At 39.9% G+C, this 144179-nt stretch overlaps 1 protein-coding gene across 2 annotated transcripts; it reads right to left on the bottom strand.

The window, feature by feature from the left end:
* Positions 1 to 22525: 22525 nt before the first annotated feature.
* kctd16b (potassium channel tetramerization domain containing 16b) lies at positions 22526 to 117556 on the bottom strand. 2 transcript variants are annotated; one of them, XM_063011360.1, is made up of 3 exons: positions 116910 to 117457; positions 114427 to 115291; positions 22526 to 23134 (listed from the first exon to the last, which is right to left on the bottom strand). In XM_063011360.1, the coding sequence occupies exons 2-3, from the start codon at positions 115259 to 115261 to the stop codon at positions 22671 to 22673; spliced, it is 1299 nt and encodes a 432-aa protein (XP_062867430.1). In that variant the 5' UTR covers positions 115262 to 115291; positions 116910 to 117457; the 3' UTR covers positions 22526 to 22670. The 2 variants fall into 2 exon arrangements, with proteins under 2 accessions (XP_062867430.1, XP_062867431.1); XM_063011361.1 differs by lacking the exons at positions 22526 to 23134; positions 116910 to 117457 and adding exons at positions 112031 to 112168; positions 117515 to 117556.
* Positions 117557 to 144179: the final 26623 nt, after the last annotated feature.

Raw genomic sequence — 144179 nt, forward strand, 5'->3', positions numbered from 1 at the left:
TTAGCTGGTAATTATGATAATTGCATAGCTACACAAAAATGCAGGTGCAAGCATTAATGCTGATGTTTCTACATGATCTAGTTTTTGGTCAGTAATGCAAAGCAAATAATAATACTTATACTACATATTATACACTGATCAGCCGTAATATTTAAACCACCTCCTTGTTTCTACACTCACTGTATATTTTATTAGCTCCACTTACCATATAGCACTTTGTAGTTCTACAATTACTGACTGCAGTCCATCTGTTTCTCTACATACTTTTTCAGCCTGCTTTCACCCTGTTTTTCAATGTTCAGGTCTCACAAGACCACTACAGAGCAGGTATTATTTAGGTGGTGGATCATTCTCAGCACTGCAGTGACACTGACATGGTGGTGGTGTGTTAGTGTGTGTTGTGCTGGTATGAGTGGATCAGACACAGTAGTGCTGCTGGACTTTTTAAATACCGTCTCCACTCACTGTCCACTCTATTAGGCGCTCCTACGTTTAGACGTCAGTGTCACTGCAGTGCTGAGAATGATCCAAATAATACCTACTCTGTAGTGGTTCTGGGAGAGTCCTGACCATTGAAGAACAGCATAAAAGAGGGCTAACAAAGTATGCAGAGAAACAGATGGACTACCCAGGAAAACATTCTGCAAAGAAGTAATAACAAAAGAGCTACAAATTATTAGCTATTCAATCAAACTTAATGTCTGTCTTAATCTCTGTCTATTTATGCAAACGACACCAAATAAAATCAAAAGATGAGTACATTAAATTGTAGAGATGGATTAAGCTAGTGATAAAAGTTGTTAAATGTAATGTTTGTAATTAAACAAATGGAGGAAAGAAATATTAGGACTTTTGGACTGTCAGCAAGAGCAGACAGTATTACAGAGAGAATTACAATGATCAAACATTACATTTAAGTGATCTATGTGAACATTTGCATTTCATTGCTGCTGATTTGTAAGCTGCATACTGATGATTTAAAATCTCTTACCGTACCCAAAGGTGTCCTATTGAATTTAGATCTGGTGATTAAAAAGACCATTAGTATTGTCAAGAAACCAGTTTAGATGACTTGTGCTTTGTTACATGGTACATTATAATGATGGACACTATCTACACTAATCATTAATTATTACTAAGTGCTTTATTTTAGCCAGCATCTCCCTGTAACATATTGGGACCACAAAGGAATGCACATGGTCAGCAACAATACTCAGGCTGTGTCATTTAAACCAGGGTTTTTTTAAACCCTGGGACGCGACCCTTGGGTAAGTTTGTCTCTGTATGATTTCTTCTCATTTTGCTTCTGCTTCTCCAGCTTTCACTGTTACGAAAGAGTAAAAAAAAAGATATGTGAGTGTCTTTGCTGACATTTAAATGTACAATTGCAGTAAAACTCATATTTTTGTCCTGGCTGACAAAACCTGGTGTGGGATTATCTTGTTACCTTTTCTGTAACCCATCTATCTAAACTACTGAGTACTGTTGTGTGTGAAAATTTCAGGAGTTCAGCAGTTGTTATAATTAGGTTTTTTACTAAATTTACAGGAAAATGTGCTTAATTTCCCAGACCTAATTTTTCAAAAATCACAGATTTCACGGATTTTTAAATAAAAGTGTCACATTTCATGGCAGTCATTAAATAACACACATAAATTGAAAGATAGAATAAATGGAAGCTACAATACACAGCACAGCCTACCTTAAACCTAGAACATCCAGCGACGGTGCGAGGTTCTGTCTCAAAGACGGAAATACTCGTATGTGTTTTGACACGCTCCCCTCTGCATCCACAGAACTGGTTGAGAGTTTTCCAAACTCAGTTACTCAAGTAGTGTTTTTAGCTGCTTTACACATCTTGGACAATTTGACTGAGGATTGCTAACTGAATTGCCGTAGGATTGCTAGGACCACCTCATAGTGCAAATTAACCAGTAAACGTGAGGCACTTGAATGCTATGGGAATGAAAACTTTACATTTTAAATTTCACAGCAAATTGCATATTACATGGGAAACGGCTCGTGGCACAATTTTCAGACCAACCCGAATGGTACCAACTGTCACAGCATGGTCAAAGTTACTCACAGATCACAATTGTCTTTCCATTTTTATTTTTACATTATTTTATGCATTGTGCTGCTGCTGCAGGACAAAATTTGGATGAGACAGTTGAAAAGTTGGGCACAGCACATCAACACCTATACCTCATTTTAACTGTGAATCAATCATTGAGTAAACAATACACCAATGCAATAAAATCAAGCAATAAAGCAAATACCTAAACACATTGGTTTAAGGCTGTATATTAATTAATTAATAAAAATCCAGGAAATATTATTGTTGCAAAAAAAATGCTTCTGTAACTAGGTGGCTGTCAGCCACTTCATTCAGCAGTTCACCCACGTTAAGAGTCCCTTAAAGTGCCCTGCTGTGCAGCTTACTTTAGCCAGAAGAAGGAGTACAGAGTCACAGTGTGATCTGTCATTCTCTTAACAACAGTCACTTGGTGGCAGGTTTTCTATTTATCACAGCTTCTTACTGTCCTCTTTGTCAGCGCATTAGCTGCCACACCTTTCAGAAGCTGTGATAGTGAATATCTTTGTCTGGTCCTTTTATTCTTTTGTCTATGTAGAGAGCTTACTAGGTTTTTATACAGACCCTATGTCAACCCTACAGTAAAACATGGGAGTGGCGGCATCAGGCTATTTTCAGTGGCAGGAATAGGGAGACTGGTAAGAATTAAGGGCTGAATGAATGCAGCCAAATACAGAAACATCTATTAGGAAAACCTTCTCCAGAGCATAAACACATTCAGACTGGGCCAACAGATCACTTTTAACATATTAACGACCCAAAGCATATGCTTAAAACAATAGTCTCTGAACATCCATGAGTGGCCCAGGCAAAGCCCAGATATAAACTCCATTAGATTTGTAGAATATTCTGAAGACGGCAGTTTACAGACTATCTACCATGAACAATGGAATAAACTGCCCAAATCCAGCTGTGCATAGCTTGTAGACATCTATCCAAGGGGCCTACAGCTGTCCAAAGTTAAGTATTGATTAATGGGTACAAATGTCAATTATATCCATTCAAAATCCAATTCACAACACAATGAACAAAAATCAAAAGGTCTTAATAATTTCAGAATCTGTCCGAAGATGGTTAGTCCTCAGTACTTGTGCCAGGAATTTTCAGGTAGAGCAGAATGCCCCAGTAGTGGCGCGATATCCAATTTTCCTCTTCGAGTAGAGTGGAGTGTAGAGTGTACTTAGCTCATTAGGACTGGAACCAGGAGGTGCAGAAAGTTCTCCTACTGTCATATTTTCAGAGAGCCTTGTCCGTGGTGAACAGCTAATAGAGGGCCAGTCACATGATGTCATCCTTATATTATTTCTGCACTATCCTGTTCCATCCCTTTTTTTTTCGTAGCGGGTTGCAGACATTATATTTTATTATCCTTTCCCCAATGTTACTTATTAATTGTATTTATTAATTGTCCATGCTTCATTTCTTTCTCTTCTATTTAATCTGTGGCTTTTTAGTCATACACAATGCAGCTGTCCGCCTGTTTTTCAACCAACCCAAACACTGCCACATCAACCCACTGCCGCATTCTCTTCAATAGCTTCCTGTTGCTGCCCGCATTCAGTTTAAAACAATGATGCTTGCCTAAGCCAAAGCGAAAAATGGACCAGCCCCAAGCGACCTTGGAGAACTCATCAAACCCTGGTACCTATTCCTTTGTTCTAACAGGGTTTTAGCAGATTGTATCCTTGGGCTGTTGTCTATTTAAACTAGGGAAATGTTTACTGTGGAAGCACCTCTGTAAGCTGCTCTGTATACGACTGTCTGCTTAATGCTGAAAATGTAAATTTAGTCAAAGTGTTACTCTAGATTAAGATTCTTCATAGGGGTTCTATTTTCTCACTTTCGGGTGTGTGGGGAAGCCTCATGAGGCTTTTAGTTACAGCTTTTAGTTATTATAGATAAGGATACACCATAATGTGTGTTCATTAATAACAAGAACTCCAAATGTTATATAAATATAATTTTTTGCATTTGTATTAATTAGGGCTGGCACCGATCCGATACTCTGTATTGGTATCGGTCCGATATTGTCCCAAATCACGGGATCGGATATTGGACAGAAAATAAACGTGTGATTCGATCTGATACTGTTGCTTAATGTAAATAACACGTAATGTAAATAATGCTTTTGTTTGTGCGTAAAGCAAATAACACATGAAGATACGTTCCAACAGAGTGCCGTTTACTGCCAGCTCACTCTGCAACTGCCGTAATAAGGTGCATCTTGAGGACATCATTAACACGTGCCACTGATCTACAACTCATCTGCAACAGCCATTCAGAAATGAAAACACACTGATCTACTTAAACTTTTAGCATTTTAAAAAATCATCTACTACTGCCACATCTAAAAACACTGTTTAAACACAATAAAAATCATCTACTACTGCCACATCTAAAAACACTGTTTAAACACAATAAAAATCATCTACTACTGCCACATCTAAACACTGTTTAAACACTAAAAATCATCTACTACTGCCACATCTAAACACACTCTTTAAACACAATAAAAATCATCTACTACTGCCACATCTAAAAACACTGTTTAAACACAAAAAAAATCATTTACTACTGCCACAACTAAAAACACTGTTTAAACACAATAAAAATCATCTACTACTGCCACATCTAAACACACTGTTTATACACAATAAAAATAATCTACTACTGTCACATCTAAACACACTATTTATACACAATAAAAATCATCTACTACTGCAACATCTAAAAACACTGTTTATGCACAATAAAAATCATCTACTACTGCCACATCTAAAAACACTGTTTATACACAATAAAAATCATCTACTACTGTCACATCTAAACACACTATTTATACACAATAAAAATCATCTACTACTGCAACATCTAAAAACACTGTTTATACACAATAAAAATCATCTACTACTGCCACATCTAAAAACACTGTTTATACACAATAAATATCATCTACTACTGCCACATCTAAAAACACTGTTTATACACAATAAAAATCATCTACTACTGCCACATCTAAACACACTGTTTTTAGATGTGGCAGTAGTAGATGATTTTTATTGTGTATAAACAGTGTATTTAGATGTGGCAGTAGTAGATAATTTTTATTGTGTATAAACACTGTTTCAACACAAAAAATCATCTACTACTGCCACATCTAAACACACTGTTGAAATACAATAAAAATCATCTACTACTGCCACATTTAAAAACACTGTTTAAACTCAATAAAAATAATCTACTACTGCCACATCTAAACTCACTGTTGAAATACAATAAAAATCATCTACTACTGCCACATCTAAAAACACTGTTTAAACACTAGAAAAATCATCTACTATTGCCACATCTAAACACACTGTTTATACACAATAAAAATCATCTACTACTGTCACATCTAAACACACTGTTTAAACACAATAAAAATCATCTACTACTGCCACATCTAAAAACACTGTTTATACACAATAAAAATCATCTACTACTACCACATCTAAACACACTGTTTATACACAATAAATATAATCTACTACTGCCACACCTAAAAACACTGTTTATACACAATAAAAATCATCTACTACTGCCACATCTAAACACACTGTTTTTAGATGTGGCAGTAGTAGATGATTTTAATTGTGTATAAACAGTGTGTTTAGATGTGGCAGTAGTAGATAATTTTTATTGTGTATAAACACTGTTCAAACACCAAAAATCATCTACTACTGCCACATCTAAACATACTGTTGAAATACAATAAAAATCATCTACTACTGCCACATTTAAAAACACTGTTGAAATACAATAAAATTAATCTACTACTGCCACATCTAAACACACTTTTTAAATACAATACAAATAATCTACTACTACCACATCTAGACACACAGTTTAAATACAATAAAAATTATCTACTACTTCCACATCTAAACACACTGTTTAAACTCAATAAAAATCATCTACTACTGCCACATCCAAACACACTGTTTTTACACAATAAAAATCATCTACTACTGCCACATCTAAACACACTGTTGAAACACAATAAAAATCATCTACTACTGCCACATCTAAACACACTGTTTAAATACAATAAAAATAATCTACTACTGCAACAACTAAACACACTGTTTAAACACAATAAAAATAATCTACTACTGCCACATCTAAAAACACTGTTTAAATACAATAAAAATAATCTACTACTGCAACATCTAAACACACTGTTTAAACACAATACAAATAATCTACTACTGCCACATCTAAACACACTGTTTAAACACAATAAAAATCATCTACTACTGCCACATCTAAACACACTGTTTAAATACAATAAAAATAATCTACTACTGCAACATCTAAACACACTGTTTAAACACAATAAAAATAACCTACTACTGCCACATCTAAACACACTCTTTAAACACAATAAAAATCATCTACTACTGCCACATCTAAACACACTGTTTAAAGACAATACAAATAATCTACTACTGCCACATCTAAACACTGTTTAAACACAATAAAAATCATCTACTACTGCCACATCTAAACACACTGTTGAAACACAATAAAATCATCTACTACTGCCACATCTAAACACACTGTTTAAAGACAATAAAAATAATCTACTACTGCAACAACTAAACACACTGTTGAAACACAATAAAAATCATCTACTACTGCCACATCTAAACACACTGTTTAAATACAATAAAAATAATCTACTACTGCAACAACTAAACACACTGTTTAAACACAATAAAAATAATCTACTACTGCCACATCTAAAAACACTGTTTAAATACAATAAAAATAATCTACTACTGCAACATCTAAACACACTGTTTAAACACAATACAAATAATCTACTACTGCCACATCTAAACACACTGTTTAAACACAATACAAATCATCTACTACTGCCACATCTAAACACACTGTTTAAATACAATAAAAATAATCTACTACTGCAACATCTAAACACACTGTTTAAACACAATAAAAATAACCTACTACTGCCACATCTAAACACACTCTTTAAACACAATAAAAATCATCTACTACTGCCACATCTAAACACACTGTTTAAAGACAATACAAATAATCTACTACTGCCACATCTAAACACTGTTTAAACACAATAAAAATCATCTACTACTGCCACATCTAAAAACACTGTTTATACACAATAACAATCATCTACTACTACCACATCTAAACACACTGTTTATACACAATAAATATAATCTACTACTGCCACACCTAAAAACACTGTTTATACACAATAAAAATCATCTACTACTGCCACATCTAAACACACTGTTTTTAGATGTGGCAGTAGTAGATGATTTTAATTGTGTATAAACAGTGTGTTTAGATGTGGCAGTAGTAGATAATTTTTATTGTGTATAAACACTGTTCAAACACTAAAAATCATCTACTACTGCCACATCTAAACATACTGTTGAAATACAATAAAAATCATCTACTACTGCCACATTTAAAAACACTGTTGAAATACAATAAAATTCATCTACTACTGCCACATCTAAACACACTTTTTAAATACAATACAAATAATCTACTACTACCACATCTAGACACACAGTTTAAATACAATACAAATTATCTACTACTTCCACATCTAAACACATTGTTTAAACTCAATAAAAATCATCTACTACTGCCACATCCAAACACACTGTTTTTACACAATAAAAATCATCTACTACAGCCACATCTAAACACACTGTTGAAACACAATAAAAATCATCTACTACTGCCATATCTAAACACACTGTTTAAATACAATAAAAATAATCTACTACTGCAACAACTAAACACACTGTTTAAACACAATAAAAATAATCTACTACTGCCACATCTAAAAACACTGTTTAAATACAGTAAAAATAATCTACTACTGCAACATCTAAACACACTGTTTAAACACAATACAAATAACCTACTACTGCCACATCTAAACACACTGTTTAAACACAATAAAAATCATCTACTACTGCCACATCTAAACACACTGTTTAAATACAATAAAAATCATCTACTACTGCAACATCTAAACACACTGTTTAAACACAATAAAAATAACCTACTACTGCCACATCTAAACACACTCTTTAAACACAATAAAAATCATCTACTACTGCCACATCTAAACACACTGTTTAAAGACAATAAAAATAATCTACTACTGCCACATCTAAACACTGTTTAAACACAATAAAAATCATCTACTACTGCCACATCTAAACACACTGTTGAAACACAATAAAAATCATCTACTACTGCCGCATCTAAAAACACTGTTTAAACAATAGAAATTGCTTTATAAATGATAAATCGCTCACCTGAGATAAAGATCTTGTCCCGGCTTGGAGATCTCTCACATCCTCAACGATTAATCCATTAGTGTTAAAACAAATACACAGTTTCCAGTTTATCCACAGATGTCCTCTTTAAAATCCAGCAGGGTTTAATAATCTAAAAACGTGGCAGAACTTTAACGGAAACTCGCAACTCTTAGTCAATTCTAATTGGTCCATCGCGTTTGATTGACATTCACATCTTCCAATTATAGACACTTTGGATGACACACCGTAAAGCGAGATGTGTCACGTGAACAACAGCTCGAACGTAAGTGAAATAAAAAATGCTGCTAAATGTTCTGTGTGTAAAAGTGAAAATAAAAACCGCAGTTTTGTATAAGTGTGATGTTTTAGGTTCTGTATTTATTCCTTTAGAATATTTGCTTCACAGTCTGAGCATTGTTATTTAGATAGCTAGTTTAACCATGCTGTATTGAGACATGTATTATTACTGCTTAGTTGTTTGAGAGGAGAAATTACAGTATTGGATTGGTATCAGTATAAGCAGATACTCAATTTGCAGTATTGGTATTGGACATAAAAAGTGGTATCGAGCCAGCCCTAGTATTAATGATCAGTGTCAGTGCGACTTCCACACACTTGGGTATTCTAGTTCTGTAAACATGTAGAAGATGTATTGACTACTCTGGAGGCAGTGTGAGTAAATGTCTTGTTCCCTGTAAATTATTGGTGTCCTGTCAAGAATGTATTCCCATCTTTGGCCCAGTGGTTCTGGATTGCCCTGGGCCCCTAGCTGTTTATAAAAATAAATGTATGATTTTACGTTGTTAAATTACCACAAACTCTCTTCATATTTCTTCATCAGGCTTTAAACACTAAAACATTTATGACTTGAGCCAGCATTAACATTTTAATTGCTACCACAATCGAGCTGTATTAGTAATCTTCAGATATGCAGATTTTGTTATTTCAGCTGTCACTGAGGTGTCAATTTTTGTAAGCAACTGTTTAGATTTATGAGGTGATTTTGCAGAAGGCTGTTGATGCGTGATGTTCACCCTTTCCTCAGGGATCTTAATTAACTCAAACATGATGCACTAATAATGTTACACAGTTTTGTGAAATGACTTTAAGATTTCACAGAGCTCTGCTTAAGGCTAATAAGATGAGAGAGGCATAAATCGTACTTCATTACAGTTTCACTGATGAGCTCTTGTTTATTGTCTTATATGTTTATGCAATCTGATCTTACATTTAAAAATTATGATTAAATTAATTTCATATTACATATTAGCAGAGATGGGGACACAGCGACTTCAGACTTGACTCGGACTCGTTTTAAATGACTCGAACTCGACTCATGACTCGCAAAATAATGACTCGTAAACAACAAGAGTCCCTAGCGTCAGTATGTGTTAACATTAGTTACGTGTGACAAGCGCACATGATGAAGCGTCGCTCCCTACTCCCTACACAGTTTGAAGTTCACTTCATATGAACATTTTCGTTACCTTTTGATTGGAATTTCACTTAAAATGGTGGAATACCCTACGTAGTGCACTTCACAGGAACAACTGGGGTGAATGGAACGCTCCTACAGAATTGGCGCTAATGGTTGAAAGACCGCTTTCTGAACCAATCAGACCTTCTGATTTACATTTTTAGTAAGAAATGCTGTTATTTGCATTTATTTAGTTTGCGTCACACAGATGATGTACCAATGAAACGCTTGATTGGCTTTCTAACGAGTTTGTGTTTTACTTCACAACCGGGAAAAGTTTGGAGGTTTTTAATTATAAGAACATTTACAAAATAACGGATTATATTCCTAATGGGACAACACACGGTTATAAATTTAATAGCATCTGGAAGAACATAATCTAAGGTAAGCAGTGGTTATTATATTTTTGCTGTGTTTTGGATTTTGGCTGCTGTGTCGTGAATTATCGCATGCTTTTGTTTTGAAATGAAAACAAAACGTATCAGTTTAAGCTTTTAACTGGTACCTTCTTGTTACGGAAATTACATTCATTTGCACAATGACTAGGAAAGTAAAGGCACTAAGTAAAACGGCAAAATACAGTTGCTAATCTGTTGTTGTTTATCTTAACTTACATATTATTTGTTTATTTCTACGCTACATTTCCAATATATGTTTTGTGTATATTATATTGACTCGTGACTTGACTCGGACTCTAGCCTAAAGACTTGTGACTTGACCCGGACTCGTATTTTGTGACTTGTGAACATCTCTGCATATTAGTACACTCTTTTGTCAGGACAAAAATAACAAGCCATGAAGTTTAAGGAAGCATATGTGGATCTTTGATGAGGGCAAGGATATTAAACAATATCTAAGGTTTAATATCTAATTGTTTGCAGGTCCACAGTGTACACAATTTTCAAATGGAAAATGTTTGAAACAACCTGGAACCTTACTAGAGTTGGCCATCTGGCAAATTTGGGCATCTAGACAAAAAGAACAATCTCTGCAAAAGAGCTTCAAAAGTTCTGTGTGGAGAAAGCAAAACCTGTTAGACAACCATCTCTGCAGCACTTCATAAATTAGGCCTCTATAAAAGTGACAAGACATGAACTACTGTTGAGTAAAAGGCATGTGACAGCCTGCTTAGTTTGTTGAACGGCATATAAAAGACTCAAGCAACATAAAATAATGGATTAAACTCACTGGGCAAAACAACAGTCACTATGAGTCTGTCTGAAAACCTGTTGAGCTACCTTGCTGCCTACTGCCTACCTAGGCAGCTACCTAAGTAGAGAGGATTCTAATAAGACATCGAACACATTAAGCAGGTTATTTAAATGCACTACTTAGACAGCAATTATGGTGATTACTGTATGTCACCGCTAAGGAAGCATTGGATGCTCCCTCATTATTCAGTCAGATTATCACTCAGAATTTAGGCAGCCTTTTAAGGTATCTAAGAATTTAGACAGCCTTCTTCTCAGGAGCGTGCATAGGATGACATAAATCTTTTCTATGTAGAGAGCTTACTAGGTTTTTATACAGACCCCATGTCAACCCTACAGTAAAACATGGTGGTGGTGGCATTAGGGTATAGAGATTTTCAGCGGCAGGAATAGGGAAACTGGTGAGAATTAAGGGCTGAATGAATGCAGCCAAATACAGAAACATCTATTAGGAAAACCTTCTCCAGAGCACAAACACATTAAGACATATTAACGACCCAAATCATACGCTTAAAATAAGTATAGTCTTTGAACATCCATGAGTGGCCCAGATATAAACCCCATTAGATTTGTAGAATATCCTGAAGATGAACAATGGGATAAATTGCCCAAATCCAGCTGTTCATAGCTTGTAGACATCTATCCAAAGAGACAACAGCTGTCCAAAGTTAAGTATAGATTAATGGGTACAAATGGCAATTATGTCAATTAAAAAAACAATTCACAACACAATGAAGTGTGCAAAAAAATAAAGAGGTCTTAATAATTTCTGCATCAACTGCATTTTTTTACGGACATGCTGGATCAGTCTAAATATCTCTATCCCAGGTTCCATAATTCAGCCTTCAAGACAACCTTAGGAACTTTCCCTAGCTAGCAGTAAGATATTACCCAGCTCTGCCCCAAGTTACCTGTGAGGTATTAACTAACTGTGTACCAATTAACTGCAAGATATTACCTAGCTTTGTCTTAAGATATTGGAACAATATTTCCCAATTGTGTCCCAAGCTAACTGTGATATTACCCAAATGTGTTATAACCAATTGAGAGATATGTTCTAAAATTTTCCCAGGATACCTGTGGAATATTACCAAACTGTGTCCCAAGCTAACTGTGAGAGAGTACACATCTGGCAAAAAAGGTATGGCAAAAGTACTCACTACATTTACAAACTTGGGCAGCACAATGGCTCAGTGGGTAGCAATGTTGCTTTTACAGCAAGAAGGTCCTAGGTTTGATTCCCAAGTGGAGTGGTTTGGGTCCTTTCTGTGTGAAGTTGGCATGTTCTCCCCGTCTGCAGGGGTTTCCTCCCACAGTCCAAAGACATTTAAATTTTCGACATTTAGCAGATGCTTTTATCCAAAGCGACTTACAGTTGTGACAGTATACTGTCTAAGCAATTGAGGATTAAGGGCCTTGCTCAAGGACCCAACAGTGGCAACCTGGGAGTGGTGAGGCTTGAACCAGCACCCCTTTGATTATTGGAACAGTACCTTAACCACTAGGCTACAGCTGCAAGACGTGCAAGTCAGGTGAATTGGAGATACAAAATTGTTAATGACATTAAACTTGAACTGGTGAATCTTGTGTAGCCAGTAATTACATGATCTGTCATGAATGTAATCAAAGTGTGTAAACATGACGTTACAATCCTAATCAAATAAAATGGTTGAGGATCAGTGATTTTTGTTCTTATATAAAGCCCCTGGAAAACTTTTTTGGCATCACAGGAGATGTTAAATGAAAATGTACCTGGCTCTGCTAAAAAGCTAAAATTGGGTCATGGTAAAATTATCCAATTGTAACAAATTAAAAATTAAAACCACACAAAATGGTCTGATGAGCACAGAACAAAGCTCTTGCCATGGTCATCCTAGTCTCTTGACCTATATGTACTTTATTAAACTCCTGTAGAGAGAGTTAGAGATGAGTCTTGTTGACCTAGAACCATGGAGGATCTGGAAAGATTCTGTGTTGAGAAGTACTTCCAGGTAATGGTTATACATGAATATGTTAAAATTATTATTATTTAATTGCAGACAGAATAAACACAAGATATTTCATGTTTTATCTGTTTAACTTTATTTCCTTTATTAATAAACATCCATTCCTGCATTTCAGGTCTGCAACACATTCCAAATTAGACACAAAAAATTAGGACTTTGTAATGTTGCCATTTTTTTTCCACAACACTTGCATGATGTTTTGGCATCGAGGATACCAAGCGATGAAGTGTTTTATTAGTTATTTTGTCAACTTCATTTCATTTATTAATAAACATCAATTCCTGCATTTCAGGCCTGCAACACATTCCAAAAAAAGTTGGTACATAAAGCATTTACCACTTTGTAATGTTGTCATTCCTTTTCACCACACTTAAAAGACGTCTTGGCACTGAGGATACCAAATGATTTAGTGTTTCAGCTTTTATTTTGTCCCATTCCTGCAAACATGGCATAAGGTGTGCAACAGTACAAGGTTGTCCACACATTATCTATTAGGGGCAGGACTGCAGGCAGGCCAGTCCAGTACCTGTACCCTCTTCTTCCAAAGTCATGCCTTGCATTGTATGGTTGAAAAATGCATGGACGTCCCTATAAAAGATGTCATTTTGAGGGCAGCAGTAAGATCTCAATGTACTTTACTACATTAATGCTGCCATCACAGAAGTGTAAATTACCTTTACCAAGGGCGCTGACACAGCCCCATACCATGACCGATCCAAGGCTTTTAGACTTGTATGGATGGTCTTTTCATCTTTCAGCATCCTTTTCGTCTAAAAAAGAAGTGAAATACTGATTCCTTTGAGCACAATACACATTTCCACTGAGTGATGGTCCATTCCAGATGCCTCCACGCCCAGAGAACTCAATACCACTTCTGGACATGGTTAACTCAAGGCTTCATTCTGTGCACTGGGTCACAGTTATGCTAGAACAGGAAAAGTGCCTTAGCCAAACTGGAAACATGTAAATTATTATTTTTCATAATTTATTTAAACACGTGTTAGTAAACTCAAACACTAGAAGGGGTGTTCAGATGCTTTCAAGAGCCTCTTTTGTACTACTATATACTGAGATAGAGTAGAATCTTATAATCAATCACCCCTTGAGCTTACATAATCACCAGACAGTAAAATGTATGTTTTTTTTCATAACCTAAAATGCTTTGTTCATTTTGGTGACTGAGAAGCAAAGCATTATCTATTTTCTGATTCTTTCATTAGAACTAGATTTATCATGCACTGAGCCACCGCACATTGGCATCCTTATCTGTTTAATCCTAAAAGCAGTGTGCTCCCTGTCTGAATAAATGTGTGAGGGAAAGATAGCAAACTTGAAACAGTAATCACACAAAGATTACTGTCCATTTTTAGTGTAAGTCTATCATTTAAAATAAAGCTTGCAAAAAAGCAAACTGTTTGATTTTGCAGGAGCTTTTCTCACAATTGGTGACATTATTTATCTTGCAATGAGGTGGGAAATGTACTAAAACTAGGATTTTGTCATAGTAATGGCTGGAAATATGAAGTTACGTACAGTATATGAAAAATGTGAATCTCATATTGGTGTCCTGTTTACTAAAGCTGTAGCTCTGCATACAAACTGAACATGACACTTCCTACTAATTAACTGTTGCTGCAAAACAGCATAGAGATAAATCAGGTAATTAATTAAGTATTTTTAGATGAAGAAGCTGAATGAGTAAACAGCAAGTATGGAAATAATATAAATGATAACATAACTTATTTGATGCAGGGTGACTGATTTGAAGCATTATTATATACAGAACTAATTATATCATTATAAGATTACATAAATGAATCTATTGCTCATCTATTGCTGCTGTTTGAGTTGGTCATCTTTAAGACCTTCATCAGTGGTCACAGGATGCTACCGACAGGGCGCTGTTGGCTGGATATTTTTGGTTGGTGGACTATTCTCAGTCTAGCAGTGACAGTGAGGTGTTAAAAAACTCCATCAGTGCTGCTGTGTCTTATCCACTCATACCAGCACAACACACAGTAACACACCACCACCATGTCCGTGTCACTGCAGTGCTGAGAATGACCCACCACCCAAATAATACCTACTCTGTAGTGGTCCTAGGAGAGTCCTGACCATTGAAGAACAGCATGAAAGGGGCTAACGAAGCATGCAGAGAAACAGATGGACTACAGTCAGTAATTGTAGAACTTCAAAGTGCTTCTATATGGTAAGTGGACCTGATAAAATGGACAACGTGTGTAGAAACAAGGAGGTGGTTTTAATGTTATGGCTCATCGGTGTATATGTATGTACAGCTGAAACATATTCATTCCATATCTATATAATAAATGTACTCAAAAGATTTTGGGGTGTATTTAGGTATAAACCTATATATTTAAATATATTCATATATTTAAAGTATATTCACACTTTTAATATTTCATTCTCTTTTATTATATTTCATATAATAGCAAATAGCAAAAGTGCTTATTATATGTGAAATACATAAAGTATTTATAATGTTTGAGTTTTATTATATGATATTCTTCAGGCTAAATGAGATAATAATATTGAAATACGTTTAGATTAGGATATGACAGTAAGTTACTGTTGCTTTATTTATTTTTTCTGCTTTTTTGATAGTTTTTTATTATTATTGCTTTATTATTATCACTTGTTCATATTGTTAATTGATAGGTGTCATATACCTGTACTCTGAGTGGCAAACCCTTTTACAGCTGATCTAGAATTAATATCACTCGATTACATTAATCTTCTAAGGCAAAGTAATAAAGCTGTATAGTACCAGACCACACTACTCTGTTGGCACCGAATAGGCATTAGAAAAACATAGTGTACATATTTAAATTCACTTCATTTACATTTAAAAGGCTATAAGGGAAACATTATGAGACCTTATGTCTCCTATTTTAACAGAAATATCATAGGACAACATAGGATTTGTACGTATTTGACTATGAACACTGGAATCAGAAACTTATAAGATATCAATCTCCTTAGGGAGCTAAGGAGAACTCATGGAGACTATTTTGCATGTGACTCGGTCATGTCATTTTGGTTTACTCCTGCATTATTTTAACCTTTTCTGCAGATGAACTCAAATGCCATCTTCCTGCTAAGGTATTGGAGTATAGTGAATGCAGTTTGACCTTTCATGCCTTCACGGGTGTCCAATTCTATTCAAAAAGGTCTATTGTGGTTTCAGGTTTTCATTTCAACAGAGTAGGAGCTTCACCTGATAGATGACATCAAACGGAGACCAATTTAATAAAGCAAGTGGAATCAGGTATATATGCCACTTGACAGGAAAGAAAAGACTGGACATATACAGTACCAGTCAAAAGTTTGGACGCACTTTCTAATTCCTGTGTTTTTTCTTGATTTTTTTTTATTTTCTACATTGTAGATTAATAATGAAGACATCCAAACTATGAAGGAACACGTGGAATTATGTAGTGAACAAAAAAGTGTTAAACAAACCAGAATATGTTTTATATTTTATATTCTTTAAAGTAGCCATCTTTTGCTTTTTGGCATTTTCTCAATCAGCTTCATGAGGTAGCCACCTGGAATGGTTTTCAATTAACGTTTGTGCCTTGTCGAGTTAATTTCTGGAATTTTCTGTGTTTGAGACCATCAGTTGTGTTGTGCAGAAGTAGAGTTGGTAAAATATAAAACGTATTCTGGTTTGTTTAACACTTTTTTGTTCACTACATAATTCCATGTGTTCCTTCATAGTCTGAATGTCTTCAGTATTAATCTACAATGTAGAAAATAAAAATAATCAAGAAAAACCATTGAAGGGTGTGTCCAAACTTTTGGCTGGTACTGTGTATATATATATACTGTATATATATATATTTATTTGACTGGTACTGGTACTGTGTATATACTGTAAGTATTTGATTTAGTTTACCCCCTTACAAAGACTTAAACGGTCTATAATTTTTATGGAAGGTTTATTTTAACAGAGAGAGACAGAATATCAACAAAAAATCCAGAAAAAAAACATTAAATAAAGATTATAAATTAATTTGTATTTAATTTAGGGAAATAAGTATTTGATCCCCTACCAACCAGCAAGAATTCTGACTCCCACAGACCGGTTATGTGTCCATGAGGCACACAAATTAGTCCTGTCCCTGTATAAAAGACTCCTGTCACAGAATCAGTTTCTTCCATTCAAATTACTCGACCACCATGGGCAAGACCAAAGAGCTATCAAAGGACGTCAGGGACAAGACTGTAGACCTGCACAAGGCTGGAATGGGCTACAAGACCATCAGCAAGAAGCTTGATGAGAAAGAGATCACTGTTGGCACGATCATTCGAAAATGGAAGAAATGCAAGATCACAGTCAATCGCCCTCGCTCTGGAGCTCCATGCAAGATCTCACCTGGTGGGGTAAGAATGATTCTGAGAAAGGTGAGGTCAGTCCAGAATTACACGGGAGGAGCTTGTCAATGATCTCAACCTGATTTATACAGGGACAGGACTAATTTGTGTGCCTCACGGGTACATAACCGGTCTGTGGGGGTCGGAATTCTTGCTGGTTGGTAGGGGATCAAATACTTATTTCCCTTAATTAAATACAAATTAATTTATAACTTTTATTTAATGTTTTTTTTCTGGATTTTTTGTTGATATTCTGTCTCTCTCTGTTAAAATAAACTTTCCATAAAAAATATAGACTGTTCAAGTCTTTGTAAGGGAGGAAACTTCGATCAAATACTTATTTTCCCCACTGTATATTTGACTGGTACTGTATATATATACAGTATATACAATATATATATATATATATATATATATATATATATATATATATATATATATATATATATATATATATATATATATATATATATATATATATATATATTTGACTGGTACTGGTACTGTATATATATATATACAGTGTATCACAAAAGTGAGTACACCCCTCACATTTCTGCAAATATTTCATTATATCTTTTCATGGGACAACACTATAGACATGAAACTTGGATATAACTTAGAGTAGTCAGTGTACAGCTTGTATAGCAGTGTAGATTTACTGTCTTCTGAAAATAACTCAACACACAGCCATTAATGTCTAAATAGCTGCAACATAAGTGAGTACACCCCACAGTGAACATGTCCAAATTGTGCCCAAATGTGTCGTTGTCCCTCCCTGGTGTCATGTGTCAAGGTTCCAGGTGTAAATGGGGAGCAGGGCTGTTAAATTTGGTGTTTTGGGTACAATTCTCTCATACTGGCCACTGGATATTCAACATGGCACCTCATGGCAAAGAACTCTCTGAGGATGTGAGAAATAGAATTGTTGCTCTCCACAAAGATGGCCTGGGCTATAAGAAGATTGCTAACACCCTGAAACTGAGCTACAGCATGGTGGCCAAGGTCATACAGCGGTTTTCCAGGACAGGTTCCACTCGGAACAGGCTTCGCCAGGGTCGACCAAAGAAGTCGAGTCCACGTGTTCGGCGTCATATCCAGAGGTTGGCTTTAAAAAATAGACACATGAGTGCTGCCAGCATTGCTGCAGAGGTTGAAGACGTGGGAGGTCAGCCTGTCAGTGCTCAGACCATACGCCGCTCACTGCATCAACTCGGTCTGCATGGTCGTCATCCCAGAAGGAAGCTGACGCACAAGAAAGCCCGCAAACAGTTTGCTGAAGACAAGCAGTCCAAGAACATGGATTACTGGAATGCCTTGTGGTCTGACGAGACCAAGATAAACTTGTTTGGCTCAGATTGTGTCCAGCATGTGTGGCGGCGCCCTGGTGAGAAGTACCAAGACAACTGTATCTTGCCTACAGTCAAGCATGGTGGTGGTAGCATCATGGTCTTGGGCTGCATGAGTGTTGCTGGCACTGGGGAGCTGCGGTTCATTGAGGGAAACATGAATTCCAACATGTACTGTGACATTCTGAAACAGAGCATGATCCCCTCCCTTCGAAAACTGGGCCTCATGGCAGTTTTCCAACAGGATAACGACCCCAAACACAACCTCCAAGACGACAACTGCCTTGCTGAGGAAGCTGAAGGTAAAGGTGATGGACTAAACCCAATTGAGCACCTGTGGCGCATCCTCAAGTGGAAGGTGGAGGAGTTCAAGGTGTCTAACATCCACCAGCTCCGTGATGTCATCATGGAGGAGTGGAAGAGGATTCCAGTAGCAACCTGTGCAGCTCTGGTGAATTCCATGCCCAGGAGGGTTAAGGCAGTGCTGGATAATAATGGTGGTCACACAAAATATTGACACTTTGGGCACAATTTGGACATGTTCACTGTGGGGTGTACTCACTTATGTTGCAGCTATTTAGACATTAATGGCTGTGTGTTGAGTTATTTTCAGAAGACAGTAAATCTACACTGCTATACAAGTTGTACACTGACTACTCTAAGTTATATCCAAGTTTCATGTCTATAGTGTTGTCCCATGAAAAGATATAATGAAATATTTGCAGAAATGTGAGGGGTGTACTCACTTTTGTGATACACTGTATATATATATATATATATACTGTATATATACAGTATATATATATATTTGACTGGTACTGGTATATATATATTTACATTTTACATTTTCAGCATTTAGCAGACGCTTTTATCCAAAGCGACTTACACAGTGAGCGGAACACAATGAGCAATTGAGGGTTAAGAGCCTTGCTCAGGGACCCAACAGTGGCAACTTGGTGGTGGCGGGGCTTGAACCGGCAACCTTCTGTTTACTAGTCCAGTACCTTAACCACTGAGCTATCACTATTATATACTGTATATATATATATATAATATATATATATATTATATATATATATAGAGTATAAAAATAATATAAAAAAAGGCATAAAAAATATTGAAATATCTGAAAAAAAAGATAGATCGAGCAATTGGTCAGTTCAAAAGATAGATGGATGGATGGATGGATGGATAGATCACCATCGCCTCACAGGTTTCCTCCCACAGTCCAAAGACATGCAAGTGAGGAGAATTGGAGATACTTAACTGTCCATGACTGTGTTCGATATAACCTTGTGTGAACTGATAAACCTTGTGTAACAAGTAATTGCCATCCTGTCATGAATGTAACCACAGTGTAAAAACTTGACGTTAAAATCCTAACAAAACAAACAAGATAGATAGATAGATAGCTGGATGGATGGACGGATGGACCAACAGACAGACAAATAGACAATAATGGATGGATGGATGGATAGACGATGATGGATGGATAGATAGATGGATAGGTAGATAGATGGATGGATAGATAGATGGATAGGTAGATGGATGGATGGATAGATAGATGGATAGATAGATGGATGGATAGATAGATGGATAGGTAGATGGATGGATGGATGGATGGATGGATGGATAGATTTATTTGTGTTTTGTGCTATGAAAGCAAATATACTTAAATCAAGATGTTTATTTATAGCACAAAATGTTACCAGAGCAAACTTTTGATATTACCATTAGCTAGCTGGGTCAGACCACTTTATTGTAACATATTTATGCGAAGTCTGCACAAAAAGCATATTTATAGGACAACCCTGGTCAGTCTTCATATTTTGTTGATTTTATTAGCACATCATCTACATTAAACTTAAATATGGCATTAAATATTGAATTCAGCATATAATAAATCATTTTGCATTGAAGAAGCTTGTTCCTGTAGTGAATGTGTTTGGTCGTTTTCACTTCAAAAATCAAGAAAAACATAAAATGTAACCAGGGCTTTTCAAACCGAATCTTCTTTTATTTAAAACCTTAGGACCCAATGTCAAAAGTTTGCATACACTTGAATGTTTGTCATGCTTTTGTTTATTTTTTCTGTGCCGGCAAAATGAAAACACATTGTCTTTTAAATGCCCTTTTCACCAACTAAACACAGATTCACTGATAAAAATGTCCAGGGTAAAAAATGATACATTCAGCACACTTCAGATTCTTTTTATTGTGATCTGGCACAGCCCTGTTTGGATCTATGACAATTATTCTTGGCAGAATTGGCAAAGTTTAACCAAATGTGTTGTTTTTTTGTCATGCACATACATTTTCAGTTCAATCCTCATATTCTTCATAAGGGTTGTGTTTCTTAAACTTTCCTCACCACAAAACGAATGATCTAAACTGACGTATGTTCATTTTTCATTCAATCGATTTTGTTATATGTATATTTTTTTTAGAAAAGCCACAATAAATGTATGAAAAAGATTTTTCTTTTTGGCTAAGAAGTCTGTTTTAATTATTCAATCACAGATAGGAATACAGCTAAAATGATAGTTTCATGAACACCCTGTTTTAGGCATTCTTGCAAAATTCATATTATGGGGCGGCACGGAATTGCCCTATAGGTGAATGGGTGTGTGTATGTTTGTGTGTGTATGTGTGTCTGCCCTGCGATGGACTGGTGCCCCGCCCCGGGTTTTACTTTGTGCCCTTGCGCCCATTGAAAATTGTATTGCACTGGGAAGAGTGTTTTACTTTATAATAATTTTAGGATAGATATTTTTTGTTACATTTGTACTATTTAAGAAAAAAAATTATAATAATATTGCAATATTTATAATATGTTTTTGTTCTTTTTAACATATAAAAATATTGGACTCACTGGACACTTTACACAAGTTTGAATTATATTAACCATAATATACATTTTGTTATTGTTATATCCATAAAATCAACAGAGGTATAATCTGTTGAACAGATGTGCTCCATAGTATCGAGTGACATCTAATCGCTGATATTTGTTGACCAGACAGTTACTAACTAATTGAATTTATTGTTAAAGCGACTGTTCAATTTTTACCTTGCATCATCTTGCTTTTTCTCTGTCTATAAGTGGATACATATTTTTGACGTAACCAAAAATGCACTTGCTTTCTTTATTTATAATTGTCTGTTTTCAGTGAAACCCATCACGTTCGGATTGCATTAGGATCAATAGAGTTCAGACTGTGGTTGTAATACATTAAGAGGAAGGGTGGAGTAGAATTTCCACCTTAGCTGAACGCTACCCCTTTTATTCCATGACTAAATCGATAAGGGGAAGGTTAAAAGATAGAGGGGTAAATTAGGTTTACACATAGAGAGAGAAAAGAGAGAGAAAACGTGGTGTCCTCTGTGCTTTTTGAAGTGCTGAAATCAAACCTGGCTCTCATGTCCAACAAGACACTAGCTATTTTTAGTGAGGGCACAGTAGGGAGGGCATGAATTATTTATGAATCGGGTTGCACATTCAGTGTCCGACCTCTGGACCACCTGAATGTACCCACTGCGCTCGCCCGCTGACACGAAAAGATCAAAGACAGATACATTTGTGTTCATCTGTGCTATCTATAGACCATACATTGTGCTTTTTAAATGAAAACAATAACCTTGTGCGCTACATGGACGCGTTCAAGTCAACCTGAAATCTTGGATCCAGTGTCACAGAACGTGTGCATCGTTAACACCGTACACAGATTTAAACTCCTGCTTCAACACTAGTTTTTGCCTTTTCTCAAAGCCGGTACTTGCGCAGAAGGTCAGCTTGCCACATGTACTTGCGCTCTGGGAAACGTTCAGGGATCTTGATTTTCTGGAAGTCCTGGATGCACTTCTCCAGCTCCTCTTCCACGCTCATCTTTTCTTTGGCAGGTCGCTTTTTGCTGATGCTGGTGTCCCGGGAGCTTGCGGTGAGGGTGCGAAGAAGGTCGCTCTTGCGTCGCTGCTCGGATTGCTGCTGCTGCAGGTGCTGCGCGCCTGGCCTTTCTTTCTTGGGCGGTCGGTCGAGAGTCTGGACGTGCGTCTGGCGGGTAACGGGGCCTCGGATGACCGTGCCCTGGGGAGAATTAGCCTCCGATTGGCTCTCTGAGCTTGAGGTGGATAACTCGTTAAAGGAGGTGCCACTTTCACCCTCTCCTTCGCCTTTGTGGCCCTTACAGCAGCAGTCGCATGCCGGCGAGGACCAACGTGATGGACCACCTGAAACAGACAGACGCAGTATATCATGAATGACAAAAGATCTGGTAGAGCATTTTATACAGAACAACTCGACTTTCTTGTAATACACCGATCAGCCATAACATTAAAACCATTTCCTTGTTTCTACACTCACTGTCTATTTTATCAGCTCCACTTACCATAGTCCATATGTTTCTCTATGTACTTTTTTAACCTGCTTTCACCCTGTTCTTCAATGGTCAAGACCCCCACAAGACCACCACAGAGCAGGTATTATTTGTTAGTGCTGGTATGAGTGGATCAGACACAGCAGCGCTGCTTGAGTTTTTAAATACTGTGTCCACTCACTGTCCACTGTATTAGACACTCCTACCTAGTTGGTCCACCTTGTAGATGTAAAGTCAGAGACGATCGCTCATCTATTCCTGCTGTTTGAGTTGATCATCTTCTAGACCTTCATCAGTGGTCACAGGACGCTGCCCACAGGGCGCTGTTGGCTGGATATTTTTGGTTGGTGTACTATTCTTAGTCCAGCAGTGACAGTGAGGTGTTTAAAAACTCCATCAGCATTGCTGTGTCTTATCCACTCATACCAGCACAACACACACTAACACACCACCACCATGTCAGTGTCACTGCAGTGCTGAGAATGATCCCCCATCCATTGTCCTGACCATTGAAGAACAGCATGAAATGGGGCTAACAGAGCATGCAGAGAAACAGATGGACCACAGTCAGTAATTGTAGAACTACAAAGTCTTTCTAAATGGTAAGTGAAGCCGATAAAATGGACAGTGAGTGTAGAAACAAGGAGGTGGTTTTAATGTTATGGCTGATCAGTGTACATTTTTATACTTAAAGACATGTCCCTGTGTGTACACAAAAACAAAACCAGCTTGTGGTTAATGACACTATAAAGTACTCAAACATATTTGATGTGTTTGTGTCTATTAAAACGATATGAAGACAGTCACCAAGTCACCATGTGTGCTCTTTCTAATGAAGCCGATTACACAAGCCGCGTTTGCTAATGTAACAGGGAAGGAGAGAGCCAGGCAAATCCCCATATGCCTTTCAGAAAAGAAAATAGAACCCCTGTACAGATTATCAATTTAGAAAATAAAGCCACCAATCTATTAATACAAATTAACAAAGGGACGATAATAAAAAAAATATATTTACAACCCGCTACGGAGAACAAAGGATAGAAAAGGGGTATAACAGTGGGATATTCCACTAGCGCATCAGCGCTCGGATTCTGAACTCCTTGGTCTAATCTCAGCTCTGCTACCGGTCGGCTGGGTGCCCTCCAGCGGGCACAATTGACTAATGCCTGCAGTTGTTAGAATTGGCCATCAGTCTGCTGGGTGGGAAAAGGTCTTTGAACGCTGTGCAAGGACCCTGGCTAGAAAGAACCGGATGTGGGTCTCTCTCTCTGTCAGAATGCGATTACGACCTCTGCCGGCTGATTAGAGGCGCCTGCACAGGAGATGAGGAAGAGTGCCCTTAGGGTGTGTCTCTCTGCATGCAACACTAGGTGGCGCCAAACTCATAAAATGTGTGGGTGGCAAAAATGCATCCGGCTGCTGCCCATGTTTGGGAGGGGATATGGGTTAGCTTCGATCTCCTCGGTCAGGGCAGGGTTCAGCATAGACAGAGAGGAAGCACAATGCAAATTGAACAATTGGATGCGCTAAAGGGGTAGAAAAAGGGGAAAAATTTAAAAAAACAAAAAAACTAGGTGGCCCAAACCCACCAAGAACTGGGGCAAAGAGAACCGAGCAATCTGGCATCCCATCATCAAGAGAAAACAGGTGTGCCAGCCAATGCGCTGATGAAAAGGGTATCAAGAAGCCACGATATAAAGAAAAACTTTCACCTGGAGTGACGCTCATGAGACACAGGTGATCATCAATTACGTATGATTACAAGTGCTCCTGCAAGTCTCTCACCAGGGGAGCACAAGACACCGGTGATCTGTCGGCTCACCAAGATTGACAGATCAAGCCAACCGTGTCTGAGCCCTGACGTGAAGCAGCACTCACCCGGCTGCTACCACGTTACAGCTAAGGGCTCTAACTAAGGTATTGTGTGTTTTTGCATTTTAAATCCATCTGCCCTGATCCACACTATTTCACAACATTCATCCCTGTCAAATTTTTAATTATGCAACTTTAGTTCATTTGCATGAATTATGCAAATGCTCCTCCGGATGTCAGAAATAATTCATAGAGTGCAAGTCTGCCCATTAGTTATATACAGAGATGTTTATGTATGCAAGAACACCTATACTTTGCTTTGTGGCGGGGCGCATTATCCCGCTGAAAGAGGCCACAGCCATCAGGGAATACCGTTTCCATGAAAGGATGTACATGGTCTGCAACAATGCTTAGGTTGGTGGTACATGTCAAAGTAACATCCACATGGATGGCAGGACCCAAGGTTTCCCAGCAAAACATTGCCCAAAGCATCACACTGCCTCTGCTGGCTTGCATTCTTCCCATAATGCATCCTGGTGTCATGTGTTCCCCAGGTGAGGGACACGCACACACCCGGCCATCCACGTGATGTAAAAGAAAACATGATTCATCAGACCAGGCCACCTTCTTCCATTGCTCCGTGGTCCAGTTCTGATGCTCACGTGCCCATTGTTGGTGCTTTCGGTGGTGGACAGAGGTCAGCATGGGCACCCTGACTGGTCTGCGGCTATGCAGACCCATACACAACAAACTGTGATGCACTGTGTATTCTGACACCTTTCTATCAGAACCAGCATTAACTTCTTCAGCAATTTGAGCTACAGTAGCTCGTCTGTTGGATCAGACCACACGGGCCAGCCTTCGCTCCCCACGTGCATCAATGAGCCTTGGCCACCCATGACCCTGTCGCCGGTTTACCACTGTTCCTTCCTTGGGCCACTTTTGATAGATACTGACCACTGCAGACCGGGAACACCCCACAAGAGCTGCAGTTTTGGAGATGCTCTGACCCAGTCGTCTAGCCATCACAATCTGGCCCTTGTTAAACTCGCTCAAATCCTAATGCTCACCCATTGTTCCTATTCCTAACACATCAACTTTAAGGATTAAATGTTCACCTGCTGCCTAATATATCCCACCCACTAACAGGTGCTGTGATATAATCATTGTTATTCACTTCACCTGTCAGTGATCATAATGTTATGTCTGTTGGGTGTATGTGGCAATAGAAAACCAGCTTACTGTATATTTATTGCTTTTAAAAATAAATATCACTGGTGAATGCTGAAGTAATGATTCACTGGGTTTCACTAGCAGTTGGTTGACTAAAAGTCATTCAATAATCCATTAGTGCATTCTTTCTTCAGTGCATTCTTTGTTTGCAACATTCTAGCACCACGGCATATTGAATGGCTGATAGTGAATTGATGAGCAATTGTTATACAATCTGCCAAAGAATCATCTGACCATTTTAACATGGGTGCCATCGCACTCATTCAGAAAGAACCACGGTGAATGCAGGTTTTTATGCCAGTCACTACACCAAATCAGAATGTCAACAAAATCCATCCATTGTGGAAGCTCGGCCATTCCATCCTCCCAGACATTGCCAATCACGTCTGCATGTAGACATCCATGGATTTACATTTTACATTTACATTTTCAGCATTTAGCAGACACTTTTATCCAAAGCTACTTACACAATGAGCTGAACACAATGAGCAATTGAGGGTTAAGGGCCTTGCTCAGGGACCAAACAGTGGCAACTTGGTGGTGGCGGGGCTTGAACCGGCAACCTTCTGTTTACTAGTCCAGTACCTTAACCACTGAGCTATCACTGCCCTTGATTTACTGCTTATTTATTAATTGTATAATTATTAATGAATTATGGTACATGAGAGTAAGAGCTTGTTCATTTCCCATAAGTTTGAGCAAAACTCTCATAAAATCGTACATAAAAATGACACAATGGTCAGTAAAGACATTAAAAATATTATTTTATTGATACATTATATCAATGAATTTTTAATAATAAATACGTGTTTTTAATAATTAAACTTTACTATGAAATTACACTGTGGCTATAAAAACTATAAAAAATTAAAAAACTATAAAAATTCTGTTTTATTGTTTTTATTTACATTTTTTTTATTTAATTTTTTATTCTATAGAAACAATAATAGCTCATAATAATAAAGGATAGGTATATAACCTAAAACAAGCAGCAATTGCACAGGCAGCTCTATTGAATAATATAAGACTAGATAAGATGAGGAGGCTATGCAATGGTAGCCTAGTGGGTAGAGCTCTGGGTTATCAATGACAAGGCGAGTTTTGAATCCTGGCTCTGCCATGCACTTACATTTGAATCTATGAGCAACACCCTTTTTTTCATCAACTGCTTTAATTTGGTCCAGTTCTACTTGGAAACTTTGGGTGCAATGCAGGAACACCCTGGATAGGGTGTCAATCCATTTTATGCCATCATAACCCACCAGACATAACCAATTACACTGATCAGCCATAACATTAAAACCACATCATGGTTTCTACACACACTGTCACTGACATGGTGGTGGTGTGTTAGTGTGTGTTGTGCTGGTATGAGTGGATCAGACACAGCAGCGCTGATGGAGTTTTTAAATACCGTGTCCACTCACTGTCCACTTTATTAGACACTCCTACCTGGTTGGTCCACCTTGTACATGTAAAGTCAGAGACGATTGCTCATCTATTGCTGCTGTTTGAGTTGGTCATCTTCTAGACCTTCATCAGTGGTCACAGGATGCTGCCCACAGGACGCTGTTGGCTGGATATTTTTGGTTGGTGGACTATTCTCAGTTCAGCAGTGACAGTGTGGTGTTTAAAAACTCCATTAGCATTGCTGTGTCTTATCCACTCATACCAGCACAACACACACTAACCACCACCATGTCAGTGTCACTGTAGTGCTGAGAATGATCCACCACCTAAATAATACCTGCTCTGTAGTGGTCCTGGGAGAGTCCTGACTATTGAAGAACAGGGTGAATAAAATCCACATAAAATAAAAATATGTAAATATTTAGATTATTCATAAAGTAAACATCTACATAAAGCTTTTTTACTGAAGTATAGAGAGGAGCATGCAGAGTGATAGATGTCAATGTAATTAAAAAAGTATGGTGTTCCACAGGTGTCAGTGTTGGGACCTATATTATTTACACTCCACATGCTACTATTGGAATAAAAAATCATAAAAATCATAAACATGGCATCCGTTTCCACCGCTATGCAGATGACACTTCAGTAAGACTGAAGATTGTGTAAACAACAAAAAACGACATGTGGATTTCGTGTAATTTGCTTCTACTAAATTCAGATAAAACAGGGTTATTGCTTGTTAAATCTTAGGCCATGAAACACTAGTTGTGCCTTTACATTGTTGCATAAGCTTCAAAGTTATTGTTTAAAATTATTGTTGGCTGTAGGTGGTGACTTCTCAATGCCTATAGTTTGACTGCATCCATTTAAGGGACAGACTTACAGCAACTGCGACTAGAATAAAGCAAAGGTAAAAAAAAATCATGTGTGATATACACCAACTAGGCATAACATTATGACCACTGACAGGTGAAGTGAATAACACTGATTATCTCTTCATCACGGCACCTGTTAGTGGGTGGGATATATCAGGCAGCAAGTGAACATTTTATCCTCAAAGTTGATGTGTTAGAATCAGGAAAAATGGACGAGCGTAAGGATTTAAACGAGTTTAACAAGGGCCAAATTGTGATGGCTAGACGACTGGGTCAGAGCATCTCCAAAACTGCAGCTCTTGTGGGGTGTTCCCGGTCTGCAGTGGTCAGTATCTATCAAAAGTGGTCCAAGGAAGGAACAGTGGTAAACCGGCGACAGGGTCATGGGCGGCCAAGGCTCATTGATGCACGTGGGGAGTGAAGGCTGGATAGACGAGCTACTGTAGCTCAAATTGCTGAAGAAGTTAATGCTGGTTCTGATAGAAAGGTGTCAGAATACACAGTGCATCACAGTTTGTTGCGTATGGGGCTGCATAGCCGCAGACCAGTCAGGGTGCCCATGCTGACCCCTGTCCACCGCTGAAAGCGCCAACAATGGGCACATGAGCATCGGAACTGGATCACGGAGCAATGGAAGAAGGTGGCCTGGTGTGATGAATCACGTTTTCTTTTACATCACGTGGATGGCCGGGTGCGTGTGCGTCACTTACCTGGGGAACACATGACACCAGGATGCTCTCTGGGAAGAAGGCAAGCCAGCTCAGGCAGTGTGATGCTTTGGGCAATGTTCTGCTGGGAATCCATGTGGATGTTACTTTGACACGTACCACCTACCTAAGCATTGTTGCAGACCATGTACTGGCTGTGACCCCTTTCAGCAGGATAATGTGCCCTGCCACAAAGCAAAAATGCTTCAGGAATGGCTTGAGGAGCACAACAACGAGTTTGAGGTGTTGACTTGGCCTCCAAGTTCCCCAGATCTCAATCCAATCGAGCATCTGTGGGATGTGCTGCACAAACAAGTCCGATTCATGGAGGCCCCACCTCACAACTTACAGGAGTTAAAGGATCTGCTCCTAACATTTTGGTGCCAGATACCACAGCACACCATTCAGGGGTCTAGTGGAGTCCATGCCTTGATGGGTCAGGGCTGTTTTGGCAGCAAAAGGGGTCTGATCATTGTATATACTGCTCACTTGTGCAATTATTCATCAGGCAGTCGTGTGCCAGGAGCACAATTCATAAATTGATAAAGACACAGTCAAGAGCTTTAGGTAATGTTCACATCAAACATCAGAATGACTGGCTGAGGCACGGCTGAACTGAGAAAGTCAGAAAACTGCTGATCTTTATAATTTTCAGGTAAAAGAAGCAGTAAAATATAGCACTACCTTTGAAAAGTAATGTACATAACTGATGTTCCTAGCTGCAGAAGCTTGACGCAGCAGCTTTACTACCCTTGCATATAGCATTAATCCAAGTGGGACTGTAAATACTGTAAAAAAGCATCATCTCTAATCATGTGACTTAGTTAAAATAAATTTCCATAGCAGAAATGTTCCTTAGGCTCTGCAGGGGGTTTGATCTAAATCTATCATCAGTGCTGCCAGCCCCATGATGGAACATAGGTATGCCAACAAGCCAGTCTGCACTTGTCTCTTACCAGGAGGTATAAAAATGTGCATTTTACCCCCTGTGTTTATTTTTATTTTAATTCAGTTTACCTAAATCCCTACAGAAGAAAGAATGTGATGCTGGTAGTTAGGTATACTAACTATACTAATAGGTATACTAATAGGTAGTTAGGTTTACTAGGTGTACTAATACAGTGGCACCTTGAAACTCTACGTCAATTGGTACTGGAAGTAGCGTTGTGTTTGAAAGGTGTTGAGTTTTAAGGTATTTTTTTCCAATAAGGATGTATGGGAAACCTGTTAATGCGTTCCATGGTCCCGTGAAACTGCTTATATTGTTAGCAATATTTTTTGGATTTCTCTAACGTGTGGCATTTAGGTGAGCTGGCAATGAAAAAAACCCTCTCTTTATTGGTTGTAGAGGTATAAGTGACAGTTAACAAATTACCAGTTTCAGCTTTTTACCGCGAAAGCCGTAAGAATAAACGATCCGAATAAGACAGTTTTCGTTATTTATGTGGACAAACGTAGTTGGATTTGGATTTATATATTCTAGCCAAGAAGAAAAACAAGTGGATTTTATCCCTAATGGAACAACACACGGATATAGATTTGGTCTCAATTTGAAGAAAAGAAGCTCAGGTAAGCAGCGGATATGATTTTATGCTGCTGCCATTGTTTACCGTGCGCTGAATAAAGCGACAGTCGCACACACATCGAATTTAAGAGAAACGTAGAGGGTACGTTTAAGGGTACAAATTTCTGGACGAAGGGCATCAAGTTTCAAAGATTTCGAGTTTAGGGGAAGTCGAGTTACAAGGTACCACTATATTGCATTTTATTGCAACCATGCTGCATATTGATGAAGTGGTTCATTTTTGCGTTTATCCACCAGCTGGTGTTCACTGTGTCAGTTCAAATGATCCAGACTGCTTCACATGGTGCAACAACATTTAACAAATCAGCTGTTTGATAGTCTGATGATTATAGTTAAAGCCCTACCTAATTCATGGCCGTGAAATGAGCCGATTCCAATGTAATATGCAATGTGCTGAGAAATTCAAAACTTAAGGTACCATATGAAATATGAGGCACAATATGCAATATCGGGCGGTCCTAGCATTCATACAGCAATTAAGTTAGTGTAAGAGACTTTCACCACTTTCTGTGGTGTAGTGTGTTGATAATGTGTGATGGATGTGTTTATGTATTGAGTGCATTTTGTCTCTTTGGGGATTCCATAATCAATGATAAAGTGTGCTTCTCTACACACATGATCATCTCTGTGTAGTCTGTGCTGCACCTTTTGCTAGTTTGTCTATGTACAGTTTATTTCTTTCTTTATAAACTCAGCAAACTCTGCAGTTGTAGCCTAGCGGGTAAGGTACTGGACTAGTAATTGAAAGGTTGCTGGTTCAAGCCCCAACACTGCCAATTTGCCACTGTTGGGTCCTTGAGGAATGGTCTTAACCTTCAATTGCTTATACTGTCACAGTACTGTAAGTCGCTTTTGATAAAAGCGTCTGCTAAATGCTGAAAAGGTAAAGTGTAAATGGGTGTGTCAAAACACGGACATTGTTCAATTTATGAGTGTTATTTAATGACTGCCGTGAAATGTATTAGGGTCCTGATTATAGTATTTTAATAGCCATGTACAATATTGCATTTCACCAAAGAAAAAGCATGAGGTACACAGTTTACAGTATATTATTATTTATTTCTTTATTTTCTTTCTGGGAACTCACTCGGTGTTGCAGCGTTTTTGGGTCTCGCGATGGAATCACCCTGAAAAAGCAGACTGCCCCAAAAGCAGTGTAACGTCCTGTTTTCAGAGTAGATCTACATTGGGGGTCCGGTTGTGCTTTACTGGTCCTGGCTGGTTCTGAGGGTTCCCTACCTTTCATTTTTTTATGAAAACTAAGTTCTCACATATAGCATATTTTGTGACAAACAGTTTTCAGTTCTGCGCTATCTCACTTCTATCCACTTTCTCCATTGTAGTCTGTGGATAGTTTTGTATCTTTTATTTGTTACTTTATTTTAGTGGGGCCCAATACGCCAATCGCAATGGACTGCAGGCTGGTAGATTGCGCCTCATTCAAACAAGTCAACATGATTGATATGAAATGTTGGCACTGTTTCTTTTATGGCGCTGTTTGTTACCATAGCTACACCTCAGCCTGCCTAAAGCACGCTAATCTAGAAAGTTCTCATTCATCAGTAGCCAGTTTGCGCCATTTTTGCATTCTTCCTTTCATAACCTACACTGTTTGTGAAGATGAGTGCCCAGACAAGCTTTACCTGACATCAAAGAGTTTCTTTGCGTCTCAAACGGAAGAGAATACGCCCAGCTGGACATGATCAGAATGCTTTCAAATGAAACCTGGAGTTATTGTCGTCAAAGTTTCAGCGTCACAACTTACGGGACTTCAAAAACATGTCATCAGAGCTGGAAAAGCAGGGGGCATCTTGCATACAAGTGAATAGTGCACTTTATTTGATATATTTGACAGCATTTTTGGATCAACCTACTTGTGTGAATCAGCGTTTTCTCACTTGAAAATAATTAAGTCTAAATATCGGTCCACCGTTACTGATGAAAACTTGGAAGGCTGCTTGAGAATTGGCATCAGCAGCTACTGTCCAGACTACATAAACCTGGCTGACCAAGTGCAAATCATCAGAATAAGGTTAGTGTGATTTTTCAGTCGCTTGCCCTGTAATGCTGAATATCAGTATAGGCAACTGAAACGAAAAAAAAGCTTCAAAGCATTAAAGTAGATCTCAAACCACAAAAGTATTTCTGTTACTTTTTATTACTATATTACTGCTTTATTTCTATTATTTTGTCACCTTTTTAATGTTCCATAATCCCCTCTTTTGCCAGAGTAATGTTTTACCTTGATCAAACATCCTGCACTTGGGTTCATTTTATATGTGTGCAGGTGCGGGGTTCACCTCACACTTTATTCGCAAGACACAACCCACCCTGTTGTAGAATGAGAGTTTATTGACACAACCAAGTACATACGGTATATACTCAGACATAATTGACTTTTAATGGGTGTCAGTGATGCAGATGCTTCTAAGACTTATTTGTCTTAAATTTACAACTAAATACATTTTAATAGCTGAACTATCATTAAAATATTGGTCAGTGCAATAATTGCACTAAATATGTTTGGGTATTTGATGATGTTCATAAGAGCTTTTACCTGCCTAATGGCTGCAATGTTGATCAATAATGTTGTGAATATAAACCTATAAAAACAAGCAATAAAATCCCCAAAGAGAGCAATAAACAGCAGTTGCAACATTTGTTTTATCAGTCTCTTGAATAAAATTATCAGCTTCATGCTGAATTATTTTGTCATCATGCTTGCCAATTACCATAACTGCTCCACAGCAGTGGTTTTCCAACTTTCTACTGTTCTCGCAATCACAATCTCTGGATTTTAGACAGAGTTTTCTGTTTCACCACTCGGAAGACCACTGATATTAGTTTATTAATATTCATTTATTTAAATGATAATTCTTTGGAATTTTAAAACCATGGGCCATTGCAGCAGCTCTGTGGTTAAATGAGGAGAAAACACGATTAGAGCTCCAGATGTCGGTGCTGCATTCCCCACTAGCACCCTCTTACTTTTTGTATTCCCAGTGCTTTTTATGTGGGATGTCAGTAATAAGCTCTCTGATGGTGCCGCTCATTTCAGACGCTGTTAAATTGATAATTGCATTGTTGAGCAGCAGCATTATACAGCATACTGCTGCGAGGGTATATAAGCACTAGAATCAGCACTCGGTGTGTGCAGAATGTTCTCTGCAGTGGTCTGAAAAGACAAAGTATTAGATATGGAGCCCATAAATCATCTTTTGCTTACTCTTTTTTTAATATAGAAGAAACCTTTTTTATTTTATAGTAGATAGAACATCTGGTGCAGTTTGCCTAGTAATAAAATAGAATACTGATAAAACGTGGTGGGCCTGTTGTGATTAATTGGGAGTAATTGTTCAAATAATAGTATGCATAAACAGTGTTAAACAGCACTTAGTGTTAAGAGTGTTTTTCAGATCTCATAAGAGAATGCGTTGTCTTGTAACCACCATGGCCAAAGGCAAGGTGTGTAGACTGAAGTTAAAATCTGCAAATAGTCATTTTCCTCTCACATTCTCTTAAATTGGCTTCATTTAACATTAGGACCACTCACACAGTCACATAATATGATGTTAAACCATCTCTGACCTGAAGAGACATAGGGGATGTGTTCGAAAACCTAGGATGTCTTAGTAGAGAGGATTCTAATAAGTCAGTGACTTATAAGGCAGGTTATTCGAACGCACTACTTAGATAGCGATTCCATCGGGTTTCGCGTTTAGCATTTAGCATCTTGCCATTAAAACCAATAAACTGAGGTAGCACAGCATGCTAACGTCAATATAATGATCTTCCTTCATGTACCGATAACGGTTAAATTTCCTGACAAGCTCGAACTTGCAAATAAAAACACTCGGTACAAGTTTATACAAGTTAAAAATCAGTAATATTTTATTTACGTTTGAAAATAACTCCGTCAGCCATGTTTATTTTTCTGTGAGAGAAGAGCACCCAACCCGCAATGAATGCTGGGATTGCCTTGATCACTAAGGCAGCGTCAGATGCTCACTCGTTTCTGAGTGAAAATAACATTGAAATAATAAGATGCCTCAGAAGTGAGGATTTTAAGGCATCTAGGATTTCGACCAGCCTCCATCTCGGGAGCGCGCACAGGATGACGTAAAATGCTGTCTATGTAGACAGCTCCCTAGCTTTTCGAACACACCCAGGGTCTGTCTGAAAACCTAGTGAGCTCTCTACATAAACAGCATTTTACATCATTGTACATGACATTAATAAGAAGGCTGTCTAAATTCTTAGATACCCTAAAATGCTGCCTACTAAGGTGCCTTTTTTGAAGCTATAAACTGCCTGAATGACAAGGGAGCGCTCGATGCTTCCTTAGCGGTAAAGGCAATCCCAGGATTCAGTGCGGCACAACTTTTCTCACAAAAAATGATAAATATGGCGGACAAATGCAGAGCAACAAACAAGTTCTTTTAAAATGTAAATAAATTCTCATTGATTTTTAATTTGTATAAAGGTGTACAAGTGTCATTTATTTGCAAATTCAGGCTTGTCAGTGACAGTTGAACAGTTTTCGGTACATGGAAAGAAAGGAAGGGAGATGTTAGCTAGCATGCTAGCGGGTTGTGCCAGCTCAGCACATTGGTTTGAATGTGGTAGCTTAGTAAGAGAAAACTGCGGTGACGTAATCGCTGTCTAAGAACTGTATCTAAATAATCTGCCTTATAAGTTCAAAGTCTTATTAGAATCATCTCTACTTAGGCAGCTGCCTAGATAGGCAGCAGGCAGCTCACTAGGTTTTCAGACAGACCCTGGACTCCACAAGACATCTAAAGGAGTCCTGAGGTATCTGGAACCAGGACACTACCTACAGTCCTTCAACTTAGCCCATTGGTTAAAATGGCCTGAGGCTAACTGTGTTAGCTTAGAAAGTGAAAACTGTGGTGACATAATTGCTGTCTAAGTAGTGCGTCTAAATAATCTGCCTTAGATGTTCAATATTATATTAGAATCCTCTCTACTTAGGCAGCTGTCTAAGAAGGCAAGAAGCAGCAAGGCAGCTCACTTGGTTTTCAGACAGACCCTGGACTCAACAAGACATCTAAAGGAGTCTCAAGGTATTTGGAACCAGGACACTACCTACAGTCCTTCAACTTAGCCCATTGGTTAAAATGTCCTGAGGCTAACTGTGGTGACGTAATCACTATAATCGCTGTGTAAGTAGTGCGTCTAAATAATCTGCCTTATGATGTATTATTAGAATCATCTTTACTTAGGCAACTACGTAGGTAGGCAGTAGACAGCAGGGCAGCTCACTAGGTTTTCAGACAGACCCATGGACTCCACAAGACATCTGAAGGAGTTCTGTGGTATCTGGAACCAGGACACTACCTACAGTACAATCCTTCAACTTCTGTAAATAGTGTAATTTACAATTGTGTAATTTACACATGTAAATGAGGGAAATGTGCCTGGCCATTTACAGGATCTTGAGAAAACAGACCAGTCAACCTTGTGCCTGTGTACCAGTGCTTACTTGATTTCAACACTGGAGTTAGCATGGGCAGCATGACTGGTCTGCAACTACTCAGCCCCATTACACAGAAGGATCCGATGCAGCATGTTGTGTGTAAATCAGCCTTGAGTGAAGTGTGTACAGGTGGTACCTGACCCATCCTGACCCTGATTCAATAAAGTGGTTTTAAAAATTGGATCCCAAAAATTAATCAATGATTGAATGAATCTTAAAGAGAGTAAATCATGGCTTACAGTAATTTGCTATATAAAAAAGCAATATAAAAAGCAATTACTGAGCTGTATTTTTTTAAGTAAGCTTTAGAAAATCCTTTTTTCCAAGCAGTGAATTTGAAAGAAAATCCAAGTGCATCAAGGCATCTAGACACCTTTTATCAGACCACTGTAGCAGTTTGTAACGCTCTAATGACAGTCCTCATTCCTGTAAGTGCTGTGGTACCACTTTTCTTCCAGTTCCTCTGAATACCTCACATGCTAGCTATCACAACCTGATCAATCCTCACCTTTAACCAACAGAGAAATAATCCGATTGTCCACGCTAGATCTATCAATCTTCTTTTATTCCTCGGTCTTTACAGTCTGTCAGCTGGCCAATGGAAAAGCCACTTTGTCACTGACCGATCTTAGCAGTGGCAGACATGTGAGGATGGATGGCAGTGCTGGCCGGGAGCGAATAATTTCTTTTTAAGCTGTTTGCTTCATTCACGCATGTCGAGTCACCGGTGTAAGGACGGTGCTGGTGCTGCGGATCTATACACTTTGAAATAAATGTGAATTCAGCACTATGCATCACATTAATATTTTAAAAGAAGGCAGCAGATGCAGCTTTGGAATTACCTAGGTTCCTGCACTCATTACTCATAATTTGTGGTCTGATCTTCCTGTAAAATCTTCACAATTATACTGTAGACAAAAACAATCTGCTTTAATAAACAGTGTTGGTGCATGGGTTAATTAAACTAGCCCACTGCAGCTGGGATCGAATCCCCAACGGTGCTATAGACAGGTCAGGCGTATACATACAGACACTACTGACTATATCTGAGGCGGGGGAGGTCAAGGCCTCGTGATAGATTGGCGTCCTATCCAGGGGTGTGTCACTGCATTGTGCCCAGTGATTTCAGGATAACTGGACCCATCACAATCCTGACCAGAATAAAGTAATAGTAAAATGTGAAATTAAAATTACCCACTAAATACACCTTATAGTGCTGTTAAAACAAAACCCTCTTTAATGGTTTCAGATCCTGATACAAAACTCACAAAGAGTTCTCCTATATTTCCCCTGGGAACAAAGTAATTGCCCCTGTAAAGACAATTACTGGTTCTGCTTACTTGTGCTTTTATCTGTAGAATGAATTCATTTTTGGTCATACTGGAACTCAAACTGCCAGTTTAAGGTCCTTTCACAACATTTTAATAGAGCACAGTTCAGGACTCGGACTAGGTCACTCCAAAGCCTTATTTTTGGTTCATTTTAAGACATTTCGTGCTGGACTTGCTTGTGATTTGTATTATTGTCTTGCTGCATAACCAAACTCTGCCTAAGATCCATCTCACAGCCTAATAAGTACAAATTTTCTATAAAGATTTTCTGGGACAGGGCAAAACTCATGGTTCTGTTCAGACCCTGAAGCAGCAAGGCATCCCTCCAACATTACACCATCACCATTGTGTTTAACTGTTAGTAACTTTGTGCCAGATGTAAAAGTCCCAGTGTCAAGTCATCTGTTGACATAACATTGTACCAAAAAACTTGGGAGTCATTGATGTGTTTTTTTTTGTTATCAGTCTGTATGTTCATTTTGGCCAGCAGTGGTTTTTGTCTTAAAACTCTTCTATAGCGCCCAGGTGGCACAGCGGAATAATTCGCTAGTGCTGAGATTCCCGGGTTCGAATCTCGGCTTTGCCACCGGTCGCCTGGGCGGCCTCTAGCAGGCATGATTGGCTAAGGCCTGCAGCAGACAAAAATTGGCTTCCAGTCTGATGGGTGGAAAAGTTCAGACTAAGGGGTTGGGGTTATCAAGGACCTTGGTTGCCCAGGGCACCTGTACACAAAGTGGAGAAGAGCAGGGATTGAGGTGTGGCTCTCCATACGCAAAGTTGACCTCACACTCAAATCCACTGAAGTATGGGTAAATAAAAAGGGCTTGGTGGACTGTGCACATCAGAAGGAGTGTGTGTCAGGCGAATATACACCCTCCTTGGGCACTGTCAGGGATTGGCTACGCTAAATTGGGAGAAAAGGAGGTAAAATGCAAAAAAAGATCATCAAAAAAAATCCCAAACTTTTCTTAGTCATATTTTGGTCCAGTCTCTTTGTAAGGGTGAATTGTTGATGTTGACATTTGTGCAGTTTGTGATGTCATCTAAAACGCAGTTACAATATGTGGTGCATTTTGTGATGTCATCTAAAACGCAGTTACAATATGTGGTGCATTTTGTGATGTCATCTAAAACGCAGTTACAATATGTGGTGCATTTTGTGATGTCATCTAAAATGCAGTTACAATATGTGGTGCATTTTGTGATGTCATCTAAAACGCAGTTACAATATGTGGTGCAGTTTGTGATGTCATCTAAAACGCAGTTACAATATGTGGTGCCTTTTGTGATGTCATCTAAAACGCAGTTACAATATGTGGTGCATTTTGTAATGTCATCTAAAACGCAGTTACAATATGTGGTGCATTTTGTGATGTCATCTGAAACGCAGTTACAATATGTGGTGCATTTTGTGATGTCATCTAAAATGCAGTTACAATATGTGGTGCATTTTGTGATGTCATCTAAAACGCAGTTACAATATGTGGTGCAGTTTGTGATGTCATCTAAAACGCAGTTACAATATGTGGTGCATTTTGTGATGTCATCTGAAACGCAGTTACAATATGTGGTGCATTTTGTGATGTCATCTAAAATGCAGTTACAATATGTGGTGCATTTTGTGATGTCATCTAAAACGCAGTTACAATATGTGGTGCAGTTTGTGATGTCATCTAAAACGCAGTTACAATATGTGGTGCATTTTGTGATGTCATCTGAAACGCAGTTACAATATGTGGTGCATTTTGTGATGTCATCTAAAATGCAGTTACAATATGTGGTGCATTTTGTGATGTCATCTAAAACGCAGTTACAATATGTGGTGCAGTTTGTGATGTCATCTAAAACGCAGTTACAATATGTGGTGCATTTTGTGATGTCATCTAAAACGCAGTTACAATATGTGGTGCCTTTTGTGATGTCATCTAAAACGCAGTTACAATATGTGGTGCATTTTGTGATGTAAAACACAGTTACTTCTTCAGCAATTTGAGCTACAGTAGCTCGCCTTCGCTCCCCACATGCATCAATGAGCCTTGGCCGCCCATGACCCTGTTGCCGGTTTACCACTGTTCCTTCCTTGGGCCACTTTTGATAGATACTTTTGGAGATGCTCTGACCCAGTCGTCTAGCCATCACAATTTGGCCCTTGTCAAACTCACTCAAATCCTTACGCTTGCCCATTTTTCCTGCTTCTAACACATCAACTTTGAGGATAAAATGTTCACTTGCTGCCTAATATATCCCACCCACTAACAGGTGCCGTGAGGAAGAGATAATCAGTGTTATTCCCTTCACCTGTCAGTGGTCATAATGTTATGCTTGGTATGTGTATCAGTTATAGCTTTGCTGTGCATCCTTCCTTACTGAGTAATATCATTCTCTACGCTTAGCTGAAGCACGACTGAATCCACAGCTGTGTAACATGTCAGTCTTCAGTCGGCCGTGCTGTGTGTTTCCGTTTTGATGAAGTAGGGCTTCATTATAACCATGTATTTCCAGACAGGAAAACTGAGCCATGTTTTGGGTTTATGTTGTTCTTTATAGTCTTCAGAAGAAAAGTGTGTATGTATGCCAACTGGATACACATGAAAAGCACAGACACATGATTGTGCTGCAGCTTTTAAATGTGCCACCTCAAAACATGCTCGGCACCTGTTCTCTACTTCAGCTGTTTTATAATAGAACAATATATAGGGCGGGATGACCAGACTATGTGGGTGGGGTCTTCAAACGCTGTGTAAGGACCCTGATTGGCAGATAGAGAGGCGCCTGTGCAGAGTGCATAGGTGAAAAAAGGTTAAATCCACAGAGCATATATATACTGTATATATATATATATACAGTGTATCACAAAAGTGAGTACACCCCTCACATTTCTGCAGATATTTAAGTATATCTTTTCATGGGACAACACTGACAAAATGACACTTTGACACAATGAAAAGTAGTCTGTGTGCAGCTTATATAACAGTGTAAATTTATTCTTCCCTCAAAATAACTCAATATACAGCCATTAATGTCTAAACCACCGGCAACAAAAGTGAGTACACCCCTTAGTGAAAGTTCCTGAAGTGTCAATATTTTGTGTGGCCACCATTATTTCCCAGAACTGCCTTAACTCTCCTGGGCATGGAGTTTACCAGAGCTTCACAGGTTGCCACTGGAATGCTTTTCCACTCCTCCATGACGACATCACGGAGCTGGCGGATATTCGAGACTTTGCGCTCCTCCACCTTCCGCTTGAGGATGCCCCAAAGATGTTCTATTGGGTTTAGGTCTGGAGACATGCTTGGCCAGTCCATCACCTTTACCCTCAGCCTCTTCAATAAAGCAGTGGTCGTCTTAGAGGTGTGTTTGGGGTCATTATCATGCTGGAACACTGCCTGCGACCCAGTTTCCGGAGGGAGGGGATCATGCTCTGCTTCAGTATTTCACAGTACATATTGGAGTTCATGTGTCCCTCAATGAAATGTAACTCCCCAACACCTGCTGCACTCATGCAGCCCCAGACCATGGCATTCCCACCACCATGCTTGACTGTAGGCATGACACACTTATCTTTGTACTCCTCACCTGATTGCCGCCACACATGCTTGAGACCATCTGAACCAAACAAATTAATCTTGGTCTCATCAGACCATAGGACATGGTTCCAGTAATCCATGACCTTTGTTGACATGTCTTCAGCAAACTGTTTGCGGGCTTTCTTGTGTAGAGACTTCAGAAGAGGCTTCCTTCTGGGGTGACAGCCATGCAGACCAATTTGATGTAGTGTGCGGCGTATGGTCTGAGCACTGACAGGCTGACCCCCCACCTTTTCAATCTCTGCAGCAATGCTGACAGCACTCCTGCGCCTATCTTTCAAAGACAGCAGTTGGATGTGACGCTGAGCACATGCATTCAGCTTCTTTGGACGACCAACGCGAGGTCTTTTCTGAGTGGACCCTGCTCTTTAAAAACGCTGGATGATCTTGGCCACTGTGCTGCAGCTCAGTTTCAGGGTGTTGGCAATCTTCTTGTAGCCTTGGCCATCTTCATGTAGCGCAACAATTCGTCTTTTAAGATCCTCAGAGAGTTCTTTGCCATGAGGTGCCATGTTGGAACTTTCAGTGACCAGTATGAGAGAGTGTGAGAGCTGTACTACTAAATTGAACACACCTGCTCCCTATGCACACCTGAGACCTAGTAACACTAACAAATCACATGACATTTTGGAGGGAAAATGACAAGCAGTGCTCAATTTGGACATTTAGGGGTGTAGTCTCTTAGGGGTGTACTCACTTTTGTTGCCGGTGGTTTAGACATTAATGGCTGTATATTGAGTTATTTTGAGGGAAGAATAAATTTACACTGTTATATAAGCTGCACACAGACTACTTTTCATTGTGTCAAAGTGTCATTTTGTCAGTGTTGTCCCATGAAAAGATATACTTAAATATCTGCAGAAATGTGAGGGGTGTACTCACTTTTGTGATACACTGTATATATATATATATATATATATATACAGTATATATACAGTATATATATATAGTGCAGAGTGCATAGGTGAAAAAAGGTTAAATCCACAGAGCATATATATACTGTATATATATATATATATTAGGGCTGTCAAACGATTAAAATTTTTAATCGCGATTAATCTCAGAATTTAATATAGTTAATCGCGATTAATCGCATTAAAAAAAATCTGTGTAAATGTTATAGAAAACAAGGATTTTTATGTGAAATGTTACAATTAAAATGGTGAACACATTTTATGCTAAATGTACTGATGTTAAAAACTGCTGGGACAAGAGAAAACTGTAAGGGAGTTTTATTCACTCACATACTAGGCAGTAAATGTCAGATTGTAGTTTAGAATTTCTCCATCAGCAAACATTGTAGATCAGCGGTGCTTTAGGTGGGATAAGGCGTAGTTATTGTAACAGACTTTTCTGTGGTTGTATTGTGACAATGGTTTGATGGCCGTTTCTACACGAAGTGAGTGTGTTTTGACCCTTTGGGACTTCCATAGTGCATGGACTAACGTGCTTGACTCAGCTTTCCGGTATTTGGTACCTTAACAGAATAAGTTAATAAAAGTGTTCTGCTACCGACAACTTGTGAATATAGCGTGTATTTATTTCTTTATAAGTGCATCACTACAACGCTCGGTTACATTATGTTAACAAACCGCAAATTTTGCGGTTTGTTAACATAATGTAACCGAGCGTTGTAGTTCTACCAGTCAAGTCTCAACATTAACTAGAATTTGCGTTAACGGCACTATTATTTTTAATCGCGTTAAATTGAAATCGCGTTAATGCGTTATTATCGCGTTAACTTCGACAGCCCTAATATATATATATATATATATATATATATATACATACAGTATATATATATATATATATATATATACAGTATATATATACAGTATATACAGTATATGCTCTGTGGATTTAACCTTTTTTCACCTATGCACTCTGCACAGGCGCCTCTCTATCTGCCAATCAGGGTCCTTACACAGCGTTTGAAGACCCCACCCACATAGTCTGGTCATCCCGCCCTAGCAGAAACGTGTCTGCTGCAGGCACTGTCAATTATGCCCGCTAGATGTCGCCCAGCTGACCGGTGACAACGCCGAGTTTCGAACTGAGGAGTTCAGAATCTCAGCGCAGGTGTGCTAGCGGAATATCCCGCTGTGCCACCTGGGTGCCTTTGGATTCAATTTTAAATAAATATTATCATGTCAGGGCGGTACCGTGGCTCGGTTAGTAGCACTGTCGCCTCAAGCAAGAAGGTCCTGGGTTTGATTCCCAGGTACAATAGTCACCGCCCCCAACTTCCCACCCCCATGTCCGCACAGGTTTCGGTTTCCTCCCACAGTCCAAAGACATGCGGTTACATTAATTGGAGATACTAAAACTGCCCTTAGATGTGTGGGTGCAGTGGACTGGCGCCCTGTCCAGGGTGTTTCTGTGTGTTTTGCGCCATTGAGAGCTGGGATAGGCCTCAGTACCCTCTGCAACCCTGATTAGGATAAGCAGCTGAGAAAGTGAGTAAAGTGAGTCAGTGAGTAATGGGCATTTCTACACATCAGTCTACACTTAATTACCCATAATGACGAATTGAAAACTGAAACCTTCTATTCACAAACATTTTTAGACCCTTTATTTCTCATTTTTTTACCATCCATACTAATGGTGCCCATAACTATACACTATATTGCCAAAAGTATTCACTCACTCATCCAAATCATTGAATTCAGGTGTTCCAATCACTTCCATGGCCACAGGTGTATAAAACCAAGCACCTAGGCATGCAGACTGCTTCTACAAACATTTGTGAAAGAATGGGTCACACTCAGGAGCTCATTGAATTCCAGCGTGGTACCGTAATAGGATGCCACCTGTGCAACAAGTCCAGTCGTGAAAATTCCTCGCTACTAAATATTCCACAGTCGACTGTCAGAAGTATTATAACAAAGTGGAAGCGACTGGGACTGACAGCAACTCAGCTACGAAGTGGTAGGCCATGTAAAATGACAGAGCGAAGTCAGCGGATGCTGAGGCACATAGTGCACAGAGGTCGCCAACTTTCTGCAGAGTCAATCGCTACAGACCTCCAAACTTCATGTGGCCTTCAGATTAGCTCAAGCACAGTGTGGCTGAGCAGCTGCATCCAAGCCTTACATCACCAAGCACAATGCAAAGCGTCGGATGCAGTGGTGTAAAGCACGCCACCACTGGACTCTAGAGCAGTGGAGACGTGTTCTCTGGAGTGATGAATCACGCTTCTCCCTCTGGCAATCTGATGGACGAGTCTGGGTTTGGCGGTTGCTAGGAGAACGGTACTTGTCTGACTGCATTGTGCCGAGTGTACAGTTTGGTGGAGGGGGGATTATGGTGTGGGGTTGTTTTTCAGGAGTTGGGCTCGGCCCCTCAGTTCCAGGGAAAGAAACTCTTAATGCTTCAGCAAACCAAGAGATTTGGTACAATTTCATGCTCCCAACTTTGTGGGAACAGTTTGGGGATGGCCCCTTCCTGTTCCAACATGACTGTGCACCAGTGCACAAAGCAAGGTCCATAAAGACATGGATGAGTAAGTTTGGCGTAGAAGAACTTGACTGGCCTCAACCTGATAGAACACCTTTGGGATGAATTAGAGTGCAGACTGTGAGCCAGGCCATCTTGTCCAACATCAGTGTCTGACCTCACAAATGCGCTTTTAGAAGAATGATAAAAAATTCCCATAAACAAACTCCTAAACCTTGTGGAAAGCCTTACCAGAAGAGTTGAAGCTGTTGTAGCTGCAAAGGGTGGGCCGACATTATATTAAACCCTATGGATTAAGAATGGGACGTCACTCAAGTTCATATGCGTGTGAAGGCAGATGAGCGAATACTTTTGGCAATATAGTGTAAATTAAACACGAACGTTCTAAACATAAGGCTCATTTGCAGTCACTGCTGGACTCAGCTGGCCCCCACATTTTGCTGAGTGGCTCTATAGGTGCTGTCTGCAGGAGCTTTTTTTTACCATTTTAAAGCAGCTCTCACTGCTCTCCATCTTCATTGTTTGCCGCTGTCATGACAAAGTGAAAAGAGAAAACATATTGGTATAGCTACTAAAAGTGAGAGCATTTACATTTGTAGGAAAATGGATCAGCACTGAACCAATTTTTCTTTCTTTTTCATTCACACGATTGCCAAAGGGCATTCTGTGAGATCATTTTATGAGATAGCAGGAACTATTACAACTATTACAACCCCAAATCAGAACCTGAGATATTTTATGTTTTATCTGCTCAACTTCATTTCATCTATTAATAAACCTTCATTCCTGTATTTCAGACCTGCAACACATTCCAAAAAAAGTTGGGACAGTAAAGCATTTACCACTTTGTAATGTTGCCATTCCTTTTCACCACACTTAAATACCAAGTGATTTAGTGTTTCAGCTTTTATTTTGTCCCATTCTTCATGCAAACACGTCTTAAGATGTGCAACAGTACGAGGTCGTTGTTGCATTTTTCGTTTCAGAATTCTCCACACATTCTCTACTGGAGACAGGTCAGGACTGCAGGCAGGCCAGCCCAGTACCTGTACCCTCTTCTTCCACAGCCATACCTTTGTAATGTGTGCAGCATGTGGTTTTGCATTGTCTTGTTGAAAAATGCATGGACGTCCCTGGAAAAGATGACGTCTTGAAGGCAGCATGTGTGGCTCTAAGATCTCAATGTACTTTTCTGCATTAATGCTGCCATCACAGAAGTGTAAATGACCTTTGCCAAGGGCACTGACACGACCCCATACCATGACAGACCCCGGCTTTTCGACTTGTTGCTCCTTTTCGTCTTTGGTCCGGAGCACACGGCTTCCTTTTTTTCCAAAAAAGACCTGGAATGCTGATTTATCTGACCACAATACACGTTTCCACTGTATGATGGTCCATCCTAGATGCCTCCGAGCCCAGAGAAGTCGACGCCGCTTCTGAACATGGTTAACCTAAGGCTTCTTTTTTGCACAGTAAAGTTTTAAGTGGCATTTGTGCATGTAACTCTGTATTGTAGTGCTTAACAAAGGTTTGCCAAAGTAATCCCTCACCCATGTGGTTATATCAGCTATTGCTGAGTGGCGGTTCTTGATGCAGTGCCGTCTGAGGGATTGAAGATCACGAGTGTTCAGCTTAAGCTTGCGCCCTTGGCCTTTACGCACTGAAATTCCTCCTGATTCCATGAATCATTTAATGATATTATGCACTGTAGAGGGAGAAATATGCAAATCCCTTCCAATCTTTCTTTGAGATACATTGTTTGTAAACATTTCAATCATTTTCTCACACATTTGTTGACAAACTGGAGATCCTCTGATCATCTTTGCTAATGAAGGACTCTGCTTTTGTACCAAACCATGATTACAATCACCTGTTGACATCACCTGTGAATCACATCATTATTTAGTTTTTTCACTTCATTACTAGTTAAATGCCCTTGTCCCAACTTTTTTTTAATGTGTTGCAGGCCTGAAATGCAGGAATGGAGGTATATTAACAAATAAATGTCAAAGTAAATGTAAGGAACACTGCATTTTTATTGTATTTGCATTTTCCATACTGTTCCATACTTTGACATTGATTTTATACAACCCCAAATCAAAAAAATTCCTTAGAGACTTACTGGAGCTGCTACAAAATTAACTTAACGGAAGGTTAGGAGGATGCAGAAGTGTTTGCCTGGTTCTTTACAGATGCAAATATGATGCTAATTCACCCTCATAATTAAGCAAAGCGTTTGTTATGTGCTGACTGTTTGCAATGATTCATATTGTATTATAATGGGCTTCCGTCAAAGGCTCAGTGCATCTCAGTTAACATCAGATCTGTTCCTTTATTGAGAATATATGCACGCATTTGCATTTTGTGTCCTCAATTATGTCTTTACGGTGCAGGGACATTTTCGGCTTGACTGTCAATGTCAAAAATAATGGGCTCCATTTTCAATGCAATAATGATCATTGAAATTGAACAGCTTTCGTGCACTCTCATTTTCTCATGCCTTCAAGCACCGCTGTCTTTTTCGCACACTGGAATAGCTTCTTAGTTTAAATTTCAACCAATTAATTTGATGCTACACCATCTCAGGCAGGGAAGTCTTGTTGTAGATAAAACAGTGTGGCATGTTGGCACATAAAGTGGGTATTAAGGACCTCGGTTTCATCCTTATCTCCACTAACTGTGAGGAGTTCACCATGCTATTCCAGTTTCCGCTCAAGTTTCCTCAGGGTGCTCCGTTTTCATCCTACATCCCCATACAGAAGGTGGAGCGGCTACTTTATATTGGCCTAAAGTGTGAATAAATGTGTGCTGTCCCATAATATAGTGGCACTATGTCCAAATGTATTCGTGCCCTGAGTCCAGTCTTTCCAGATGGCATCAAATTCATGACTCACAATTCATCCAGTCACACTCGTACCATGCACCACACATGACATCAAACATTTGGTCACTCATATACACATAGGGTCAATTTCCACTCTTGGCGAGCCTGGTGACTCAGTTGTAGCCTAGTGGTTAAGTAATCGAAAGGTCACAGGTTCAAACCCCACCAGTGACAAAATCACCTCCTTGTTTCTACACACATTGTCTATTTTATCAGCTTCACTTCACTATATAGAAGCACTTTGTAGTTCTACAATTACTGACTGTAGTCCATCTGTTTCTCTGCATGCTTTGTTAGCCCCCTTTCATGCTGTTCTTCAATGGTCAGGACCCCCACAGGACCACTACAGAGCAGTTATTATTTAGGTGGTGGATCATTCTCAGCACTGCAGTGACACTGACATGGTGGTGGTGTGTTAGTGTGTGTTGTGCTGGTATGAGTGGATAAGACACAGCAGCGCTGATGGAGTTTTTAAACACCGCACTGTCACTGCTGGACTGAGAATAGTCCACCAACCAAAAACATCCAGCCAACAGTGCACTGTGGGCAACATCCTGTGACCACTGATGAAGGTCTAGAAGATGACCAACTCAAACAGCAGCAATAGATGAGCGATCGTCTCTGACTTTACATCTACAAGGTGGACCAACTAGGTAGGAGTGTCTAATAGAGTGGACAGTGAGTGAACACGGTGTTTAAAAAAACTCCAGCAGCGCTGCTGTGTCTGATCCACTCATACCAGCACAACACACACTAACCCACCACCTAAATAATACCTATTCTGTGGTGGTCCTGTGGGGGTCCTGACCATTGAAGAACAGGGTAAAAGAAGGCAAAAAAGTATGCAGAGAAACAGATGGACTACAGTCAGTAATTGTAGAACTACAAAGTGCTTCTATATGGTAAGTGGAGCTGATAAAATGGACAGTGAGTGTAGAAACAAGGAGGTTATGGCTGATCAGTGTACTTTCACAGTACTGTAAGTCTCTTTAGATAAAAGCATCTGCTAAATGCCAAAAATATAACTGTAAATGGTGACTTCACATAGTAACTGGTGGTGGTGCTCCTAGAGAAAACCCACACAGACAAGGGTAGAACATGCAAACTCCACACAAAAAGGACCCGTACTGCTCCACCTGGAAATAGAACCCAGGACCTTCTTGCTGTGAGGCGACAGTGCTACCCACCAAGCCACCGTGCCACTCAAATAGTAAATATTCATATAAAATGCATGTATGGACAAATACAGGCAGTAGAAAGCTTTGGATGAATAGATTTACGTACAAGTACGTAATGAGTTCATTCTGTTTACTGGGGTGTGACCAGCTTTCCTGTAGTTTTATATCTATCCATTTGCAAACTGGTGTGTGACCAGCTTTCCTGTAGTTTTATATCTATCCATTTGCAAACTGGTGTGTGACCAGCTTTCCTGTAGTTTTATATCTATCCATTTGCAAACTGGTGTGTGACCAGCTTTCCTGTAGTGTTATATCTATCCATTTGCAAACTGGTGTGTGACCAGCTTTCCTGTAGTTTTATATCTATCCATTTTCAAACTGGTGTGTGACCAGCTTTCCTGTAGTTTTATATCTATCCATTTTCAAACTGGTGTGTGACCAGCTTTCCTGTAGTGTTATATCTATCCATTTGCAAACTGGTGTGTGACCAGCTTTCCTGTAGTTTTATTTGCAAGCTCAAGCAGCTCAAGCAGCTCAACATGACTCATGAAATCCCTACTCAGATCATAAGTCCTGCTGGCAGATGCTGCAACATTATAAATATGTGATATGATGTGATGTGATGTTGCTGACATAAAGTGACGGATGTTTCCAGACAAATGTTACTCCCTTAAGCTATAGTCCAGTCAGAGTGAGACTAAGTTGATAAAACTTCTTTTGTTCTACACTAACAGATGTTACACAGCAGCTGCCACACTTGGGGGCGAGTAAAACTGGATTTGTGGATCACTGGCAAACCAGAATGGTCAAAGGTGGCCGAATAAGATCTTTGATCTCCAGTAACTGAAAAACAATCACCAGATAACCTGAGCAATGGGACACAGTAGCAGTATCCCACTTTCTCTAGAATCCAGGGTTCGGATCCTCACTGGTGCTCTTGGCTGGTCGAATGTCATACAGAAATCATGTGATATGTCAGATAAAGGGGCTTTTATCCGCAAAGCCCTGCAATGGATTGCCATCCTGTCTGGGGTGTGTTACTGCATTGTGCCCATTGATTTTTGGAAAACTGGTCCCATCATGACGCTGATCTGGATAAAACACAGTAAAGCATAAAAATGAAATCTGTAACGTGGCAGGTTACGCCTAACTACTGAACAAGAGGTAAAGCCCCACACTTGCAAGATTGAAAATGAACCCAAGTGCAGGATGCTTAACCAAAAGAGAACAATACTGTAGCTCAAATGCAACAAATAAAAAAGAGACCACTGAGAAAAAAATGCTAAAAAAAGTAATGAAGGACACAATAAGTTCCACAGCAGCAAAGAGAAAGGAGTAAAACTAGATGGGGTCTGAACCCTATCCTGTCAACTAGCGCAATATATTTACGTTACTACAGAAAACATGGTTTTGGAAAGCCCCTTTTTCAGGTTTAAAAAATGCATTAGACAAAGAAATCTTTTTGTGGAAATGTGATAAGAAATGATGGACATGGACAAATGATGGTGCTATATGAAAACTTTCATGTCATTAGTCACAAGAAATTGCAAATGGATAAATCTGCTAAAAGAAACATTCAATGCATTGTGACATTTTTATTGTGAGTGGAAAAGAAAAATTAAGAATGCCATCATTCATACCTGCCATGTCTCACTTTATTAACTGTGCTGATACCTGAGCTGTGTTCAAAACCATTCTACGACTTCATGCTGTAATCGCAAACCAAATAAAGAAAGATATGACTCACATAGTGCACTCATTTTATCTGTTTATTTATAAAAAATAGATCTCGAACATCAGCACATAACAGTGGGAAGTCAATTAGCAGGGTTCCATTTACAGTTCACTCAGGTACTGGCAAATGGACCCATTAGCATTTGCTGTTATGAGGTAGTGCTTTAATTGGACTTTAAGATCTAAATGAATGGAAACGCAGGCTGGAAGTGGAGCCAGACAGAAATCATTTAGCGAGGCTTCTCGAAATAGAAATGAAGATCTCAGGCCCATTAATAATTTAATGAACACTGACATTGCTTTATGGTTAATGTTCTCTAAAAAGGAGTTCTTGAGTACTGGCAAGAGGTGAACAAAAGTATGAAAATCATTGTCTTTTAGTGCTATACAGTAGATCTGTAAATGTTCGTTAGTTAAACCTATTTTTCCCATAAGAAATAATGTAAATAGAATTAATATCCATGCCAGACCCCCAAACCAGCCCCTTACCTAACCTTTCTAATGTCTTAAATAGTCTTTTTTGATATAAATACAAGTATATTTTCCCTTAATCTTAAATTATAGAACAGATATTCCTGTAATAAACAATAATGAACAACAATACACAGTAGTACTGTACATAAAAAACACACATCACATTTTAGTACAGTATGTGAGCTGTACCATACACCATAATACATTGTATCTACCAGAAACAACAATAACTCTCATATTTCTCTATTATTTCCTTCTTTATTTCAATAGTGTTGTATGTTGTAGTTGTAATTGCATAAAAGAAAGAATACTTTACTCAGCCGACTTCCTTCTTCTCTCTCACTCACTGTCCCCTCTTTCTGATACACAGTGACAGCTACTGGCAGGAGTAATTATACAACACAACTAGGGATGCATCAATACCATTTTTTCCCAACCGAGTACAAGTACAAGTACATGTATTTTTGTACTTGCCGATACCGATACCGATACCAATACCTATTGGATCAGATATCTGACATGCTAGAAAACTGGATCGAGTTGTTGGATAGTTCACACTTAGCGATCGAGAGCCGAGTTGCTCCCGAGCTGGCAAATCTAGCGCCGACCAGTCGCCGAGCAAAAATCAGGGCAAAAATCGTGTAGTGTGAACTAGGCATAACGCAGCAACGTGCACTAGGCACACGGTATCGGATGTTTAGTATCGGAGCCTCGTTTGCGAGTACGAGTACAAGGTAATGAGCGCGGTATCGGGCAAATACCCGATACCAGTATCGGTACTCATGCATCTCTTAACACAACAAAATGTAATAGATTTGTTCATTTTCTTACCACTATGCTTTCTCTGCACATTCTTTGGGGCCAATTCAATATACAATTTTACAAAATATAAAGAAAACACCGAAAAAAACACAGCCCACTGTTCGAGTGTTCGCTCATGGTATATATATATATATATATGTACAGTATATATATATATACAGCATTTTTTATATATATATATATATATACAGTGTATCACAAAAGTGAGTACACCCCTCACATTTCTGCAGATATTTAAGTATATCTTTTCATGGGACAACACTGACAAAATGACACTTTGACACAATGAAAAGTAGTCTGTGTGCAGCTTATATAACAGTGTAAATTTATTCTTCCCTCAAAATAACTCAATATACAGCCATTAATGTCTAAACCACTGGCAACAAAAGTGAGTACACCCCTTAGTGAAAGTTCCTGAAGTGTCAATATTTTGTGTGGCCACCATTATTTCCCAGAACTGCCTTAACTCTCCTGGGCATGGAGTTTACCAGAGCTTCACAGGTTGCCACTGGAATGCTTTTCCACTCCTCCATGACGACATCACGGAGCTGGCGGATATTCGAGACTTTGCGCTCCTCCACCTTCCGCTTGAGGATGCCCCAAAGATGTTCTATTGGGTTTAGGTCTGGAGACATGCTTGGCCAGTCCATCACCTTTACCCTCAGCCTCTTCAATAAAGCAGTGGTCGTCTTAGAGGTGTGTTTGGGGTCATTATCATGCTGGAACACTGCCCTGCGACCCAGTTTCCGGAGGGAGGGGATCATGCTCTGCTTCAGTATTTCACAGTACATATTGGAGTTCATGTGTCCCTCAATGAAATGTAACTCCCCAACACCTGCTGCACTCATGCAGCCCCAGACCATGGCATTCCCACCACCTTGCTTGACTGTAGGCATGACACACTTATCTTTGTACTCCTCACCTGATTGCCGCCACACATGCTTGAGACCATCTGAACCAAACAAATTAATCTTGGTCTCATCAGACCATAGGACATGGTTCCAGTAATCCATGTCCTTTGTTGACATGTCTTCAGCAAACTGTTTGCGGGCTTTCTTGTGTAGAGACTTCAGAAGAGGCTTCCTTCTGGGGTGACAGCCATGCAGACCAATTTGATGTAGTGTGCGGCGTATGATCTGAGCACTGACAGGCTGACCCCCCACCTTTTCAATCTCTGCAGCAATGCTGACAGCACTTCTGCGCCTATCTTTCAAAGACAGCAGTTGGATGTGACGCTGAGCACGTGCACTCAGCTTCTTTGGACGACCAACGCGAGGTCTGTTCTGAGTGGACCCTGCTCTTTTAAAATGCTGGATGATCTTGGCCACTGTGCTGCAGCTCAGTTTCAGGGTGTTGGCAATCTTCTTGTAGCCTTGGCCATCTTCATGTAGCGCAACAATTCGTCTTTTAAGATCCTCAGAGAGTTCTTTGCCATGAGGTGCCATGTTGGAACTTTCAGTGACCAGTATGAGAGAGTGTGAGAGCTGTACTACTAAATTGAACACACCTGCTCCCTATGCACACCTGAGACCTAGTAACACTAACAAATCACATGACATTTTGGAGGGAAAATGACAAGCAGTGCTCAATTTGGACATTTAGGGGTGTAGTCTCTTAGGGGTGTACTCACTTTTGTTGCCGGTGGTTTAGACATTAATGGCTGTATATTGAGTTATTTTGAGGGAAGAATAAATTTACACTGTTATATAAGCTGCACACAGACTACTTTTCATTGTGTCAAAGTGTCATTTTGTCAGTGTTGTCCCATGAAAAGATATACTTAAATATCTGCAGAAATGTGAGGGGTGTATTCACTTTTGTGATACACTGTATATATTAGGGCTGTCGAAGTTAACGCGATAATAACGCATTAACGCGACCTCAATTTAACGCGATTAAAAAAAATAGTGCCGTTAACGCAGATTCTAGTTCATGTTGACACTTGACTGGTAGAACAAACATTTTAATGTCGGACTTGCCACCGTTTTTCATTTGCGGTTTGTTAACATAATGTAACCGATCGTCGTAGTGATGTACTTGCTTAATAAAGAAATAAATACACGCTATATTCACAAGTTGTCGGGAGCAGAACACTTTATTACACTTAATTAACTTCTTCTTCTGTACCGAATACCGGAAAGCTGAGTCGAGCACGTTAGTTCATGAACTATGGAAGCCCCAAAGGGTCAAAACACACTCACTTCGTGTAGAAACGGCCATCAAACCATTGTCACGATACAACCACAGAAAAGTCTGTTACAATAACTACGCTTATCCCACCTAAAGCACCGCTGATCTACAATGTTTGCTGATGGAGAAATTCTAACCTACAATCTGACATTTACTGCCTAGTATGTGAGTGAATAAACTCCCTTACAGTTTTCTCTTGTCCCAGCAGTTTTTAACATCAGTACATTTAGCATAAAATGTGTTCACCATTTTAATTGTAACATTTCACTTAAAAATCCTTGTTTTCTATAACATTTACACATATTTTTTTTAATGCGATTAATCGCGATTAACTATATGAAATTCTGAGATTAATCGCGATTAAAATTTTTTATCGTTTGACAGCCCTAATATATATATATATATATATATATATATATATATATATATATATATATATATATATATATATATATATATATATATATATATATATAGAGAGAGAGAGAGAGAGAGAGAGAGAGAGAGAGAGAGAGAGAGAGAGAGAGAGAGAGAGAGAGACGTCCTGTGTTTTGCGAATTCCGGTTCGTAATCCGAAATTTGTTCGTACGTTAAGTTGAAAAAGATCGTTCGCAACCCAAAATGTTCGTAAGGTAAACCGTTCGTAACTCAAGGGTCTACTGTATTTCAACTGACAAAAGGAATTTTGCTATTTACAACTGAATAAGCTGGTGATAAAAGCCAGCTCTGTGCTGGGTCTGGAGAGAAGGATGAAGGACAAAATCAGAGCGATCCTGGACAATCGCTCTCACCCTCTCAATGAGGAACTATGGCAGCTGGGCAGTTCATTTAGTCATAGGTTTATTCCACCCAAGAGTAAGATGGAACGCTTCAGGCATTTTTGTTCCCCTTTGCCATCAGACTGCACAACAATAGAGGAATACACAGGCTGTCCTCACACTGACCAGCCAGCCCTCCCTCATACAGTAACTCAAAGATCATTTTCCCTCACTTTTTCCTGCACTTGATGTTGCAAAACATAACATTAAACACACATATTTTAATATAGTGTTTTCCTATATAGTAAAAATTGTCATACTGCTGTATAACAGTAATTGCCTTTATATAGTATTATTTTTGTTACTCTATCTTCAACTGTCTTTACTCTGTGCTGGAGCTGCTGTAACTCTCACATATTCCCCATAGGGATCTTATCTAATCCTACAATACAAATAGGCTTTGAATGTACGTAGAGGTCACATTACCAGGAGTGAATCAGCTTCATTTATAATTCGATTTATTTATTTATTAACATTATAACGTCATGTTTTACACACTTTGGTTACATTCATGACAGGGCAGGTAATTACTGGTTACACAAGATTCATCAGTTCAAGTCTCTTAATGTCAAACACAGTCATGGATAATTTTGTATCTCTAATTCTCCTCACTTGCATGTCTTTGGACTGTGGGGGGAAACCGGAGCTCCGGGAGGAAACTTCACGCAGACACGGGGAGAACATGCAAACTCCACACAGAAAGGTCCCGAACCGCTCCATCTTGGGATCGAACCTAGGACCTTCTTATTCCATATCTGGTTATAACATATTTATTGTTGTTTCTTAAATTATTATTCCAGGTAGTAATAATCCAGGTCCCCTAATTCAGCTCTTAACAAGGCTACTATCAACAATCTGTGTAACAAACTCTAGTTCCCATCCATACTCACAATTCTGGCCTCGACTGTGCAACCAAAGCATTCCCAACCACCTAAGTATTAACACAGGATGCAGAGCATTGTGCCTATCCATGCGCTCTCACTTTGCCCTTTCCTTGTTCAGACTTTGGCTGTTAGTAGGGCTGGGCGGTATGACTGTACATTTGGTATACTGTCTTTGATCCCTCATACAACATACCGCCATACCATAACATAGTTAATGTTAACAGCTGTAGGCTTCAGTATGCAGCAGATCATATAATATTGTTTGCAGCTAAAAGCACTATGAAGCACCGTGCACATTAAGTAGTTAGCCAGTTAGCGTTAGCATGACAATGTTAACAGATGAGAAAGGCTTCCTCAATATGGTGAAAAAAAATAAACAAAAACAGATGGAGGATGAAGAGAGGAAGACCGAATATACACCGTAATAACCTGCCAAAGAAATGTGTCGAGCCACGGATGTTGCAAACAATACCATTACGAACGCAGTAATAATCCACATATGCAAGGACACGATTCCTCTATAGACAGTCAGAAAAGAAGCTTTCAGAGCAATAATTAAAACACTGGATTCCAGGTATGTCTTACACGGTGAACTGGAATCGGAGATATTTAAAGTCGTCCACTTTTCAAACGTCGTTTTATTCATTAAAGGAAGAGATAAGAGTAATTTTACAATTCTTAAATACTCATTTTGTGGGGCCAAGCAAGGCTTATAGTACTTAAAACCTTTATTATATACATGGTGACATTAAAACTTTTTATATTCTATGTACTTACGACAGTAGAATAAGCCACAGACATAAAAAGTCGCAGTCATACAAAAAAATTAAATAAAATACAACATACCGTGATACAAATTTTTGGTCATACCGCCCAAACCCTAGCTGTTAACATAGCATTTAGCAGAGTGTACAGTTTAGCTGTAGCATAGTATAGTGGATGGATGAACAGCCTAGCCATTAAGAGGTGCATTTGTCAGGACACCATCAGTGTTGGTCCCAAATCCAGATAAAAATAACCCCCAAAATACACCATGATGTAAACTTACCAGCAGTTAAACATGGTGGTACCGCTGTGATGTTCACATATTGCTGCTTTAGGGCATGGGTGACTTGCCATAAGTGACAGAGCCATTCAATTTGCTTTCTACCAGAAAGAAACCATTAAACCAACCATTTTACTGACACTTTGACCAATTATTCCAAAAAACTATATTTTCCTGTTACTGGTTTAGAACGTGTGTAATGTGGTTAGTTTAACTCCAGCCATTTTTATGCTGGTTTTGACTCCTGTCAATGTTATGTAATATTTTTCCCTCAAACCCTTTAAGGCATCCAGGCTACACTAAGAATCTATTAACCACTATTCATTACCATGAGAACACATGGCCAAGACTGTGAGTGCCTGAAGTGTTTTTAAATAAGGATTACTAATGTTACCTTGTTGTGTCAGGCTTTCCTCATACTAACCACATTTTCAGAAAAGTTAGGACAATTTGTAAAATGCAATAAAAAAAAGAATCTGTGATTTGTTAATTCTCTTGAATATTTATTTAACTGATGAAAAAAAAAAAAAAAAAAAATCCAATGTTTTCAATGTCACAGATCAGCTTAATTGTAATTTGTAAACATATACATTAATCAGCCATAACATTAATTGGTTCTACACTCACTGTCCATGTTATCAGCTTCACTTACCATATAGAAGCACTTTGTAGTTCTACAATTACTGACTGTAGTCCATCTCTTTCTCTGCATGCTTTGTTAGCCCCCTTTCATGCTGTTCTTCAGTGGTCAGGACTCTCCCAGGACCACTACACAGCAGGTATTATTTGGGTGGTGGATAATTCTCAGCACTGCAGTGACATTGACATGGTGGTGGTGTGTTAGTGTGTGTTGTGCTGGTATGAGTGGATAAGACTCAGCAGCACTGATGGAGTTTTTAAACACCTCACTGTCACTGCTGGACTGAGAATAGTCCACCAACCAAAAATATCCAGCCAGAAGCACCCCGTGGGCAGCGTCCTGTGACCACTGATGAAGGTCTAGAAGATGACCAACTCAAACAGCAGCAATAGATGAGCGATCGTCTCTGACTTTACATCTACAAGGTGAACCAACTAGGTAGGAGTGTGTAATAGAGTGGACAGTGAGTGGACACGGTATTTAAAAACTCCAGAAGCACTGCTGTTTCTGATCCACTCATACCAGCACAACACACACTAACACACCACCACCATGTCAGTGTCACTGCAGTGCTGAGAATGATCCACCACCTAAATAATACCTGCCCTGTAGTGGTCCTGTGGGGGTCCTGACCATTGATGAACAGGGTGAAAGCAGACTAAAAAAGTATGTAGAGAAACAGATGGACTACAGTCAGTAATTGTAGAACTACAAACTGCTAAGTGGAGATGATACAATGGACAGTGAGTGTAGAAACAAAGACGTGGTTTTAATGTTATGGCTAATCAGTGTATGTATGTATACCTGGACTGACAACTATTCTTTTGGTAACTGGGTCATATTCTGCAGGACCAGATGTTAGTTATTCTTATCATCTGACCACATACTAACATCTGGTCCTGCAGGATATGACCCAGTGGCCCCAAGGGCTGGCTGTCAGAACAGGTATGGTTCTCTTAAGGTGGTCCTTTAGCCAGATGGATGAGGACACATGTGCTTCGACATTGATGGACAGGCTTATAGTTCGTCCTAATCACACACTCATGCTATCAGCCCCCTGAGTCAGACGTGCAGGGATAGACTGAAGGGCACGTAGAAATAGCTGAAATGAGAAAGCGGGTATGAGCAAGGCTGTCAAACGTCTAATCAAACCATGTAATTCAATCCATGGAATATATTAGAAATTAGCTTACTGCAGATACACTATATTGCCAAAAGTATTCACTCACCCATCCAAATCATTGAATTCAGGTGTTCCAGTCACTTCTATGGCCACAGGTGTATAAAACCGAGCACCTAGGCATGCAGACTGCTTCTACAAACATTTGTGAAAGAATGGGTCGCTCTCAGGAGCTCAGTGAATTCCAGCATGGTATCATGATAGGATGCCACCTGTGCAACAAGTCCAGTCGTGAAATTTCCTTGCTACTAAATATTCCACAGTCAACTGTCAGTGGTATTATAACAAAGTGGAAGCAATTGGGACCGACAGCAACTCAGCCACCAAGTGGTAGCCCACGTGAAATGACAGAGCGGGGTCAGCGGATGCTGAGGCACATAGTGCACAGAGGTCGCCAACTTTCTGCAGAGTCAATCACTACAGACCTCCAAACTTCATGTGGCCTTCAGATTAGCTCAAGAACAGTGTGTAGAGAGCTTCATGGAATGGATTTCCATCACCAAGCACAATGCAAAGCGTTGGATGCAGTGGTGTAAAGCACGCCGCCACTGGACTCTAGAGCAGTGGAGACGTGTTCTCTGGAGTTATGAATCACGCTTCTCAGTCTGGCAATCAGATGGACGAGTCTGGGTTTGGCGGTTGCTAGGAGAACGGTACTTGTCTGACTGCATTGTGCCGAGTGTACAGTTTGGTGGAGGGGGGATTATGGTGTGGGGTCGGTTTTCAGGAGTTGGGCTCGGCCCCTTAGTTTCAGTGAAAGGAACTCTTAATGCTTCAGCATACCAATAGATTTTGTATAATTTCAACTCCCAACTGTGTGGGAACAGTTTTTTTTTATTAGCCCTGGTCTTTATATTAATGCAAAAAAAAGGTAATTCTTTAAAAAACACAGCTGTACCAGCTGAGCATCTGATTGGCTCAATAAGATTGATAAAACTACTCACAGTTTACATCTACAAAGTTGCCAGGTTTTTCTTGGGTGGAAAAATCAGGGCATGATTCTGGATCTTTATAAACAAGGCCGTACTAAATCAGGATTTAGTCATTGTTACAGAAAAGTGCCACATTTTACAGCAGTCATTAAGTTACACTCATAAATTGAATGATAGAGTAAATGAAAGCTTCAACACACAGCACAGCCTACCTTAATAATTGAATGTAAACCTAGAACATTCATTGACGGTGCAAGACTGTCTCAAATACGAAAATACTCGTCCGACCCCCCTCTGTGTCTACACAATCTTTCCAAACTCAGTTACCCTAGTCGTGTTTTTAGCTGCTTTACACGTCGACACCTTGGACATTTTGACTAAGCGATTCCTAACTGAATTGCCGTAGGATTGCTAGGACCACCGCATAGTGTCACGAATCAAGCCTCTGTGCTCCTGGATGTGTGTTTATGTGCCACGCCCCTCTCTCCAGGAGCACATGTTGGAGAGGTTTGTTTGGGTTGGCAAGCAAACGCCTCCTCATTTTGATTGGTCTGCTGCCAATCATGTACAGCTGCACCTTGTTTAAGGTCAGGGCATTTAAGGAGGCAGTTTCCAATCCTTGATGGAGACTAGGGCTGCAACTATCGATTATTTTTGTAATCGAGTAAAGAAATACTTTTGCTTTAATAAAGAGCAAAAATAAATACATATAAAATGAAATAAGACGTGTCTCTTAAAACAAACTGTACATTTTTATTCCTTGCATACAGTATACAGTTTAAAGAGAACACTTTTGAAATGCAAAAACAAATACATCAAAAATAAATCAAATTACTTTTAAAATGTATACAGGCAACCTAAAACTAAGGCATAAATAATAATAAACAATAATACATGAACATTGCCTCAAATTTGTGCAACTTTCAGAACTAAAAGTTTCAGCTACAGCTCACACAGAACATAAAGCTTTAATGTTTTGTTGGGAGGTTTTGTGGTATTTGTAGGAGGTTCTGTCAGGATTTGGTGTTTGTGTGCGTGTACATGTGTGTTTGCCTAAGTCTTCAAAAAAGCCTGTGGTGGTTGCGATGAAGAAAAGTCAGCGTATCAACACGACGCTCTGATGGTGTGGATGTTGTACTGAGTTTTTATTTTTTCAGCTTAAAATGATCTCAAACCTTCTGTGGTTTTCTCTGTCCAGTCTCTTGTTCACTATTTTCTCTCTTTCTATATTCTGCAGTCCGCGCTATCAAATCTCTGCTGCGTCCTAAATCGCTACGTTCACACTGAACAGTATGCAGGGGTGTCCAAATACGTAGTATTCATTAAACTGTACGCGGAAAGTACCCGGTTTAGGTCCTGTTAAGTGCTGTTGAAGTATGAGATTTGGGATGCAGCCCTCGTCCTCTTCATGTCACCTGCCTACAGCGTGAATGCGCTGTGCAAAAGTGAAAGTCGTCCGTGCCAAACTCCGTGAGCTGTATATAGCTGTATGGATTGAACGATGCCTCGATGCAAACAATTTGAATCGATGATTTTTAGTAATCGATTTACTCGAGTTTCTCGAGGAATCGTTTCAGCCCTAATGGAGACTATTTTCACTGATTCTGTCATGTTGCCTTTGCCTTATTTTGGTTTGTTTGCTCTTGTTTGTTTGTTTGTTTGTTTGTTTATTTGTATTCATGTTTAAAAGTATTGTTTGTAGTTAGTCTTGTTCATGTTTTGTTTTTAGTCAATGTCCTTCGTTAGCTTAGCTTAGAGTTTAGGTTCTTGTTTAACATGTTTAGCTTTAACTTTGTTCTTTTGTGTTTAGTTAGTGTTAGCATTTAGCATTAGCATAGGTTTCATGTATTTAGCAATTAGCATCAGCCATTAGATTAGCATTTAGCCTAGTTTATGTGTTAGTGTGTCCTGTCTTATTACCAGATTTATGTTCCCTACATAGTGCACTAGAAAGTATTTTAGATATGAATTCATGTTCCCTATGTATTGCACTAGACAGTATATTAGACTTGATTTATGTTTCCTACATAGTGCACTAAGTTGTATATCAGATAACGGATTTATGTTCCCTACATAGTGCCTAAGATAGTATTTTAGATATGAATTCATGTTCCCTACTTATTGCACTAGACAGTATATTAGACTTGATTTATGTTCCCTACATAGTGCACTAAGTTGTATATCAGATAACGGATTTATGTTCCCTCCATAGTGCACTAGATAGTATTTTAGATATGAACTCATGTTCCCTACTTATTGCACTAGACAGTATATTAGACTTGATTTATGTTCCCTACATAGTGCGCTAGATTGTATATCAGATACCAGATTTATGTTCCCCACATAGTGCACTAGATAGTATTTTAGATATGAATTCATGTTCCCTACTTATTGCACTAGACAGTATATTAGACTTGATTTATGTTCCCTACACAGTGCGCTAGATTGTATATCAGATACTGGATTTATGTTCCCTACATAGTGCACTAGATAGTATTTTAGATATGAATTCATGTTCCCTACTTATTGCACTAGACAGTATATTAGACTTGATTTATGTTCCCTACACAGTGCGCTAGATTGTATATCAGATACCGGATTTATGTTCCCCACATAGTGCACTAGATAGTATTTTAGATATGAACTCATGTTCCCTACTTATTGCACTAGACAGTATATTAGACTTGATTTATGTTGCCTACATAGTGCGCTAGATTGTATATCAGATACCAGATTTATGTTCCCCACATAGTGCACTACATAGTATTTTAGATATGAATTCATGTTCCCTATTTATTGCACTAGACAGTATATTAGACTTGATTTATGTTCCCTACACAGTGCGCTAGATTGTATATCAGATACTGGATTTATGTTCCCTACATAGTGCACTAGATAGTATTTTAGATATGAATTCATGTTCCCTATTTATTGCACTAGACAGTATATTAGACTTGATTTATGTTCCCTACACAGTGCGCTAGATTGTATATCAGATACTGGATTTATGTTCCCTACATAGTGCACTAGATAGTATTTTAGATATGAATTCATGTTCCCTACTTATTGCACTAGACAGTATATTAGACTTGATTTATGTTCCCTACACAGTGCACTAGATTGTATATCAGATACTGGATTTATGTTCCCTACATAGTGCACTAGATAGTATTTTAGATATGAATTCATGTTCCCTACTTATTGCACTAGACAGTATATCAGACTTGATTTATGTTCCCTACACAGTGCGCTAGATTGTATATCAGATACTGAATTTATGTTCCCTACTTAGTGCACTAGACAGTATATTAGACTTGATTTATGTTCCCTACACAGTGCGCTAGATTGTATATCAGATACTGGATTTATGTTCCCTACATAGTGCACTAGATAGTATTTTAGATATGAATTTATGTTCCCTACTTATTGCACTAGACAGTATATTAGACTTGATTTATGTTCCCTACACAGTGCGCTAGATTGTATATCAGATACTGAATTTATGTTCCCTACTTAGTGCACTAGACAGTATATTCGACTTGATTTATGTTCCCTACACAGTGCGCTAGATTGTATATCAGATACCAGATTTAATACGCGATCGGGAAAAAAGTCTGTGTCGCGACTGTGTGTGTGTGTGTGTGTGTGTGTGTGTGTGTGGCTCTTGGCCGCTCATTCTAGATTCCGGGAGATTTTATCTGACTTGCGGGTATCAGGGAGCCGCTATGTATATGCGGGAGACTCCCGGAACTTCTGGGAGACTTGGGATGTCTGCTGTACTATTAACATACCAACAGTGCCAGAAAGTATAAAGCTAAACTCTCAATTTTATTTCATAATAAAAATAGTAATTAATAATAGCTTATTGCTTAACAAACTATCCGTGCTTATGGAGATCACATGAGTTTCAGGTCTTACATGAAGTTACTAACAATTTTATTTATTATATAAACTTATTTGATGTTTAGATCATTTGCAAGAGAAACTTCTGTAAGCAGATGTTAACTTAAAGAGCTCTCATGCATAAAAAAAAGAAATTAATGCAAAACAAAACATGTCTCTGAGGCCTAATTTAAAAAAACTATTTTTCCCCCTATTTTTTCCCAATCTAGTCATATCCAATTACCCAATCATAATTCGTCTCTACTGTTGCAAACCTCCAATCCTTATCGAGGAGAGTCACAACCATGACACACCCCCTCCGACATGTCTGCATCACCAACCCATACATATGGCTAAACAGGGCTTCCTCATAACTGCTGGCCTCTGCCGCCTGATCGATTCCACCTGCACGATAAATATATATTTATTTACGCTGCTCAGGTGGCGCAGCGGTAAAATACGCTAGCACACCAGAGCTAGGATTTCAAATACATCGTATCGAATCTCAGCTCTGCCATCCGGTGATAGACTCTTGTTCATCCATGTAGGGAGCCGGATAGGGACCTAATAACTGATGCAATTACGACCTCTGCTCACCTCAGGGTGTGGCTCTCCGTACACAAGGCTGATTGGCATGAGAACTGCTCACGTGTACTGCTCTTGTGTCGGAGGGGGCGTGTGTAAGTTCACTCTCCTCAATCAGGGACCGGGGTCAGCACCAGTAGAGAAAAAGCATTACGCAATCGGGTTTGCCCCCATTCATGCTGTTCTTCAATGGTCAGGACTCTCCCGAGACCACTACAGAGCAGGTATTATTTAGGTGGTGGATCATTCTCAGCACTGCAGTGACACTGACATGGTGGTAGTGTGTTAGTGTGTGTTGTGCTGGTATGAGTGGATCAGACACAGCAGCGCTGCTGGAGTTTTTAAATACCGTGTCCACTCACTGTCCACTCTATTAGACACTCCTAATAGTTGGTCCACCTTGTAGATGTAAAGTCAGAGGCGATCGCTCATCTATTGCTGCTGTTTGAGTTGGTCATCTTCTAGACTTTCATCAGTGATCACAGGACGCTGCCCACGGGTCACTGTTGGCTGGATATTTTTGGTTGGTGGACTATTCTCAGTCCAGCAGTGACAGTGAGGTGTTTAAAAACTCCATCAGCGCTGCTGTGTCTGATCCACTCATACCAGCACAAAAACTATAATTTAAACAATCTAGAATAGCAGCCGAACAACATTTTTATGTTCGGGAACGGGTAAAGAAGAAAACAAAACCCAAAGTGTCATGTTATACTAAAAAGTAATTTCTCCATAAGATTCAGACCACAAAACAACAGTTCTGTCATGAATTAAAAGCTGCTGAACACACAACACCATCCACTGTCAGGCTAGCTTTGTATCACCATGGGTGTTAGGGCTGCTCTTTCTTCCTCGTTTCTTACTGTCTAGCATATTATTAAGAAATCCATGGTGCATTTATAAAAGAACTTTAAAATACACCGAAAACATTAAGACATGACGTTTGCTGTAGCAGAAACAACACAAATCCCAGAAATGCCATAACATGCATATCATTCACAACATTTTAAGCCTCACACTGTCACACACTGTTTGCTTTCTCAAAGACATCAAAGATAACCAAGTCCGCAACACGTACACCATCTAGCTTTTTTTGCGCCTGGCGATTTCTCCACAGTGCGTCTCTGCACACCGGAGACTGCATGAGACGAGCAGCCGGCTGCTCGCAATCTCTCTCTTCACGGACCGTGAGCACAAAGTTGGAGAGAGACAGATGGATGAAGCAAAGGAATATGGGTAACAGGAGTGTGTGCTGGAGAATAGAAGGTGGCAGCAAATGAAGATGAGTAGGTGGAAATAAATAATGATAGACAGAAAGGGGAGGAGGGTGACAGTCTGTGCCAAATGAGGCCATGGCTGCATGTATAATTGCCTCTATTATCACCATCACTCTAGCGCTCAGACGCTGCTCCCTTTTGCCCCTCGCCTCATAAACAGTCTCAGAATAGCTTTGAATATTAAATGAAACGTTGGAAAAAAATATATTATTAGAAATGCAAACACATTTGCGAGTCCATTTCCAGATTGGGATACTTTATAAAAATGCATTAAAAACTGCAATATGTAATTTATTAATTCAGTAGAACACTTATTTAACGAACAAATGTGCAAAGAAAAGATTTTCTATGTTTCAGAGTTTTTTAATGACAAACTTAATTATACAGTCATGTAAAAAAGTTAGGACACCCCATGAAAACCTTTGTCTTTTTGAACATATTGAAACATATGGACATTTGAGCTTCATTTAAACAGTACTGAGAGATGCAGCTTATATCATTAAACAAATAAAACTGAAAAAAATACTTTTAAACACAAGCTGTAAAATGTAATGAACAAAAATGGAAATTGATTGTGAGGAAAAAGTTAGTACACCCTATGCCCTAATAGCTTGTATTTCCCCCTTTGGCTGAAATAACCTCAATTACGTTTCCTACAACCATCTACCAGTCTCTGACATCGACTGGGAGAAAGTTTTTCCCCACTCCTCCATGAAGAATTTCTTCAGCTGTGTGAAGACCCCACATCGTCTCAATATGATTAAGATCCGGGCTTTGACTTGGCCATTCCAGAACTCTCCATTTCTTTCTTTTGAGTCATTCCTTGGTGGATTTACTGAAATGTTTTGGGATTTACTGAAATGTTTTGCTAATTCCTGTCTTTGTCGAAAGCACCTACAATGGGCACACCGACACTGGAACTATACATTGATGTCAACTGGTCTGACAAAAATCATCAGATGAATGGCTTTAATTCTTTGTGTTGCATTGGATTTTGCTATGAATTTTGGGCATTTTTACAGATCACTTACAAATCCTTAACCACTGAGCTACACTGTACATGTAAATCTTAGCAAACTGTAGCCTCAGATTCCTGTTTTTGGCTGACAGGACTAGAACATTACCTAATCTTATATATACTCAACCAAGCAATTTATCAAGAACACCTGTCTAAACTGAAAGGTTGAGAGTTCGAATCCCAGCTCTGCCATGCAACCACTGTTGGGCCCTTAAGCAAGACCCTTAACCCTCTCTGCCCATGGCTATGACCGCAGGGCCGTGGGAGCATGCCCGACTCCCATGGCTGATGATGCACGCAGGGGAACCCCCCCTTCCCTGCCTATTACAAGAGCGAACAGTGATTTGGGGCATTTTTGTCACACTTATTTGTTTCAGTGATTTGCAATGCTGTGCAACAAGTCTATAAAATGAGAAGCTATTTGCCGGGGAATAATCAGGTGTGGGATGTGCTTCAGGTGTAATTGCTATTGAGTGATAAACATTATTTGGACTTGACAGTTCTATTTACTAAACCCTAAATAGAGCTTTCAAGCAATGTGAAGTACTCTAAATCCTTTTTACAAGCAGTACAAAGCCACAATCAAACATAATCAATTCTGATTAAAAATGTTTTGAAATGTATTAGTTTAGTGCTCCAGGACTAGAGGCAACCACAGGGGGAATCTTGAACAGAGCTAAATCTTCCCAGAAGTAGCTGACCAACCAACCGCACGTAAGTCGCACACACAGCGACTTCAGACTCAACTCGTGACTCACAAAAAATGACTTGTGTACAACAAAAGTCAGCAACATTAGTTATGTGTGACAATTATATATATATATATGATCCAACATCATTCTGATCGTGTCATTTTCTGCTTTCTAATAACGCTCCGCCCATCTTAACCCGCAACGTACGCAATGTGTAAATGTTCCAGCCAGCTTCCGGCATAGTGATGAAGCGTCGCTCCCTACTTAAAATGGTGGAATACCCTACGTAGTGCACTTCACAGTAACAGATAATGTGAATGGAACGCTCCTACAGAATTGGCACCAGTGATTGTAAGAACCGCTTTCTGAACCAATCTGACCTTCTGATTTTAATTTTTTGTAAGAAATGCTGTTATCTGCATGTATTTAGTTTGCAGAGTCACACAGATGATGTGTTAATGAAACGCTTGATTGGCTTTCTAACGAGTTCGTGTTTTACTTTACAACCGGGAAACGTTTGGAGGTTTTTAATTATAAGCACATGGATATAATCCAAAATAACGGATTATATTCCAAATGGGACACACGGTTATAAATTTAATAGCATCTGGAACAACAGGTAAGGTAAGCAGTGGTTATGGATTTTTTGCTGTGTTTGGCCGCTGTGCTGTAATTTGCAATGAAAACAAAACGTATCAGTTTAAGCTTTTAACTGGTACCTATGTACCTAAGTAAAGGCACTAAGTAAAATGGCAAAATACAGTCGCTAATCTGTTGTTGTTTTTTATCTGAACTTACAGATTATTTGTTTATTTCTACGCTACATTTCCAATATATGTTTTGTGTATATTATATTGACTCGTGACTCTAGCCTAAAGACTCGTGACTCGACTCGGCTTCGTATTTTGTGACTTGTAGACATCTCTGGTTTCAAGTTATGATGAGTAAAAATCTTTGGAAGCGCTAGTTATGCCTGTTAAATCTGGCATAAAGATAAAACAGCAGCCGACAATAAAATGTAAACATGGTGGCACTGTTGCGGTGCGATTTTATTAAAAAAGGTTTAGAGCCTCAGGCACAGCTGACTTAAGCTTACTGGGCAATAAGAAAAATTGACACTGACCTTTTCCTTTTAAAGCTAAGTCAGCACAATGGAACAGTCACTTATGTAGTCAGCTCTATAGTTGACAGAGACATAGATTTAGTCTTCAGGGACATTCTGGAGGACAGGTCTTTGGCATAGGTGGAATAAGTGGAAAAAGTGGCTGCCGAAAACAGCCTTTTGTTGGTGGTGCCAACTGTATTATGTTTACTCATCAGTTTGTTGTAATGTTTTAGAAAAAGCAGAAAGTGCTCGGGTGGGGCAGAGGTAAATTACGCAAGTATACTATTGCTGGGATCCAGGGTTCGAATTCTCAGTTTTCCAATTACAGCCATTGTATATTTAAATTGACTATTGACTTTAATGCTAAATTTAGTTGTTGTGCTATGATTTGTTCTGAGCAAATTTTTTTATGTGTGTTTAAAAGAAAAAGAAAAAGAAACAATTATTAAGCATTATTATGATAATAGGATAATAGATGGATAATATAGAATGAGATAATATTAGTAATTAATAATGATGATTTGATTTGATTAATTAAAAATAATGATTGTTTGAAGGTTGAACAAAATTCCAGTTGTAACATTTCAGAAGTAAAAAAAAAAGTAATAAAAAAATAATAATAATAAAAAAAAATGAACTAATTTGACTCTTAATGTCATTTGAAAGTATAGGGTTTGGGCGGTATGACCAGAAATTTGTATCAGTGTATTGTACAAGACTTTTTGTATGACTGGGACTTTTGATATGTCCGTGGCTGATTTTACTGTCATTAGTACATAGAATATAAAACATTTTAATTTCACCATGTGTATAATGAAGGTTTTAAGCACTATAAGCTTTGCACGGCTCCACAAAATGTCACAATAAATGATGGAATCAGTACGCGTGAAACAGGTGCAATATATACAATTTTAATTGTTTATTTCATATTTAAGTATTGTACAATTACTCTTACCTCTTCTTTTAACAAATAAAACCACATGTGAAAAGTGGACGATTTTAAATATCTCCGATATCAGTTAGAATAGCGACTGATCTGAAGGATTTTCGCCGTGTAAGACATACCTGGAATTCAGTGTTTTAATTATTGCTCTGAAAGCTTCTTTCTCGACTGTCTATAGAGGAATCGTGTCCTTGCATATGTGGATTGTTACTGCGTTCGTAATGTCGTTGTTTGCAACATCCGTGGCTCGACAAACTGTACAGTGTATAGTGTTTTAGTCTGTTCTAAACTCCCGACATGCCTTGTTTCTTTGGCAGGTTCTTCTGGTGCATATTTGGTCTTCCCCTCTTCTTTTTCCGTCTGTTTTTCTTTAGATGGATGGATGGATGGATAGATAGACAGACAGACAGACAGACAGACAGATACTTTATTGATCCCGAAGGAAATTAGAGTTATCTAGATGCTCTTTTTATCTATAACAACAGCCATTTTTCCTAAAAAGGCTTCTCACAAGACTGTGAGAATTTGTGCCCCTTTCAGTCAAAACAGAAAAAAGCTTCAATTGCGCTCAGGTGGCGCAGCGGTAAAGCGCACGCTGTTCACCAGAGCTGAGATCTCGAATACATCGTATCGAAGCTCGGCTCTGCCTTGCCGGCTGAGGCTGAATGGCTACATGAACAACGATTGGCCTGTTGTTCAGATAACGGGCGGGACTAAAGCCGTATGGGGACTCTCTCTCAGACTAGTGCGATTACGACCTCTGCTGGCTGGTTGGTGGCGCCTACACGGAGATGGGGAAAGAGTGCAGTAGAGGGTGTGGCTCTCCGTGCACAGCGCTGTACCGCACTGCGCTCGTCAAGTGTAGGTGATAAGATGTTCGATTGCTGTGCACGTGTCGGAGGGGGTGTGGAGCAGCCTCGTCCTCCCCAATCAGGAGCAGGGACCAGCATTAGTGAGAGGATGATTGACGGGTAGAAATAGGATGCGCTAAAAAGTGGGAGAAAAAGGGTTCCAGTTCATTCCAAAGCTGTTGGGGCTCTGTGCAGGCAACTTGAGTTTCTTATTGTCTTTATGAAACAGAAATAGGCTTTCTGAAACAGAACTAGGCCTTCCCTAAACTGTTGCTGCAAAAATGGAAACATATAATGTCCTTTATAAAATTGATTTATTACAACTGTTAGCAATAGTTGTGGCTATATGTGTCCCCAATGGCCAGGATCACATACTGCCATGCATGTTCAGCATTTGTGAACCACGTCTGGGATTCAAACTAAAAATATCCAGTTTTTATTCCATAAACATAGACCTGCCTAGTTAAGCACTATTAAATAAACGTTTTATTGCTGCTTATAAAAAAAATATGTACCTAATAATCCAAAAATCAAATCAAAGTTCTTATTCCATCATGTTTGTGCGTCAGTTATCAGTCTAGGCTTTTATACCGAGCAGTCTATAAATAGTGTGAATCCATCCACCCACCCACAGGAATATTTGTGGTCTTAGCAGCAATCCTCCCTCACTCTGTTACCAGATCCTTTTTAGCATCTCTAGGAACGCAACAAAAGACAGGCTGCTAACGCTTTGCCAACATTCAAATATAGTCCTGGCTATTGCCCAATATCAAGAGAGTAAACTCCTACAAGCTCTAATTTTTTTTTTTATTGTAAAGGGCAAATAAGAACATAATTTCTATATAAAGAATATATGACACAACAATGACAGTTAACATATGTCTATAAATGTAAATATTAAAATTCCAAAGACTACTACTGTCATTGTAATGTCACTTTATGGTCTTTGTTTTCAAGAATAAAGTAAGAAAATAGGAAAGGCATGGAGGCACAACAAGTAACATAGTTGCTGCATTATTCCACAGTCCTGGAAACCTGGGTTTCCCAATTTCCTCTTAAATCTTAAGTAAGTGAACAGGTGAGTGTAAGATGACCTGGAGTAGATAGGTGGCCTGTATAGGAAGTATTCTTGCCTCACGCTTTGAATTCACTGTGATTACCAAACATAGGGCCTGCCTTGATCAGTGGAGCGAGAAAATAACCTTTAAGACGATCAGACAGACAGATAGCCAGACACGGTGGATGTAATAGACAGGGGAATAATGCAGAAAGCCCTGAATTCCAAATATCTGTCTGGGGAAGCAGTTACTGTCTAATAGTGTGCAGAAATGAGCAGTGCAGTCTCTCCATTTATCCATTAGGCTAGAATAATGAAACAGTTATTAGCAAAGCGTTCACTCATTTTAATCATTCAGTACATTTTTGAGCATTTGCTAGCTCACTACTTTGCAAATTAGTCGTCCTTTGTTTTCACTTTCTCTGCATGCTTTGTTCGCCCCCTTTCATGCTGTTCTTCAATGGTCAGGACTCTTCCAGGACCACTACAGAGTAGGTATTATTTGGGTGGTGGATCATTCTCAGCACTGCAGTGACATTTACATGGTGGTGGTGTGTTAGTGTGTGTTGTGCTGGTATGAGTGGATAAGACACAGCAATGCTGATGGAGTTTTTAAACACCTCACTGTCCCTGCTGGACTGAGAATAGTCCACCAACCAAAAATATCCAGCCAAAAGCGCCCCGTGGGCAGCGTCCTGTGACCACTGATGAAGGTCTAGAAGATGACCAACTCAAACAGCAGCAATAGATGAGCGATCATCTCTGACTTTACATCTACAAGATGGACCAACTAGGTAGGAGTGTCTAATAGAGTGGACAGTGAGTGGACACGGTATTTAAAAACTCCAGCAGCGCTGCTGTGTCTGATCCACTCATACCAGCACAACACACACTAACACACCACCACCATGTCAGTGTCACTGCAGGGCTGAGAATGATCCACCACCTAAATAATACCTGCTCTGTGGTGGTCTTGTGGGGGTCCTGATCATTGAAGAACAGGGTGAAAGGGGGCTAACAAACATGCGAAGAAACAGATGGACTACAGTCAGTAATTGTAGAACTACAAAGTGCTTCTATATGGTAAGTGGAGCTGATACAATGGACAGTGAGTGTAGAAACAAGGAGGTGATTTTAATGTTATGGCTGATCGATGTATATATACAGTATCTATATATACTGTAGATCTTTATCACAGTGAAATTGACAAAGACAGATTGGAAGGGATTTGCATATTTCAACACATTCTACCTTCAAGACGACATTGTTTCCAAGGACGTCCATGCATCTTTTAACAAGACTAAAAACCACATGCTGCACACATTACAACAACGTGAGTACGGGTACTGGACTGGCCTGCCTGTTTACCCCTGTAGAGAATGTTTGGAGAATTATGTAATCCTGTACTGTTGCACATATTAAGACGTGTTTGCAGGAAGAATGAGACAAAATAAAACCTGAAACACTAAATCACTTGGTATCCTCTGCGCCAAAACATCTTTTAAGTGTTGTGAGAAGGAATGGCAACATTACAAAGTGGTAAATGCTTTACCATCCCAACTTTTTTGGAATGTGATGCAGACCTGAAATGGAGGTATATTAACAAATAAAATGAAGTTGACCAGACAAAACATAACATATATTGGATTAATTCTGTCTGCAATCAAATAAAAGTAAGAAACACTGTGGATTCAGTTACAGATTTGGGTTTGTATTTGGTTATTCATGTTGTAGCGCAAACTACTTAAATTGCAGGCTTGATTAATAACACAATCTTTGTCCAAATGTATTCTGCATCCATCTCTTTCAATTTCAGTAATGGTCTCATACAAACTTAAAATGTTTACCACTGGTGTCCAAGCTTTAGTTAGCCTTACATAATTCAGCTGAGCACTCTTTTTCATCCAAGTCACATACTAGGAGTAATTTATTGGTGATTGGAACATAGTCCCTAGCTCCTTCATTTCTAATGTATCAATTTTTTGGACTTCTAGGTTTACTTTATTGTACCTTTATTGCACTGTTTTTTAGCTCACTTGTCTGAGGTGTCAGCTGTTCCAGTACCTTCTTGTATTGTTTGCACTGAAATCCTCCAGTCAAGTTGTATAACGCTTCTTACAATCAAAGCAGCTTTACAGAATCCAGGTCCAAACACCTCTAATGAAAAATTCATCATTCACGAAACTTTGTTTGGTAGCTCTCAGTGAGACCTGCAGCAATAATAAAATAAAAATATATGGCAATACATGGCAATATGGAAATTATTGAATTGAATAGTGCAAAACAGAACAGTGTAACCGGTATCACAGTAGAGACAAAATAATAATAATAATTATTGCACAATTATGTACTGATGTATTGAATTACTGTATTGATTTTATGTACATAATGTAAGGTGATCTGTGCATTTAATAGCAGCTTGGGGAGGGTGGGGTACAAGACAGTTTGGTTTGCTCTCTTCAGCAGATATGGATGTGTGAGTGAGTGTCTGTGTGGGGGTGGGGGAAAGAGGTGTAATGAAGACTACAGCTCTGGGGAAGAAGCTGTTCTTCAGTATGTTTGATAGACAGACAGACAGACAGACAGAAAGACAGACAGACAGATAGATAGATTTATAGATAGATAGATAGATAGATAGATAGATAGATAGATAGATAGATAGATAGACAGACAGACAGACAGACAGACAGACAGACAGACAGACAGACAGACAGATTTGATTGACGGATGGCTAGATGAGGAGATGGATGGATGAATAGATAGATAGATAGATAGATAGATAGATAGATAGATAGATAGATAGATAGATAGATAGACAGACAGACAGACAGACAGACAGACAGACAGACAGACAGACAGACAGACAGACAGACAGACAGACATATTTGATTGACGGATGGCTAGATGAGGAGATGGATGGATGAATAGATAGATAGATAGATAGATAGATAGATAGATAGATAGACAGACAGACAGACAGACAGACAGACAGACAGACAGACAGACAGACAGACAGACAGATTTGATTGACGGATGGATAGATGAGTAGATGGATAGATGAGTAGATGGATGGATGGATGGATGGATGGATGAGTAGATGGATGGATGGATGGATGGATGAGTAGATGGATGGATGGATGGATGGATGAGTAGATGGATGGATGGATGGATAGATGAGTAGATGGATGGATGGATGGATGGATTGATTTGATTGACGGATGGATAGATGAGTAGATGGATAGATGAGTAGATGGATGGATGGATGGATGAGTAGATGGATGGATGGATGGATGGATGGATGAGTAGATGGATGGATGGATGGATTGATTTGATTGACGGATGGATAGATGAGTAGATGGATAGATGAGTAGATGGATGGATGGATGGATGGATGGATGAGTAGATGGATGGATGGATGGATGGATGAGTAGATGGATGGATGGATGGATGAATGGATGGATAGATGAGTAGATGGATGGATGAGTAGATGGATGGATGGATAGATGAGTAGATGGATGGATGGATGGATGAGTAGATGGATGGATGAGTAGATGGATGGATGGATGAGTAGATGGATGGATGGATGGATGGATGAGTAGATGGATGGATGGATGGATGGATGAGTAGATGGATGAATGGATGGATGAGTAGATGGATGGATGGATAGATGAGTAGATGGATGGATGGATGGATGAATGGATGGATAGATGAGTAGATGGATGGATGAGTAGATGGATGGATGGATAGATGAGTAGATGGATGGATGGATGGATGAGTAGATGGATGGATGGATGGATGGATGAGTAGATGGATGGATGGATGAGTAGATGGATGGATGGATGGATGGATAGATGAGTAGATGGATGGATGGATGAGTAGATGGATGGATGGATGGATGGATAGATGAGTAGATGGATGGATAGATGAGTAGATGGATGGATGGATGGATGATGGATAGATGAGTAGATGGATGGATAGATGAGTAGATGGATGGATGGATGGATGGATTGATTTGATTAACGGATGGATAGATGAGTAGATGGATGGATGGATGAGTAGATGGATGGATAAATGGATGGATAAGTAGATGGATGGATGGATGGATAAATAGACAGACGGATGGACGGACGGACGGACTCACTGATGGATGGATGGATGAATGGATGGATAGAAGAACGTATGGATGGACAGATAGATAGATAGATATAGATAGATAGATAGATAGATAGATAGATAGATAGATAGATAGATAGATAGATAGATAGATGATAGATAGATAGATAGATAGATAGATAGATAGATAGATAGATAGATAGATAGATAGATAGATAGATAGATAGATAGATAGATAGACAGACAGACAGACAGACTTTGTTAAACCCTGTTTACCAGGTTATGGGTAGTCAATTGAAATTAAAACGTGTGTTTGTAATGCTTTGGCATTTTATATCCATATTACTATCTAGGAGTCTTAAAATGCACATCAGGAACCTACAGTCCTCTCCACAGATATTATCATTCCAGAAAAATATGAACAAAACTGTACAATACATTTAGAATATTATTTTATTACCATTTATAAAGAATATTAATAAAGAATTACTATTTATTTTTGTATATTGTTTAAAAATAAATAACAGTGGGTGCTCGCGTGGCACAGCGGTAAAGGACTGCACAGATATGATTGGCTAAAATCCAGGTTTGGAAAGGGGGATTTATATCCACCCAACAGTGTACCTGGCATTTGAAAAAGAGGTCTCATTACAGTGAAAATCATAATTTTACATTCAGTTATTGTTAAGTTATTCAACCAAGATAATTACAGCTTCACTAATCGAGTTTGCTGGCTAGGTGCTCTGAAGCATGCAGTAGACTTAAATGTATACCGTATTAGATTAATAAAAAGAAACATTACTTTTTGAAGTATTATGCAGTGGATGTTTAGTCCACAAATCAAATAAAAGTACAACTCAGTTTTTTCCAAATTTATCCAAGTGCTATATCAGATTTCTTTATTTCTGCTGCTTCTGTATTTAGAGGCGCGACAGCGGATCTGGTGTGCATACCGGATTTGGCACAGTTTTTATGCCAGATGCCCTTCCTGATGCATCCCTTCATATATTATTCAGGCTTGGGAAAAGCACTGAGACCGGCACCTCCCAATGGCTAGGCTGTTCGGCCAAATTCCCAGCCAGACAGTCAATCATCCTCTCAGTCATGTCTGTGTGGACGCCTGACCAACTGATAGCACCACTAATATTTAAACCCCAGATCTCAGCAGTAGTGAGCTCGTGTATTTTGATGCTGCACCATGTATACACCGACCAGGCATAACATTATGAGCACTGACAGGTGAAGTGAATAACACGGATTATCTCTTCATCACGGCACCTGTTAGTGGGTGGGATATACAGTGGGGCCAAAAAGTATTTAGTCAGCCACTGATTGTGCAAGTTCTCCTACTTAGAAAGATGAGAGAGGTCTGTAATTTTCATCATAGGTACACTTCAACTATGAGAGACAAAATGAGAAAAAAAAATCCAGGAAATCACATTGTGGGATTTTTGAAGAATTTATTCGTAAATTATGGTGGAAAATAAGTATTTGGTCAATAACAAACAAGCAACATTTCTGGCTCTCACAGACCTGTAACTTCTTATTTAAGAAGCTCTTCTGTCCTCCACTCGTTACCTGTAATAATGGCACCTGTTTGACCTCGTTATCTGTATAAAAGACACCTGTCCACAGCCTCAAACAGTCAGACTCCAAACTCAACCATGGCCAAGACCAAAGAGCTGTCGAAGGACACCAGGAAGAAAATTGGAGACCTGCACCAGGCTGGGAAGAGTGAATCTACAATAGGCAAGCAGGTTGGTGTGAATAAATCAACTGTGGGAGCAATTGTAAGAAAATGGAAGACATACAAGACCATTGATAATCTCCCTCGATCTGGGGCCCCACGCAAGATCTCATCCCGTGGGGTCAAAATGATCATGAGAACGGTGAGCAAAAATCCCAGAACTACACGGAGGGACCAGATGAATGACCTGCAGAGAGCTGGGACCAAAGTAACAAAGGCTACCATCAGTAACACACTACGCCGAGAGGGACTCAAATCCTGCAGTGCCAGGCGTGTCCCCCTGCTTAAGCCAGTACATGTCCAGGCCCGTCTGAAGTTTGCCAGAGAGCATATGGATGATCCAGAAGAGGATTGGGAGACTATCATGTGGTCAGATGAAACCAAAATGGAACTTTTTGGTAAAAACTCAACTCGTCGTGTTTGGAGGAAGAAGAATGCTGAGTTGCATCCCAAGAACACCATACCTACTGTGAAGCATGGGGGTGGAAACATCATGCTTTGGGGCTGTTTTTCTGCAAAGGGGACAGGACGACTGATCCGTGTTAAGGGAAGAATGAACGGGGCCATGTATCGTGAGATTTTAAGCCAAAACCTCCTTCCATCAGTGAGAGCATTGAAGATGGAACGTGGCTGGGTCTTCCAGCATGACAATGATCCCATTTTAAAAGCGCCAACAATGTGCACGTGAGCATCGGAACTGGACCACGGAGCAATGGAAGAAGGTGGCCTGGCTGATGAATCACGTTTTCTTTTACATCACGTGGATGGCCGGGTGCGTGTGCGTCGCTTACCTGGGGAACACATGGCACCAGGATGCACTATGTGAAGAAGGCAAGCTGGCAGAGGCAGTGTGATACTTTGGGCAATGTTCTGCTGGGAAACATTGAATCCTGCCATCCATGTGGATGTTACTTTGACACGTACCACCTACCTAAGCATTGTTGCAGACCATGTACACCCTTTCATGGAAACCGTATTCCCTGATGGCTGTGGCCCTGCCACAAAGCAAAAATGCTTCAGGAATGGTTTGAGGAGCACATTGTTGAGTTTGAGGTGTTGACTTGGCCTCCAAATTCCCCAGATCTCAATCCAATCGAGCATCTGTGGGATGTGCTGGACAAACAAGTCTGATCCATGGAGGCCCCACATCACAACTTACAGGAGTTAAAGGATCTGCTGCTAACATCTTGGTGCCAGATACCACAGTCCATGCCTTCGACGAGTCAGGGCTGTTTTGGCAGCAAAAGGGGGACCAATACAATATTAGCAAGGTGGTCATAATGTTATGCCTAATCGGTGTACATGAGCTCTGCTCCAATGCTGATCAGTTCTTAAATAGCATACGAGAGATCTATATTTATATCTTGGTTGGACACGGTGAGGGCGGGAGGAGTAGTAATTGATCGTGTCTGGATAGTCTGGATTTAGCATCATCTGATTTTCACCTTTTTGGACCGCTCAAAGAAGCTTTAAGGGGAAAAAGATTTTCATGTGATGATGATGTGAAAGCAGCGGTGCATCAGTGGCTACACGCTCAATGCTCCATTAGACTTTTTCAATACCAATATGCAAACTCTGCAAGACCTTTGATTTTATACTTTCATTAAACACGTGTAAGCATGTTAACTCTGCCTTTTACACTTTGCTGTTGTATGGTATGGCAATGACAAATGACTCTATGATTCCAGCGATTCCTCATTAGGACAGTTATACGTAGAATCATTTTGCATGGATAATTTTAAGACTAAGCAAGTTCTAAGAGAAACGTCTCACCAACAGATAAGACTGTCCTACTGGTCATGGTACACGGACACTGTGTCCAGTCAACAAAACTGATGTGAGCACAATAGCTTTTAAACATGATTAATGCTGGGAATAAAGTCACACAGGCACCGCTCTGCTTTTAGGCTGACAGTAAGGCTCATTTACTCCCCATGTAAAGTCCTCTGACTGTAAATGTGTTCTGCGATATCTAATAAGATTGGTGTTGAATGAAGTGTTGAAAGGTGCACAAAGGTAAATGTACCCGAGTGGAAGAGCTTTTCTCGAGTGGCTGGTCTTAATTAGTCAGCTAATATTATTTAATTGTTTGTCATTTGGTCTTACTTCATTTCACACTGCTAATATTACAATCTACAGTGGTACCTTGTAATTCGACATCCCCTATATTTGAAATCTTTGAAACTCGACGCCCTTTGTCGAGAAATTTGTACCCTCTAACTCAACGTGTGTGCGACAGCCACTTTGTTCATCGCTTGGCTTGAGAGGTGTGGTAAAACGTCATCAAAGTGCGCATATGAGACGAATCTGCATTTGTGTGAAATTCACTCTAAATGCATCCACATGTACAGTGAGGTCAAAAAGTATTTAGTCAGCCACTGATTGTGCAAGTTCTCCTACTTAGAAAGATGAGAGAGGTCTGTAATTTTCATCATAGGTGCACTTCAACTATGAGAGACAAAATGAGAGAAAAAAATCCAGGAAATCACATTGTGGGATTTTTGAAGAATTTATTCGTAAATTATGGTGGAAAATAAGTATTTGGTCACCCACAAACAAGCAACATTTCTGGCTCTCACAGACCTGTAACTTCTTCTTTAAGAAGCTCTTCTGTCCTCCACTCGTTACCTGTAATAATGGCACCTGTTTGACCTCGTTATCTGTATAAAAGACACCTGTCCACAGCCTCAAACAGTCAGACTCCAAACTCAACCATGGACAAGACCAAAGAGCTGTCGAAGGACACCAGGAAGAAAATTGGAGACCTGCACCAGGCTGGGAAGAGTGAATCTACAATAGGCAAGCAGGTTGGTGTGAATAAATCAACTGTGGGAGCAATTGTAAGAAAATGGAAGACATAGAAGACCATTGATAATCTCCCTCGATCTGGGGCCCCACGCAAGATCTCATCCCGTGGGGTCAAAATGATCATGAGAACGGTGAGCAAAAATCCCAGGACTACACGGAGGGACCTGATGAATGACCTGCAGAGAGCTGGGACCAAAGTAACAAAGGCTACAATCAGTAACACACTACGCCGAGAGGGACTCAAATCCTGCAGTGCCAGGCGTGTCCCCCTGCTTAAGCCAGTACATGTCCAGGCCCGTCTGAAGTTTGCCAGAGAGCATATGGATGATCCAGAAGAGGATTGGGTGGTCAGATGAAACCAAAATGGAACTTTTTGGTAAAAACTCAACTCGTCGTGTTTGGAGGAAGAAGAATGCTGAGTTGCATCCCAAGAACACCATACCTACTGTGAAGCATGGGGGTGGAAACATCATGTTTGGGGCTGTTTTTCTGCAAAGGGGACAGGACGACTGATCCGTGTTAAGGGAAGAATGAACGGGGCCATGTATCGTGAGATTTTAAGCCAAAACCTCCTTCCATCAGTGAGAGCATTGAAGATGGAACGTGGCTGGGTCTTCCAGCATGACAATGATCCCAAACACACCGCTCGGGCAACGAAGGAGTGGCTCTGTAAAAAGCATTTCAAGGTCCTGGAGTGGCCTAGCCAGTCTCCAGACCTCAACCCCATAGAAAATTTGTGCAGTCTGTGTTGCCCAGCGACAGCCCCAAAACATCACTGCTCTAGAGGAGATCTGCATGGAGGAATGGGCCAAAATACCAGCTACAGTGTGTGCAAACCTGGTGAAGACTTACAGGAAACGTTTGACCTCTGTCATTGCCAACAAAGGTTATGTTACAAAGTATTGAGTTGAACTTTTGTTATTGACCAAATACTTATTTTCCACCATAATTTACAAATAAATTCTTTAAAAATCCTACAATGTGATTTCCTGGATTTTTTTTTTCTCATTTTGTCTCTCATAGTTGAAGTGTACCTATGATTAAAATTACAGACCTCTCTCATCTTTCTAAGTAGGAGAACCTGCACAATCAGTGGCTGACTAAATACTTTTTGGCCCCACTGTATCTGTGTTTAGCTGGATTTTCCTCCTGTTTCACTTTTAAACTTGTGTTACAGCTCAGGGTGCTGAGAAAGTGTGAGAATCAGCTTTTCCAAGACAGTTCAAAACGCTTATCGTTAAAAAAAGCTTAACGTGACGTAATGTATTATGGTGATTCTTCAATTGCGGGCTCTTTTTACCATCTTAAGTTTTGAAAAATAAAATTAGGAATAATTTAGTTTTAATTATGTCAAGATAATGCTTACATGCTTTAGAGCAAATACTTAATGATGGCTACAATTGCATTTTAATATTTCATATTTACTTGCGAAGTGGCATAGCAAAATGTAATTATGTGTTGGTAATGATGTGTTGCGGTAATGACAATTTTTGCTAAAGCTAGTCAACAGCTAGTACAAGATGCACTTTAAATACATATAAATAATGTGTACATTTCTTTTTTTTTTTGGTAAAGTACTGTCATACTGATGTAAATGGTAATGACGCTGAATAAATATACTCTATGATCAGGAGGAATACATGATTAAATTACTCACATTTCCAGACATTAAAATGTCAATCTTCTCTCATGGCTGGCATGTGCTTTCTTGTGAGTCTTTGTTTCCATGGTTACAACATAAACAAGTGTTACCTTCAAATGATTCCCTACAGAAACCATACACTGTTGCGGTAATGACGATAATGCTGGGGACAGTAATATATTGCTCAAAAATATGCATAGGTTGTACAACTATGAAAAAAAAACATTTTGTTTCTTTTTAAGTTATTATAAAACTCTTATTGTAATTTTTATAATGAATTGATCACTTTTTAGCATTTTATTAGAGCAGAGAAGTTTTAAAGTCTGGGCTGGGGACAAGGCCAAAGTAGCAAAATATAAATCATATATTTCATATATAGTTTAAATCATCATAAAAAATAGAAATCATAATTATTTTGGTATGTATTTTTTTTAGTAATGCAATGAATGATCTTTTTAATACCTAAAATATTTGTTTTGTGATAAAGTATTTTTAACACAAATTTATAACCTAGGGACGTAAAAGTTCCCCCAATTGAAGAATCACCCATTAAAAGAATGACATAGGAACACTAAACCTCTCTTAATTATTACTGCTCATAAGTTCTCTCCATTAATTGAATTCCTCACTTGTTGATTTAGTACAATAAGTCACGTTAAGCTTTGTTTATGTTGTGTTGTTCTTACTGCCTGAGTTGCTGTTTATTAGTAATTTAACGTCATGTTCATGACAGGAACGGTAGTTACTCATTACAAGGTTCATCAGTTTACAAGGACACAGTCATGGACAATTTAGTGTCTCTAATTCATCTCACTTGAATGTCTTTGGACTGTGGGAGGAAACTGGACATGTGGAGAACATGCAAAGTCCACACAGAAAGGACCAGGACCGCCCCACCTGGGGATCGAACCCAGGACCTTCTTGCTGTGAGGTGACAATGCTACCCACTTAGCCACTGTGCCGCCCTGCCTGAGTTGCTTTTACCAAGTCATATTGAACAGTTCATCTCATTGGAAGCACTTTGAAAAGGTCAGCTACAAACTGGGTCAAGTTTAATCAGATGTTCTTTAAGGAGCCTGGCAGGCGCAAAAATTGCCAACACGCCACTCAGGGAAGCGCAGTGGCAAGCTAAGCAGCACCACCACAATCCAAAATCCAAAAACGGCACAGCTGGCGCAAAAGCGGTTTCGCCACTTCTCATGTAAATGCACCCTAAAGGCCTCAGCATACTTCATGCGGAGACGACGTTCGTCTGGCTTCGCCGATCGATGTGACGTAATTGCGAACCACCACGGACGTCGCGCAGAGGCTTCGCTCGCCTTGTCGCGCACACGAAAGCTGGCCGACTCCGTGGACGACGTCACTCCGCGACAACGCCTGTGATTGGTCGGGAAAAAAATGGAAACAAACATGGATTTTGAGGATCGTCTCAATTGTGATCATCGGCTGCATCCGAAACCGCTACTTCCATACTGAACAATACGCAGGAGCAGGTAGTGTGTCAGAATACGTAGTATTCATTAAACAGTACGCAAAAAGTACCCGGATGATCTACTGCTTGGGCAGCATTTTTTGTGTATGCAAACACAGCACACTTGTGTACTGAAAGAGCTTCTGTACCGACCAAGCAGTGCGCACTGCCTCTAATTTAGTACGTACTGTTTAACTATGCGATTTCGGACGCAGCCATCGATGTTTGGTAGTCATGGAACTTAACATCATAATGTCACAGCGTCACCTGCCGCTGTGGAGCAGAAGCGACAGGCAAAACTAAACCGCTGGAAGTATGCCAGCTTGTAAGCTCGCGAAGGCGCGTTCGGCTTTATGCGGCGCTCGCGAACTTAGTTTCGCAGGAAGTACGCGGAGGCCTTAAGGCATTATTGTTTGTGCACTTAAATGCCATATTATTTACCACACAGTGAGTGAGATTAAACAAGCTTAGATTCATCAGCTCGCTACAGAGTTAAAATCTATAAAAATGTGAAACAGACATCATTACAAACCGATTTTAAATTAAAAATGATATTTATCAAGGTCAACACCAGTCTGAAGAACTACTGCTCTTACTGAAACACAAAAAGGTGGCCGCTCAGGTGGCGCAGCGGTAAAAACACATGCTGGAACCAGAGCTGGGATCTCGAATACATCGTATTCGATTGGCCTGTTGTTCAGATGGGCGGGACTAAGCCGGATGGGGTCTCTCTCTCATGACTGGTGCAATTACGACCTCTGCTGGCTGATTGATGGCGCCTGCACAGAGATGAGAAAAGAGTGCTCTCAGGGTGTGTCTCTCCGTACACAACGCTGAGCTGCACTGTACTCATCAAAGTGTAGGTGATAAGACGCATACGGCATGCTGCCCACGTGTCGGAGGGGGCGTGGGTTAGCTTCGTTCTCCTCAAACAGAGCGGGGATCGGCATTGGTGGAGAGGAAGCATGACGCAATAGGGCAATTGGACAGAGAAAAAGGGGAGAAAATGCATAAAATAAAAAAATATATATATATATATAAACACAAAAAGGGGTGCACTTGAAGGTTGTACACTGAATCTCTTTCAAACGCTTCTGGGCCTAGTTCACCAACACAGGTTAATCCACACCATAAATGTCTAAAAATGTATCTTTTCAATTTCCCTCTTCAAAATGAATCAATCTGTAAATGTTATGATGTGGGAGGAAGGACCCAAGGATGCGGAGGTTTTAACTTAAAAGGGTTTTATTTACAAAATCATAAACGTAATATACAATAAAATAAAGGAATAACAGTAACAAAAAACACTTCGGGGAATCCCGAAGGCAGCCGGTGACGCCAGACTGAAAGAAACAAGGGAAAAAACATAAAAGGGAAAAAGGGAAAGCGCGAGGCGCGAACCCTGGTCGCTCACCTCTAGGCTGGGAGCTTAAGCACGCTGCCACAGCAACGCTGAAAGCAAAACCGCTCCCAGCACTAAAGAGGCGAAGCGACCGGGTTCGCGAGGTGGGAAACCTCGCGCTGTTGGCCGAAGAAGGGGGGATGACACCGCCGGTAGATAAATGGCACGGCGCTCACCAGCAGTTAATGCTGGTCAGCGCCATGCCATCCACCGGGTGTGATTTACTTGCGGATTTATAAAGTTAAAAGCAAAGGCGCTGTCACCAGCCAGGGTGGCTGGGAAGTGGCCGTTTGCTCCTGCGCTCCAGAGGGCGGAACGTGACGCTGTCACCAGCGGTAGCTGGGAGGGGGTCACGTTCCTCTGGGCGCAGTCATGGGGTCTCTAGGTGGCGGCGGCACGGCGGCTCGACGGCTCGGCGGCAGCGGCCCGACAGCGACCTGAGAGCAACCACCAGGCGGCGGCGGCGGCACGACAGCTGCGGCACTCTGGCGGCAGCTTGGCGGCGGCGGCGGCGTGGTGGCGCCCACTAGCGGTGGCCCGGCGGCAGCGGCACGGCGGCGGCGGCACAGTGCGGCGGCACAACCTAAAGATAATAAAAAAAACAATAAACATAAAAGGACACCGCAGTGTCAAACAAACTCAAAGAAAGAAAAAAGAATCAGCCAACATGAGCAGAAGGTGCGACGGCTACAGCTCTGCACCTATCCCTTAAATAAGGGAAGGCACAGGTGTAGCCACTTCGCCCTAACGAGCTGGCCAGGTATTTAAAGGCACAGCTCGTTTCTGCTCTGTAAGGCCTGTGGCATCAGGGAGAGATGGTACATTCCCCTGATGCCACAGAGCCTAACAGTACCCCCTTCTTAAGGAGACCTCTCCTGAGGTCTCCAGCCGGCGGTCCCGTCCCCACCAGTGGCTAAAAGCCACTGGGGGAGTGCCCCCCCAAAAAAATCTTTGGGAGAGGACGGGGTCCTCCGCTGGGTCCAGTAATGGTCGCACCTTACTGTTATGATGTGGGAGGAAGGACCCAAGGATGCGGAGGTTTTAACTTAAAAGGGTTTTATTTACAAAATCATAAACGTAATATACAATAAAATAAAGGAATAACAGTAACAAAAAACACTTCGGGGAATCCCGAAGGCAGCCGGTGACGCCAGACTGAAAGAAACAAGGGAAAAAACATAAAAGGGAAAAAGGGAAAGCGCGAGGCGCGAACCCTGGTCGCTCACCTCTAGGCTGGGAGCTTAAGCACGCTGCCACAGCAACGCTGAAAGCAAAACCGCTCCCAGCACTAAAGAGGCGAAGCGACCGGGTTCGCGAGGTGGGAAACCTCGCGCTGTTGGCCGAAGAAGGGGGGATGACACCGCCGGTAGATAAATGGCACGGCGCTCACCAGCAGTTAATGCTGGTCAGCGCCATGCCATCCACCGGGTGTGATTTACTTGCGGATTTATAAAGTTAAAAGCAAAGGCGCTGTCACCAGCCAGGGTGGCTGGGAAGTGGCCGTTTGCTCCTGCGCTCCAGAGGGCGGAACGTGACGCTGTCACCAGCGGTAGCTGGGAGGGGGTCACGTTCCTCTGGGCGCAGTCATGGGGTCTCTAGGTGGCGGCGGCACGGCGGCTCGACGGCTCGGCGGCAGCGGCCCGACAGCGACCTGAGAGCAACCACCAGGCGGCGGCGGCGGCACGACAGCTGCGGCACTCTGGCGGCAGCTTGGCGGCGGCGGCGGCGTGGTGGCGCCCACTAGCGGTGGCCCGGCGGCAGCGGCACGGCGGCGGCGGCACAGTGCGGCGGCACAACCTAAAGATAATAAAAAAAACAATAAACATAAAAGGACACCGCAGTGTCAAACAAACTCAAAGAAAGAAAAAAGAATCAGCCAACATGAGCAGAAGGTGCGACGGCTACAGCTCTGCACCTATCCCTTAAATAAGGGAAGGCACAGGTGTAGCCACTTCGCCCTAACGAGCTGGCCAGGTATTTAAAGGCACAGCTCGTTTCTGCTCTGTAAGGCCTGTGGCATCAGGGAGAGATGGTACATTCCCCTGATGCCACAGAGCCTAACAGTAAACACTTTAAATTCCATTATGAATAAGTAAAACATAGCATTTTAAAAACAATAACACACAAGCGTCAATGCTGAAACAAAGAATCTACAAACAGGGATCAATCCCAGGATCTTGGAGCTGTACGTCATCAGCAATACCCTATACATTCATTAGGTCTAAACAATAATTTATTCTGTATATAGACGTCCGACAGAACCACTAGGGATTTGAATGCTGGATCCCAGCGATTGTGGGCTAGCATAATTACCGCTGCACTACTTGAGCTTACCCTACATGCTGACCTACATTGTAACTGAACAGACTCCAATTGCTGGGTTAGAACTTAAACCAGGTGATTTCATTGTGTACTTGTTATGCGTTCAGACCAGGAATAAAATGCTATTTCTTCTTTAGATTGGTCACATGCTGCTCTGAGAGGCCTTCTGAGTATGAGATTATAATTCAGACACATTTTTAATCCATTTTTTATTATATTTGTGTATCTTTTATCTCCCACTCCTCACTGCTGCAGACTCCTACCCTGAATGAGGAGGGTCGTACCTAGCACCTGCCCGCCCTGACACACTGACACACCGACACCAACTGCTTTTTTTTTACCAGCATAAAACAGAGACTAGCATTCCATACGGAGAGTCATAAACTGATTTTCATTACTCTCTGAGCAGATGTCACCCTTATACATAGCCAATCATGTCTGTGTAGGCGCCTGGCTGGCCAATAGCAAAGCTGGGTTTCATATATAGTTTGCACAAATATGGGCATATATGCTATATGGGTGATTCTTCAATTGCGAGCTCTTTTGACCATCTTAACTTTTGAAAAATAAAATTAGGAATAATTTAGTTTTAATTATGTCAAGATAATACTAGAGGAAAGACTTAATGATGGCTACAATTGAGCTTATATAGAATTTTAATATTTCATATGTATTTGCGAAGTGGCATAGCAAAATGTCATTATGTGTTGGTAATGACGTGTTGCGGTAATGACAATTTTTACTTTTTTTAAGAAAAAAACTAGCTAGGCCATGGATTTGCTAAAGCTAGTCAACAGCTAGTACAAGATGCACTTTAAATACATATAAATAATGTGTACATTTTTTTTTTTTTTGGTAAAGTACTGCCATACTGATGTAAATGGTAATGACGCTGAATAAATATACTCTATGATCAGGAGGAATACATGATTAAATTACTCACATTTCCAGACATTAAAATATTAATCTTCTCTCATGGCTGGCATGTGCTTCCTTGCGAGTCTTTGTTGCCATGGTTACAACATAAACAAGTGTTACCTTCAAATGATTCCCTACAGAAACCATACACTGTTGCGGTAATGACAATAATGCTGGGGACAGTAATATATTGCTCAAAAATATGCATAGGTTGTACAAATATGAAAAAAAAAATTACATTGTTTCTTTTTAAGTTATTATAAAACTCTTATTGTGATTTTTATAATGAATTGATCACTTTTTAGCATTTTATTAGAGCAGAGAAGTTTTAAAGTCTGGGTTGGGGACAAGGCCAAAGTAGCAAAATATTGATGTTTAAATCATCATAAAAAATGAAAATCATAATTATTTTGGTATGTATTTTTTTTAGTGATGCAATGAATGATTTTTTTAATACCTAACATATTTGTTTTGTAATAAACAATTTTTTACACAAATTTATAACTTCGGGACGTAAAAGTTCCCCCAATTGAAGAATCACCCATATATGAAAACGTTATATATGCACATGTATTACATTTGCATATGGGGATCTCTGTAATTTCCCTTTATGTTTTGGAAACTATAAACAAATGGTTGTTGATTACATTTTTATACAACTTTCTTAGGAACTTCAGTAGGTATATTTGTAGGTGCACCCTATGTGTGTCTTAAATCATATAGCACCTTAAGAAGAAGCATTTTTTAATGAATATCAAACTTGAAAGTCTCTTTTCACTGAGGGTGCCTGATGAGGGTGCATGGCAATGCCCTCATGACTGAACACCCTATCAACTGGTGAAGAACTGTATGTCTTGTTTTAAATCATAGCCTAGTTCTTGTTTAGCATTAGCATTTGTTAGTTTGCTGGGTGTTTAGATTAGCATTAGCAATTAGCATTTAGCATTGCACTTAGCATAGCGGTTGGTGTAGTTCATATATTTGTGCATCTTGTCTTGAGTCTTGTCAAGTCTAATAATGAATAATCTTTGTATGTGTGTCTGACATCATCTCCTATTATGAGCCCTTTTTTTACACACACAGATTAATGTTCAGAGTTTAACACACATTCAGAGTTCATACTGACACTAATCAGCTTTAGCGTTTATGGCTTAAATTATTTAAGGTAATATTCTTTCTGATATTTTAATAATCCAGTTTTTAAATTTAGTACAGAAGTGTGATCTCAGATAGAAGCTAAATAGGGTAAACAGAACTGGCGTCTTCACATTTGGAGTGGGTGTGGGTGAGTCAGATTTCAGCACCACTTGCACTGCACTCTTCACTACGGCTTGTATTCGTGAAAGATCACTGTCAGTGGTGGGAAACAGATTAAAATGATATTTTGTAAAGCAAACGATGACTGTCAGTTATCGGTTATTCAATAAAGCAATAAGACGCGAAGCGGAGTGCCTAAAACGTCTTTCCCCGTGCTAAAATCATAGCAGTAACGCACGGTCTCTCGTGGCTTATTGCTTTTATAAAACGGCGGTCAACATAAAATATAATAAAATACAACAATGTTCAATTTATAAATGTTTTTATTTACAAAAACACTTACAAAAAGCATTCTTCCACGACCCCAGGTACAGTGGAATGGAAAAGTTTGGGCACCCCTGATATTTTTCATGATTTTCCTTTATAAATCATTGGTTGTTCGGATCAGCAATTTCAGTTAAATATATCATATAGCAGACGAACACAGTGATATTTGAGAAGTGAAATGAAGTTCATAGGATTTACAGAAAGTGTGCAATAATTATTTAAACAAAATTAGGCAGGTGCATAATTTTGGGCACCCCAAAAGAAAAATTACATCAATATTTAGTAGATCCTCCTTTTGCAGAAATAACAGCCTCTAAACGCTTCCTATAGCTTCTAATGAGAGTCTGGATTCTGATGATCAACCAGATGATCAATAGATGAGCGATCGTCTCTGACTTCACAGCTACAAGGTGGACCAACTAGGAGGTAGGAGTGTCTAATAAAGTGGACAGTGAGTGGACACTTTTTCAAAACTCCAGCTGTGTCTGATCCACTTATACCAGCACAACACACACTAACACACCACCACCATGTCATTGTCACTGCAGTGCTGAGAATGATCCACCACCTAAATAATACCTGCTCTGTGGTGGTCCTGTGGGGGTCCTGACCATTGAAGAACAGCATGAAAGGGGGCTAAAAAGATATGTAGAGAAACAGATGGACTACAGTCAGTAATTGTAGAGCTACAAAGTGCTTCTATATGGTAAGAGGAGCAAGATAAAATAGACAGTGTGACTGAAATCAGGAGGTGGTTTTAATGTTATGGCTGATCGGTGTATATACCCACCGAGCCAGCACACGAATGTGTAATAAACCAATTGTATCTTGTGTATCACTGTAACGGTGGTTGATGCTCTGCTGTGCCATTACATTCCACCTCAATCAAAACCAACTACCGACAACTTCTTTCGTATCATAGTTTTCACTTTTGAATAAAAGTCTCAATCAGGACCCACTACTAACAAACATGACTTCAATAAAAACAACCATATTAAAAAAAATTGGAGATTATGTGTCTATGGTAATCAATGCTTAATTTGTAAAACAAGCCTTAACTGTTCTTTTGTCGCAGAATTAAAAATTGATACTCGCTACTTCTGTGGCATAACAGAAAAAAACATATCTGCTTAATTTGTTTCTTGCATTAACACCCAGCTGCCTGATACTGGAGGATTAATATTTGTGTTCATGACATTTAGTTTCTTATGTTTTAGTGATCAAAGGTGTGTGAATGTGAAAAAGCCTCCGTAAGGATTATAGTTAGAGGCAAAGAAAGTCACACTGTGAAACACACTGAGAAAAACTATTTGAATTTGCAAGTTTCTGCGTGCTACGATGAAAGTAAAGCTACAGAGCCATTAACAGCCTTGTCTCACACTTGTGGGTGGCAACCTCCAACAGAATCCAGAGATAAGTACGTCAGCGGTAAGATGACAAAGCATGTCATTCTCTGTCAGACTGTCTCCTTCTGTCTCGTGGCGTCGGATGAAAGCCGTTTTTTTACATTTGGCAGTCTAATAAGAAAGCCATGTGTCAGAAAAAAGAAACTGAGTGATGCATTTTATGGTACTGAATTGTATCCCTTTGGATCCCAGCAGTAGTTACCTGGCATATTTTTAGAAGATATTATTTTAGCTTTTATTAAGTGCCACATAAATTTGCCACATAAGATCACTAACACTGTTTTAATACCATCCTTCCCATGTAAAGATGTATAAAAGATAAGATACCTGTTGAGAACCGGTTCATTGGTAGCTTAGTGGGTAAAGCTTTGGGCTATTGTAATACTGTCGGTTTAAATCCAGGCTCTGCAATGCAGCCACTGTTGGGCCCTTGAGTAAAGCCTATAACCCTGTCTGGTCCAGAGGCGCCGTACAATGGTTGACCCTGCGCTGGGATATGAGGAAAAATAATTTCAGCCATAACATTAAAACCACCTCCTTGTTTCTACACTTACTGTCCATTGTATCAGCTCCACTTACCATATAGAAGCACTTTGTAGTTCTACAATTACTGACTGTAGTCAATCTGTTTCTCTGAATGCCTTGTTAGCCCCCTTTCATGCTGTTCTTCAAAGGTCAGGTACACCAACCAAAAATATCCAGCCAACAGCTCCCCGTGGGCAGTGTCCTGTGATGAAGGTCTAGAAGATGACCAACTCAAACAGCAGCAATAGATGAGCGATCGTCTCTGACTTTACATCTCCAAGGTGGACCAACTAGGTAGGAGTGTCTAATAGAGTGGACAGGGAGTGGACACAGTATTTAAAAAAACTCCATCAGAGCTGCTGTGTTTGATCCACCAGCACAACACACACTAACACACCACCACCACCATGTCATTGTCACTGCAGTGCTGAGAATGATCCACCACCAAATAATACCTGCTCTGTAGTGGTCCTGGGAGAGTCCTGACCATTGAAGAACAGCAAGAAATGAGGCTAACAAAGCATGCAGAGAAACAGATGGACTACACTCAGTAATTGTACTGTAGAACTACTAAGTGCTTCTATATGGTAAGTGGAGTGTAGAAACAAGGAGGTGGTTTTAATGTTATGGCTGATCAGTGTGTATGTATATATAGTCGTTCTTTTCCTTAAGGACAGTTTCCACTGTCAGGCTTGTCCAGTGTCATTCAGTCACTGTGGTAAAATGTGTTTGCAATTGAGAGCTATTAATCAGGCTCCAGATGTCCTCAATGCTTAGGGTTAATTAACACCAGTCCTCTGTTCTAGTTTCAAGGTCATCAAACTGCAGTGATTATCCCTACAGGGGGCACTTTAAAGTGGAACTGCCCACAGCAACCATTTGTAGGGTCGTTCCAAATTGAAGGGTAGAAAATTGTTCACTTTAAAGGCCCCTTTGCAATGGTTATTTTAAGGAACAATAATTATTAGTGGTTTTTAAAAACTCCAAAAGATTGGTTAAATCCAACTATTTATCTGTCATATCCTGTGAGACATGCAAGAGGGATAAAAGGTGGGGACACATGTAGCATTGCCATAGGATGTTACATTATTTAAGGTGTTTTGCCTTAAGAATCCTCACTACATAGCATTTACCCGTCAGAGATATTAGGCCTTTGTAATGATCACATTAAAGTAAACCACAGTCAAGTTTTAGGCTTTCCGAACACCTCACCAAACTCATACAAGACTTAATAATAAATTGATGACCAGGATCAGGTGTGTTAGGAATGATAACAATTATAAGTACAAGTCTGTGAGTTTCCAAGAGAAACCTTAGCATCTATACAGACATAATAGGCTATGTCTTACCTTACATTCAGACCGGCAGCAATGCAACTTCGGATAGATAGATGGATGGATAGATGGATGGATGGATACATACATACATACATACATACATACTTTATTAATCCCGAAGGAAATTAACGCCTCAGTAGCAAGTTACATAAATCAAAAAGTCAAAAGTAATAGTATACACTACAGAGATTCACATTGTACAAACAAGTATCTGTATAATCACAATCACTTGACAAAAAGAGTTGCCATAGTGGGCGGAGATTTGCCTTCTACTGTACATAATATTGTGAAAGGTTTCAGGGAATCCAGAGAAATCTCATTTGGTTTAGGGCAAGACTGAAACCCACTGTTGAATGTGTGTGACCATCAAACCCTCAGACAGCAGATATAGCAACACAGGTTTGTGAATACTCGGGAAAACCATCACATAACACAGTCCACCATTAACAAATGCATACTGTAATTCTACATCTGATGAGTCTACGTTTCAGATTGTTTCCTGTAAAACACACATCAAGTTCTTTGTGACAAAGACCAAAAATGACAATCCTGTCATCAGTGAAAGATGTAAAAGCCAACATCTATCATGGTATTGGGTCATAGTCAGTGCCCGTGGCAAGGGTGACTTACGTGCAAAGGCATATACAGTGGTACCTTGAAACTCGACTTACAACGGTTGTAACAAAAGCACCACAAAAGCTCGACTTACAAGCGGTTAGGGTTAGGGTTAGGGTTAGGGTTAGGGGTTACAACGCTTGGCTTTTGTGGTGCGGTAAAACGCCATCAAAGTGAGAATATGAGATGAATCAGCATTTGTGAGGAATAACTGTCAAATTCATTCTGAAAGCGTCCACATGTTTCTGAGTTTAGCTGGATTTTCCTCCTGTTTCACTGTTAAACTTGTGGTTATAGCTCAGGGTGATGAGAAACACTGAGTCTAAAAGGCTTATCGTTAAAAGAAGCTTAATGTGGTTTAATGTGTTAAATGAACAACATACAGTGGGGTCAAAAAGTATTTAGTCAGCCACTGATTGTGCAAGTTCTCCTACTTAGAAAGATGAGAGAGGTCTGTAATTTTCACCATAGGTACCCCATAGAAAATTTGTGCAGTCCGTGTTGCCCAGCGACAGCCCCAAAACATCACTGCTCTAGAGGAGATCTGCATGGAGGAATGGGCCAAAATACCAGCTACAGTGTGTGCAAACCTGGTGAAGACTTACAGGAAACGTTTGACCTCTGTCATTGCCAACAAAGGTTATGTTACACTCCATGTGTGGCACAACTGGTGCAAAAGCAGTTTTGTTGCTTCTAATGTGAATGCGCCCTTACTGAATTCACTAAGGAATACGGTATTAATGATTAATGATGATAAGAAACGTAAGATAACAATAAAGGAATAAAGGTAAAGTGCAGGTTTTATTGTATTGTTATTGATTTTAACTGTCTATACAATAACACAAAATAATTGGATATACTGTACAGTGGTACACTCAACATCTTTGAAACTAGGCACCCTTCGTCAAGAAATTTGTGCCTTTAAACTCAACGTGTTTCGTTATTTTTTATTATTATTAATTTATTTCATTTCAAATGAACAATGAGCAGCCAATTAAGAAGCATAAGGAAACAATAAAGAAGTAATAGTAAGGTGCAGGTCTTATGTATTTTTATTGATTTTTTACTGTTTTGTAATTGTACTTCAGTGTTTTTTATATTATATTTGTGTTATTTTTGGTGTATAAGTGTCAAAAACATCCCCATTATTTTACATTAGCCTCAAATATATGCAGTTCCACGGGACCATGGAACACATTAACAGGTTTCCCATACATTCTTATGGGAAAAATACCTTGAAACTCAACGCCTTTTAAACTTGACGCCACTACCAGAACCAATTGACATCGAGTTTCAAGGTACCACTGTGTTAAGATTTTAGAGAGACATGTGCTGCTATCAAAGCAATGTCTTTTCCAGGGCAATCCATGGTAATTTTTGCAAGACAATGACAGACTGTATTCTCCACATGCTCTGACAGCACGGCTTCACAGACACAGATTGCATGTGCTTGTCTGACCTGACTACAGTCCAGATATGTCTCCTATTGTAAATGTATGACATATGTAACAGAGACTATGGACTCTTAAACAGCTAAAGTCGTGTATCAAGCAAGAATGGGCAAAATTTCCACTTGCAAATTTATAGCAATTAGTTTGGAATTAGTTAAGGTAGAGTAACACAGTGGTGAGCATGCCTCTGGCCTAACAAAATACAATTAAGATGGCCAGTAAAAAACTGGAAATCATTGTCAGTAAAATGTAAGTAAGTAAAATGTTTCTATTGCATTTTAGAAGTGTCCCCACTTTTCCAGAAATGGGGTTTGAAAACATCCTTAAAGCTCTTTAGAGCTCCATATGTGGTTAACGTTGCAATTTCATGTAATGCCATTATGAAAAGAGTTTATAACTGTTTAATGATTATTATGCACAGACATTTACATGTAAAACTAAATATAGATGTCAACAGTTTGCATACACATATTAGGAACATGGTAGTCATGTTATTTTGTTATTTTTTGGTGGCTATATGATTAAAACCATTAGACCTAAATTCTTTATAACTTTAATATAATATGCTGAGTCACATACACCGACTAGGCATAACATTATGACCACTGACAGGTGAAGTGAATAACACTGATTATCTCTTCATCACGGCACCTGTTAGTGGGTGGGATATATCAGGCAGCAAGTGAACATTTCAGTGAACAATTGTGATAACTAGACGACTGGGTCAGAGCATCTCCCAAACTGCAGCTCTTGTGGGGTGTTCCTGGTCTGCAGTGGTCAGTATTTATCAAAAGTGGTCCAAGGAAGGAACAGTGGTAAACTGGCAACAGGGCCATGAGTGGCCAAGGCTCATTGATGCACGTGGGGAGTAAAGACTGGCCCGTGTGCTCTGATCCAACAGATCCATGTACACCCTTTCATGGTATTGGTATTCTCTGATGGGTGTGGCCTCTTTCAGCAGGATAATGCTCCCTGCCACAAAGCAAAAATGCTTCAGGAATGGTTTGAGGAGCACAAAAACGAGTTTGAGGTGTTGACTTGGCCTCCAAATTCCCCAGATCTTAATCCAATCGAGCATCTGTGGAATGTGCTGGACAAACAATTCCAATCCATGGAAACTCCACCTCACAACTTACAGGAGTTAAAGGATCTGCCGCTAACATTTTTGTGCCAGATACCATAGTACACCTTCAGGGGTCTAGTGGAGTCCATGCCTCGACGGGTCAGAGCTGTTTTGGAAGCAATATTAGGAAGGTGGTCATAATCTTATGCCTGGTATGTGTATATTGTATGGTCAACAGTATGTAAAAGCCTTTCCATGAGGCTAAAGAACATCCCATTCTAAAGTTGTGGGCAAGAATTTAGGGTTGGCCCCACCTTGGCTGGAACAGCTTCTACTCTACAGGTAAAGATCTTCATTATTTTGGAAATCGTCTAATTTGTGCCTATTTAACCAAAAACATTTGTAAGGTCCGGGACTTAAGTTAACCAAGCAGGCCTGGCTCAAAATAAACAATGATAATTGATAAATAAATTTATCTCAAAAGTAGAGATGCATGAGTACCGATACTGGTATTGGGTATTTGCCCAATACCGCGCTCATTAACTTGTACTCGTACTCACAGACGAGGCTCCGATACTAAACATCCGATACCGTGTACCTAGTGCACGTTGCTGCGTTATGCCTGGTCCACACTACACGATTTTTGCCCTGATTTTCGCTCGGCGATTGGTCGGCGCTAGATTTGCCGGCTCGGGAGCAACTCGGCGATCAAAAATCGGCTCTCGATCGCTAAGTGTGAACTATCCAACAACTCGATCCAACCGGCTCGCCGAGTTTTCTAGCACGTCAGATCAGAGCGGTAGAGAGAATCTACGGCTCTGTGTCAGATATCTGATCTGAGATGTGCGACTGGGAATGAGTGACATGTCGAACAGCCAATGAGAACGCAGGATACGGTGTGAGGGGAAACGCAGGAGAGGAGTGTAAACAGGTGGGAGAGGGGGATAATATAGTTTATATCAGAATACACCGGCACACACACACACGTTTTACAGTATTTCTGACCTGATCGTTCTCTACAAAACATAACAACAAAACACCAACATTGCAAAAATATTTATTAACCTCCAACTCACTACAGAACAATCTGTGCTATTCGTGTTGCCAAATCCACTCAGATTCATTTATTTTTCCTCCTTGATTTCATCACGTCAGCGCACAAACACTTTGATCACTCGCTACTTGTTGACGTGCATTTTTGGACGTGGTATCATTGAACTTCTCGTCACTTCTCACGTGTGTTTTTGTTTAAAAAAAAACGGTATTCTAAATAGGTATCGGCAAGTACAAAAATACATGTACTTGTACTCATACTCGGTTGGGAAAAAATGGTATCGATGCATCCCTACTCAAAAGTGTTCAGTGGTATTGGGATCAAGGTTCTGTGCAGGCAACTAGAGTTACTCCACACCCAACATGTCAAACCATGTCTTTATAGACCTCACTTGTTTAAAATAGAGGGCTTTCCCCAAAGGTAATGCCCTGGACAGGGCACCAATCCATCACAGAGCTTTAGTCATACCCTCCCTTTTCTCAGGTTTAGACTTTTAATGTCAGTGTAGATGCCGCCAGGCTAGCCAACCACTGCTGGGATGCAGGATCAGATCTCAGAAGTGATGGGCTAGCACCCCAAACTGAATACTATTGTCTAAAATAGTATTCATATGCATCAGTTTACAGGTAAACGGCCCAGAGAAATATTCCTCCTCTTTCAAACTTTACTGTTGGCATAATGCATTCTCCTGGTATTTACCAAACCCAGATCTGGCTGTCAGACATAGTGATTCATCACTTTAGAGAACATGTTTACACTGCTCCAGAAGAAGAATGGTCTTTGATTTTATAGCTGAGATGTATCGTGGAAAAATAAGATCAGATCATAAAAAAAACAAAGATTACAGTTGACTGGACTGGAGAATTTATTGGCATGAACGTGATTTCTTACAGCAGTGTATCTGAAGAAGAACAAGAGCCAGAACTGTTGGGCTCCCTTATACTGCTTTAATCACTTCACATTGGGTGTTGGACTTTGGAACATCCATTCTGTGCTAACTGTTGTTTACAACATTTTACAACAGCTTAACGACATACATGTTGCTTTAGACTCCCAGCCACATCTTAAGCAGTGACATAAGGATTTAACAACTATAATATTTAATGTACAAGCAGCAAAATACTAATTGTCAGGTGATATTAAACATAATATCTAATTTTTCCATAACAGATGTCGTTCCAGCTGGCAGTAACACCCTCCAATGACTCACGGGCACTCTGAAGGCTTATAAAACTTTTAACAGTATACCATATGCCATTATTACATCTGTGTCTGTACACACTATAAATAGTTGGCATATAGTATGTAAAATATAGTGTAATATATTTAAATACAATCGCTATTGCACATCGCTCACTTTAATAATATTTTGAGCTGCTAAACGGTTAATGGGATTGCTAATGCCATTGCTATATTGCCTTTGTACTTTGAATGGGACACCTTATGTAAAAACCGGGCGCCTCTACTTCCAGGATCCTCTATTACTACCTCATATGCACATATGCCTGTCTATATGTAAAAATAAAGCATTGCACCTTGCATACTTCTCCACGGGACTAATTATATACACTATAGTGTCAAAAGTATTCGCTCATCTGCCTTCACACGCATATGAACTTGAGTGACATGCCATTCTTTACCATAGGGTTTAATATGATGTTGGATTTTAACTCTTCTGGGAAGGCTTTCCACAAGGTTTAGGAGTGTGTTTATGGGAATTTTTGGCCATTCTTCCAGAAGCGCATTTGTGAGGTCAGACACTGATGTTGGACGAGAAGGCCTGGCTCACAGTCTCCGCTCTAATTCATCCCAAAGGTGTTCTATCAAGTTGAGGTCAGGACTGTCAAGTTCTTCCACACCAAACTCTCTCATCCATGTCTTTATGGAACTTGCTTTGTGCACTGGTGCGCAGTCATGTTGGAACAGGAAGAGGCCATCCCCAAACTGTTCCCACAAAGTTGGGAGCATGAAATTGACCAAAATCTCTTGGTATGCTGAAGCATTAAGAGTTCCTTTCACTGGAACTAAGGGGCCGAGCCCAACTCCTGAAAAACAACCCCACACCATAATCCCCCCTCCACCAAACTTTTCACTTGGCACAATGCAGTCAGACAAGTACCGTTCTCCTGGCAACCGCCAAACCCAGACTCGTCCATCGGATTGCCAGACAGAAAAGCGTGATTCGTCACTCCAGAGAACACGTCTCCACTGCTCTAGAGTCCAGTGGTGGAGTGCTTTACACCACTGCATCCGACGCTTTGCATTGTGCTTGGTGATGTAAGGTTTGGATGCAGCTGCTCGGCCATGGAAACCCATTCCATGAAGCTCTCTACGCACTGTTCTTGAGCTAATCTGAAGGCCACATGAAGTTTGGAGGTCTGAAGCGATTGACTCTGCAGAAAGTTGGTGACCTCTGCGCACTATGCACCTCAGCATTTTAGCCAAATGCCACATAAACTGTGTAACATGAATAACATGCAAAATACACTGATCAGCCATAACATTAAAACCACCTCCTTGTTTCTACACTCACTGTCCATTTTATCAGCTCCACTTACCATATAGAAGCACTTTGTAGTTCTACAATTACTGACTGTAGCCCATCTGCTTCTCTGCATTTTTTTGGCTGGATATATTTTGGTTGGTGGAGTATTCTCAGTCCAGCAGTGACATGTGACATGAGGTGTTTAAATACTCCATCAGCGCTGCTGTGTCTTATCCACTCATACCAGCACAACACACACTAACACACCACCACCAGGTCAGTGTCACCGCAGTGCTGAAAATGACCCACCACCCAAATAATACCTGCTCTGTAGTGGTCCTGTGGGGGTCCTGATCATTGAAGAACAGCATGAAAGGTGGCTAACAAATAATGCAGAGAAACAGATGGACTACAGTCAGTAATTGTAGAACTACAAAGTGCTTCTATATGATAAGTGGAGCTGATAAAATGGACAGAAAGTAGAGTGTAGAAACAATGAGGTGGTTTTAATGTTATGGCTGATCAGTGTACTTCCTAACTGCTAGAAACTGGCATCCCTTCAATTCTAGGAATACAATTTTAAGTAACTAGCAGTAGTCCACAATACCAATATCAATGAAAACACAATGTGGTAGCCTTATAATGACTCTAGTCTCATATGCAGCAGACCACCAACTCCCTAAATATAGACTGGAATAAAAAAGAAATAAGCCTTTGATCTCTGTGAGACAGCTTTCGCTTGAACACTGAACATTGAGACATAGAACAGAAAGACAGACTAAACTCTTTTTAAAGCAGACTAAAGCCCTAATTTAGACATTCTGTAATGCCATGCGAGCCCAATTGACGAAAGCCGTGTTTCATGGCTGTTCATTTACATTTCTTCTGACTTCACAGGCTAAAGAAAACAATTTGGCTTTGTTGAGCAGTTCAAAGAAAAACCGATGCAGTGATGGATTAGATTGGGGGAGGAGAATAAGAAGAGTCAGCATTCTGTAAGAAATAAAGGGGAAACATATAAGGTAATAAAACCAGAGGTGTTTATCCTCGCTTCAGTTAAAAGCAAAGATCTACGCAGAATAAGCAGATTCTCCAAATGATTCAAAAGAAAAAAGAAAAAAAAAAGAATGGCTTCCCTGATACAAAAAAAAGGTCACCACCTGGATTTGACTAAGCAAATAGGTAAGAGCCTCCCATTGGATAATAACTGCATGGGTGATTATGTTTCAGCTGGCAACAACTTATTTAACCCTAACTGATGCAGTGAGTAGCTTCTCATTTGTTAAACAACCATGTGGAAAGACACATCCTGTGGTCGTGGAAAAGATGTTAATCTGTTTCAGAAGGGTCAAATTATTGGCATGCATCAAGCAGAGAAAACATCTAAGGAGAAGCTGAAACTACTAAAATCGGGTTAAGAACTGTCCAACACATTATTATAAAGTGGAAGGACCGTGGGGAAACATCATCTTCCAGGAAGGAATGTGGTTGGAAAAAAATCTTGAATGATCGTGATCGGCGATCACTTAAACGTTTGATGAAAACAAATGGTAGAAAAACTACAGTAGAACTCAGGGATGTTTAATAGTGAAAGTAAGAGCATTTCCACACGCACAATGCGAAGGGAACTCAAGGGATTGGGATTAAACAGCTGTGTAGCCTTAAGAAAACCACTTGTCAGTGAGGCTAACCGGCAAAAACGGCTTCAATTTGCTTGGGAGCATAAAGATTGGACTCTGGAGCAATGGAAGAAGGTCATGTGGTCTGAGGAGTCCAGATTTACCCTGTTCCAGAGTGATGGGCGCATCAGGGTAGGAAGAGAGGCGGCTGAAGTGGTGCACCCATCATGCCTAGTGCCTACCGTACAAGCCTGTGGGGGCAGTGCTATGATCTGGGGTTGCTGCAGTTGGTCAGGTCTAGGTTCAGCAACGTTATGTGCCCAAAGAATGAGGTCAGCTGACTACCTGAATATACTGAACCACCAGGTTATTCCATCAATGGATTTTTTCTTCCCTGATGGCACAGGTATATTCCAAGACGACAATGCCAGGATTCATCAGGCTCAAATTGTGCTTCAGGGAGCATGAGACATCATTTTCACACATGGATTGGGCACCACAGAGTCCAGACCAGAACCCCATTGAGAATCTTTGGGATGTGTTAGAGAAGACTTTGCGCTGTGGTCCAAATCTCCCATCATCAATACAAGATCTTGGGGGAAAATTAATGCAACTCTGGACAGAAATAAATGTTGTGACATTGCAGAAGCTTGTGGAAACGATGCCACAGCGAATGCGTGCCGTAATCAAAGCTAAAGGCGGTCCAACCAAATATTAGAGTGTGTGACCTTTTTTTTGGCCAGGCAGTGTATTTCACAATTGAATTTATTGGCTCGATCGTTGGTTCTTACTGCAGCGTATCTGAAAAAATAACAAGAAACAGAACTGTTGGCCTCTCTTTATACTGCTCTAGTCACATCACATTGAGTGCTGGACTTTGGAACCTTCATTGTGTGTTTACTGTTGTTTCGTATCTGCCTACAACATTTTACGTCACGAATGCAGCCTCTCTGTGCTCCCAGAATTTGTGTATGTGCCACGCCCCGGTTTCTGGGAGCACATCGTTGAGGAGGTTTTCGTTTGTTGTCACGCCTACGCCTCCTCATTCTGATTGGTCAATGATGCTAATGATCCACAGCTGCTCCTCATTGCAGGTAATGCTCAGGGCATTTAAGGGAGCAGTTGTGGCTCCTTCAGTGGAGACTATTTTGAATTTGACTTCAACTTGTCATGATATTGGTTTGGTTCGGTGGTCACGCTCATGTCATGATTGGGGTTCATGCATGGGGTACATGTTTGGTTTTCTTAGTCATGTAATGGTTTGTCAGGGTATTACGCTCTAGTTCTTTCTCATGCTTCTTGTTTAGTTGTGTTCATGTTTTGTGTTAGTCAGTTCATGTTCATGTTTAGCAGTAGCATTTAGATTAGCATTAAGCTTAGTTCATGTGTTTATGTGTCTTGTCTTGTTTTTACCTGTCTTGTGTTTTGTTATTATTAAACTTTGTTAAAAAACATCTCTGATATGACTGATATTTCACAATTGTCAACTTGTTCACCTTTATTCTTTGCAATAAAAGGATCAGCTAATTTGCTCCTTTTTACATTTCTGGCTCGTGTTGCTGCCTCGTGTTGATCTATTAGACAGGCTCTTCTAAATGCTAACATTCCAGACACATGACTAGAGCCTAATGATGGTTGCGCAGCACTGTCATGCTGGAAACTTTACTTAATTGGCTAAAATGAGATACGGGGTTGATGGATTTAGATAATTATCAGCCCTGTTTGCAGAGGCACACGAAAGCCTACGAAGCATCTCGCATATTAACTCCACAGACCTCCACTTAAGAGTTTGAAAAAGGCAGACCACACAATTATCCCTCTACCTCCAAGGCATGCAGATCAATGCTAAGGTTGACGCAATTACGGGAAGATTCCAGCGGGCTAATGGGAGTGGTAACAGCCTGATTTTATTCGTTTATTTATCCATTCATTCATTCATTTATAATCTGTTTTACCACCACTTTATCCTGGTCGTGTTGGGTCTGATTGTTTGGGAAAAAGGAAACACCCCGTATAGGTCGAGAGTCCATCACAGGGCAGACACATACAAACACTTTACACTTACACTCACTCTTGCTGTCTTAACCGCTTATCCAGTTAAGGTCGCGGGGGGTGCTGGAGCCTATCCCAGCACACAGTAACACACTGGATGGGGCACCAGGGCAGACACACACACCCATTCACCTATAGGGCAATTCAGTGTCTCCAATTAACCTGACTGCATGATTTTGGACTGTGGGAGGAAACCGGAGCTCCCGGAGGAAACCCACACAGACACGGGGAAAGGACCCGGACCGCCCCGCCTGGGGATCGAACCCAGGACCTTCTTGCTGTGAGGCGACAGTGTTACCCACCGAGCAACCGTGCCGCCCTCACTTACACTCACACTTTTACACAGTGCAATATCTAGTGGCTCCAGTTATCCTGCCTGCATGTCTTTGGACTAGGAGGAAACCGGAGCACCCAGAGGAAACCCACGTGGACACAAGGAGAACATGCAAACTACACACAGAAAGGACCTTGGCCGCCCAGCCTGGGAATCAAACCCATGCCCTTCCTGCTGTGAAGCGACATTACTACCCACTGCACTACCATGTCGCTAGAATTTTTTTTTTACAACTCATGTGGAACAGTGGTAAAACAGGCTAGCACACCAGAACTAACATCTTGAACTTAAACACGAATCCAGCCTTTGTGTGCTCCCAGAGCTCATGTTTCTTGTGTATGTGCCACGCCCGGTCTCCTAGAGCACATGGTTAGTAAGGCTTTGTTTATAGTGGAAAGTCGACACCTCTGTGATGTGATTGGTTGATTAAGCTAATGATCCACAGCTGAACCCTATTGCAGGATAAATGCTCAAGGCATTTAAGTAAAATGCTGTGGCTAACTGAGTGGAGGCTATTTAATGGTTACTTTGTCATGATTTTGCTGCTTATGCTGTTAATAATTTTGATGGTTATGCTGTTGGTTATAGTTTGGAATATTGCTTTGAAAATTGAAATCTTGGTTACAGAACATTGTCAGGTTTTCTACTTCATGTATTGTGTTTAGGATCTTGTCTTGTGTTAGTCTAAGTCATGTTTAGTATTAGCATCCAGCTCATGTTTACCTTTGGCATTGGGTTAGATTAACTTTAGCTTGGTGTTCATGTGTTTGTGTCTTGTCTTGTCTTGTATACCCTTGCCTTGTGTATTGTTATTATAAGTAAACCCTCTATAACAACATTCCCCAACCTTTTTTGCACCACGGACCAGTTTCATATAAAATATAATTTCAAGGACCAGCGGGGGCGAGGATTTAAACTATAGAATGGAAAATCAGTGTGAACGGCAATGAGATGCTGCTCCCACCTAGTGGTCATAAGAGACAATAACACCCAAAGAGTTTTGGAAATTTAATTGCTCTTGTAGCAATGTCTAATTATTTATTCTTTCTGTGCAGCCCGGTAATAAATGACCCACGGGCCGGTTTGTCTGCCCTCATCTTTCTACAGCCCATTGTTAAAAGAGAAAATCAGCCAGGCTACAGGGTGCCTATACAGAAAATGACTGTCTCGTTTGAGAATGGGAATGAAATTACGATTACAACATCTGCTGGCTGATTAAGGGTGCCTGCACAGAGACGGGAAATAATGGAGATCGGTGCATAACTCTATATCTATAAGGATTTCCATATGAACACACCTTGTGTAGGTAAAAAGAGGCAATTGGCTACTGCGCACTGCCGGAGGGGGTGTGCGTTAGTCAAATAAATTTAAATGATGACACATTTTTTAGGCATTCATTGGCTGAGGGACCTTGACTGGCTCTTTGACCTTTACCATAACTTCACCTTCATAACCTTGAAATCAATATTTGCATAACTACATCCCAGCTGATTCACAGACAGCATCAGACTGACAAGTGCAAAGGCGACACATAGGAGATAAGTAACAAAACTGAAAAAAAAATTAAGTTTACAACAAATGTTTTAAGAAGATACATTTCATGGGCTTAAAAGACATTTGGTTGCTCAGGTGGTGCAGCAGTAAAACACGCTAGCACACCAGAGCTGACATTTTAAAATCGTTGGTTCGAAACTCAGCTCTGCCATCCGGCTGGGCGGCTACATGAACAACAATTGGCTTGTTGTTCATACAGGGTGGGGAGCCGGATAGGGACCTCATAACTGATGCAATTACAACCTCTGCTGACTGATTGATGGCACCTGCACAGAGTCAGTGATCAGGGTGTGTCTCTCCATACACAAAGCTGATCCGCATATGAACTCGCCTCGTACAGGTGAAAGAATGCAGTCGGTTACTGCACGTGTCAGAGGGGTGTCTCAGTCTCGCTCTCCTCAATTAGAAGTGGGATCGGGTTATTGGATACGACTAGATTGGGAGGAAGTTTGGGGAAAATGTTTAGGGTCGCTGTTGAATGGAGTTTACTTAGTAACAATGGTGCAAGACAGGAATAAGCCATATTTTTGAAATTGGGATGAAGCTCATGTAGGGGGAACATGGCAAAGTTAACATGCTTATAAAAAAACTGCAATAACCAGAAATACAATTTGTATTTATTTCAGTCAGTGCTTCAACCCACCTATTCTTGGAAATAAAAATCTATTTTAAAAGCCTTTCCTGCATCATTGCACTCATAAATCAATAAAATAAATCCAGGGACACTGAGCAAGTCTTTACCAAAAATAATATGTAATTTTTCTATTCACACCTAAATGTATTCCTGCATCTTGAATTTTGCTGGAAATAAAAAGTCGATGAGTCACATCTTTTGAAGGTCAAAATGAGATGTGACACAGTTCTAGTAGTGGGAGCTCAGGTGGCTCGGTGGTAATTTAAGCTAGCCCAATACCAATAAGTATTAAGATTCAGGAAGGTTTTTTTTTAGTACTGCCATTTTATTGTGACACTGTATTTGTAAAGTATTAACATGAATTCTTTCCAGTTATTTCTAGTTTGTAATCATTAATTATTTAGAAATTAGATGAGTAGAAAAAACACAACACAGATTGAGTTCCTCAGAAAGAAGATCATAGAATGCTAGCATATGAACCAGTGGAAACACAAGTACCAGCCTTGCAGAGTGTGTAGGTGTTAAAATGCATAGACACCCTGCAGCACAATGCCAGTGTCCCAGTGGCGAAGAGGTCAGCAAAGTTAGCATCTAAGTTAGCAACTAAGATGCAGTGAGTTAACACTAATGACACGCAGAGAATGTCTGATTAAGCAAAGTCCTCTGCACCTTTATGCCTTCTGCTGGCCATAATGGCACAGCAGATGGGCATGATTCTGCTGCCAGTGCTCCCTTCCAATCTTCCTCAGTAGGTGGACCCATAACAAGACAAAGGCGAAAATCAGTTTATGGTCTAAAGATCTTTCCCCAACATGTTTCAAGAGTAACATTTCTATTACAGTAACACCTTAAGGTAACACTATTTACAAAACAGTTAGATTTACCTACACTGAAATGTCTTAGGGTGGCACGGTGGCTTGGTGGGTAGCACTGTCACCTCACAGCAAGAAGGTCCTGGGTTCGATTCCCAGGCGGGGCGGTCCAGTTCCTTTCTGTGCGGAGTTTGCATGTTCTCCTCATGTGTGTGTGGGTTTCCTCCAGGAGCTCCCACAATCCAAAAACATGCAGTCAGGTTAATTGGAGAAACTGTATTGCCCTATAGGTGAATGGGTGTGTGTATGAGTGTGTTTGTGTATGTGTGTCTGCCCTGCAATGGACTGGCGCCCTGTCCAGGATGTGACTGTGTGCCTTGCGCCCATTTAAAAGCTGTGATAGGCTCCAGCATAATACAGTAATGTATATCCGGATTTTTACCAAGTTTAAAAGCCAGCCACTATCCATGGGACATCCATACTTATTTCAGCAAGTCAATGCCACGTCACATGTTGCAATTTACAACAGCATGTAGTAAAAGAGCGTGGGTGCTAAAGTAGTCTGCCTGTCTAACATTAAAAACCTAAGGTGCTTCATACAGCCCAGTATACTGTAATTGCCCACTGAGCAGCTAAAGTGCTATTAAGCAAGAATGGGGTAAATTACACTTTCACAAACACAGCTGGTGTTCTCAGTTCCAAAAAAATAAAAAATAAAAGTCATGTAACAAAGTGGTAAAAAATACCTCACAACTAGTTTAAAATATGTTCTAGCCTTCAAATTAAGAATTAGTGTGTCATCAGCCGCTCAGGTGGCGCAGCAGTAAAAAGGGCTGGATTCTGAGTACGTAGTATCGAATCCAGCTCTGCTTCACCGGTTCGAAGCTGAGTGGCTGTATGGGCAACGATTGGCCGGTTGCTCAGTTGGGGGGGTGGGACAAAGAACCGGATGTGGGTCTCTCTCTCTGTCAGAATGCAATTACGACCTCTGCCGGCTGATTAGAGGCGCCTGCACAGAGATGAGGAAGAGTGCCCTTAGGGTGTGTCTCTCCGCATGCAACGCTAGGTGGCGCCAAACTCATCAATGTGTGGGTGGCAAAAATGCATCCGGCTGCTGCCCATGTTTCGGAGGGGATATGGGTTAGCTTCGATCTCCTCGGTCAGGGCGGGGTTCGACATAGACAGAGAGGAAGCACGATGCAAATTGAACAATTGGTCAATACAAGTGTGTCAATACAAAAACACATCCTGTTTTAACTGTATACATTTTTGTAAATCATTGCTGTCTGGTTAAAACGTCTTAACAAGAAACATTATGGGGCTGCTCAGGTGGCGCAGCGGTAAAACACACGCTGTTCACCAGAGCTGAGATCTTAAATACATTGTATAGAATCTCGGCTCTGCCTTGCCGGCTGAGGTTGAGCGGCCACATGAACAACGATTGGCCTGTTGTTCAGATAAAGGGCGGGATTAAGCCGGATAAGGACTCTCTCTCAGACTACTGCGATTATGACCTCTGCTGGCTGGTTGGTGGCACCTGCACGGAGATGGGAAAGGAGTGCGGTAGAGAGTGTGACTCTCCGTATACAGCGCTGTACTGCACTGCACTCGTCAAGTGTAGGTGATAAGATGTTTGATTGCTGTGCACGTGTCGGAGGGGGCGTGGAGCAGCCTCGTCCTCCCCAATCAGGAGCAGGGACCAGCATTAGTGAGAGGATGATTGACGGGCAGAAATTGGATGCGCCCAAGTGGGAGAAAAGGGGATTAAAAAAAATAAAAGAAAGAAACATTATGGGTCTATCTGTGTCACGGTTCCAGCCTCTGTGTGCTCCAGGAGTGTGCCTAGGTGCCACACCCCTCTCTCCGGAAGCACTCTCAGTCTTGAGCCAACGCCCCTTTTATGATTGGTTCCTTCTGCTAATTAGCCCCAGCTGCCCCTCATCTGAGGACATTTAAGAGTGGAGCTGGAGAACAGTCAGTTGGAGACTATTTTGCTTCTGAACTCTGTATTTGGATCTTGCCTGACTCGGTCTGTTTGCCTGACTCGGTCTGTTTGCCTGATTCTGTCTGTTTGCCTGATTCTGTCTGTTTGCCTGATTGTTTGCCTTGTTTTGGTTTGTTTGTTTTGTTTGTAAGCCCTATTTAGCTTTGTTTAGCTCTGTTTAGCTCTGTTTAGTCCTGTTGAGTCTTGTTTAGCCTGTTTAGCCTTTGTCTGTTGGCTTTAGTTCTGTTTAGCCCTGTCTAGTTCTGTCTTGTTCCATGTTATTAGCTTAGCTTAGCTTACGGTTCCGGTTTCATATTTAGCTTTAGCAGTTGGCATAGGTCATGTTAGTTTGTCTTGTCTTGTTTGAATTTACTCTGTATTTTGGTTGTTATTAAATATGATCTAATACATCTGTGTGTGTGTCCGCCCCCTCTTGTTTGGTCATAGCCCATAAGCATTACAATTTGAAAACCTAGTGAGCTGCCTTGCTGTCTACTGCCTACCTAGGCAGTTGCTTAAGTAGAGAAGATTCTAATAAGACATCAACTTAAAAGGCAGGTTATTCAGACACACTTCTTAGACAGCGATTATGCTGATTATGTCGCTGCAGTTTTCGCTTACTAAGCTAACAGTTAGTCTCAGGCTAGTTAAACCAATGGGTTAAGGCAGCACATGCCAACTAACATCAAAACCAAATTACTTCTCTTTCTACTTCTATTTTTTTTTAATTATATTTTAATTTTTCTAATTTGACATTTTTACATTTTAAAAACATTTCTATATTTTTTTGTATAATATATATTTTGACTATTTGAACGTTTTTGTAACTAATGTGGCTGAGCAGTCACTAAAGCATTTCACTGCCAGTTGTACTGTGTATGACTATGTATGTGACAAATAAACCTTGATTTGAAAAACTGTCAACTGTCCGTTCAACTGTCACAAGCCTGCAAAGCCATGCAAATAAATTACACCGTTATACAAATTATAAATAAATAAGAATTTATTTGCATTTAAAAAGATCTCCATTTGTTGCTCTGCATTTTCTACCATATTTTTAATTTTTTGTAAAAAAAAAAAGTTGTGCTGCACTGAATGCTGGGATTGCCTTTAGTGGTAAGGAACCATCGGATGCTCCCTCGTTATTCAGTCAGATTATCACTTCGAAATAAGGCACCTTAGTAGGCAGCATTTTAAGACATCTAAGAATTCGAACAGCCTTCCTCTCGGGAGTGCATGTAGGATGACGTAAAATCTAAAAATGACGTCTATGTAGAAAGCTCACTAGGTTTTCGAGCACGCCCATTATGTCCAGAAAGCCATTATACAGCAACGCTGGAGCAGACAGGGAAGGTAACTGCATAGCAAAGCCTGGATTTAGAACCAACAATCTTCTTGCCAATTGCTTTAGGTTTAGCTATGTTAACAGGACATCAATCTAAAGCACTAGAGTCCACCTCTTAATGAAGTAACAAATTAAGAAGCTTTGAAGTGGCCTAATTAAAGTCCTAACTTAAAACCCCATTGAGATGCTGTGGCAGGACATTAAATGGACAGTTTATGTGTAAAAGCCCTTTAACGTGGCGAAACCAAGGCCAACTTGCAAACGAGGGTGAGCCAGAATGTGTCCGCAATGATGTGAAAGAGCATTTTCTTGTCGGTGCTTGCCCCTAAATGACAAATGATAGCAGTTCCTACACCCCCAACCTTGTAATCTCAGTAAATTAAAGATGGTTTGCCATAAAAAATTAAGGTTATATACAATCAAACTGTATATACTAGGGCCGTAATGCACTCTACCCACAATGTGATATGATTCACAATACTGGGTTCACAATAAAAAATTTTCCTGATTTTTTAAACTGAAATTGAAGACAATTTATGACAAAGTTTCCTTTTATTATTTCTTATAAAAAAGAAAATAAAATACCATACTTGTGATTATATTTTATTTATCTAAATAATGAATGCCCTTTTATTTCTGAGGTAGGTACAAAATATGCAAAACGATTTTGAATTAAGCCCAATTTGGCTGAAGAACTGCGAATCTGGCAACCAGGGGTATAGCGCCAGTGACGTCAACCAGGCGAGGTGTATAGCATCAGTGCCCTCTACTGTTTAAAGTGAATATCGATTCATTTTACATGTCAAATCGATTTGAATTGTGGAATTTTTGAATCGGTTATTAACTGTCTTGTGGTGCATCGTTACATCCCTAGTATATACAATTATATACAGTCAAAAGAGACTGTGTGTACATTTGAAATGTAAGCACTGACGGTATATAATCTAAACAATTAGGTTGTTGGATACTCCAGCTCCTTCCTACTACTGTATGGTCACTTCTCTTTGACCTTAGGCATTTGGACAGTAAGCTAAAAGATCATCAGTATGCAATTTCCACTGATATTAAATGATATTTAGCCATTTAAAGAGCCACATCCACAGCCTGTGTATCACTATTATAGGCTTTCCTAAGATTTAGTTAATGTTCACAAGTGAAACTATATAATCATATTCATGGCTGTGGTCCAAGTAGAAAGGCTTAATGACATGGTGTTAATAATAAATAGCAGAAATGGTGTCCATTTTACAGAATGTGTTTTACAATTCAGTATAGGGACCATTGTTCTTGGTGTGTAATCTAATCTGATCTTTTTCTAACTCAATTTTTAACGCACCACACACTTGCTATGCTTTCGCCATTGCACTCTTATGAACGTTCTCATTGTATATACTTGAGGGGTTAAAACTGTTTGTTTATTTCAGCATTTAGCAGACACTTTTATCCAAAGTGACTTACAGTATACAGATTAAGAAATTAAGTGTTAAGGGCCTTGCTTAAGGGCCCAACAGTGACAACCTGGCAGCGATCTTCTGATTACTAGTCCAGTACCCTAACCACTAGACTACAACTGCCCATTTTTGATTGGGATCACTGTTCATGGTTAATTACTGTTGCTATGTTGCTTACTAAAACATAACGTTTGCTCATTTAAGTATCCTTCTTTTGTGTACAGTGGTACCTTGAAACTTCACGTCAATTGGTTCTGGGACTGGCGCTGAGTTTAAAAGTTATTTTTCCCATAAGGATGTATGGGAAACCTGTTAATTCGTTCCATGGTCCTGTGGAACTGCATATATTTTAGGCTAATGTAAACTAATGAGGTTGTTTTTGACACGTATACACTAAAAATAATTCAAATACAGTCGACCCTTGACTTACGAATTTAATTGGTTCTGAAGGGCTGTTCTTAAGTCAAAATGTTTGTTAGTTAAACCTATTTTTCCCATAAGAAATAATGTAAATAGAATTAATTGGTGCCAGACCTCCCAAACCTCCCTTACCTAACCTTTCTAATGTCTTAAATAGTCTTTTCTGTTATACATACAAGTATATTTTCCCTTAATCTTAAATTATAGAATATACATTCCTGTAATAAACAATAATGAACAACAATACACAGTATTACTGTACATAAAAAAACACCTCACATTTCAGTACAGTACGTGTGCTTTACTATACACCATAATACATTTCCTTCTTTTTTATATAAAATGTATTTACCAGAAACAACAATAACTCTCATATTTCTCTATTATTTCCTTCTTTATTTCAATAGTGTTGTATTTTGTAGGTGTAATTGCACGAAAGAAAGAATACTTTACTCAGCCGAATTCCTTCTTCTCTCTCACTCACTGCCCCCTCTGTCTGATACACAGTGACAGCTACTGGCAGCAGTAATTATACAACAACAAATGTAATACTGTAGATTCATTTTCTCACCACTAAGCTTTCTCTGCACATTCTTTGGGGACATTTTAATATTGAATTTTACAAAATATAAAGAAAATGCCGAAAAAACACCGTCTGCTGTCCGAATGTTCGCTCACTGTATATATATATAGAGAGAGAGAGAGACGCTCCGAGTCAACTTGTTCGTGACGTCACGCGTTTTGCGAATTTCGGTTCATAATCTGAAACTTGTTCATACGTTAAGTTGGAAAAGATCGTTCGTAACCCAAAATGTTCGTATGGTAAACCGCTCGTAACTCAAGAGTCTACTGTGTAAAAAAACACTGAAATACAATTGCAAAACAGTTTAAAAATACAATAAAACCTGCAGTTTATCTTTACTTCTTTATTGTTTTCTTATGCTTTATAATCGTAGAGATGCTTGATCTTGGAATACCGTATTCCTTAGCAAGTTCAGTAAGGGTGCATTCACATCAGAAGCGGCAAAACTGCCTTTGTGCCAGCTGTGCCGTTATTTCCTATGAAGTAAAACAATGAGCGAGGAATTTCATTAGTGGAGAGAAGTTATGAGCAGTAATAATTAAGAGAGGTTTAGTGTTCCTATGTCGTTCTTTTAATACATTGTCACGTTAAGCTTTTCTTATTCTCTCGGAAAAGCTGATTCTCACTTTCTCAGAACCCCTATGACACAAGTTTAAAAGTGAAACGGGAGGAAAATCCAGCTAAACACAGATACGTGTGGATGTTATTTTACACAAATGCGGATTCATCTCATATTAGTACTTTGATGATGTTTTACCGCACAAACCAAGCACTGAACAAAACAGCAGTCGCATACACGTCGAGTTTAAGGGAAACAATGAGTTTATGGGTACAAATTTCTCGATGATGGGTGTCGAGTTTTAAAGATTTTGAGTTTAAGGGACGTTGAGTTACAAGGTACCATAGGGTATTTGTGCAACATTTATTCAAAGTTAAGAATTATGCTAATCTTGCTGCTATAATAAGCATGTGTAATACATCTCACAATGTACATTGATTTTTTTATGTGTAATAATAAGGATCATGGTGTAATTTCTTTAACAGGTATCTTCTTGTGGCTGGGCAACAGACCCAGCAATGCATTAGCTACTCATAAAGCAGAGTGGGTGGTGTGTTGTTGCACCATAAAATATTACGAGGGCCATTACAAAAGCCATTATCTTTCACCACTTCACTCGGATAGATGGCTGAGATAAAAAAAAAAAAAGAGAGGAGGGGGCATTTTTAGAGGGAGTTATTTTTAGTGTGCAGGTAAATACTAAGGCTTGGAGCATCCATTTTTAGGATGTGTGCACAGTCACTACATTTTGAGTATTAAGGGAAATATCTGACATATTGTAGTGTAGAGGAAATAGTCACACAGACAGAAAAACCTTTTCCACAGGCAGTATAATATTGATTTGGAACTGCATCAACCCACCAAATGGTATGAGTGTAACATTCTGCTACATGTATAATAGTCTACAAATATTTATGGGAGCTAGACTGAAAATACATTATATGATATTAGGTGATGGTAACCCATTTTACTATTAGGTGTTAATAGGCTAAAAATTAAAATGTTGGCATACACCGATTACCCATAACATTAAAACCATCTTCTTGTTTCTACACTCACTGTCCATTTTATCAGCTCCACTTACCATATAGAAGCACTTTGTAGTTCTACAATTACTGACTGTAGTCCATCTATTTATCTGCATGCTTCGTTAGCCCCCTTTCAAGCTGTCCTTCAATGGTCAGGACTCTCCCAGGACCACCACAGAGCAGGTATTATTTAGGTGGTGGATCATTCTCAGCACTGCAGTGACACTGACATGGTGGTGGTGTGTTAGTGTGTGTTGTACTGGTATGAGTGGATCAGACACAGCAGCGCTGATGGAGTTTGTAAACACCTCACTGTCACTGCTGGACCGAGAATAGTCCACCAACCAAAAATATATCCAGCCAAAAGCGCCAACTCAAACTCAAACGGCAGCAATAGATGAGCGATCGTCTCTGACTTTACATCTACAAGGTGGACCAACTAGGTAGGAGTGTCTAATAGAGTGGACAGTGAGTGGACACGGTATTTAAAAACTCCAGCAGCGCTGCTGTGTCTGATCCACTCATACCATTGTCATTGTCAGTGCAGTGCTGAGAATCATCCACCACCTAAATAATACCGGCTCTGTGGGGGTCCTGACTATTAAAGAACAGGGTGAAAGCAGGCTAAAAAAGTTTGAAGAGAAATAGATGGACTACAGTCAGTAATTGTGGAACTACAAAGTGCTTCTATATGGTAAGTGGAGCTGATAAAATGGACAGTGTGTGTAGAAACCAGGAGGTGGTTTTAATGCTATGGCTGATGGGTGTATATTAAATAACAAAAACAAATGTGATTAAATGATTGTTTCCATCAGTGTTTTGTCATAGTATGTCATTAACAAATTTTAACAAATTAAATCTTACTATTTCTGAATTAATATTGACCAATGTCACCTCTAAACCAGTCTAAACTAATATTTTACATGCTTTAGTGTGAATTACAGCCACAACACAAAGACATTACTGTTGATTCTAACTCAATAATACTGCTAATACAACACACAGAGACACCCCCCCCCCCACACACACACACTCTCTTACACACATAAGTCATTTATTGTGTCTTTAATACCCATGACCTGATATTAATCAAGCAGCACCTAAGCAGAGTTTAAATCAACTTGAAATAAATAGAAGATGAACTTACGATAAAAGACGTACTCCATGTAACTGGACCACATCTTGTCATCGATGTGCTGCTGGCTGATGACGGAGGACGAAAGTGATGAGTTGCACGCCACCATGTGGAATCCGCACTCGGAGAGCATATCGAAGGCGCGCTCCAGCTGCTTGAACTTGAGGTAAAATCTCGACGTGTAGCGATCGGGAGTGCGGTCAGGGTCGCGGCTCTCGTTCAGGGTCTCTCCGAAGACCTCTTTGGCTAATGCGATTCGGCCGCACACCATGATCCGAGGAACGCGCCTGAACTTGGCGTCTGCTTGACTCTCGCGGCCTGCCGTGCATGAGCCTCGGTAGCCCACGGTGAGAAAGCCGCTTTTCCGATCGGCGGGCACGAGCGACGGAGGCGGACACGCGCGATGATCGCTTCCCAAGGAACCGTCCTCGTGGTCGCTGTGGCCCCAGTCGTCCGAACCGGGCTTCACCTCCTCAGGCATTAGTAATTTCACCAGATCGGGCAGCTGGAAGTGTTCCGCTTCTTTCCTTAGTCTGGCTTTCTCGGGGAAGTGCTCGGGCAGGACCACCTGCCTGTCCCGGAGAAAGTCCAGCACGTAGCGGAACAAGAAGCCATCACGATCGATGAAGTAGCGTCCCTTGTTGTCTCGGGCGAGATCGGGCAAGGTGTTGCTTTTCGGGCTGAATATTTTGCCCAGCAGTGACCCGGGTAGGCTGACCAGTGTGGCGTGGCGTGTGTAGTACACCTGGCCGCCCACATTTAGCTCAATTACGTCTGGGAAGCAGTTTTGTGCGCACGTTTGCTCTTTAGGCGCAGGCTGAGTCCTACAGTTCCCACTCAGTGCCATCGTCTCTGTTCAAGAGAATGATGGATTACACTAAAAAGAAAGAAATATGGACAAAAAGGGAGAAAGCTGATCCCAAAACACCAATCCCAAGACAGTCAGTCGAAGCTAAAACTTTGCAAATAAACAGTTCTGATTAACTTTGTAAAATATGCGTCCACACAAAAATGTTATGAGAAATAACTCGGATTTATAGGAACTAAAAAATACAACTGTGATTGAGTCCTAGTCTTTGTATCTTAGTGTCCCAGCCTTAGTGAGAGTCCTAGTCTTTGTATCTTAGTGTCCAAGCCTTAGTGGGTCTTAGTCTGTGTATCTTAGTATCCAAGCCTTAGTGGGAGTCCTAGTCTTTGTATCTTAGTGTCCAAGCCTTAGTGGGAGTCTTAGTCTGTGTATCTTAGTATCCAAGCCTTAGTGGGAGTCTTAGGCTTAGTGTCTTAGTGTCCCAGCCTTAGTGGGAGTCTTAGGCTTAGTGTCTTAGTGTCCCAGCCTTAGTGGGAGTCTTAGGCTTAGTGTCTTTGTGTCCCAGCCTTAGTGGGAGTCTTAGGCTTAGTGTCTAACCCTATCTTAGTGTCCCAGCCTTAGTGGGAGTCTTAGGCTTAGTGTCTTAGTGTCCCAGCCTTAGGCTTAGTGTCTTAGTGTCCAAGCCTTAGTGGGAGTCTTAGTCTTTGTATCTTAGTGTCCAAGCCTTAGTGGGAGTCTTAGTCTGTGTATCTTAGTATCCAAGCCTTAGTGGGAGTCTTAGGCTTAGTGTCTTAGTATCCAAGCCTTAGTGGGAGTCTTAGTCTTTGTATCTTAGTGTCCAAGCCTTAGTGGGAGTCTTAGGCTTAGTGTCTTAGTGTCCCAGCCTTAGTGGGAGTCTTAGGCTTAGTGTCTAACCCTAACCCTAACCCTATCTTAGTGTCCCAGCCTTAGTGGGAGTCTTAGGCTTAGTGTCTAACCCTAACCCTATCTTAGTGTCCCAGCCTTAGTGGGAGTCTTAGGCTTAGTGTCTTAGTGTCCCAGCCTTAGTGGGAGTCTTAGTCTGTGTATCTTAGTATCCAAGCCTTAGTGGGAGTCTTAGGCTTAGTGTCTTAGTGTCCCAGCCTTAGTGGGAGTCTTAGGCTTAGTGTCTAACCCTAACCCTATCTTAGTGTCCCAGCCTTAGTGGGAGTCTTAGGCTTAGTGTCTTAGTGTCCCAGCCTTAGTGGGAGTCTTAGCCTTTGTATCTTTGTATCTAACCCTAACCCTATCTTAGTGTCCCAGCCTTAGTGGGAGTCTTAGGCTTAGTGTCTTAGTGTCCAAGCCTTAGTGGGAGTCTTAGTCGTTGTATCTTAGTGTCCCAGCCTTAGTGGGAGTCTTAGGCTTAGTGTCTAACCCTAACCCTATCTTAGTGTCCCAGCCTTAGTGGGAGTCTTAGGCTTAGTGTCTTAGTGTCCCAGCCTTAGTGGGAGTCTTAGCCTTTGTATCTTTGTATCTAACCCTAACCCTATCTTAGTGTCCCAGCCTTAGTGGGAGTCTTAGGCTTAGTGTCTTAGTGTCCAAGCCTTAGTGGGAGTCTTAGTCGTTGTATCTTAGTGTCCCAGCCTTAGTGGGAGTCTTAGTTTTAGTGTCCCAGTTATAATTGAATTGAATTTACAATTGCATGCATGTCAATAAAATAAATACCAACCACTGTAAAACGTCTCGTCCACTTTGTTCACCACTCAATATAAAATGCAGAAGGAGCAAGTAATCAGTAAAGCAGCTGTAAAGTGGGCATATTCAAAAATAACGTCTATATAACTAGAAGATTAGGTGGCACCGTGTAGGTTCAATCCAGTGCATTACTATATTGGATCGTACTATCTTTGGCAGCACCCCACCCCACAGATTAAGATCATTAGTCCATAGGCTGCATCTTCATACTAATATTTAGTTTAAAATAAAACCGTGCGGAATACCGTGACGGTATGCTAACCGACCGTTAAAACATCCTCAGAAGAAGCCTCCTCGGCTGAGGTGCCTGGAGAGATTCACTGACCAAAAAAATATGCAAAAATATCGAAATTCAAACCCACTTTGTGTCTTTTAGTCAGAAAACTAAAAGCAAACATTTGTGTAAAGTAAAAGTAGTCCAGTAACGAGTTAAGAAGTTGAAACCGTAGACGTGTATCCAACTTTCGACGGACGAACCAGCCCGAAAACCAAACCTGCCGACCTGTAAAGGTAGAAAACAGTCCAGATAACTTTCCCCTCACGTCGTTTCATGTTTAATCTTGTTTTTAGAAAGCAAACCTTCGTTATTTTTGTCCGACATCGCGCTTTAAACGTGGATTCGACACGGAGCTGTTTTTCTAACGGTTTCTCCTGCTGTCAGAGGCGTACGATGCACGCGCGCACAGCTGAGTAGCGCGAGAGCGCGCCTCGAGCTCTTTTCCACCGCTCAGGGTGGTGCCGCTCTGAAAAAAAGGAAAAGGAAAAGCCTCAGCTATTGTTGCCTCAGCGCTACAGAAACGAACAAAATGGCTTATGAGGAATTACATCATACTAAAAGGATGTATGCGGGCTGGCGAAGTGCTGTACTTTATTCCAGATATTTCAATTTAACGGTTTTAATTTTTTCAATCGACGTGATACCGAATGTAAAAACTCTGCCTGCCTGGTGCACTGGTTCTATAAACACAACGCCCACTTCAGCACCACGGACAGCAACTGTTCAGCCGGTACTACTACACTATTAGTATTCAAACTCCTGACCACGAGCCACTCTAAAGAGGACTTAAAGTATGTCTGTGGGAATTTGTGCCTGTTTTGTTAGTTTCATAAGAAGCAGTTTATGTCTGGGCACTGATGTTGGTCAAAAGAGTCTTAATGTTCCAGTTCATTCCAAATACTGCCATACTGAACACAACTGGCACACTGTCACTTTAACTGTCACTTTAACCATCTCGTGTTTGTTGCTGCTAGTTTTTGCTGCTATACTTTTTGCAATGATGCACTTTAGTCAACATAAGCAGCTGCAGTTCTTGTGCAATACTTAATATGTAAATACTTTGTACTTGTACTTTTTTAGTTTCTCAATTTATTCTATTTTTTATTACTTATCTTAGTTTATTCTATTCTATTTTATTCATGTCACACACACCGAGACCTGGGAAATTGTATTTCGTTCTATCATGTACGTGGTTGAATGACAGTAAAGCTGAGTCTGAGTCTGATGTTCAGTGGGGCTGAGGTCAAGGCTCTGTGCAGGCCACTGGAGTCTCTTTAAACCAAGCTTCTCTTCATGGAGAAGAAAGTCTTTATAGCTCTTTATAGACCTTGCTTTATGCACATGCTGGAACAGGAAATGGTATATATATATCTTAAATATATATATATACAGTATATATATTCACAATTAATCACTAACTAATAACTAAGCACAATTTGAACAGTTATGCACATTTTTATTGCAAGAACATGTTTACCAATAAAAAATTACTAAAAGTATGATAAAATTATTAAATCGAAATTATTTTTAGAAAGCCAGAAGACCCGTGTTATCTCTACAGTATAAACACAATGTTGCTGTGTTAAAGCAGCACAAATGACCACAGATAAAACACATATAAAACATAGCCAAATAAAATTAGTTTGATTACAAATTTTAATCTCGATAAATTTTTTTATTGCAATTAAAATTTGACGCTCCCTAATATATATATATATATATATATATATGTGTGTGTGTGTGTGTGTGTGTGTGTGTGTAAAAATATATGTATGCATTTTCTCCCATTTTAGCATATTTAATTTGTCTTCTGCTGCTGGGGGATCCCTGATTGCAGTCGAGGTGGGTATATTGCTGCTCACGCCTCCTTCAACCCGCGCGCAGCCCTTTGTGGAACCTTTTTTCACCTCTGCACAGGCACATCTGTTAATCAGGATCTTTACACAACGTTTGAAGAACCCACTCACATAGTCTGGTCATCCCACCCTAGCAGAACCGTGTCTGCTGCAAGCACTGACAATTATGCCTGCTAGATGGTGCCCACCCGACTGGTGACAACACAGAGTTTCGAACCGAGGAGTTTAAAATCTCGGCGCTGGTGTGCTAGCGGAATATCCTGCTGTGCCACCTTATTACTGTTGTGGGCAAATCACATAAATGTAAAAATTTGAAGGGTTGTCCCAGTACTTTTGTCCATATAGTGTACTACTACTAGTGGATTTGGAAAATATTATTATTAATAATAATAATAATAATACTATTACTACTAATAATAATAATAATCACAACTGTAAATAGAAACATGTTGGTGTGTAATCATTACAATGAGCATAAATAACAGTGATGTTAGATCACATTCACTTTTAGCTGAACTTAGAACTAAATGATTGAATTCTCAGTTGGGCGGCATGGTGACTCGATGGGTAGCACTGTCGCCTCACAGCAGGACCGTCGTGAGCTCGATTCTCAGGTGGAGCGGTCCAGGTCCTTTCTATGAGGAGTTTGCATGTTCACTCATTGTCTGTGTGTTTTTTCTGGGTGCTCCGGTTTCCTCACACAGTCCAAAGACATGCAGTCAGGTTAATTGGAGATACTAAATCACCACTAGGTATGAGTATGTGTTGGTGTGTGTGTTTTTTTTACTTTTGACAGTCTTTTATTTTAAACAAGTGTGAACACTCAGCAATTGCATTAATTCATTTCAGTCAATAAGTTAAATAAAACGTTGCAATATGCATGTGTTGTCAATAAGTTAAATAAATAAAGATAAAATTTAAAAGCCGATGTTTTAGTCATGTGCATTTAACAGAGTGTAGGAGCAAGGCAGAGTGTGTCATTAATCACAGAACATACTGCCTTCTGTAACACCATATCTCTTTAAAAGCATCAATGTTCTTCATGCTTTGATAAAAAATTAAAATAAATGAAAATCCTTGATTTAACTAGCCTGGGGAAAGTTCTTGATGCATCACAGTCTGTGTCTTGTGTCCCTTTGTTTTTGCGAGTGATGTACAGTAGACCCTTGACTTACAAATTTAATTGGTTCTAAAGGGCTGTTCTTAAGTGAAAATGTTCATTAGGTAAACCTATTTTTCCCATAAAAAATAATGTAAACAGAATTAATTCGTGCCAGACCCCCAAACCTCCCCCTTACCTAACCTTTCTAATGTCTTAAATGGTCTTTTTTGTTATAATACAACTATATTTTCCCTTTATCTTAAATTATAGAATAAGCATTACTGTAATAAACAATAATAAACAACAATACACAGTAGTACTGTACTGTACATAAAAAAAACATCACATTCCAGTACTGTACGTGTGCTGTACCATACACCATAATACATTTTCTTCTTTTTTTATAAAATGTATACCAGAATTAACAATAACTCTCATATTTCTCTATTATTTCCCTCTTTATTTCAATATTGTTGTATTTTGTAAGTGTATTGCACGAAATAATAATTTCCTTCTCTCTCACTCACTGTCCCCTCTGTCTGATACACAGTGACGGCTACTGGCAGGAGTAATTATACAACACAACAAATAATAATAGATTTGTTAATTTTCTCACCACTACGCTTTCTCTGCACATTCTTTGGAGCCATTTTAATATAGAATTTTACAAAATATAAAGAAAACACAGTCCACTGTCCGAATGTTCGCTCACTGTATATATATGTATAGAGAGAGAGAGAGAGAGAGAGAGAGAGAGAGAGAGAGAGATGCTCGGAGTCAACTTGTTCGTGACGTCACGTGTTTTGCAAATTTTGGTTCGTAATCCGTACGTTAAGGTGAAAAAGATCATTCGTAACCCAAAATGTTCATATGGTAAACCGTTCGTAACTCAAGGGTCTACTGTATATTGCTATTTTGGCCTGGCCGAAGATGAAATTAAGCAGTTGGCACTTGGACCTCTTTCTCCTGGCATATTTAAAGCCATAAAAAATCACATTAAAAGACATGAAAACATTCTGTAAAATCGCAAAGCCTAAAACAATCCATAAAAGCATGAAACACAGTTTCCCTAAAAGAACAAAAGGACACTGTGGTAGAACTTCAGGATTTAAAACAGAAATAAAAGCATTAACAGCCACAATACAGTGTAAATTCCTCCACTAAAGGTCAGCAAACTTTTTTGTTAACGGTGGTTAAGAGAGAGAGCAGTAATCCCTTAACCTTTCAGGACACTGTACTGTGGACTGATTAGTTTAAAAGTGAATCTTTTTGAAAGATTGGGGCCTGTAACATCTGGTGTGAAGACAGCACAGCCTTCCACAATAAGATTATATGTTGTTTTGTGAGAATTTTGTGTTGCTTTGCAGTGTAGGTGACTTGAAGTAATCATTTCTATATATATATAATTTATGTATTGAAAAGAAAAATGTGTCTGTTATAAATGCAATTTGATTAACAAGACAATGATCCTAAAACAGGAGCAAATCCACCTTTGAATGAAAAAAAGTGTTGTAATCAAGAACCTAGTTTAAACCCCATTTAAATGCTTTGACAGGACTCTAAACAAGGAGTACATGTTTAAAAGCCTTCTAATTTGGCTACAATTATGCAATGCCTCACAGAAGAATGAGCTGTTGTTTAAAGAATGAATTGTTTGAAGTTGTTTGAAGTTGATTTAGCTAAAGGTGGCACACGCAATTATTAGTTTCAAGGAGCAATTACTTTCACATAGAGCCAAATGGTGATAAATATCTTCAATCAAAACAAAGAACTGTGTGTGTGTGTGTGTGTGTGTGTGTGTGTTTACTCAGGTTTTTTGTCTTAATAAAATTTAGTTTGAACATCTGATTTAAACAAGTGTGACAAATAAAGAAATTCAATAAGGGACATTGTACCAGAGACTTTTGGTAACAGGCAAAATTATGGCACACTTTCAGAAAAGGACATGATAGTGGTACTAAAATTGACTTTTTCTTGAAAATCTGTTATTCCTTTAAAAATAAACATATATTTTAGATTAAGAAGTACATTATTGTACAATGGGTACAATGCAATTAAACAATCAGTGATGTGTAACCTGTTTCTTACTGTTACTGGTATTTAATATTAATATGTTAAATGTTTTGCTTTATCTGCCTCATTGTTTTTTTTATACATGCCATTTGCTAATTTAATGTTTGTAGCACATTCCAAAATGTTGGAACAGGCAAGAACAGGTAAGACTGTGAAGTTTGTAGAATCATCTGTTTTATCTGTACTTTTCTACATTAATGCTGCCATCACAGAAGTGTAAATCACCTTTGCCAAGGGCACTGACACACCCCATACCATGGCAGACCCTGGCTTTTGGACTTGTTGCTAATAACAGTCTGGATGGTCCTTTTCGTATTTGGTCCATTTTTTCAAAGAAAGACCTGTAATGCTGATTTATTTGACCACAATACATGTTTCCACTGTGTGATGGTCCATCCTAGATGCCTCCGAGCCCAGAGAAGTCGACGCTGCTTCTGGACATGGTGTGCATGTGTACATTTGTGCATTGTACATTTGTGCATGTAACTCTGTATTGTAGTGCTTGACAAAGGTTTGCCAAAGTAATCCCTCACCCATTATATCAGCTATTGTTAAGATAAGATAAGATAAGATAAGATATACTTTATTTGTCATATATACATATATACATATATATATGTGTACAGTACAATGAAATTCTTTCTTCGCATATCCCAGCTTGTTTGGAAGCTGGGGTCAGAGCGCAGGGTCAGCCATCGTACGGCGCCCCTGGAGCGTCAAGTGGCGGTTCTTGATGCAGTGCCATCTGAGGGTCTGAAACAATATACACCACACTATTGTATGTTGCAACCAACATAATACAACATATCTGTAACATTGTAAATAAAAAAATGTTGTTGCTCTGACATAGTCACAGCAGTCACAAGAAAAATCGCCTATGACCTTTGATCCCTCAAATGGCAACACATTAAAAACCAGCGTGCGTCTGTAACAAGTACAACCATATAGGCTTGGGAATACTTTAGAACACCCTTATTAGTGGACATGGTTAATTGCTGCATCTGTAAATGGAATGTAAGACTTCACTAAGAAAAGCACAAGTCATTTATAAAGAACATTTAGAATCACTGCTGTCTGTCTGAGGACTCATACAGTGGAGACGTGCTGTGGTCTGAATATTTTCAAAATTGATTTTGGAAATCATGAACATTGTGTTTTTTGAGCCAAAAATGAAAAAGAACATCAAGTTTTCACCACACTATAAATAATATAAGCAACATGAGAGTTGACACAGTGTCCTGTTATGAAAAACGAATAGACTTGCTGAAGGGAACACCAATTCAATTTACTTTGTGCTCTTTGCCTGTGCCTTGTTCTTTGCCTGTACCCTGTGATATTTCCTTTTAACAGAATACTTTGTTGGACATTATTTTTAACTTAGCACAAAACGCTCCTTTAAAACTAAAACATGCCAATGATTTCACCACCAGAGGCGCCTGCATGAAACCTTTAATGGCTCATTTATTCAATGGCTGCAGCCCATATTAAAGTGATCATTTTTAAGAAGGGCGCTTTAAAGAAGGTCTAAGTACAGCAGCAATTTTAATGGTTTGTTTAATCTGAAGTGAAGAAAAGCTTTCCTTTTAACTTCACTTTCACAATGCTCATTCTGAAATAATATTCCTCCTTTCCTGCATTTCAGGCCTGCAACACATTCCAAATAAAGTTGGGACAGGGGCAATTTAGGGCTAGTAATAAGGTGAAAAAACTAAATAATGATGTGATTTTAAACAGGTGATGTCAACAGGTGATTGTAATCATGGTTTGGTACATAAGCAGCATCCAGGAAAGGCTGAGTCTTTGATGAGCAAAGATGGCCAGATGATCTCCAGTTTGTCAACAAATGCATGAGAAAATGATTGAAATGTTTAAAAACAATGTACCTCAAAGAAAGATTGGAAGGGATTTGCATATTTCTCCCTCTACAGTGCATAATATCATTAAAGGATTCAAGGAATCTGGAGGAATTTCAGTGTGTAAAGGCCAAGGGCGCAAGCTTAAGCTGAACGCCCATGATCTTTGATCCCTCAGACGGCACTGCATCAAGAACCTCCACTCAACAATAGCTGATATAACCACATGGGTGAGGGATTACTTCGGCAAACCTTTGGCAAGCACTACAATACAGAGTTACATGCACAAATGCCACTTAAAACTTTACTGTGCAAAAAAGAAGCCTTATGTTAACCATGTCCAGAAGCAGCGTCGACTTCTCGGGGCTCAGAGGCATCTAGGATGGACCATCACACAGTGGTAACATGTATTGTGGTCGGATGAATCAGCATTCCAGGTCTTTTTTGTAAAAAAAATGGATGCTGTGTGCTCCGGACCAAAGACGAAAAGGACCATCCAGACTGTTATCAGCAACAAGTCCAAAAGCCAGGGTCTGTGATGGTATGGGGCTGTGTCAGTGCCCTTAGCAAAGATCATTTACACTTCTGTGATGGCAGCATTAATCCAGAAAAGTACATTAAGATCTTAGAGCAACATGTGCTGCCTTCATGACGTCATCTTTTCCAGGGACGTTCATGCATCCTCAATTTCCTTTGGGATCAATAAAGTATCTATCTATGCATTTTTCAATGCAAAACCACACGCTGCACACATTACACATACACATACATCCTGACCTGTCCCCAATAGAGAATGTTTTTGGAATGTGTTGCAGGCCTGAAATGCAGGAATGGATGTTTATTAATAAATGAAATGAAGTTGATCAGACAAAACATGAAATATCTCAGGTTCATCCTGTCTGCAATCAAATAAAAGTCAAAGTAAATGTAAGAAACTCTGTTTTTTTATTATTTGCATTTTCCCTGATGTCCCAACTTTTTCTGATTTGGGGTCGTAATAAATTATAATGTTGACTTTAGCAGTGCTCAGGTGGCACAGCAGTCTAATACGCTGAGATCTGGGTTTGAATTTCAGCAGTGCTATTGCTGGCCAGGCGTCTACACAGACATGATTGGCCAAGTCTGAGAGAGATGGCCAAAGCCCTGTCCAGGGTATTCCTGCCTTGCGCCCAGTGATCCCAGGTGGAAAAACTGAATGATAAAAATAAAATAAAAAATTATTTTTAACACTTCTTTAAGTGAGCCATATTGAGTCCATACAAAATCATGACCTTTACAGAGGCAAACAGTCCTCCTCAGGGGACGTCACACTAACATATTTGCTAACCCAGTCACACGTCTAAGTACTTTGGAAAGGACATGGCTAAACATAGCAGATTTTATAGACAGTGACTGTAAGTTAGACTGGAAAGGACCCTGGTGTTGGACATTACCTGCTGCACCACCATACTACCTCCAGTGGGGGCTACACATAAAAAACATCAACAATGTCCACAATCAGTGATTTCTATATAGTAGTCCATCAAGAATGAAACCTAAATTAGGATGAAATATTTACCATCCTTATCCTGGTGCATAAAACATTTTTTACAATTTGCTGTACTTCAAAGCTGGGTGGCACAGTGGGGCAGTGGGTAGCACTGTCACCTCACAGCAAGAAGATCCTGGGTTTTAGGGTCCTTTTTGTATGAAATTCACATGTTCTCCCTGTCTCTGTGTGGGTTTTCTGACACAAGTTCAAGACATGCAGTCAGATTAACTAGAGCAGGGGTGTCAAACTCATTATCACCGAGGGCCACATCTGCATTATGGTGGCCTTCAAAGAGCCGATTGTAACGTATCCTGCTGTGATTGCAGTCTGCCTTTTAAGTCTTGCACAATTTGTTGTTTTTCTTTATACTGTATATTTATAATGTCTATCTACATTTATATTGTACTCCTTTACCACAGACACGGCCTCGTAACACAAGAGATGTACCGGTTTTTCTTCTTGAAGCACAAACTTATATTCACTTTCCCATCTTTCAATAAATTACCTCCTTCTGCTTTGATTTTCTCTTCTTGTACATGTTGGGATTATTTGTAAATATTTCTCAACATCACTTGTTGGAAAACCACCTCAGTTAAACGCTGATGTGGAAACATCGCCATCTAGGGGCGGGATGCGGTCACTTTGCGGGTCACAAAATCGGCATGCACTGTAGGAGATGCAATTTATGTATGATTTTACAGTGTATTTTAAGAAAATCTTACATCTTTCAAGCTCTCGCGGGCCACATAAAATGACGTGGTGGGCCGGATTTGGCCCTCGGGACTTGAGTTTAACATACGTGAACTAGAGCTACTAGAAATTGTCCTAAGTGTGTGTGTGTGTGTGTGTGTGTGTGTGTGTGATGACCTGGCAAGGAGTGTTTCAGGAGTGTTTCCTGCCTTTAGCCCAATATTAAAACTGTGGTAAAACAGACAATGAATGAATAAATTAATGTACTTTAAAGTATCAGTACATGTTTATTGTGTTCCTCAGGTAAGCAATGCACTTGCACCTGGCCATCCACGTGATGTACAAGAAAACATGATTCATCAGACCAGGCCACCTTCTTCCATTGCTCCGTGGTCCAGTTCTGATGCTCACGTGCCCATTGTTGGCGCTTTCGGTGGTGGACAGAGGTCAGCATGGGCACCCTGACTGGTCTGCGGCTATGCAGCCCCATACACAACAAACTGTGATGCACTGTGTATTCTGACACCTTTCTATCAGAACCAGCATTAACCTCTTCAGCAATTTGAGCTACATTAGGCTGAAGGCTGTCATTGTATTTGGTACATGTCTACAATGTCCATTAAGAATTGTGCATGTCTCTGTGGATAATTAAAAACAATATATAACAGTTGATAGTAGACACTACGTATAATCTGTTTATAGCTAGAGGCAGCACCGTTCACTACATCAGTGCTCTCCATATTTTTAACCTTTTTTTTACTCCAAAAGCTACTGCTTTCTCAATTGTGCATTCATTTGTAAGTAGGCCAGAGCTGTAATCATGAATACATGCATGCCTACTTCTCTCTGAAGAGCTGCTTGAATCAGTTGCTATGGAGTGCTTTTTTTAAATCATTTTTTTCCCTTGCTGATCCTAGAACTCCCATGTAGACTATATTTTAGTGTTTTCACAGCCAGGAGGCTCTAAAAGTTAATTGTCCTTAAAGTTGACTACTCACTCACTTTCTTAACCGCTTATCTAATTAGGGTCACAGGGGGTGCTGGAGCCTATCCCAGCTTTTCAATGGGCGCAAGGCACACAGTAACATCCTGAACAGGGCACCAGTCCAGCGCAGGGCAGACACACACACACATTCACCTATAGGGCAATTCAGTGTCTCCAATTAACCTGACTGCATGTTTTTGGACTGTGGGAGGAAACCAGAGCTCCCGAAGGAAACCCACGCAGACACGGGGAGAACATGCAAACTCCGCACAGAAAGGACCTTTACCGCCACGCCTGGGTATCGAACCCAGGACCTTCTTGCTGTGAGGCGACAGTGCTACCCCTTAAAGTTGACTTGAAAGTGTTAATAGGTTAACCTTGTAACCCAATCTATTACAGAAGGAGCTGATCTTTGTAATGGGATGGATCGTACCTTACCACTGAGGTGCCATATATAAAAAATAATAGAAATAACAGAAACAAAGAAAGCAAGAAATGAAAAACACGAAAACATCTGTAGCCTGCAGAGGAGAAAGTGGATAGAAATGGGATAGAGCAGAAATGAAATGCAAGCCACTTGTGCTATAAAGTTCTCAAAAAAGAACAAAGAAAAAAAACTAGAACAAGGGGGGACGGTAATGCACAAGTGGCACCCCACTTCATCAACTGGCACAGCCTGCACCCAGCAAGGGTCTAAACTTGGGCCCTGCTCTGGAGAAGATCCGTCACGTTGACTCTGGAGCAGCTTACTTGTCCAGGGCGGTTACTTTGTGATGCCAGATAAGTACTGTGACACTGGGGAGTTCCCAGAAATGGGAACTGGCAAATCAGAATGGAGCTGGCAAATCTATTAAGAAGAAATTGTAATAATTAAGAATATTTCTACCTGAAGTGAATTAACCCTCAATGTGGCACAGGTGACACCATCTGCACCTCCATGGCCTCTCTGTCGGCGATATTTGGCAAGACAGAAGGACATGATTCCATAACCGAGCCCCCCAGCTGAGCTCCACAGCAGGAGGGTCTGTTAAATTGTTTGCAGAGTGCACAATGTTAGAGCCACTTATTTTTCTAATAAAAGGTGCCCAGTGTAATCATGCCTCAACTTACAGCGTCCAATTGCCAGATTGCGTCATGCTTCCTCTCCACTAATGCCGGCCTCGGCTCTGATTTGAGGAGGACGAAGCTAACCCATGCCCTCTCTGACATGTAAGCAGCAGCCGTATGCATCTTTTGTATGTATGGAGAGACACACCCTGATCCGCACTCTTTTCCCCGCCTCTGTGCAGGCACCATCAACCAGCCAGCAGAGGTCGTAGTTGCAACAGTTATGAGAGAGTCCTTATCCGGCTTAATGCCCCGCCCCTGTATGAACAACAGGCCAATCGTTGTTCATGTGGCCGCTCAGCCCAGCCATCAGGCAGAGCTGAGACTCGATACGATGTTTTCGAGATCCCAGCTCTGGTGTCAGCGTGTGTTTTTACCGCTGCACCACCTGAGCGGCCTGTTGTTTTATTTGTTTATTTATTTGTTATAAAGTGATGGCCAGTGATAGCTCAGTGGTTAAGGTACTGGACTAGTAAACAAAAGGTTGCCGGTTCAAGCCCCGCCACCACCAAGTTGCCACTGTTGGGCCCCTGAGTCCACTGTTGGGTAACCCTCAATTGCTCATTGTGTAAGTCGCTTTGGATAAAAGCGTCTGCTAAATGCTAAAAATGTAAATGTAATGTGCGGAAGAGTGTGACATTATATGTCCAAGAAATTAGTGCAGATCAAACCTGATAACTTTTATATTGATCTAATATAGCGTGGGTTATATAGCGCTAATATAGCGTGGGCTCCAGCAACCAAACCCCCCCCCCCCCCCCCACTCCACCCCCCACTCTACCTTGCTCTAAGGTCTACTACCATGATTTTGGATTAAATGTTATTATTATGTAAATGTTATTCATACAACCATCAGTCAAGTTTATTTGCAATGCCAAAAATACATGTTACCATGAGCAACAAAAAGCTTCTGGTCAGTCAGTTTCATTCCAGCATCCAGCATTTATACTGAAAGATGCTTGTTTGTCAAAACATATTTACATTTACAGCATTTAGCAGACGCTTTTATCCAAAGCGACTTACACAATGAGCAATTGAGGGTTAAGGGCCTTGCTCAGGGAGTGGCAACTTGGTGGTAGCGGGGCTTGAACCGGGAACCTTCTGTTTACTAGTCCAGTACCTTAACCACTGAGCTACCACTGGCCATATACCACCAACTTATCTACTTTCCTATATTAAAATTGAAATTAAAAAGATAAAAGTGACTATAATTTCTGATATATATTTTATCATCATATATATACAGTATATATAATAGTCCATCACAAAATTACACGGTTGCTCGGGGGGTACGTATATTTTTGGTTGGTGGACTATTCTCAGTCCAGCAGTGACAGTGAGGTGTTTAAAAACTCCATCAGCATTGCTGTGTCTGATCCACTCATACCAGCACAACACACACTAACACACCACCACCATGTCAGTGTCACTGCAGTGCTGAGAATCAAGCATGCTAACAAAGCATGCAGAGAAACATATGGACTACAGTCAGTAATTGTAGAACTACAAAGTGCTTCTATATGGTAAGTGGAGCTGATAATATGGACAGGGAGGGTAGAAACAAGGAAACAAGATGTTATGGCTGATCTGTGTTTGCCCTGTGGTGGTGTGGCAACCTGTCCAAGGTCTTCCAGTGACTTGCAACCCCCACAACCCTGACCAGGATAAAGTGGTGGTGAAACAGTCAATGAATGAATAAAACTTGCTTCTACACTATCACCTGCCTTATCTGAAACCCTTACGACTAATTAATACTTGTTTACTTTTTCGGGATAGACTAATCTTTTAAACAGAGTTGGTTTCCTTTCCACTGTCTAAATGTACAATGGGGGGGGGGGGGGGGGATTGATTTTATTTAATAACAACAAAAAAAAGTTTTTATACCTGTATCGGCCAGCATGATACTTATACATCGTATTTTCTTTTTTTTTTTATTTAAATACATGTGACAGGGTCTGGAGACACCATGGTGAACATCATGCTGCCTGCAATATCATCCAGTACCGATCTGCCAGTGGTTCAGTGATGGTCTGGGCAGGCATATCCTTGGAGAATCATACATACCTCCATCTGATAGCCAGGAGTACCCTACCTGCTGTTAGGTACTGGGATGATCCACAGAGCCAATACATTGGTGGGCCCTGGGTTCCTCCTGGTACAAGTCAATACCTGGCCTCATGTGACCAGAGTGTGAAGGCAGTTCCTGGATGACAAAATCACTGATGCTATTGATGGCCCTTTATGTTCCTCAGACCTGATTTTAAGTGAAATCCTGTGGGATGTTATGTAAGTTGCGCCACAAACTGTCCGGGAGCTCACTGATGCCCTGATCCAGGTCACATTATGAGTTGCTGTGATGATTGGATCAGCATGTAATTTCAATATTACACTTATTATACTTTTTCTGTGTGATTTTGAATCCAAGCCTCAGTGGGTGTATAATTTTGGTTTCCATTAATTGTTGTTATGCTATTTTGGCATAACCAAATGAGCCAATTTATATCAGTTAAGATTTTTTTACTTGAATTTTTTGTTCTTCAAGTTACGATGAGTGATTAAATTGTGTCCTTCATTTGTTTGGACAGTGTATTTAAAGACACCATTTAAAAAGTCCCAGTCCCATCCTGCATATGTCAAACAAGCACTTGGCATTTTACATACTGCAATCCATTTGCTTGTCTTTTTATTATTCAATAGATTTACTCCAATCAGGGCCATCGAGGTTACTGATGTTTCTGTAGCCATAATTTCAGTCAAGTTCTTTTTTCCTTCACCACAACAAACTGCACAGCATTATAACTAAATTTTCCAGCCCTGCCCCACAGTTGCTATACAGAGACACACACAGACATTTACAGGCCACCCATGGGAGAGTCAGTCTCTACACAAAACCCTGTTGTGCGTTAATGGGTCTAGCTGAGGCTTGCCCAAGGAACTAAGTGCCAGTGTCAGACTGGAGTGAAATTTGAGAGCTTGTCTTTGCTGACAAAGGCTCTCATACGCCTCATCTGTATCTCCCTCCATCCTTTTCTTTTAAACAGGCCGGGGTAGATTATTGCACGCTGAAGCAAAGCGGCACTGGGAAAAATAAAGATGATCTACACTCTGTAGTGTTCATTTATGAGCATTGCAGGACTAATAACAACTGCAGGAGCAACTGGTACATTTAGCTGCTGAGCACAGATCAGATTCTGCTAGATGTGCATAAAAATACATATAGCTATCAAAAAATAAATAGACAAACAGTGCAGATGCTCCAAGAGAGATGTAGTGCATGATGCAATTAAGCCATTAACATCATAGCCTGCTCCATGACGTATACAATGCTGGAAAAATGCTCTTCAGGCCCATCTCAAGCTCGGCCGGGTGCTTACACAAACACATGATTGGCTGTGTATCTGTAAGGGGCGGGGCAATGGCTGAACCAGGTTTTCTATATAACTGCTGCAGTTGTGGCTTCTGCTAGCTGATCTATAGTGCCTGCACAGAGACGGGGGATAATGGAAATCGGTGCGTGACTCTCCGTGAGCAAAACGGATCCCCATATGAACTCACCCCATGGAAATTACTTTCAGATAATTGGATAACATTATGACCATCTTCCTAATATTGTGTTGGTCCCCTTTTGCTGCCAAATTAGCCCTGACCCATCAAGGCATGGACTCCACTAGACCCCTGTAGGTGTGCTGTGGTCTCTGGCACCAAGATGTCAGCAGCAGATCCTTTAACTCCTGTAAGTTACGAGGTGGGGCCTCCATCAGATCAGACTTGTTTGTCCAGCACATCCCACAGATGCTCGATTGGATTGAGATCTGGGGAATTTGGAGGCCAAGTCAACACCTCAAACTCGTTATTGTGCTCTTCAAACCATTCCTGAGCCATTTTTGCTTTGTGGCAGGGCTCATTATCCTGCTGAAAGAGGCCACAGCCATCAGGGAACACCGTTTCCATGAAAGGGAGTACATGGTCTGCAACAATGCTTAGGTTGGTGGTACGTGTCAAAGTAACATCCACATGGATGGCAGGACCCAAGGTTTCCCAGCAGAACATTGCCCAAAGCATCACACTGTCTCCACTGGCTTGCCTTCTTCCCATAGTGCATCCTGGTGCCGTGTGTTCCCCAGGTAAGCGACGCACACGCATCTGGCCATCCACGTGATGTAAATGAAAATGTGATTCAGACCAGGCCACCTTCTTTCATTGCTCCATGTTATTTATATTACCTGTCAGTGGTCATAATATTAGGCATTTTCCATGATATAGGTTCTAACTTTTTCCATCAGTCTAGTGTACTTTCTGACTTGTATAATCTGTGCAACCATTATGGCCTGTTACCATACTAAAGTACTGTATGTTATATTCATTTTATTGTTGGTTAAAACTAATGATGCAGATATGCCGTACAATGTCATGTCACAATGTTTATTTTAATACAAGTTTCACTGTGTTACCAATACAAGGACTCACAAATAAGTTTTTTTAAAAACCCTTGCATTATTGTAGAACTTCATTTTCAGTTGTATAGTGAAATCATGCCAGACTAATCCTCTACCCACATGAGAGAACATAAAGCCTCAATATTTAATAATGTTGCTTTGAATTGCTTTGAAGGTTTGAATTTTCTGTTCTGTGCATTTCCTGTTCTGTGGATGATGATAATCTCATTCATCGAGCTTGCTGTGCTGGGAAAACGTTGCCAAGCACCAGGTTGATTTGAGCATGGGAGGTGCTGTGTTCAATCTGAACACCGTGGGGATATGCCGCCATCAGTGTTCGGCTTGTTTTTGTTTTGTTCTCATGGAGTGATTGTGCTTCTACCGCTGTTAAAGCGACCTATTAAAATGCTCATTTCAGTATTGTTGTTTTTACTTTGGGATTAAGGCAGCAGTACTGGTGTTTGACCTTTTAAATAAATGCACAGAAGTATACAGTATGTCTAAATATTCCTAATAACAACAATAAAAAAATAAGAAAAATGTATTGGTATATGATTATATTTTATTTTATTCATCTACATCTACTACAACCATAATTCCACAAAAAAATAAAATAAAAATATTTATTCAGAAACCACATTTTACAGGTATACGAATTTAAAAACAGCAAACATACATTTAACCCAATAAGCTGTATTAACTTTGGAAGTATATGTTAGTTTCTAGTTTGACAAGTCTGAAAACCAATATTGAATGTTTAACTACAGTCACCGTCTCTATATTATGTAATGTTACACAGTGGTAAACATACCCGAGTCCCATTATTTGTGTGTTAAAGGCTTCAAATTCTTACTTTGTTTAGAATGAACATATAAAGTATATACAGTATACACCAATCAGGCATAACTTTTAAACCACCTCCTTGTTTCTACACTCACTGTCCATTTTATCAGCTCCTCTTACCATATAGAAGCACTTTGTAGTTCTACAATTACTAGCTGTAGTCCATCTGTTTCTCTACATACTGTATTAGCCTGCTTTCACCCTGTTCTTGAATGGTCAGGACCCCCACAGGACCACTACAGAGCAGGTATTATTTGGGTGGTGGGTCATTCTCAGCACTGCAGTAACACTGACATAGTGGTGGTGTGTTAGTGTGTGTTGTGCTGGTATGAGTGGATCAGACACAGCAGCGCTGCTGGAGTTTTTAAATATCGTGTCCACTCACTGTCCACTCTATTAGACACTCCTACCTAGTTGGTCCACCTTGTAGATGTAAAGTCAGAGACGATCGCTCATCTATTGCTGCTGTTTGAGTTGGTCATCTTCTAGACCTTCATCAGTGGTCACAAGACGCTGCCCACGGGGTGCTGTTGGCTGGATATATTTTGGTTGGTGGACTATTCTCAGTCCAGCAGTGACAGTGAGGTGTTTAAAAACTCCAGCAGTGCTGCTGTGTCTTATCCACTCATACCAGCACAACACACACTAATACACCACCACCATGTTAGTGTCACTGCAGTGCTGAGAATGATCCACCACCCAAATAATACCTACTCTGTGGTGGTCCTGTGGGGGTCCTAACCATTGAAGTGTGAAAGCAGGCTAAAAAGGTATGTAGAGAAACAGATGGACTACAGTCAGTAATTGTAGAACTACAAAGTGCTCCTATATGGTAAGTGGAGCTGATAAAATGGACAGTGAGTGTAGATACAAGGAGGTGGTTTTAATGTTATGGCTGATCAGTGTATATCCTGCCTTGTGTCCATTGATTTCTCCTAAAATTGGGCTCAATGTAGTGGTCGATGAAACTGCAGTGCAATTAAACTAAACTGGATTCCATCTGTTGGAAGTTAAATTGATTGGAAACTTTGGAAAAGCACAAACACACACATACACAGCATTTTTTAGGACAAAAATCAAGCATTAAAGTCAAAGGAACTGTCTAGGGATGACTACAATTAAATTGTGAAAAGGCGTAAATCAGGGCAATGATATAAAACAACATGTAAGACTTTGAGTGGTCCCAGGACCACACTGGCTTCAAGCTTTGCACAACCTTGAATCTTCTCAGGCTGTCCGAATTCTGTGTCTAGGTAAGAGCGGCCTTGGCCAGAAAGGTAACAAAGAACCCAACATTCCAACAGTCATTTGCAGAAATGTCCAAATCTGTTGAATGGACAACTGTCTCTGGACTGATGACTGAAAAATTTAACCCCTTAGATGGAACATTAAGCACTATGTCTGGCAAAAAACAGACACTGACTAACACCATCCCAAGGTGACATGATGGAGGCAGCATTAGGCAGTGAGTGTATACCTCAGTTGCACGAACAGAGACAGAGACAAGCAAAAGCAATACTGGGGTGGTTACACAGCATTCCCTTGAGTGGCTTGTATGATGTATGTATGTATGTTTTTTTCATTGTGACTTTGTTTAAGTAACATCTCTCTGTGTTGATTGGAAGAATTGTCCACTATTTGTTAATTATTGCTTGTACCTGTAATCAATACTTATATTGATATAATATTTTGATATAATACTTATATTGGTATAATTTGTCTGTGCTTATTTATTTATTATTTTATTAAGAACAAAATCTTGTTTATAAATAGGGGGTGGATGATCATGTGATATCTACTTATACAACTCCTGATGGGTATGATGCATTCATTCTAATTCTGCAAAAATTAAACCCCTAAAGCACAAGTGTCATAAAACACTCACGTACATCTTTTTTTCAAACCATTTTGTAAAGGTTTTTTTACACAGTTTCATTTGTTCTTATTTTAAAACTCTTAAAACTATTACAATTTCATGTGTACACTATAGCCAAGTGATAGACAATTTACTGGGAACCGGTTAATTATATAACTGCTTACAATGACACCTGGTGGTACATTGTGAACATATAAGAAAATCTTTTTTTAGCTATACAGTGGGGGAAATAAGTATTTGATCCCCTGCTGATTTTGTAAGTTTACCCCCTTACAAAGACTTGAACAGTCTATAATTTTTATGGAAGGTTTATTTTAGAGAGAGACAGAATATCAACAAAAAAACCAGAAAAAAAACATTAAATAAAAGTTATAAATTAATTTGTATTTAATTAAGGGAAATAAGTATTTGATCCCCTACCAACCAGCAAGAATTCTGACCCCCACAGACCGGTTATGTGCCCATGAGGCACACAAATTAGTCCTGTCCCTGTATAAAAGACTCCTGTCACAGAATCAGTTTCTTCCGTTCAAATCTCTCAACCACCATGGGCAAGACCAAAGAGCTATCAAAGGACGTCAGGGACAAGATTGTAGACCTGCACAAGGCTGGAATGGGCTACAAGACCATCAGCAAGAAGCTTGGTGAGAAAGAGACCACTGTTGGTGCGATAATTCGAAAATGGAAGAAATACAAGATCACAGTCAATCACCCTCACTCTGGAGCTCCATGCAAGATCTCACCTGGTGGGGTAAGAACGATTCTGAGAAAGGTGAGGTCAGTGCAGAATTACACGGGAGGAGCTTGTCAACGATCTCAAGGGAGCTGGGAGCACAGTCACCAAGAAAACCATTAGTAACAGACTTCGCCGTAATGGATTGAGATCCTGCAGTGCCCGCAAAGTCCCTTTGCTCAAGAAGGCTCATGTACAGGCCCGTCTGAAGTTTGCCAATGAACACCTGAATGATTCAGAGAAAGCTTGGGAGAATGTGATATGGTCAGATGAGACCAAAATTGAGCTCTTTGGCATCAACTCCACTCGCCGTGTTTGGAGGCAAAGAATTGCCCGGTGGGGATGGTGTTCCTGGGGTCATATCCAGCATTTCTCTGCTCCCAGCTCCCTTGAGATCATTGACAAGCTCCTCCCGTGTAATTCTGGACTGACCTCACCTTTCTCAGAATCATTCTTACCCCACCAGGTGAGATCTTGCATGGAGCTCCAGAGTGAGGGTGATTGACTGTAATCTTGTATTTCTTCCATTTTCGAATGATCGCACCAACAGTGGTCTCTTTCTCACCAAGCTTCTTGCTGATGGTCTTGTAGCCCATTCCAGCCTTGTGCAGGTCTACAATCTTGTCCCTGACGTCCTTTGATAGCTCTTTGGTCTTGCCCATGGTGGTCGAGAGATTTGAACGGAAGAAACTGATTCTGTGACAGGAGTCTTTTATACAGGGACAGGACTAATTTGTGTGCCTCATGGGCACATAACCGGTCTGTGGGGGTCAGAATTCTTGCTGGTTGGTAGGGGATCAAATACTTATTTCCCTTAATTAAATACAAATTAATTTATAACTTTTATTTAATGTTTTTTTCTGGATTTTTTGTTGATATTCTGTCTCTCTCTGTTAAAATAAACCTTCCATAAAAATTATAGACTGTTCAAGTCTTTGTAAGGGGGTAAACTTACAAAATCAGCAGGGGATCAAATACTTATTTCCCCCACTGTAGCTAAGAATTCTATATAAGATCATATACACATAATATAAACACTGTAAGCAACTCACTGTGACTTGAGTTTTCCATCCTGTATAACAAAAATGTGCAAATAAAAATTTTGCCCAAAGGCAACAATACTATTCTGCTCCCTATATCTCATCTAATTTGCTTTATTAACATTAATCCTTTTGCTTTTATTGTCTGTATTTTTCTCTTTCAATGCATTACTGGGATATTTGATGAGGAAATAATGACATTCATGCCTGATATACCTCAGGATTTTGACAGTGTTAGATATAAAGTCTGCTGGATTCTTTACAAAGGTTCAGTCAGCAACTTGGCTGTGAAGCAATATGATTAAAAAATCTAATGTAAATAACTGGGCCCCCATAACTACTCAAGTACATAAGCAATTTCTACTCTATTACTCTACACTACTGTTTATGAAGCTATTTGCAGTAACAAAAATTTAAATATCCTTGAAAAATAACGTTTTTGTAAAATTGTTTTAAACAAACATTTGACTTAAGTTTTATTAATAATAAATTATTATGTTACGGGTCAATTTGACCCACTTCCACTGTTGGGTTGTCTAGAATACTGGTTACCCTCTCTTTTTCTCCATGAAATTCTTTGACACTGATGTTTTGTTTAAGGTCTGTACAATGTTTGTGTACATAGATATGTGCATAGATAGTATCACAGACCTAAAATAAAAACATGTATTTGATGTATACTGATGTAATGACTGGTTCCTTATGGCCCTCAGAGGGTAAAAAGCTTTCACACATATCTTGTCTTTTGTTTTGATGAACGTCTTGTTTCATTCAGAGGATGATGTCCTTTCGGACAGTACATGCCAAACAAGCCTGCAAAATATGGGTGATCTGTGATTCTAAATCAAGCTATGCGTGGAATATGGGTCTACACGGGAAAGCCATGTGGAGGAGCATCTGAAAAGAACCGGGGATGAGGGTGGTGCTGGATAAAAGCACTACAAGGTCTACAAGGTCATAATATAACATGTGACAACTCCTTTACATCCTACTGCCTTGAACTGGTGTTGAACTACAAAAGAAAGAGCTGACCATGTTAGGAAAAATGAAACAAACAAAAAACAAAGCCAGAACTTTCCAGTGAGTTAGTAAAGATGCAGGGATGAGCAGTGCATTCATCAAGATGAGATTTTTCTGAAAATGCAACTGTAGTTTCATACTGCGCAAAGAAAAACAAGAACGTTCTTGTAATGAGCACAATGCACAAAGATGCAGCTCTGAGTGAAAGACAAGACATGAAGCCACAAATTATTTTGCACTACAGTCCCACCAAAGGAGAAGTTGACAACCTGGACAAAGTCACAGCGGCATATAGCTGCCAGTGCATTACTGCACATTGGCTTTTGGTGATTTTTTACAACATTGTAGATGTGTCATCTTTTGACTGAAATCAACCATCAATGGAATGAAAGCAAATTGCACCGACGTAGAATTTTTCTAAAGGAGCTTTGCAAAGCACTCATCACTATCAAGATCCAAAGGCGTACTTTTGACTAAAGTTTCGAACACAAGTCTTAGTGGTAAGCTAGCATTATCACATCTAGTGATCGACCGATATGGGTTTTTTAATGGCCGATGCCGATACCGATATTTAGACGAAAGAAGTGGCCGATGGCCGATATATAAAGCCGATAATACCATTTTTTTACAACTAAAAAATACAATAATAATAATAATAATAATAATAAAACAAAACAGAATTAATGATCTTAAATAAACATTTATTTATCACTGTATATTCTTGTTTGCTCTTTTGGCCGTTCAAAAAATAAAATAAAAAAAAATAAAAACTTTAAATAAAATACAAATTAGGTATTCATATAATAAGGTTTCAGTGCACTTAACATACACAAGCAGATAGCAGTATCTTTTTGTTATTAAGAATGAACAAACATGCTTAAACCTCCAGGCTGGAGGATTACAATCCTTGTTCTTGTGCATTCACTGATGTCTGCCTGGAGAGTGGCAAAATGGACACACTGGGCGCTCTAACAACAGCCAGACCAATGACTGTATACAGTCACTGACGGAGGCAATGTTTAAATATCGGCCTTGTGCGCACATATATCGGCCGATGCCGATTATCTAAAAAATGCCAAAAATCGGCCCGATTAATCGGCCGGCCGATTAATCGGTCGATCACTAATCACATCACAGATTCTTGTTTTTATTACATTTTACAAAAATATCCCAAGTATTAGAATTAACACCACACTGTATTTTAATTACTTTTCAGTTGAATGTATCAACAGTATTAATGTGTGTTATTTGTAATAAATTATAACTTGTTGAATTAGAACATACTTCTTCCTGTTCTGATCTGTACGGTAGGATCTGAGACTGTGCCACATTTTGTAACCTAATTTATTCCATCTATGAAATGTCTGCTATTCCTGGTGCTATATTTAGAACTTTGCAGCATAGAAGATCGGAGCAACTCGATTCTTTTTGCAACTCATTGGGCAAAGTTGAGGATAAATTATTTGTACAACACACCTAAAAGAGTCTGTTCTTTGTGGGCTGGATGAATAATTGAGTTTGAGTATGAGGTGCTGAAAGCTTCTGCTACTGCCAGCTGTGATTCCATTAGAAGCTGCAATGCCTCTGTGGAAAAGTGTCCCTATAATCTGCCGGTTTTCAGACTGAAGCATTCAGCTATATCTGTCTTTCCTCCACTGTGTATATGGACTGTATGGACGGTATGGACTGAATGCTTGTATAATTTGGTAAAACATAAAATTTGATTGTTTTGGTTGAAGGTTTTTAGCTCCACTTACCATATAGAAACACTTTGAAGTTCTACAATTACTGACTGTTGCTTTCACCCTGTTCTTCAATGGTCAGGACCCCCACAGGATCACCACAGAGCAGGTATTATTTAGGTGGTGGATCATTCTCAGCACTGCAATGACACTGACATTGTGGTGGTGTGTTAGTGTGTGTTGTGCTAATAAGAGTGGATCAGACACAGCAGCGCTGCTGGAGTTTTTAAATACCGTGTCCACTCACTCTATTAGACACTCCTACCTAGTTGGTCCACCTTGTAGATGTGAAGTCAGAGACGATCGCTCATCTATTGCTGCTGTTTGAGTTGGTCATCTTCTAGACCTTCATCAGTGGTCACAGGATGCTGCCCACGGGGCGCTGTTGGCTGGATATTTTTGGTTAGTGGACTATTCTCGGTCCAGCAGTGACAGTGAGGTTTTTAAAAACTCCAGCAGCGCTGCTGTGTCTGATCCACTCATACCAGCACAACACACACTAACACACCACCACCATGTCAGTGTCACTGCAGTGCTGAGAATGATCCACCACCCAAATAATACCTGCTCTGTAGTGGTCCTGGGAGAGTCCTGACCATTGAAGAACAGCAAGAAAGGGGGCTAACAAAGCATGCAGAGAAACAGATGGACTACAGTCAGTAATTGTAGAACTACAAAGTGCTCCTATATGGTAAGTGGAGCTGATAAAATGGACAGTGAGTGTAGAAACAAGGAGGTGGTTTTAATGTCATGGCTGATCAGTGTATGGCAGGGCTTCAGCTTTTCCCCCACCAGACATGGACAATCATGTTTTTATAGATTCCCAGCCAGCCAATATAACTTAGAATCAGCTGACCAGTCTGGATGGTCATTTATGTCTTTGTCACTTCCTTATCGAATCATATCAAACATTTCCAGTCTTTTGATCCATCTAAGATGAGCACTTGGCAGAATTTCAGCATATAACTAATGTATGCTTTCTCTTTATATGACAGAGTTTTAGATTGCATTTCTTGATACTCTGGCAACTGTGTTAACTGACAATGGTTTTACCAAGAACCCCCAAGCATATGTGGCTGTATTTATCACAGTAGCATGACGGTTTCTGATGCAGTGCTGTCTGAAGCCTCAAAGGTCACGCATATATAACAGTAGTTTCTGGCCTTAGCTTACACAGAATGAATCTATTCACAATATTATGTATGGTTAATGGTGAAAGACCCAAATTATTTACAGCAGGGGTGCCCATACTTTCGTGGTTTGAGATCTACTATTTCAGTCGACTTCATCATTTCTTTTTTTCCCCCAATTTTCTCCCCTAATGATTCGACCCTTCACCGCTGACTGAGGACGCCTCTCAACTGACATACGCCCCCTCCAGCACGTACAGTCAGTACAGACTGCATTTTTCACCTGCACGAGTCGAGTTCATACACAGACGGGCACTGTGTACGGAGGGCCACACCCCCATCAGCATTATTCCTTAGCCCTGTGCAGGTGCCATCAGTCAGCCAGCAGGGGCCGCAGCTGCACCAGTCATGAGGACCTATGATCCGACTTTTTACCCCTAACCCTGAACAACAGCCAATCGTTGTTTATGCATTCTGATGCATTCAGTAAGTGTACTGTACATATAAAGGTGATTGTATGTTTCCATACACCCTGACAAAAGCTTGTTAAAACATTCATTTATTCAGACATTCACTTAGAATAAAAGCACTTTTGTAATAGGTAATTATTCCTGCAAATTCATCAACCTAGAATTGAACAGCCTTCTGTGTTAGTCTTTCATTTTCCTTTATGAAAACATTAAGCTTTTAAAGTGTTATGGTTCTTTTAAAATGAATTATTAATAATTATACATGCATGAATTAGTTAAGGGTATTTTCAGAAAGATTTTATGACCACATGACAAATTGATTTTTCTTTTCTTGTCATAGATAGATTAGCCATTCTTGCAGTCATGCATGACTTGCTTTATATGCTTTATATGCCTGGTGAATACAAAAATATGCATTAATTATCTTTTAACGGCAAACATGTATGTCAGATTATATCAGACATGATATATGGCCAGAAAAGCCAATTGTTATTTGACACTTAACCCAAATCTATTTCCCTCTAGATCATTTTGAGGCAGAGTCACAAGGTCACACTAAACTAAATTACACTAAATTACCTAATGAAGTAAAAAAACACTGTCAGTCAATAACTGTGATTGTTTTTCAAAGCCAACTGTCCACACATAAAATAACACACAACTTCAAATGGGACAAAATGAAAAATGCAAAAAAAATTTTACCAAATTATGATAACAATCACCTGTTATTTCTTTAAAATTACATTTTTATTTAGTTCTTTTCCCTCATTACTAGCCCTAAATTGCCCCATCCCAACTTTTTTGAATGTTTTGCTGGCCTGAAATGCAGGGATTCATGTACGTATATTAACAAATTAAATGAAGTTAACCAGACAAAACATGAAATATTTTGGGTTCATACTGTCTGCAATGAAATGAAAGTCAAATTAAATGTAATAAACACTGATTTTTTACTGTCCCAACTTTTTCTGATTTTGGGACTGCAAATTAAAATGTTGTAATAATCACCAATTTAATTTAACATTTATTAATTTATTATTATTATTATAGTGTCATTTCTACTATTATTATAGTGTCATTATTATTATTATTATTATTATTATTATTACTAGTATTATTATAATAATAATTATTATTATTGTATTATAGTGTCATTATTATTATTATTGTTGTTATTATTATTATTATTATTATTATAGTGAAGTTATTATTATTATTATTATTATTGTTATTATTATTAATATAGTGTAGTTATTATTATTATTATTATTATTGTTATTATTATTAATATAGTGTAGTTATTATTATTATTATTATTATTATTATTATTATGCACATATATCAACTTGCAAATTATCTACTAAATGTTTACTCATTTTTATTGTTGTATTTCACTTTACTTTCTCAAATGTTTGTGACGTCATAAGGAGCTGATCATTTTAGTCCTCACAAATTAATGTAGGTCATGAAATATTTGCCACTTACTTTACAATATCACTTTAAAATTAAGTGAAAATTATTTCATTTCATTTTCATGTTTTATCACTGTGTTATCCTTGTCAGGGTTGCAGTGGTCCTGGTTTCCTTGGAATCACTGGGTGCAATATAGTAACACACCAGAACACCACTTAATAGCAGGGCTTCAGCCATGCTTTTTAGATATAGCCAATCATGTCTGGATGTCGACGCTCTATAAGCTGATAGCACCTCTGGGCTACTGTAATTTACTACTGTGCCACCTGAGCTCCCGAGTTAAAATTATTTTTAATAAAATTCTGGTGTGGAAGTATGGGGGCACGGCTGATTAAATGGAGCATCACAAACCACCAGGGTTCTGGAGATCTGGGTTTTATTCTTGCCTCTGGCCAGTCTGTGAGGAGGTTCATGTGGAATATTCTACCTGTGCTCACATATATATTCTGGTTCACTCCCAACTACTAAAAACATGTAGAAGATGGACAAAAACTTAATCGAGTGTGTAAGTGAGTGCAACTGACTGGCACCTTGCCCACGGTGTATTTCTACCACAGGTGCAACAGTTTACTTTGTCTTATCCGTCAGTCGTAAACACATTCACTCTTTATTTTAGAAAAATTTAGCAATGTGGGTATATACGTAGATGGATGGATAGATGGATATTTTGTTTTTGGATCAGAATTTCTTCATCCTACACAGAACCTTAATTTCATGTGTTAATGTGTTTTTATCCACTATTGAGGAAATTAAAGAGAATCCTGTTCTACATCAAGCTGTAAATCATGGATGTCTTTAAGGAAATCAGAATTCTTAAAACTGAAATGTTGCAGAAACATCATGACAGACAGGACTATTAAACCAGTCATGTTATAAAGAAATTGCTACCAATCCCCTGTCTGTATGTACGGTATATAGTCAGGCACTGACACTGCTGTTGAATAAGAAGAAATGGTTTGGAATTGATGTTCCAATTTATTCCAGGAAGACAGTCCTGCTGAAACATA

The sequence above is a fragment of the Trichomycterus rosablanca genome, chromosome 16 (assembly GCF_030014385.1).
Source record: "Trichomycterus rosablanca isolate fTriRos1 chromosome 16, fTriRos1.hap1, whole genome shotgun sequence".
Taxonomy (NCBI): domain Eukaryota; kingdom Metazoa; phylum Chordata; class Actinopteri; order Siluriformes; family Trichomycteridae; genus Trichomycterus; species Trichomycterus rosablanca.

Coding starts and splice junctions, on each gene's coding strand:
- kctd16b (XM_063011360.1), bottom strand. CDS start 115,261: ATGGCACTGAGTGGGAACTGTAGGACTCAGCCTGCGCCTAAAGAGCAA. Junction 23,135..114,426: donor CATGGAGTACGTCTTTTATC/GTAAGTTCATCT, acceptor TGTCTGTTTCAG/GTGGTCCATCACGTTGGTCC.